General features: G+C 37.7%; 5 protein-coding genes across 6 annotated transcripts; 1 reads left to right on the top strand and 4 right to left on the bottom strand.

The window, feature by feature from the left end:
* Nucleotides 1–9,518: 9,518 nt before the first annotated feature.
* Nucleotides 9,519–23,977, bottom strand: LOC139953144 (uncharacterized). Of its 2 annotated transcripts, none has more exons than XM_071952564.1 (10): nucleotides 23,806–23,977; nucleotides 20,602–21,614; nucleotides 19,581–19,670; nucleotides 18,232–18,408; nucleotides 17,291–17,326; nucleotides 16,434–16,544; nucleotides 14,468–14,897; nucleotides 14,119–14,183; nucleotides 12,578–13,103; nucleotides 9,519–11,759 (listed from the first exon to the last, which is right to left on the bottom strand). In XM_071952564.1, exons 1-10 carry the CDS (start codon nucleotides 23,975–23,977, stop codon nucleotides 11,551–11,553), a joined length of 2,829 nt encoding a protein of 942 aa, XP_071808665.1. In that variant the 3' UTR covers nucleotides 9,519–11,550. The 2 variants fall into 2 exon arrangements, with proteins under 2 accessions (XP_071808665.1, XP_071808666.1); XM_071952565.1 differs by having other exon boundaries at nucleotides 20,602–21,639; nucleotides 23,806–23,854.
* On the top strand, nucleotides 23,969–40,499 carry LOC139953146 (ubiquitin carboxyl-terminal hydrolase 39-like). Its single transcript, XM_071952567.1, has 12 exons — nucleotides 23,969–24,054; nucleotides 28,157–28,220; nucleotides 28,588–28,682; nucleotides 28,973–29,109; nucleotides 30,670–30,822; nucleotides 31,295–31,520; nucleotides 32,324–32,515; nucleotides 33,298–33,440; nucleotides 33,663–33,805; nucleotides 34,899–35,046; nucleotides 36,940–37,026; nucleotides 38,861–40,499. The coding sequence occupies exons 1-12, from the start codon at nucleotides 23,976–23,978 to the stop codon at nucleotides 38,933–38,935; spliced, it is 1,542 nt and encodes a 513-aa protein (XP_071808668.1). The 5' UTR covers nucleotides 23,969–23,975; the 3' UTR covers nucleotides 38,936–40,499.
* A 149-nt stretch (nucleotides 40,500–40,648) lies between these two features.
* On the bottom strand, nucleotides 40,649–54,412 carry LOC139953145 (uncharacterized). Its single transcript, XM_071952566.1, has 14 exons — nucleotides 54,271–54,412; nucleotides 53,928–54,116; nucleotides 53,095–53,298; nucleotides 52,139–52,234; nucleotides 51,524–51,613; nucleotides 50,823–50,915; nucleotides 50,045–50,167; nucleotides 49,302–49,484; nucleotides 47,848–48,030; nucleotides 47,339–47,482; nucleotides 46,996–47,184; nucleotides 45,832–46,026; nucleotides 44,318–44,410; nucleotides 40,649–41,479 (listed from the first exon to the last, which is right to left on the bottom strand). Exons 1-14 carry the CDS (start codon nucleotides 54,392–54,394, stop codon nucleotides 41,469–41,471), a joined length of 1,917 nt encoding a protein of 638 aa, XP_071808667.1. The 5' UTR covers nucleotides 54,395–54,412; the 3' UTR covers nucleotides 40,649–41,468.
* A 406-nt stretch (nucleotides 54,413–54,818) lies between these two features.
* LOC139953371 (uncharacterized) lies at nucleotides 54,819–82,320 on the bottom strand. The gene is made up of 29 exons (XM_071952878.1): nucleotides 82,209–82,320; nucleotides 79,814–80,029; nucleotides 78,995–79,099; nucleotides 77,723–77,848; nucleotides 77,289–77,471; nucleotides 76,564–76,749; nucleotides 76,008–76,157; nucleotides 75,665–75,853; nucleotides 74,768–74,971; nucleotides 73,808–73,903; nucleotides 73,359–73,448; nucleotides 72,652–72,744; nucleotides 71,867–71,989; nucleotides 71,097–71,279; nucleotides 69,765–69,947; nucleotides 69,152–69,301; nucleotides 68,809–68,997; nucleotides 67,978–68,181; nucleotides 67,020–67,115; nucleotides 65,967–66,056; nucleotides 63,946–64,161; nucleotides 63,127–63,231; nucleotides 61,010–61,225; nucleotides 60,191–60,295; nucleotides 58,075–58,290; nucleotides 57,256–57,360; nucleotides 55,986–56,111; nucleotides 55,552–55,734; nucleotides 54,819–55,012 (listed from the first exon to the last, which is right to left on the bottom strand). Exons 1-29 carry the CDS (start codon nucleotides 82,318–82,320, stop codon nucleotides 54,819–54,821), a joined length of 4,434 nt encoding a protein of 1,477 aa, XP_071808979.1.
* A 3,533-nt stretch (nucleotides 82,321–85,853) lies between these two features.
* LOC139953370 (uncharacterized) lies at nucleotides 85,854–122,445 on the bottom strand. Its single transcript, XM_071952877.1, has 21 exons — nucleotides 122,394–122,445; nucleotides 117,600–117,706; nucleotides 113,566–113,665; nucleotides 112,246–112,422; nucleotides 107,031–111,338; nucleotides 106,614–106,799; nucleotides 105,957–106,163; nucleotides 105,216–105,431; nucleotides 95,275–95,364; nucleotides 94,185–94,277; nucleotides 93,397–93,519; nucleotides 92,648–92,830; nucleotides 91,315–91,497; nucleotides 90,703–90,852; nucleotides 90,360–90,548; nucleotides 89,540–89,743; nucleotides 88,590–88,685; nucleotides 88,021–88,113; nucleotides 87,387–87,509; nucleotides 86,617–86,799; nucleotides 85,854–86,047 (listed from the first exon to the last, which is right to left on the bottom strand). Exons 2-21 carry the CDS (start codon nucleotides 117,693–117,695, stop codon nucleotides 85,854–85,856), a joined length of 7,194 nt encoding a protein of 2,397 aa, XP_071808978.1. The 5' UTR covers nucleotides 117,696–117,706; nucleotides 122,394–122,445.
* Nucleotides 122,446–129,227: the final 6,782 nt, after the last annotated feature.

Genomic DNA, 129,227 nt, shown 5'->3' with positions numbered 1-129,227 from the left:
TCATCCATGAGGTAAATTAGATAATATCCTTAGTTCATATCGAATGAGAAAGTGGTGGCGTGGTACTGAAACTTTTCCACCTAATTAAAAATTTAGCTTCAATTTATCCCAACATCATATATTCACTAATTAATGGATGGAACAAGCATTTTATTCCAGGAACATTCATTGCTACTTTCTAGACCCAGTAACTGGGGCGCTGTACTCCTTTTAAACAATTTTTGACTTCATCTGTCGTACAGTACGACAGATGAAGTCAAAAATTGTTTAAAAGGAGTACAGCGCCCCAGTTACTGGGTCTAGCTACTTTCCTGATCACTTGATCATGATTCATGTGAAAACAAGTTCAGGGCCCAATTTCATAGCGCTGCTTAACGGTAAGCAAATTTGCGTGCTTACTGTAGCAGAACAAAATTGCGTAAGCCTTAGCATATTTCACAGGTTAGCAGAAAAATTGGGCGGCCATATTGCGTTTTTACCGTGGATTTGCATTGTGACATCATTTATTTTCGTGCGGTAAGCACCTTCGTGTGCTAACGGTTAGCAGTGCTATGAAATAGAAATTGCACAGTAAGCACAAAATCGGCTGCTAAACAGCGCTATGAAATTGGGCCCAGATCAACTACGTTATTTAGTTGATTGCATAATGATCTTATCATTAGCAGAGACCATTACAATTGCCTTTGGCTTCCACATCACTCCATCTTGATAAGGTCCGTGCTTTTTATTTCCCTTTAGTCCACTTACACATTGTTATTAGTAAATACAATGTGTTATTTACCCTAAGGGTCTCATTGACGACTGTGGCTACACCTCAAAATCCATTTTAACCAAATAGATCTACAGTGGTGTGACCAATTAATGGAGGCTGTTTTAACACCGGCAAGATTTTGGTAATAAAGCCTGTCAGTTTGAATTATTCAGATGTTCCATCTAACTTAATTGTCTGATAGCGGGCATCTATAAATAATGCCAGGACAATAATTAATCACTCTATAATTAGGCAAATTGATTCCCTTTAATAATGAACAGCTTACAGGTACTTAAAACTGCAGCCAAGAATCATCGTATTGTGTGTATATGGAAACGTTGCTGTATTTGGGTATAATTCTCATAAATAAACTGCTTATTACAAGTTTATTTGTGCTGATTACAACTTGGGGAAACAGTTAAACAGTTTGCTAAAGTAACAGTGTTTATAAGCTGCTCACATTTCAGGAATACAATTAGAACAAAACGATGAACAAAATAATGTATTCGATTTGTTTTAATTCATTTGTTTATGTATTTCTCCTGTGTGTTGTATTCTGTACGTAGACATTTTAATTCAATACATGAAGTGTTCTTCAGATAAAAAACAACTCAACCCTAAAACAACCTCGTCCTCACAGACAGCCACAGGAATGAAATTCTATCAGCATTCTGTTTTGAAATTGCCCTGCAGTAAAAAACGCAAAATTAGTTATTAATGGTTTTGCAGATAATGGGCCTCTGACTGGGCAACATTATACCTTTAACTCCCTGATGGGAATCACTTGAGTCAGTCACACAACCAAGAGACATGCTAAAGATTGTAAAATATCTCTTATGCATTATTCTTAAGTGGTATGAGCGCATCTTTTCAGAATAAGACATAATTTGCAAGTGAACATGATGCCGGGTCAGACATAGTCACAAGAGAATGATAAAGTCTTCAACATGTTCAGAGCAAGCTGTTAGAAACCTCCATAAGTGCTAGGCCATTGTACCCTTGTGCCAACAAGGGTACAATAAAATTGATTTTATGTTATTTATTTATTTATTTATTTATTTATTTATTTATTTATTTTAAATCAATAGACATACACAATAGTTACAAGTTGTACAGGGGCTGTCAAGGTTAAAACAAAAGTATAAAAACTGTCATCAAAAGATGTGTAAAACCAGACCCCTGCCAACAATAAAAATATAATTATACAATATAAAAAGGTGATTGCGCTGAAAAATCACACAAAATAAAACATTTAAACACAAGCAACAACCAGTCTATGTTGTAATTGCTTGTAATCTCTTATGAATAATGTGCAAAAGCATTGCCTTTTACTATAAGAAATTGGAAACCATCTTAGTCTTAGATTTATTTTAAAGGGATGCAACAGTGAATTCAAATAAAACAGTTAATTTTGCTGTCATTTACTTCTGAAATATGTTTTGAACATCAATAAAATGTGTTTTGTTTATTCACAATATACCTAACTTAGCGAATAAGTTTACCTGCCCTATCATCGACGTCATGTCGGGAATACAAACTAATCAACGGCAAAAAAAGTCTGGTCCCTAACTACACGCGCCTAGGTACCAGGCCACACTGCACACGTGTGTACATGTACTATGCACACCGGCATACAGCTTGGGTTACCGACATGACGTCAAGTTTATGCAAATGAAGGCTCCCTTTTATGGGCAGGTCGGTGCCCCTAATCTCTTTAAAACAATTTTTTTAAATACTTGCGCATTTAATAAAAAATAATAAAATATAAAAAATGTTAGGTTGAAAAAGTCCTGTTTAATCGTTTAAATGAATCAAAAAAGCATTCCAGTCACCCTTTGAAGTTGAGAATTACTATGTACTTGTTTACTTGACCAAAGTCAATGACATGAACAACACATTATTCAAATATACATTCACAATTACTTTAATTGTATTCACGTGTCTTTTCTGAGCGTCAACAAAAAAGGGCCAAATTTCACAGAGCTTTCTGTTCATCGGCTGTTTGAAAATTAGTCCAGGCTATGAATCCATTTGTAGTCTAAGTAAAATCAGATGGTTCTAGCATTTTGTAACAACCTGATCATCTGTTATAGTACCTTAATTAAAGACGCTGGACACTATTGCCAATTGTCAAAGGCCAGTCTTCTCACTTCAGGTATCTCAATGCATACATAATGATAATAATATATATATCCAAAGAATTGCTCAAAGGCACTGAACAAATAACAAACGTGTGAACATTTTAGTTCAATTGGTCATCAAAATGCAAGTTAATAATGACAGAAAAAACACCCTTGCACACGAAATTGTGTTCTTTCAGATGCTTGATTTCGAGACCTCAAAATCTAATTTTGAGATCTCAAAATCAAATTCATAGAAAAATTACCCCTTTCAAAAAAACTATGTTACTTCAGAGGGAGCCGTTTCTCACAGTGTTTTATACTATCAACAGCTCTCCATTACTTGTTACCAAGTAATGTTTTATGCTAAAAATTATTTGAAGTAATTACCAATAGTGCCTTGAACCTCCTGTAAACAACTGCCCCAGCAACAAAGGTATTTTGTCACCACTTCCAGTGCCAAGAGAGTACAGAGAACAATGGCAAAGTTCAAAAACGCACAAAACCATTTGGTAATGATAATAAGCATTGTGTCACAATCAAACAAACAATAACGTTTCTACTCTTTTCTTATGTCCTCTGTACACTTATTGTTTCAAAATACTGCACCACATTAGAGAGTAGAGAAGAGTGATTTAAACAAAGGGTTGATGCAAAACAAACTGTCTTTATGTTGTTGTGTTACTCATATACAAATTTGATATACTTGCCTTGCTATTTTCCTTTAAAAAGTTAGTTGTTCGAGAATGCCATATTGATATAATGACTACTAAACACTTCTTGATAGTTGTCATAGTTAAATTGGATTAATTAATGTCCTTTAAAGGCAGTATTGAAATCTACTCAAAATAATTATTAGCATAAAACCTCACTTGGAAACCAGTAATGGGGAGAGGTTGATATTACAAAACATTGTGAGAAACGGCTCCCTCTGAAGTGACGTAGTTTTTGAGAAAGAGGTAATTTTCCACAAATTTGCTTTTGAGATCTCAGATTTAGAATTTGAGGTCTTGAAAACAAGCATCTGAAAAGCACACAACTTCGTACTGTGACAAGGGTGTTTTTTCTTTCATTATCTCACAACTTCGACGACCAACTGAGCTCAAATTTTCACAGGTTTGTTATATTATGCATATGTTGAAATACACCAAGTGAGAAGACTGGTCTTTGACAAATATCAAAGGTGTCCAGTGTTTTTTTTGAGTAGCAAACATTAGAAACTAGCATGTCCCAAACTCATGGTTTCTATCAGTACCACAGTTATAAATATAGTACCAAAGTCACAAGTACAGAAAAAACACCTGAAACGTGCCAAAAGCGCATAGTATGATTGTGCAAACAAAAGACATACCAGCAGTGAAATGGTTATTTGTGTGCATACCGCTACATTCATGTCATGCCTAAATTTAAAACTGTTTTATTTTTCTCCCCCAATAAGAAACAGAAACTGGTAATGAACAATGGCGAATTTCATGGAAACGAACAGTATTATAGGCACCTGTTGTGACCATAATGCAATGTGCAAACAGTGGATTTCCTGATGTGGTATGGGTTGAACATTAAAGACATACCTTGGTGTATCTCAACATAATTACACAGAATAATACAAACCTGCGAAAATTGAACTGAATTGGTCCTCGAAGTTGGGAGATAATAATAGAAAAACACCCTTGTCCCACGCAGTTGTGCTTTCAGGTGCTTGATTTCCAGACCTCAAAATCTAATTTTGAGTTCTCAAAATCAAATTCAATATTTGAGTAAAAATATACTTTTTTCTTCAAAACTATGTTTAATACTTCATTTCTCACAATTTTTTACTAGTATCAACAGCTCTCTATTGCTCAGTACCAAGTAAGGTTTTAGGCTAACAATTATTTTGAGTAATTACCAGTAGTGTCCAGTGCCTTTAAACATAATCCCTGTTTAACAAGGCGAAATCCTCCTATATCAAAACAAAATATTTACCAGTGGTAATTATTTCAAAGTGTTTTTTGGTTTTGTATCAAAATTGAAAGTTGTTGATTTCAAAACTTTTAGAACACAATACAAATCCTCTATGGAAAATATTATATCTGAATCTGTCAAAGTCAAGAAAACAGCAGTTGAACGCCACACACATCAATAGTGATTATTTTGAATATGTATACAACCCATTAATAAGCTATATAATTGAACTTGTTTATCCTTGAATTTTACAAACAGGTGTTTTTTTTCTTTTTTCGTTTCACATAATGGAGACATCAAAATCACTGAAAGTTTCACAGGTTGGTGTATATAGAAAAATGGAAATTGAATTTGCCATGGCAACGGTCATGGGTCCACATCTTATGTAAGTAATGCCCAAGGAAATCCCATCTAAGTTATGCCCAAGGATTTTTTTCCCCACTGTGCAGAGACCTCCTCCTGCTAAAACACAAAAGACTATCTTAAAGATGCTATGTCAGATTTTTGGCCCCAAACAAGACCACCTCACTTGGTGTATCCCAACATTATGAAAGAGAAATAAATGGAGTCAAAGTGTCATTGAAGTAGCAGGGACAGTGGAAGAAATTAGAACACCATTGTTACAAGTGCTTTCACAGAAGCCTTAAAAAGGCTTCAAGCATGAAGTCTGTTAATATTTGAGTGAGAAATAACTTCTTTCTCAAAAACTATGTTACTTCAGAGCGAGCAAGTTCTAACAATGTTTTCAACTATCAACAGCTCTCCAATGCTTGTTACGATATAAGAATTTTTTATGCCAACAGTTATTTTGAGTAATTACCAATAGTGATGCTTTAATTCTGTAATAAATAGTGCCTTGAGATCATAACCACAGAAGCTACCACAACAGTCCTGTTCAAATAAGTGAGGTTCAGAGTGCAAGAGTTAGGATATTTACCAACTGCTGATAATGCGACAATAACACATACATCAAGATGTAATTTACCGCAAGGATCGCCTTCCGGTTTGCAGATTTTCTCCCACTGTTCAAAGTTTCACATTTTGCCAAAGTAGAAAATTGTGTTTATTTTATGAATGCTCTTTGTAAGGGATGGTAAAAACATTGAGGTTTCGATTTTATTACAGATAAAAAAAAAACAGCAACAAAGAAAATTCCACTGATTGAGGGCAGTTGTTTTTTATTATTATTATTATTATTTTTTTTAGGGGGGGGGGGGTACAAAGGGGTTCATCATTTATGTCTGCAGTTTTCTCACACCTTTTCAGAAAATACAGATTTCAAATGGATGGGCACAGAGTCACAGACATTAATGGGGACTAGTCATGTAGAGGCTACATGTACATACCCACTGCTATTGGCATGTTATTCAACTTAAGATGTTGGATTTGACTGACGTCAAACATAATTACCTTCCTGGATAATCTGTCATGAAACCATGATTATACGAATAAATAACACTGCAAGAATAGAGAATCACACTGGATTCACCAACTCAAGACAGTCAAACCCTTAGGACTTAACATAAACACTGGTGTTAAATAACTTCTCATTACCCTCCACTTCACTTCTGCCTAAGAACTTATATGTTGTATATATTCTGTACATAAAGTATAAATTAATCTTTTTTAAAGTTTTTGTTTTTAAATTCATCACTGTAACTATCTGATGTAAGTAACACCCCCCCTCCCTTTTTTTCCACAGGTCCCTCATACCTTTTTTTTTTTTAAATCATCATACCTTTGATCTTGCTATTCTTATTAATTGACCTTTGTTAGTTGCATCATGATGCAACTTGCTCTCTAATCCTACCCTTTCATGTCTCCCTGCATTGTTGTCGAACAATACATTTACCACTTTTATGGTCCAGTAACCCATCCTTTCATTCTAAACATCCTTTGTCCTCGCCACTTCACTCCTATTGGTTCATAGCCACCAATATTGTTTCTGAAATAAAAACTTTGATTGGCTGTTATTTTCCCGCTTCTTTCTGGATCCTTTCCTTAATCCCTTTCCCCCTCTCTTTTTCTATAAATGGATATGTATTTGTTTGTACTTGTTTTATGCCTCTGAAGAAGGTCCGGATTGGATCGGAAGCTAAGGCCATCTACCCTATACATTATATAATAAATAGGCGGTTTTTATATAAAGCTTTATACATTCGAAGGGTGTTTTAAAGCACTTCCACATTATTATCGGGGTGGGTTTCACAAAGACTTAGGACCAGTTACTCGTCCTAACTTAGGACTAGCTGAACGTTTATGATATCTCTTAGGATTAGGACTAGTTCTAACTCTTTGTGAAATCGACCCCAGGTCACTTAAATAAGGGAATAAAAGGGTAGCGACAAGTTCTTTCACTGCCGTTTAAGCCAGCAGGGTCGAATTGCCGTGTGATAAAGGCCCGAGCTGAAGGCAAGGGCTTTTATCGCACGGCAACAACCCACCAAGGTTTAAAACGGACGTGTAAGAACGAGTGACTACTCTTTTACCCATTCCTAAATGCCCTTTTGTAAAAAAAACGGAAAAAAAAAATCACAAATACAGACACTTTGACAGTAAGAACGAGTGACTACTCTTTTACCCATTCCTAAATGCCCTTTTGTAAAAAAAACGGAAAACAAAAAATCACAAATACAGACCATCTCAGCGTACTAAGCTAACCAGTCACAAGAACCACTCTGCCCGTGCTAGTGTCCATTTACCCCAAGGGGAATGATGAAGTGGTTTGTTCAATGACACATTTGTCATGACCGGGATGCGAACCCACACACTGCTGAACAGAAACACCAGAGCTTAAATTTGGTGCTCTTATCCGCTCATCCATGTCACCTCATTATAATGGATAGCAGTAAAAAAAAAACATTACTTTGGGTTTTGTCATTCACTGATTACAAAGCACTGTACACAGAGTGTTTCTTAACTAGATAAGGTACCATTCTAATTAAAAGGTTTAAAGTATGATTGCTCATGATTTTAAATAAAAAATTTGAGCTCAACACATATTTTACACATTCAGTTGTTGAGAATTAATTTTATCTCAATTTGAGAAAAACTGCCCTGTAGACAAGACTCTTATTTAGTCTTGCAAAAAGATCTGCATCAGTATTACATCCCCTACCAAAACAAGGCACTTCTCAATATAGTGGAACCGAATTCATAGTCAAAATTGTAATTTACACATCATGATTTGTTCAGTCTTGATATAAACGTGATGTGATGGAAACTTCTTAAGTGTTGAGAAATACTTTGCATTATATGCCCAATTTAGGTCTTGTTTGGAAGATTGTATTCTCATAATGCCTGTTTGGGCTAGACTTGTGGACAAGTCGTTAAATCGGCCCACGCGCTGAGATAGTGCTCTCGCGAGATCACTCCTCTCGCGCGAACTGATGGCTCCCCGATTTCGACTCCTCATTAACGAAATCGGGGAGCCATCAGTTCGCGCGAGAGCAGTGATCTCGCGAGATTACTATCTCAGCACGTGGGGCCTATTTAACAACTTGTCCACAAGTCTAGTTTGGGCAGGAGGTGCCTGTTTTTGGCATTGAACATCACAATTACTCACACAAAGTGTGAGTAATTGTAATTCCCTTTAAGCATAACCTAGAAAACATTAACCCTGAATACAAGAATTATTACAAATGTATATTAGTTTCATGTTTCCATAACCTTGAAGATCTTATGTTCCATTGAAACAAACATGTTTTGTTTTTTGCTACTTCTATAAGTGGGACAATAATGATGTAGAAAACAGCACAACTGATGTAATTTTGCCTAGATAAAAAGACAGAAATAATACAAAACTTAACTTTGACATTTTGACAGATATGGGAATCTAGTTATTGAAAGACAGTTAAACAAGCAGATGCTTACAAAATCAACTCTTTTGAGATGTGGTGGCACAACTGTAGTGTTCAAGTGCCATCGGCAGAAAGAAGAACCAAATGTATCAATGTTTTAAAGGCAGTGTAGTGGACATTATCGGTAATACTCAAAATGATTGTAAGCATAAAAAACTACTTGTTAACGATTAATGGAGAGCTGTTGATGAAACATTGTGAGAAACTGCTCATGGTTTTTGAGAAAGAAGTAATATCTCACTAAAATATTTGAATTCGACTTCGAGACCTCAGAATTAGATTTTGAGGTCTCAAAATCAAGCATCTGAAAGAATTACACAAATTGTGCAACAAGGGCGTTTTTTTTTCTTCATTTCTTTACTCGCAACTTTAAAGACCAATTGAGCTCAAATTTTCACAGGTTTGATATTTTCTGCCCATGTTGAGATACACCAATTGAGAAGACTGGTCTTTGACAATTACCAATAGTGTACAGGGTCTTTAAGGAATGCCTCATATAGTTCCTCAGTGAAGCTTCACTATCTTACATGTGGCTAGGGAAAGTGCTGTGGAATTGGGTGGGAGTATCCTACAAGGCAAGGATGATGTAAACAGATTTGGAGGACGTCAAAAAGCAGCAACAGGGAATGCAATATCAAAGATTAGATTGAACCCATCTGTATCCATGTGGGTGTTCAATGTCCCCAAGATCAACAATCCTAGAGACAGAGGCTTACTGCAAAGTTAGATACCTACCATCCTCTATCAAAGGATGACATCAGGACACATTTCAAATGCTGTTTTTAAAACAGAAACAACTTGTAAGAGATGTTAAATTTGCATCAGGGAGAAAGAATATTAATTTTGGTTTTACCCTCAGACCAATGTGTTTTAGCACTGTATACTCAGTACTTTCCAGAGTCCTGTGAAAAAAATATCACAGGCGTGTTACTCGGGTGGGATTCGAATCCACAACCCTTGCAATTAAAAAACCCTTGCAATGAAAACAACTTCTTTGCTGAGCAAAAATTGAAAACAATTCAAACACAGTAGTGTGGGCTGGTTATCTGTTTCTGCTTAACAATACTATGCTGTACTTAGCAAGTTTTTGTGCTTAACAGGCTTTATGAAGTATTGGCCGTGATAGATAGACAAGCAACTATGGCATATAACCAGTTGTTTGTTGTTGATTGATAGCAGGATCCAATAAACAAATTTAACAATAATACTTGAACATTCATACAGCAAAACAAGAAAAAAAACAATAGACCGAGTGTATTGAATTGTTTGTTTATTTTCCAAACAATGTAATCAGACCTAGAACCTTATTTCCAATGGCCATAAATAGAACTGTGAAAAATATAAGACTGACGACTGACACTACTAAACAGATCATGTTGTGACACAAAATAATACTATCGGAAGGGTAATTGACTCATAAGATGAACTTTATATTTGATTGAACCCGACCAATCTCTTTGTGCCGAATTCCTGTTTAGAAAAATATGACATGCATGACTGATTGCTGCATTCAATCATCAGTGACGCACCTGAATGGAGATTCCTTGAAATGTGCATCCAGGCGTTTCAAAGTGTTTACTCAAACAACCCGTGTTTCCCTGGCACACGTTGTTGTCGCTTACGATATTTTAAAGGACAGTGGACACTATGGTAATTTTCAAAGACCAGTCTTCTCACTTGGTGTATCTCAATAAAGCACAAAAAACAAATTTAACTAAATTTGAACCCAATTGGTCATCAAAGATGCGAGATAATAATGAAAGAAAAAAAAAACCACCCTTAACACAAATTTGTGTGCTTTCAGATGCTTGATTTCGAGACCTCAAAGTCTAATTCTGAGGCTTTAAAATCAAATTTGTGGAAAACTCCTTCTTTTTAAAAAACTACATTACTTCAGAGGGAGCCGTTTCTCACAATGTTTTATGCTATCAACAGCTCTCTATGGCTCATTATCAAGTAAGTTCTTATGCATGCAATTATTTTGAGTAATTACCAATAGTGTCCACTGCCTTTAACAGACTAAAGGTTCTCAAAATACACCATGACCATGAGGGAGTTGTACTTTAATATCCTTGCTACTGTACTATTGAGTGGCAAAACAAAAGACAAAACCATAATATACAGCAGCCAGCATCGATCGTTTAATCATACAACAACCTACACAATTTATGAGACTTGCTGGTGGTCATAGGGGCATTTCTACAACAACCGCTAAATCAGTCAGATAACCTTTCTATATTAATACCCAGCGATATTATTATAAAACCTGCCCCCGCAAACTGAAAACCTTTTTATATAAGTTAAAGTAATCAACCCAATGGTAACCGACATAATCTGGAGGGTACAGGTTCAAATCCTGTTTTAACTGGCTTTCTTTGTTCCACAAAAAAAATGAACTTATACAAATTGTGTCTTCAAAATGTTCACGTAATTATTTAATACTTAAAAACCTTTTTTAACAGACACGCATCTTTCGATTATTTTTCTTGCTTGTCTTTTCCCCCATGCTACTGTTTTTTAGCATGGGATTAACTTGATAATAAAATATATCTCATTTTTTCTTTAATTAAAACTATTTGTACACTTAAAGCCTTTATGAACAAACATTGACTTTGTAAATAGAGCCTTTAACAGTTGAAGAATAATCCACTGCTGCCAGTATCTGTTCAGCTGAGGAGAACATAATTCACACTGCAATGGATTCGGACCCACAACCCTTGCAGTTCTAGAGCAGTGCCTTACCAACTAGACTACCGGTTGCCAGGTAGCTCAGGGGTACTGCAATGGATTCGGACCCACAACCCTTGCAGTTCTAGAGCAGTGCCTTACCAACTAGACTACCGGTTGCCAGGTAGCTCAGGGGTACTCATCTTGTTCAATATTTTGGCTCTACTCTAAATCCCTTATCAGACATAAACCTCTGCCCCACCGCCTTCTGCTGCCTCTTCCATTGTGCATGTTCCTGATAAGCTTGCTGGAGTTTCTTGTGGTAGAGTTGATCATTAGCTATTTTCTGTTGCTTCTTCTCTTTTCTTTTCTGCCTGTTGGTAAGTTTTTTGGATGACGCTGCCTGCTCAGCGGCCTCTGTATTTTTGTATAGTAATAGAAACAAGAAAAGCTGATATTAACAGGGTCTTGTTTGTACAAATGGGAATAATAAAAGGCAATTGTCAGGCCAAGTTTTAAATCGTTTAACACTCTGTACTTTCCCTGTTCACCATGCCCCAAGCATTCCATAGAACCATTTCAACTCCTGTAGAGTATGCAGCACCCGCAGCCAAATAGACCCACATACTCTTGATAACTCTTGATAACCAAAAAATACTCTGACCTAACCTGGGTACCGGTACCCTTACTCTCACATAATGAGAAGCAACAAAAATCAAGTGCCCTTCCCCAAGACACAAAAGTGAGATTCAAACCCATCTTCAAATGACTTGCCCATTAGAATTGGATCCGATTCCCAAGACCAGGGATGTGTTGAGAAAAAAAAAAAACTTTGGGCACAAAGCTCAAAAGCATGTGAGCTCGAAAACTTGCCAGTAAGGTTGCCGGAACATACGGGTGTTGAAACATAGTGTTGTCAGAAGAAAGGGGTGCCAGAACATAGGGTTGCCGGAATATATGGGTGTCAGAACAATTGAGTGCCGGAACATACATGTACAGCAGTCACTGTTTTATGTATTACCATGTGATATTGTTCAAAGTGCCTGGTTTACAGCCCCAGCTACTGTCACCCAACTGTCTCAGGAAATAAACCCAAGCTTCCACAGCCAAGTAGAATATTTCCTCACTTTTTTAAATAACAAAAAGACATGAGGATGAAAGGTGGAAAATAGTTTCATACCGGACCCAAAGCATTTTACCTTTGGGCAGGTTTCTTTTGAACTGTTCATACACACCTGCTGCTTGAACTTGCCGGCGCCGTTTACGCATTCTGAATTTCTTGCCCTTTACCGACTGTGTTCCCTCGGATTGTCCTAAATCTTTCTGACTATCAAAGTTCTGATCTTCCCGACCAAAGAGTTCCATTTCAAACAGTTCTTGGGATGGACGAAATGTCACTTGCTGCTGTATGTCTTGCTGCTTCTGCTCCTCATACTGGCGCTTTAGTTCCTGAAAATTTGCATTCTCTTGTTTTCTCTTCAGTTTTTTTCTCTTTTTGTTTTCGTTTTTTTTCTCCATCTTCTTCTTTGTCTTTGCAGGCACGATTTTTTTCTTAATCTCTACGGGTTGCTCCTCAACCACATACTGCTGCCTTGCTAATTTGTCTCTCTTCCTTAACACATGTCCCCCTTTTATGATGTAAGAGTTTGCTTTTTCATACTCTTCAAAGGTTGGTTCGTTTTCCAAAGACTCTTGATGCTGTTGCTTCTTAATTCGCCGTCTCTCTTGCTTCATGAGCTTTGCAAGTTTTTTGTCCTGTTCCTGCATGGTTTTGATGAAGACATGAGGTTAGATTTTCAAGTTGAAAAAAATCTTTAATCCTGATCATGGTTAGACTATAACTTTCCAGTGGCTAGGACCAATTCGCTTATTATTTCACTTGTCTGACAGCTATTTCAGTAGTCCATACTTGAAGGCAGTGGACGCTATTGGTAACTACTCAAAATATTTGTTTGCATAAAAATGACTTGATAATGAGCTGTTGATAGTATTTAACATTGTGAGAAACGGCTCCCTCTGAAGTAACGTAGTTTTCGGGAAAGAAGTAATTTGCCACTAAAATATGTCAATTTCATTTTTAGAGTTTGAAGTCCGGAAATCAAGCATCTGAAAGCACACAATTTTGTGTGACATGGGTGTTTTTTTCTTCCAATTGTTATCTCGCAACTTTTGTGACCAATGAGTTCAAATTTTTACAGGTTTATTATTTTGTGCAAATGTTGAGATCAGAATTTTTTCCCTTATATTTTATTGAAAAAGTGCTGTTATGTTTTTTATAGTTTCTTGGTCTGAGGGAGGGTTGGGGGGGGGGGGGGGTGGTCCCCTTTTCCTTTAAAAAATCTTTTCAGGCTCTGAAGGAAAGAGCCACTGGCATCCCTGTTTAATGTTGTATGACTTAAACGCATGATGGCGATCACAAACGCGGCCACATACAAAAATATCAAGACAGGCCTATCAAACCATTTTACAGACTTAAAAATAAACCCTCGTTCGAATTTTACCAACATTCTCCTCAATTATGGTAAAAAGGAAAACATTTTTGACTCACCCCGCAGACTAGTAAACAAAGTGTTTTGACTCGCTCACCGCTGTTTCCACTCGCATTTTGCGATCGGGCAACCACTAATTTCAAACCCTGTGAACATGATTCAATCATGAACTTAACTTAACTTAATCTTAACTTATCAAATTAGATGTCCTCAGTTTTGATACACGAGTGGGGGATCAAACTGATTTTGTTGGTATATACTTTATCAAATAATTTATTATACTGTACCTTTTCTTCGTTTGTCTTAAGCCTCTTCTTCTTCTTCTTCGGTTTAATGTATTGTAGCTCTCCGTCTATTTTTTTTTAGAGACGGGGAGAATTTTGTATTGATATTGTTAGCGTAATTTTAAATATAACTGGTAATAAACCATGAAATACTCAGACACTTAGAATCTGTACCAGTGGGGGTCTGTTGGGACGCTTGTCAAAGCAGACATACCAGGTAAATTCTTTGTTCTCGGTTATCAGCACATCTCAGAACTAAATAAACAATGGAAGTTTACCTGTTAAGTCTGCTGCCATCTAGTGTTCCAGAGTCTTCCATTGTCCTTACAAAACTTATTTTGTTGTAACTTACCTGTTTGTTTTCGTTTGTGTCTTGCTTTCTTGCCTTGCCTGCTTCTACTTTGGTGAAGTCTAAAGTCTGCTTTGTCACCAAGGTGTGGGTTGACCGTCGACATGGAGTCTCCATATTGTGGGTTGACCGTCGACATGGAGTCTTCATATTGTGGGTTGACCGTCGGCATGGAGTCTCCATATTGTGGGTTGACCGTCGACATGTAGTCGTTATATTGTGGGTTGACCGTCAACATGGAGTCTTGATTTTGTGGGTCGACCGTTGACATGGATTCTTCTTCGTTTTGTGGGCTGCCTGTTGACATGGAGTCTGCTAGGTGTGGGCCGCGTTCCATCTGTACATTCCAGAACCTCTTAGGAATGTAATCATACTTGACTACGTACGGAAGTATCAACGGAGCATATCTGTCCATGGGCTCTTCCATACATTCCTATGAGGGGGGAAAAAGGATGTAAAACCCTGAAGATTGAAGGCAAAGTATACCTTTGGTTTTTAAAACTGTTTTTTTATTATTTTTTAGTCCTATATAAATGTAGATGTATACATGGGTTGCGAAATGGTATTGGATATGCTTAGCAGGTGGTCCTTGACCGGGCAGGTGCCTAGCCATAAGGTGAAATGGAGGGCATTAACAGCATAAGCCCCTACTTTGGTAGCGTGTCGTATCGATACCTTGTCACTAAACCCAGCTAGGGTTGTACAAACAACGATTGGCTCCCAAAAGTGACTAGTCTGCGCACATGCTTGTACGATGCTTGTAGGATGCTCAGTATGCACATGTTCAAATGCAAGTACGTTATTTTAACACAATTGTCCAAAAAGTGGGGGGAAGCTGCTCAAGAACGCAGCGCCTGGAGGCAGACAGTTGCCACAGGGGTCCACCACGCTGAAGAGAGGCGCACTTCCTTGCTGCAGGAGAAGAGGCAGAGGAGGAAATTGCGAGTAGCAGCCCCCACACATGTGTCAGCCCCCTCCCCGTATGTCTGCAACAACTGTGGCAGAGACTGCCATGCAAGAATCGGACTTCTCAGCCACAGCCGCAGCTGCAAGAGAGAGGACAACCCCCCGGGCGCAGTCCATCGTCAGTATTGACGGGCGGATGCCTACTACTTACTTAGAGTGGATCAGCCACAAGCCTAAATAAATAGGTGCTATATTTACCCGCTGCATAAAACAGAACAAACCTCCGCAAAATACTGGATCCAGTTCTAGCTTCCACGCAAACCACATCAGACAAATAACTTTGTTTCTTGTTTAACATCAGGGCTCAATTTCATAGCGCTGCTTAATGATGAGAAAATTTTTGTGCTTACTGTAGCAGAACAATTTGCTAAGGTGCAAGCGTATTTCACAGGTTAGCAAAATAATTGGTCAGCCATATTGGGCGTTTACTATGGAAATACATTGTGATGTAATTTATTTTCATGCGGAAGCACCGGAAGGTTAGCATGCCTTTTCGTGTGCTTACGGTTAGCAGCGTTATGAAATAGACATTGCACAGTAAGCACAAAATCAGCTGCTAAAAGGTGCTATAAAATTTGGCCCAGATATAAAACATCAGGGCCTAATTTCATAGAGCTGCTAAGCACAAAAATTTAAGGTAAAGTAAGGTAAGGTTCATTTTATTTGCAACCACATACGGTTGGATTCATTATAAAAAAACTAAAACTAACAAAATACATAACAGAAACTTTAAAATCATTAATCTATACATGTATTTACAATGTATTTTGCTTAGCATGAAATGTTTGCCTTCATAAAAACATGATTTCCAACCAAACTTCCATGTGGTTTTCAGGATAAGCAAACAACAGCTGTATGCCAGTAACAAGCAATATGCATCAAATGGAAATTTGGTTGGTAATCCTGTTTTTATCAAGAAAGAATTTTCATGCTAAGCAAATTTTTGTGCTTAGCAGGCTCTATGAAATTGGGCCCAGATATAAAACATCTGGTGAATACTTACATGGCCAAAGTGCCCCTCTAAGCTGCAGTTGTAGCAGTACACCTTTCCATTCACTGATACACTTTGGTCTTCTATGGTGCCGTTGTACTGAATGATATTCCCTGGCTCCGTCTGTGAGAAGGAAAAAAAAACATGTTATATTCATCAAACCTCATAGAAATAGAACCCGGAGAACGCTGAGCTTGGCTGCCCTCCGTGCCGTCTGTGGATGCGGCGTATTGGTAACGCGCGATACGCCTAATGGCAAAAATTTTCATCTCATGTATGGCAAAATGATCAGCCTTGTGACATGCTTGTATGGCAAAATGGCTTTGAACATAGACCATTTCCATGTGTTATTACTGATCATTGTTCATGACAATGAACAAAAAAATAGCGTACGAAATCGTTTGCACAATGATGCACTCAGCGTTATCGGTTCTATTTCTATGTAAAAACTGTAATAGCGCAGTCATGCTATGGCTGGGATACAGGACGCCATGTTTACAAAGTTGTTGAAGGCTGATGAATAAAGAAGTGTTGTGTTGAATTCAAGAGCTGTACTTTCTTAAGATTAATTACGCGTGTATACAAAACAAAACAATGGAACAAAATATTATCATCCTTTAATCACTCCTTTGAAGCCTAGATTCTTGTTGCTATGTTACATGAAATGGGTGCATTAAAGGCATGGTATAAAGACCAGTATCCTCATTTGGTGTATCCCATGTATGTATGCATGAAATAACATCTGTGAACATTTTGGGCTAAGTTTGCCATTGAAAATAATGAAAGAAAAACACTCTCGTTGCATGGAATTGTGTTTTCTGTCAGATGCTCGATCCAAGAATATAAACGGCAAATCAGACTCCACTTACCGTCATGTGATACTGTCTCCAGCGATCTGGGCAATACTGAAACCAAAAAAAAAATAATAATAAAATAATAATAATAAAAATTCTAAAAGAATGCAATACGTTTTGAAGCCTTTTTAGGTCTTAAGTTAGGATAGTTCAATTGAAGATTTTAAATATTGTTCAAGGATCAACAAAAACCCTGAGTTAATCAACAATAAAAACAATAACCGTATTTATAACTTGCCTTTTCCAAAGGATACGAAGTGCAAAGTATTTTTACTGCAAGGTGAGTTGGTGAAAGTTTTTGAATCATGAGACCTAATCCTTAGCACCATGTAATAGTTTACAAAGGAGCCACAGCCAGGAACAATGGGGCAAACCCTTTCTCTTTTCGGTAAGTGCACTGGGTTCTTTTAAGTGCGTTACACGTTACACGGGACCAATGGTTTTACGTCCCACCCAAAGGGCAATGCAATAGTTACAATACACAAAATGTAACTATGACTGAGAAAATAAAGGATAGATAAAATTTACAAAATTGTTTACAACACCAATCCAGTGAGTGGCAAGGCAAAACAGGTGACTGACATCTCTACAAGGAGCAAGTGCCCACATTTAGTTGACACGTTATTGACCGCCAACATTCATGTGCAGTGACACACTCACTCAAAGGACTTGTTTGAAAGTCTAGTCACATCACAGCCTTTCGCTGTAGTGTGACTGGTTCCCCTCTGAGCTTTACACATGTTAGAATGGAACAGGCTATTGGGACCAGTGAAGAAACCATAGTCATGAGGCTGGTACGAAATGGTTGACCTCAGTAGCCAACCAATGGTCGACCAGCCTGGGTTCGAGTAAAAAAGTCAACCTTTTGTTAAACATGGTGTACATGTACTTGCTCAAGGTCGTTCCACCACAAAGATTTTCAACTAATACCCCGCCCAGTCATAAATCCCTCTAACCTTTGCTTTGTGGCCTGTCATTGAGCACCGATTACACGTAATATATCGATACTTCTTATTGGTGCAATCTTTTATCTGGTGCCCAACCTCCTGACAGGCAAAACATTGTCTTTCAGAGCACTGACGATCATTATGACCCTTGGTACCACACAGGATGCATGTCATGAACCTTGTTTTCTGAGAAAGGAAATAATAGCACCATAAACATTAATAATGTTAATTATTCAACTTCACCTTCCACCACAAAACAGAAATCTTTCTATCTTAGAGCGGTTTTTAGTGAACTTAGAAGCACAAATGCAAAAGGCATACTTTTTGCTATTATTTTTAGTAGTAGGATTGTTTATTTTTTTCCTTCTCTAAAACTGTGGGGCAATATAAAATAGACCCAGAATTTTGGAAGTTTGGATAACAGATGCTGAGTTGAAAGGAGCTACAATATTTGGAATTTTTTCTCCTTTGTGTGTACCTTGGTTTTAATTTCCCTAACTGTGCATTCTGTTTTGTTTCAATGATTTTTGTAAAGTAAGTCATCACTTTTTTATTCTTAATTTGTGTTGCACATTGACCCAACTTTGCGCATATCAGAAAGCCAGTTGTGCATATTCCCCCGATATTCTAGCTTGTGCATGGAGAGAACAGTTTAAACAAACCCTCAAAGTGACTCGCACTGTAACCCATTGGACTGAAGCTATCAAAGGGTGCCTTCGATTAGCGTCCCCGGTGCGTTCGAATAGCTTTGACATCATTCCAGGGGCTCAACCGGGTCATCCCCAAGTGCCCTGCTTTTGGAGTGGGTCACTTTGAGGCTGGCCCCGGTTGCTTGACGTCACCACGAGATGGTGAGTGATCGATTAGCTCTTGGCAGGGGCTCACCAGAGTGAGCACTGCAGGGTCTGCACAGGGAAGCTAATCGAACGCAGCCTAAGAAGAGCAGGGCCCAATTGCATGGCTCTGCTGAATACAGTAAGCAAGGAATCAACGCTTACCGAAGCAGGGAAATCTGTATATACACGGCAAGCGTATTTTACTGGTTAGCAGGGAATTTTGCCTTCTATGTGTGCGTACTCCACGTTACTACGTAGGCGGTAGGCATTCTACGCTTACAAGGCTAGCGCTTGCATGTAAGCGGAGAATGGTGATTGTAAGCAGAATTCAGCAGTAAGCAAAGCCATGAAGTTGGTCCCTGTCGATGAAGAAACCACGCTTTGAAAGGTTGGTGGAAAACCCTGACTGGGGAGCAGTCAACAGGGACTGAAATCCCAATTCACAAGCAAGGCTCTGGTTTGAGGCTAGCCTTGACCATCATTCACCGAGTCTTGAGTTCTGTGTTCAGACCGCTAACTTACGTTTCGGTTGGTACAGTCCTGTGTTTTGTGTCCAGACTGCTTACATTTGTAGCAAAAAGGGTTCCCCTCATTCTGGTAGTATCGACCCATCTGTTGGATCAAAAGAGAAGAAAGACTTTTACTTTATCTGCTCATTAAAAGCTTTACACAGTCTTTGGTGTAGTTTGAGATCAATTTGAACAAACTTGGTAACAGCCATAGGCACTGCTGAAGCTACATGTAAATGTAATGTATCAACTAATGTACAGTTTTTGGTCAAAGCCTTTGATTCACTCTAAATCTGAGGTCTCAATATCAAACTTGTGGGAAAATTACATCTTTCTCGAAAACTATGTCACTTCAGAGGGAAATGTTATTGTTTCTCACAATGTTTTATACGTTCAACCTCTCCCCATTACTTGTCACCAAGTGAGGTTTTATGCTAAAAGTTATTACCAATAGTGTCCACTGCCTTTTAAGCATTAGGTTAAAGGTCTGGACACTATTCATGCTATTGGTGATATCAGAGACCAGTATTCTAACTTGGTGTACGCGTATCTATACTGGTAAATATTTGAACTCAATTGGTCTTCAAAGTTTCGGGAGAATAATGGAAGGAAAATCTTTTTTCGCACAAGTTGCGGGCTTTCAGATGCTTGATTTCGAGACCTCAAAATCTAATTCTGAGGTCTCAAAATCAAATTCGTGGAAAATTACTTCTTTCTCGAAAACTACGTTACTTCAGAAGGGCTGGAGCCGTTTCTCACCATATTTTACACTATCAACATACATGTACGCCTCTCTTAATATGTATGCATGACGTACGTCACAATGCTAACCCAAAGCGAGGCCATGGGCACGGCCACTGCAAGTGATGGTGGACGTGCGCCCAAAGCCTCATTTTGGGTAGGAATTATGACGTCATGCATGAACAGTAAGAAAGGCCCATTTCTCATTACCAAAAGGTTTTATGCTAAAAAATATTTTGAGTAATTACCAATAGTATCCAGTGCCTTTAAGCATTTCATGAATTGGAACTTACCCCTAAATTAATAAAGTGAACATCTAATGCCTCATCTTCACTGACAGATTCAATCACCATGGCACCTTCACTAGACAGGTCGTCATCACTGTTCAACTCCTTGATGACATCCAAAATCTGTCTCAGCTCTGCGACATCACTACGTTTTAGTTTCACTTTCTTGGCCGGCACGTCCTGACTCAAGGTAGTCAAGGTCCTACCATCACCTGAAACCGCTGCTGGCTTGCTCCACTTTCGTCTTATTGATGATAGCTTCGGCTCATCAGAAGCAATTGCTTCCTTTTGTACATCGTCTAATTCTTCGCTCAAAACAGATTCAACATCACTATCACTGCTTGATATTGATATAACTTCAACTTCTTCTTTAATCCGAGTTGAGGATAGCCTCTGCAATCTACGTTCTTCGTTATCCGAACTAATTTCGATAACACTGTTTTCTGCATCACATGAGATCTTAGATTTCAAACTGGATTTAGGAAAAGATTTATATTTGGAATCTTGATCTGAATCCGAGTCAATACTAATTGCACTCACATAGTTCTCCTCAGTTACTCGAGTAGCAGCCTTGGAAAGTTTATTCTTAATTTTCAATGCAGTTTTTGCATTCCTGTCTTCCTCCAAAGACTTATTTACCTCCAACTTAACAGTAACATCCAACCCTTTACTTTGCACTCCTGTTTTGTCTGAATTTTCAACATCACCTGTGATAGGAACTTGGATCTGGAAAGTATTCTCTAATTCAACTTTATCTCTCTTGACACTCGTGAATTTGATGTGTGGAAAGGATTCGTTTGACATTAGCTGCCGGGGTGACTTGGTCTCATCTTCCTCCCCTGGGGATAAGTCTTCCTGGTAGTCTTCAGCATAGTGGATACTCTGTAGGAGTGCTTCCTCTATCTCATTTATGTCATCCTCGTCACTCCCTTCTTCTTCACTCTCGCAATAGTCCACTGCATCTTCATCACTAAGGAAAGTTCTCCTGAATGGATCCATTTCATTGCAGATTATCTCACCTGTCAGAGTTTGGCAATCAGGAATCTTAATCAAATAAAGAATACATAGAGGTTTTATATAACTTGTCAAGAAAGTTGCATTATATAGTGTGAATGCATATATACACAGTGTGTGGGGAAATTTTGATTGAGCAGTACAAAGGAACCGTAAGTATTTATAGCCGGATTATACTTCCTGCGAATGTGATAGAATGCAATACAAATTCTGACGCCACGGGGCAGCACAGCCAGCGAATGTTTGGCAGAAGTTGAGCACAATTCAACTCTTTCACATTCACATTCACAGGAAGTTTAAATCAGGATTTTGAGCTGCTGAAGTCATCAGAGATGTTCGTAACTATCATGAACAATTATTTGAAAAAACTTCATTACGGAGACCCACAAATTGGTAATTATTCATATCGAATGAAGGCTAAACAGGGGAGCCATTTCAGTTTCTAGCTTGTATAGAAGCAGCTAGGTACACCTTGTAGGTGGGTTTTGTAGGTTGTGCCTGAAATGCTCATTATTGTCATTGTGCGTACTGTATTTATAGCCTCTTTCCAGCCTCTCTATATTCCTGCGCACAATCGGCAGATGTTTGTTGCGCGATCGACAAATTGTTGGGCAATCAACCAATTGCTGAGCAGACAATAGGCCCCCTAGACCTTTCAATCAATCATGCAGCGTGTTCAGTCGATAGTGCGGTGCTATCAATTGATCGTGCAGATTGACGGAGATCGCACCCAACCAACATGACATGACCAACAGATACAAAACCATGCTGGAGCTTCATAATATGTTGGTTTGTGAAATGTATAAACTGTTTGTTAAAGCCCCTCCAGCCGGGCGATTACATTAAAGTAACAATCAGATCTAGAAAGTGCAAGCAAGTGGAAGTGTAGCTTAAGGATTCAGCGAGCCTTGTTGGCCACACAAGTGGGGCTAGTGTACTCCTAGCTACCTAGAACTATTTCGGTTTCGTCCGGGCCGGACGAAACCGAAATAGTTCTAGGAGTAGGGCTAGTGGAAGTGCAACTTAAAGCCATTGGACACTTTCGGTAAATAGTGTTGTCCAAGGCTCACACTTTGTGTACCACAACTTCTATATATAACAAACCTGTGAAAATTTAGGCCCAATCGGTCATTGAAGTGGGGAGAAAATAACGGGAAAAACCCACCCTTGTTTCTGCACGTTTCGCCGTGTCATGACATCGAGAATTGATATTGTTTTATTGTTTTCTCAAAAAGTAAAGCATTTAATGGAATAATATTTGGAAAAGTTTCCATATGGCGCCATCACTTTTTCATTCGATATGAAATAATATAGTATCTAATTTACATCAATGAGATATCCCTTTTTGTAAAAATGAGTGAAAAAGTGGTGGCGTCGTACGGAAAGTTATCCTAATATTTCAAGATTAAGGGTTTCACCATTACCTTCTGTAAACCCTGTAAGTGTAAAGTGTAAATTATTTGCAAATCTGTGACTTATTTTTTCTGTACTGAAATTGTATAGATGGCTTAAACAAAACAAAAGTAGTTAGGCTAGCAAGTTCAAGTTGAAAAATGAATGTTGATCAATTGATGGGAAGAACTATCCAACCATGATAATGATGGAAGAACCATCATGATCATGACAATGAAGAACAACTAGGCCAGGACTAGGTCGAGAAGAATTTAATTTTAAAGGAACACGTTGCCTTGATCGGATGAGTTGGTCTATAAAAAGCATTTGTAACAATTTTTTATTGTAAAATGCATATGGTAAGAAAGATGTTTTAAAAGTAGAATACAATGATCCACACAAGTTTGCCTCGAATTTGCGAGGTTTGCCTTTTACTGTGCGAACCAACACGGTCGACCATTTATGGGAGTCAAAATTTTGAATCACATAAATGGCCGACCGTATTAGTCGACGAGGTAACTTAAAAGGAAAACCGTGCAATTTCGAGGCATGTTTGTGTGGATCATTGTATTCTACTTTTACAACATCTTTTACCCATGTGCATTTCATAACAAACGGTTACACACGCTTTTCAAAGACCAACTCGACCGATCCAATTCCAAGGCAACGTGTTCCTTTAATAAATAGTTAACTTAACATTTATCAATTTTTTTTTTTTTTTTTTTAGTAGTAAACTAGTTTAATTAATAGTAGGTTCCATGATAGAGGATGATCCATTTAATTTTAAACAAATTACCATCTTACCACTTTTGTCAACGGCAACTCGTTTTGTTTTCACCTGCACATGCTGAGAGTGATATTGCGCAATATCACCATGTGGAGTCTGGTAACCATTTAAAACTTTTAGCGACCAGACTACTGACTGTTTCTGGCAAGGGCGCCACCATTCGGCAAAATCGAACAGCAAATCCATCATGGCGGACACCAAAACAGGAGTGAAACGGAAACTCGTTGATGTTCCAGACGATTTCTCCGATAGTGACGATGAAATTGGTAACTTGTGAAGTAGTTCTACGCTTTATTAATACTTGCCTTGGATGGGATAATCTAATGTTACTATATACTCGTTGAGAAAATAGCTTAATTCATAAAAGAATTGCTCGAGTCTCTCAAGATCCATCATTGGATCTGCAGTGCAGTTAATTCGTGAAAAAATATGTTTACTTGTTTTGTGTGACAACTTTCCCTTCTGTAATGATTATTCACCCTAAATTTCACAAGCTGCTGTTGTAATGTAGGACTGAAGCGGAAACACTGCTTACTTTTCTTTGTGCATCAGCAGGGGTCGAAATTAAGTGTACTTTAAACTTTATAGGTGGTCAGCATGGTGGTCAGTAGCGAAACAGGTCAACTCGTACCCAAGTCAACTCGTACCCAAGTCAACTCGTACCCAAAATATTATACCCAAGTCAACTCGTACCCAAGTCAACTCGTACCCAAGTCAACTCGTACCCAGGTCAACTCGTACCCAAGTCAACTCGTACCGTATAACGTACGCCGATACGGAGAATCCGTTCGGCGTGATTTTATAAGCGACGGGAAATAAAATTTATGTTCTACTTACTTTTATCAAAAATAATACCTTCTCACGAATTTTGTTTATAATAATGCTAGATGTTCATCTCTCTTCTGCCCTTTTTTTTCTCGGGGGGGGGGATGATTTCTTTAAGATGTTTTACAGTAGTATTCTTCCAATGTTTTAAACAGGCAGGCTGTAATTTCGTTTTTAATGTTTGGTGCTTATAAAGACAAAATATGAGACGTAAAAAAGGTTAACTTTTTTTTATGTTCTTCTCTTTTTTGCGCAAAAACAAACTCACCAATGTAAAAACTCACAATGTATAGTACGCAAACGTTCCGTGTTTTTCTTGTTAAAGAGTTCCCATTAGAAAATTTCATGATAAAATTCATTCAATTCATTCATTTGCGTATGTTCTGATTATCTTTTTACATGTATCTGCAACATGAAAAAAAGAAATCATAACAACAATGAATAAATAAATGTACGATTTACATAGCAAAAAATAAATAAACCACAATATTTATCAGTACGAGTTGAAACTCCAAAATTTTGTAACAATTTATTTGGGTACGAGTTGTCTTGGGTACGAGTTGACTCGGGTACAAGTTGACTTGGGTACGAGTTGACTTGGGTACGAGATGACTTGGGTACGAGTTGAGTTGGGTACGTGTTGACTTGGGTACGAGTTGACTTGGGTACGAGATGACCCGAACTCGTCAGTAGCTAGTTGCGATATCGTAACCCTCCTGCCGACGGCGGAGCCGGAGGGTTACGAGTCGCTTCAATCGAAAAACGGCGAAATGGTCAAACACGTACAATTTCAACAGCTAGTCAACAGATTTGCTCGATTTTTTCCCCTTTCGAAAATCATGACTTAAATTCTAAGAACACGACCTTAATCCTCAATATCTAATGAATAACACTCAACACACTATTGAGAAAGTATATTGAACTAAAGTACAAAAACTTACCAGATCCCGGAGCGAAACAGTCCCAGGTTCTATTTTGAACCTTTCGCTACGCCATTTTGTGACTTCCCGATGTTCTTCATTGCTGTAAGACTAAACCATTCTGTTAAAGGGGTGTTATAAGGCAGCGCGGCAGTGCGTGTGCATTGTCCGTTTACTATGCCCGCTGTTCACTCACTTAAAGCACTGCCGCACTGCAGCACCCCTTGTAACACCCCTTTTTACAGAATGGTTTAGTCAAACTCGGCTGCGGCTCGGTCGGCTGGTACCTGCGGTTGGGTTCAGCGCTTGGGGCTGCGCATGGTAACCAGCGACAGGTTCAAAAATAGAACCTGGGAAATTTGTGACTGTTTCGCTCCCGGAATCTGGTAAGTTTTTGTCCTTTTTTTTTCAAAATATTTTCTCAATTGTGTTTTTGAATCTTAATCATTAGACATTGAGGATTACGTTCGTGTTCACAGAATTTGTGTCATTATTTTTTAAAGTGGTAAAAAAATGAGCAAATCTGTTGACTACAATATTTCGCCGTTTTTTGATTGAAGCGACTCGTAACCCTCCGGCTACGCCGTCGGCAGGAGGGTTACGTTATCGTAACTAGTCAGTAGCCCAGGTTGGACTCCTCCGTTGCATGCAACGCGACGGAGTCCAGGGTATAAAGGTCCCATACCATTGCGAAAAATTTTCAAAAATCTGTTTAAAATATTTCTACCTAAGTTGGGAGTCTGAACTTTGACTCACATGTTCCTTGTAGGCCTAGTTGGAACTCCAAGCCCGCGTTATTTAAAATTGTTGAATTGTCTCCTTTGGTGTTAAAATTTTGTAAAAAGAAAATTGAAATTTATGTTTTCCATTCCCACGTCGTGCACTAACTTCCGTGTAAACACTTTCTTGCACTGATCACTGGCGGCTCCATCAACTTGCGTCAACCGCTCACTATATAATTGACCCACTAAGCAGATGGATAATAGTCAGCGAGCAATTTACACAAAGCGCAGTACATAGTATACCGAGCATAGACGTCTTGTGCCAAGACTCCATGTGCTGGAAGCGTATCTTTTTTCCAGGACAGATGAGGCCGTTAAATTGGTGCATGCTAAGTGGCCTCATCTGTCCTAGGAAAAAAATATATATGCGCAGGAAAGAAAAAAAACTCACTTTGTAACCGAAATTCAACCTGAAACTTTAAAAAATTCCATTTGAGGTGTAGGGCTTTCCGGTTTTATGCCTCTTGGATTTTAAATGTGTATTGGAGGAGTTGAAGGCGATTTGATGGCACCTACCCAGTTGACGGCGAATAGCGGCAAGACAACGCGCTGCACTCTAAAGCCATGCGCACTTGGGCTCACACTATCAACTGGTATACGATGATCAACATCGCCAGTGCAGAACTTCGACATATTTTCGGAAACAATTTCTTCCATGGATATATTTGTCAGCTGTAAACTCGTTGAAAATATAGTTAGGGACACTATGAATATATGAACGGAATTTCAACTTCTCAAATCAGGTAAAAAATAAAGAAAATTGTAGTCAAATTTGTGTTCGCATTGTAAAGAACCTTTATACCCAGGACGTCAGTGCAGTGGCACTGACTGACGTCCTACCAGGGCTAGGTGGTCAGCAGGGCTAGTAATACTATCGTATTAGTAACTCGGGATTTTTAGTAGCCCTGATGTCGATGAGATTTTGGTAGCCCGAAAAACACTTTATTTATATACATGTATTGAGTCGTGGCACAAATTGGTCACCGAAAGTATTTCATTTTACAATACCATCGGCACAGTCCAATATTGTTTGTGATGTTGATTGTTGCATTATTTATATTTCCACTAGCCTGTCGGGCTATCAAACTGGAAAAATGAGTAGCCCTACTGTTAATCTGGTAGTCCTGGGCTAGCGGGCTAGTGCAGTGGCAATTTCGACCCCTGATCGGTCAGTCACGGATAACTTTCTGTATCATGGTAGTGCACAACCACTTTTTCACTCATTTTTATTACAAGAAGCATAAGGGATATCTCATTATGCATGTACAATGTACATTTATATGAGAGGTAAAATGTAGAGATACATGTAGGCCTACTACGTATATTATTTCATATCGATTGAAAAAGTGGTGGTGCATACGGTAACTTTTCCTCGGTCACAAATTAAGCACAAAATTTGGTTCAACTCCCGGTTCAACAAATGGCCCTGCCTTCACTGTTTTCAGCTACATTTTTTATAGCTGGCATAACCAATCTAGTGCCAAGTGTTTGTGAACAAAAGTATCATATTCCTGCACCAACATATCATACAGTAAGTACTTATGATGCAGAAAAGCCATGCTTATTTTTGTTACACTCCAACAAGAGTTCCAACCAGAATCGCAATTTTGTTTCTGACTAGTTTTGTTTGACAGGTTTGAAAAATCAGGGTTTATAAGATTTACCTCCGAGTCCGACTAGGGGTTAGCAGCATGGTAAGCAAACACTGCAATTGCATAAGAATGGCATGCAGAACCAAAAACGTTAAGGTCAAAATAATTTAGTAACGTTGGGAGAGTAAAACATTTCAAAATCAATTTTAAAATAGTGTGGTAATTGATATTGATGTTTTTATCACACAGCTCCAGTGAAGGATCCCAAAGTTGACAAAAGCAGAAGCTGCCCTTACCTCGATACAATCAATAGGTAAACTTCCTAGTCATTATACACACAATGTACTCTTACAACGCACAGTATTTTTATGTGGTATGATGGTGTCAGTCAGAACACTTCGTACCTTTGCCATTTCGAACCCTGGACACTTCATACCTTTGCAAGGTACGAAGTGACTTTGGACACTCCATGCCTTGTACACTTAGTACCATTGCCACTTCCTACCCTGGATACTTCGTACATTTGCAAGGTACGAAGTGACTTCGGACACTTTGTGCCTTAGACACTTCGTACCTTTCCTTTTCATCAAATGTTTTGCAGGATTTTGTATTTGTGTACTATGATTAGTTTGTATAGCGTATTATTACCTTGTTGTTTGTTTTCATTTCTTGTCTTTTAGGCGAGTCTTAGATTTTGATTTTGAGAAATTGTGCTCAGTCTCCCTGTCCCATCTGAACGTGTATGCTTGCCTTGTATGTGCCAAGTACTTTCAAGGTAAGACCTGCTGTTGATTTCACAAACTCTTCCCAACCTTACTCAGGATTAATCTTAGGACTTGGGATGAGTTTAGTGTCCTATTTGAAGACGTAGGACGCATTGAACCCATCCTAAGTTAGGACAGGTTACTCGTCCCAACTCAAGATTAATCCTAGCATTTGGGGAAATCAGCTGAGTGGTTTTTAATATTCGTATAACATAGAGGTGTAAAAGCTTTTGTTAACTGTCCATAATAATTTTGTTTTGTTTTTTCAACCATTTTCCTGTCTTCTCACCCCTTTTGTTAGGACGAGGGAGGAAGTCCCATGCCTACACCCACAGTGTTCAGATCAACCATCATGTCTTCCTTAATCTACATACCCTCAAGTTCTACTGCCTGCCGGATAACTATGAAATTATTGACTCATCACTTGAAGATATTACGGTGAGTTTAACAAGACCACGGCGCAATTTCACAAAGCTGCTAAGCAGAAAATACTGCTTAGCAAATTTCTTTGCATAAGCAAAAAAATTAGCGGGGCACCTGTTGCAAAGTTAACCTTTATAATAGATAATGCTGGTAACCAGTTTCTGTAAGCAAGAGGTTTTTGTGCTTAGCAAGTTTTATGCTTACAGGCTTAATGAAATTGGGCCGAAAAGATGATTCAACCACTGTACACATCTCATTGAAAACTTGAACTAAATTCTAACAATGGAATGCCATTCTTTCAATTCTTAACAAGTCCTGTCTGCTGTCACCATCAATCTTTTCACACTTTTAAATAACCACTGGATTAATATTTCCTAATTACGTTGTCATATTTTTTATGAGGCATTTTAACAAAGCAACATTGTGAGGAGTTTGTGGTACTTTTTGCTGTTACATTTTTATTCTAGCTTTGTAGGCCTATAAGTTGAGACATGGGACACCAGTGGTTATTACTGAATGGGCCACCCAGTTGAAATAAGAGTCAATGACATGAATGATAATAATTATTTTGAGTAATTACCAATAGTGTCCACTGCCTTTAATAAACTCCTTTCAAGGGTCTGGGTACCTTTTGTAGGACACCAGATACAATGTCAACAGATTTACATTAAACTCGGGCAGTTTGAAGATAGGGATGGCAGAAAGCACCACTTAAAATATTATAAGTTATCACACAAGCGCGAGTGGAATACGGAAAAATATAGCGCTTCTGCGTCCCATATCCAACGAGGCCGAAGGCCGAGTTGGATATGGGACGCAGACGCGCTATATTTTCCGTATTTCCACGAGCGCGCGTGTGATAACGTATTTATCTTCAAGCAAACTTGGTGCGTGACATAGAACACACAAGGCGCATGGTAGTGATATTAGCCGTGCAATATAGGTTTTTATCACCACTCCATTCTGCCAATCTGATTGGAGGATTAGCGCGTACTTGAAGATAATACTTGTTCAGATGCTGTAGTTGTTTTTGAGATAATATGAGTATAACAAGTCACAACAATTACTTTAGCATGTAAACAGATTCTCGTGCATGTTTTTACTCATGTCTAACAAAAAAGTACAGCACCTCAGCAAGTAATATTTTCAATATAGAAAGGTTTGCTGTAACACCATGTTATGAAAATCTCTAATGAGTTGGGGTGGTTCTGAAAAGAACCATTGGTGTCAACTCGACGTTTCCATGAGTATGCTCTGATCGTCTTCTGGAGAAAGCTGGGCTCTGATGCTGCATGCTGCAGAACCACCCCAACTCATTGGAGATAGTCATTACATGGTGTTACCGCAAACCTTTCTGTATCGTATTTTCACCATGCAAAGTTTCAAATCCTACTAAATAATTTCTCTAGTAAGCTTTCTACTATCATTATCTTCAAGCGGTGTACATGTACATGTAAGTTAAATTGAAAGCTGTGGACATTTTGTGTGAGAAAAAGTACCTAAATCCTTTAAAAGAATAATGATACTGATGTACATGTACATGTACCGTCAACTTCATTTTACTTCTCTGTTTAGTACGTCCTGAGACCCACCTTTACGAAGGATGACATTGAGAATCTTGACAGTAACACCAAGTTGTCTAGAGCTTATGACAAGACAACGTATCTTCCGGGCATTGTAGGTCTCAACAACATCAAAGCAAATGACTACTGCAATGTGTTGCTCCATGTAAGTATGCGATTAATGGTAAGCTTGGGTGATACCACGATACTATCGCATATCGTGATGCTAATTTGGAAACGATTTCGATATTACATGTAGATCGATTTGGTTTGAATCGAAATATTGATAAATCGCGATGTCGATTAAGTATCGCAATATCGCGATGTATTTCCAAACTGAGACATCTTGCACCCATAGGTTTGGAGTAAAACCAGAAGAATAGGTCATTAGAACACCTCTCTTATGCTATGACAGTCTCAAATGACCCAGTGACCAGGGATAATAACATACAAGCGCCATGAATATCACTGAGTGACGAATTTGAGCGAACATAACAAGCCACGTTTATTATTATCAAATGTGTGCTTTATGAATCCAATACCATGACACCAAACTTAAAATCTCAACATTTTAGTGTGCAAACAATTTGCAAGGATTCAAAGAAAAATTACTGACATTTTGTTTTTTTTACCAATAGGCCCTCGCACACATTGTCCCCCTCCGGAACTACTTTCTTGAAGAGAAGAACTACATTAACATCAAGCTCCCACCTGGTGACATCATGTGCCTGCTGTCGCAGCGTTTCGGGGAGCTCATGCGTAAGATGTGGAATCCCCGGAACTTCAAGGCCCATGTTAGTCCACACGAGATGCTGCAGGCCATCGTCTTGTGCAGTAAGAAGAGATTCCAGATCACAAAACAGGGTAGGGAACCAAAGTGATACCATTGGCAAATTTCATATAGAGCCAAGATTGATCTTAACTGCTAATCAATCGTAGTTGCTTAGTAAAGAAATATGTCACAATTCAAACACTATGGTAATACTGACAATTTGTCTTACGATGGATTTTATTGCTTTGTGGAAAGGACCCCAGCCACTTTCTTCCAAAACTCAAAATGGAGTCTCTCTCCTTGGCAAACACATTAATAATACAACAATATTTAAACTATCTCCAGTTAGGACTTGTTACCAGTAAATTTTTATGCTAACACTCATTTTGAGTAATTACCAATAGTGTCATGGCTGAGCGGTTAAGAGCACCGGATTCAAGCTCTGGTGTTCAATCAGCAGAGTGTGGATTCGAATCCCGGTCGTGACACTTGCTACGTAAAAGTGGGGAGGTAGTGCTTTCTGCTCTACCAGCCGGGCTTTGGATTGATGATACCCAAGCCTACATCCATATGGACTGTAAAGGGGGTAACCCGTTTCAGCTCTAGATGTAAGGTGGAATAAAAAATAATTGTAGTCCACATTTTGAAGTGGCCTTCAGGTGCCTTGCATAATTTTTTTTTTAATTTGTCCAGGGGTTGATTTCACAAAGAGTTAGGACTAGTCCTTACTTAGAAGATACACAAATTGCATGACTAGTCCTAAGTTAGGACGAGTAGTTAGTCCTAACTCGAGATAAGACTAGTCCTAACTCTTTGTGAACTCCATCCCTGTGCCTTTAATATTAAGAGTGTTCTTAAAACTTTTCTATAATCTTGTTGTTTTCTTCTTTGACAGGTGATCCAGTTGAGATCCTCTCCTGGTTCCTCAATGCCCTTCATGCTTCGCTCGGCGGAACAAGGAAAGCCAAGAGTAGCATCGTCTACGGTACATTCCAGGGTAGAATGAAAGTATTCACAAAGAAAATCATCCCCATGGATACACCGGAGAAAGACAAAGAAGAACTGCTCAAAACAGAAGAATATAAAGGTTAGAAATATCAAGTCCTCTTTTGATACTGGGCCCAATAGACCCTTTTCAACATGTTCCAGAAATATGCTAATTACATTCATGCATGCGCACAGACCCTGTTGGTTGGCAAACCCCAAAGAGTTTTTGAGAAATGAGTAAAACAATGTCATGAAAATCATTTTCGTCTCAGTGATCATTAGACGAAAAATTATTTTAGCATGCAAAAACGTATTTTCATTACATTGTTTTACTCAATTCTCAAAAGCTATAGCACCTCAGCGACTAATATTTTAAGGTTTCTACTATCATTATCTTCAAACAGTGTAAGTTGAATGTAAATTTGTGGACATTGTGTTTTGTGAAACAAAAAGTACCCAATCCTTTAAAGGAAAGGTACATGTTTGGTAATTGTCAAAGACCAGTCTTCTCACTTGGTGTATCCCATCATAACCATATAATAACAAGCCTGTGAAAATTTTGGCCCAATTGGTCATTGGTCATCGAAGTTGTGAGAAAATTATGAAAGTAAAAACACCCATGTTGGAAGAGTTTGTGTGCTTTCAGAGTAGAATTAAAGACTTCTAACTAGAAGTCTTTTATTGTTTTAGGGAGAAATTACCTCTTTCTCAAAAACTACATTACTTCCGAGGGAGTCGTTTCCCACAATGTTTTATACTATCAACAGCGTTCCAATGCTCGTTTCCTAAGTCAGTTTTCTAATTAATATTTGTTTTGAGTAATTACCAAACGTGTACCTTCCCTTTAATACATGTACATGAACTGTGTGTTGTTTCCCACAGAGACCGTGACAGAGACCCCCTTTTTGTACCTAACGTTGGACATTCCTCAAGCGCCACTGTTCAAGGATGAGCTTGAGCAGAACATCATCCCACAGATTCCATTATCTTCACTCATGACAAAGTTTGATGGAGTTTCTGAAAAGGTACGGCTTTTGGGTGATCGTATAGTATACAATAGTTGCACGCTGTCACATGATCCATGGTGTTTTGTACACCCGAGGGGAAAACTTACACCCGAGGGTGCCTTTTGCCCCCGAGGGTGTCCAAAACATCAAGTATTGTAACGGGAGCAGTTTGGATTTGCCTTTTATTCAATTATTGACAAACTGTTTGTTTGCTTTGTGGTTTGTTTTTTTTTGTATTAGGAGTACAAGACCTACAAAGACTCGACCATCAAGAGATTTCAGCTGACTCGTCTACCTCCTTACCTCATTCTGTGCATGAAACGATTCAACAAAAACCTCTTCTTTATTGAGAAGAATCGGACCATTGTTAACTTCCCTATTAAGTGAGTCAATCTTAGAAGGGCATTTACATGTGTATAATTTGAGGCATTGCATGGTGAGGTACAGTATCAATATATATTTGGTTTGCGGTGAGACCATGGGTGTATCTACTTTACTTGCCAGGTTGAGTGGGTTCTTAGAGAACTGTCTTTGTTTATTCTACTACCTCAGAGTAGATTTATCGGAAGGTTCTCAGTTCTGAAGAGAACCGTCCTGCTTTTCGAACTATTACCCGGGTGGAGGTATAGAAAATTGACTGGGACTACTACTTAAGCTTATAGGGTCATAATTAACTGTACTACCACAGAGTCAGTTCTTGGATTGGTCTCAACGTTTCAACTAGCTTGCTCTAGTCATCGTCAGGAGACTGTTAAATTTACATGGTAATAATAGGAGCACTCATGGCGCTTCAACATTATTACTCATGGTCACTGGGCCTTACATCTTTCCTTAAACCATCTCAGCTCCCTGGGGAGTATACAGCTTGTGCTGTGCTGCCAAATATGTAGCGCACTTATAAGCTAGTCAATCACAAGAACCATCTCTTCCCTCGCAGGTACTCATTTACCCCTTGGTGGAGAGAAGCTTATGGTTAAGTGTCTTGCTCAAGAACACAAGTGTCACAGCCACAAGAATTTATTATTGCTTTAATGTTTTCTCAAAAAGTAAAGCATTTCATGGAATTATATTTCGAGAGAAGTCTTTCACCATTACCTTCTGTAAACCCTGTAGGTTATTTGTAAATCTGTGAACTTATTTTTTTTTTCTCTTCTGAAAGTGCACAATGGCTTTAAAGACTAAGGTTTATTTTTGTTTACCTTTTAAGAAAGGCTTTGTGGTTTCAGAACATAAGTTTTCAGAAGTTGTACCTTTGTCTTGAAATGTTTCTGGTTACACAACCATTTTGTGTAGCTCTCAGAAATTGTTTATTTTACATCATCGAAAATGATCGGTGGTCTGTGTTGCCGAAACACATGCCAAGACTCTATCATAAACTGCACCCCCTTTAGTTCAAAGCTCACTATATATTGCTTTCTTATGCTACATTGGCCAGATTTCACTGAAGAGTGAATTCATTTTTCTTTTCTAATTTAGGAACATGGATTTCACCGAGTACCTATCCAAGGATCCTGAGGTTCAGAAGAGAAATCCTTCAGCCAGCTACGATCTGATTGCTAACATCGTACAAGATGGGGAACCAGGACCAGGGAAAGGCACTTACAGGGCTCATGTATTACACAAAGTATGTATACACCACAGAAACATGAACTGGGGCCAAAGAGTTAAGTGGAGGGGTCATGGCCGATCGGTTAAGAGCACCGCCACTGAACTCAAGCTCTGACCTATCAAAGAGTGCTGGATGCTAGCAAGCAGACAAATTGAACAGACGAGTCTTGAGGTTGTGTTTGAATAATGATAGATCAGGTGTGTCCCTCAGCTCGTCTGGCAAGGAATTCCAGAGACGCGTTGCGCAGCTGGAAAAGGCACGGTCGCCGTAACTTGCCAGACGAGTTTTGGGAACATAGAGCACATGTATGTGTGATGATGATGACGATCTAAGGCCTGGTCTGATGTTACGTTGTTGTAAAAGATGTGTAATGTAGCAAGGTGCTAACCCATGGAGGGCCTTGAATGTGAGAAGCAAGATTTTGAATTGTATTCTATGTTTAACAGGAAGCCAGTGGAGATTTATACAAAATAGGTGCTATGTGCTCGGAAGATTTTGTCTTGGTGAGTAAGTCGGCAGAAGCATTTTGAAGACGTTTTAGTGATTGCTGAGGGAGTCCTGTAAGTAGCCTGTTGCAGAAGTCAAGTCTTGATGAATGCATGAATGGATTGTTCAGCTTGTTCGGCCAAGGAATGATATGTATAAGGTGAAAAGTAGAGGCCACAATACAGATCCTTGTGGCCCACCATATATAAGATCAGAGTTTTTGGAGAGATTCCCTGAAATGTGAACATACTGAGTATGATTTTGTTGATGGCAGTTTCCTGAACCCCAAATTGAAACTGTAATCTATTGAGGAGAATTTTGTGGTCTATTGTGTCAAAGGCTGCTGAAAGGTTGAGTAAAACCAGAAGAACCTCCCGTTTGTTGTCGATGGCAATTATGATGTCATAGTGGACTTTCAACAAAGCCGTCTCTACACTGTGGAAACTAGTGTAAGCGGATTGGAAGTCGTCACGCAAGCCATACTCCGTGAGGTGGGCATTTAATCTGGCGACTACTACCTTTTTAGCAACCTTCGACACAAATGATAAGTTAGAAATTGGACGATAAATATAAAATCATTTTTTGTCGAGAGACTGTTTCTTCAAAACTGGAGTAATCAAAGCCCTCTTCAAACAATCTGGGAAGTGACCTGAGGTAAGAGATCTGTTGATTATTGTCACTATGGGCTTAACCAACACGTAGATATGTTCCTGTACCATGGCTGATGGAATTGGATCGAGGGAGTTTTTGATTATCTTGGTGATTTCTTGATCCGAGGCGATGGTAAACGCTCTATGAGGGACTTGATGGATCTTCCACATAGGGCTCAGCATAGTGTTCAACGTGTAGGGAAATGTTGTCTCTGATTTTGATGATATTTTCTTTGAAACAATCAGAGAAACTGTCAACCATTGCTGTGGCGTTTTGGAATGATGGGAAAACAGGAGTGGTTTTCCTGTGCATGAGATTGTTGATGACATGGAAAAGGGCTTTTTGGTCGCCTCCACAGTCATGTATTTTGTCTGAGTAGTAGTTGGCCTTGTGGTTGTTGAATTTAACTTTAACCAGTTCTTGCTGAGCTTTGAAGATATCACGGTCAACCTGGAGGCTCGTTAAGCGCCAACGTCGTTGTCGACGCCTGCGTTTAGCTGAAGCAATGTCCTCGTTGGACTAAGAAACCATAGGTTTAACAATGATGGAACTGGTCTTGGTTTGAGCGTGGGTGTCGAGCAGTACTCTGAGTTACGTCGGTATTTGATCTGCAGGAGGTTATAATCCTCAATTCTTGCATCAGATTTTGTTTAATTGTTTCTTTATTAAGTAAACTTTCACAGGTGACTTATTGCATCTTTCTTAAAAAGGTAGACTCAAATACCCAAAACTATGAGATCTTAATTGAGGTGTGCCTTGTTGTAATTGTAGAGTACGGGTAAATGGCACGAGATTCAAGATCTTCATGTAGCTGACATTCTACCCCAGATGATCACATTATCAGAAGCATATATACAGGTAAGATTAAAGACAGTGGACACTATTGGTAAATGTCAAAGACCAGTCTTCTCACTTGGTGTATCTCAACATATGCATAAAATGTGTGAAAATTTTAGCTCAATCGGTCATAGAAGTTGCGAGATAATAATGAAAGAAAAAACACCCTTGTGTGCTCTCTGATGCTTGATTTCGAGACCTCAAGTTCTAAATTTAAGGTCTCGAAATCAAATTCATGGAAAATTACTTCTCTCTCGAAAACTACGTCACTTCAGAGGGAGCTGTTTCTCACAATGTTTTATACTATCAACCTCTCCCCATTACTCGTAACCAAGAAAGGTTTTATGATGATAATTATTTTGAGTAATTACCAATAGTCTCCACTGCCTTTAAAGGCAGTGGAGACTACTGGTAATTATTCAAAATAAGTATTAGCATAAAAACTTACCTGGTATTCAAGCAATGAAGAGCTGTTGATAGTATAAAACATTGTGAGTGACGGCTCCCTCTAATCATGTAGCTTAGTTTTCGAGAAAGAAGTAATTTTTCACGAATTTGATTTAGAGACCTCGGAGTTAGATTTTGACATCAGGAAATCAAGCATCTAAAAGCACACATTTTAGTGTGACAAGGGTGTTTTTCCTTTCATTGATATATCGCAACTTTGACGACCAAGGTCTGGTATTTTGTGCATTATGTTGTGATACACCAAGTGGGAATACTGGTCTTTGACAATTACCAATATTGTCCAGTGGCTCTAAAGTGAAGACGTCCAACAAAATCAAAGGAAAAAGGTCTTAAGGGCAATGAACAAGAAAACCCAAGACAAACAAAAAGAGACAACCAAAAGACCATGGACTAGACAATACCAACCAGAAATCTTAACATCAGATAAAACGATATAAACTGGAAGAAAACCTAATTAAAATGGATGAACCCTTTTTTTTTAAAGGTCATCAAAGGACCCGTTCCTCAGATTCTTGTTGGCTTTGTATACTCTTTGTTGCTGTATGGAATAAAAAAATAACAAATCAACAAATCAACAAAATTAAAAAAGATCTAAGTAAAGGGTAGGGTCACACTGATTCTGACCCCCCCCCAACCCACCCAGGCAACAATTGTGTAATTTTTATCCGAAAGTCTGCTTCGATAATGGTTAGAAGCACCCCGCAAAATTATGCTGTCTGAAGTGCGTCTTTTGGTAAAAACTTAGTCAAGTTTAAGTGAAACTGATATTTCAAAATCTGGATGTAGATTTGTCACACATGATCTGTAAAGTATTGCTGGTATGATTCCCATCAAACTTTAGGCCAAACACTGGAGTGTAAAGTAACCACATAGGCAAGAATTTGGCCGACTCAACTTTTTGGCCGGTTTTTAGTACATAACTGTTTTAAGGCCCGGTCACACAGGCCACGAGAACGGAAACGAGAATGATAAAAATGCACGTCCTCGATTGGTTGAACAAGAGTGGGAGTATTCTGCTTGGAGCAATTCAACCAATCGAGGGTGTGCGTTTTTTATCATTCTTGTTCTCGTTATCGAGGCCTGTGTGACCAGGGCCCAATTTCATAGAGCTGCTAAGCACAAAAATTTGCTTAGCATGAAATTTCTGCCTCGATTAAAAAGCCGAGTACCAGGCAAATTTTCACATGCTTTTCAGGATAAGCAAATAACAGCTGAATACCAGTAACAAGCAATATGCAACAAGTGCAATTTTGGTTGGTAATCCTGTTTTTACCAAGGTAGAAATTTCATGCTTTGCAAGTTTCTGTGCTTCAGCTCTATGAAATTAGGCCCAGGCCTTTTTACTCTGTGTTTGTGTTTCATTTGTGTTATTTTGTTTTCTTTCTAGATTTGGGAGAGGAAAGATAGAAAAGCTGAAGAAGGAGATGAGAAACCAAAGACACAAAGACAACCAGAAAATTGATAGCTGACTATCTACTAACTATCTACCCTCCTCGATTGTTATGACAGACATTACCTAAAGACAGCGAAATACAGGGTTAAATTATTCTTGCATCTACACAATGTAAATGTTATTTAAAGGTTCGCCCTTCAAGGAACTGGTCATGCAGGCGCAAAATTGTATGCATAATGACACTATGATGGACCAGCCATGGTACTTTGGGGCGCAATACTCGCCACTATACTTTTCCAATTTATATCATTAATAAAGGAACAGTACGAATTGTTTTTTCACTTACAAACAGTTGCTGGCAGTGTAAGCACTTGATGTACACCATCATATACATGTATATAAACTGACAAACCTGTAGAAGTTTGAGATTGATCAACCATTAAACAAGAAAAAATGTCCGAGTCGGAGACTGTCAAAAACTCTGTAGACACAAATAAATGACCATCTGAAATACCGTAACTTGCGTAGTGCCCATCAACTTTAAAGCCAGTATTCCTTTAATAACCAGAACAATGAGTTAATAAAATAAAATCTAAATTATACGAATAATATACCACGCACAAAACTTGTGATATTGGTGGAACGAAATATCACGTCATCCCTTTTTGCCAAGTATACTGCAACAATGCTCTTAAAATGTAATATTGGAGTCCTTTATGGATTATTCTAGGTAGGATGTTTCGACACTAAGAGGTGATGACTCGTCTTTCGGTTGCTTTAGTTTAATTTTGGTTCAGCACACATCGAAGATCTTTGGGTTAATTTCGTTCTCCAGCCCCTGTCAACTTCCCTGTTGGCCCAACTTGTACACGTACAAGTCTTCATTACAAAGGATACAAATTCCTGCTCAATGATGCTCACAATTTATATTTATTATTAGCAATAGACTTTCACAGCCTATTGTGAATGAACCAACCCTTATGTCTTGATTTTAAGTATCATTCGTGTTTTAATCGAACAACAAAAGTTGAATTTTCTGTGCGTGCAATTGCTTTACCATAAAGACACCACAATTTTTAGTATAATTATTATGGAACACAATGTCATTGTCAATAGCATGAGTTTCTTTTCAAGAGGGAGAGTAGTATGGGTAAAAACCAAAATAAAAATAGTAATGGGTTGTTAATACCTTTTCAAAAAATCAACACACTCTGACTTATTGTATAATATTAACAGGTAAGGTTTGCGATGACACCATAATTATGTAAATCTCTTTTGAGTAGTGTTGGTTTTAAAAGAATCATTGGAAATAACAACTCAACATTTTGATCAGTTTGATCTGATCGTCTCCACTACTCAAAAGAGATTTACACATGGTGTTGCCGCCAACCTCACATGACTGTACTTCTACCATGCAAAGTGTCAAATCCTTCTTATAGTATTCCTACAAGGTTATATCTCTTGGGAACTCCTTATAATTTAGCCTGTCTTGGGAGAAATGGCAATTCCTACAGCTCCGCTAAAGACTTTATGTATTACGCTTTCTGCTTTGTTGCCTTTTACCAAGAGTGGCTTGTTTTTAGCCTTGTTTTGGGGCCGACTTGCACAATTAATAAAACTTTATACAATTTGATTGTGTCTTCTGTACTCTGTTTTGCTTGCTCATTGAGAAGTCAATATCTTATGAACCCCTTGCAACAATGATACACGTGGCTGCCATCTGCTGTGCTCACAATTCTTTTGAGTCAAACTGCTTCAAACGACAATGGTTTTTATTTATAACACGCAGGGACTTGCTAAACCTAAATGGCCGCAGCGTCAACATTATTGTGATGATGCAGTCAGGTGAATAATAACAATTTGCCCTTTTCCCCTCCCTCAGAATCAATGTTACTTGAACCATTTAGCCCGGTCCCCATGATAGGAAGACCTCTTGTGTACCCTTTTTCAGTTCTGTTCCTGATCTCCATAATTAAGTGAATATGAAATCAGATTACAATTTTGAAGGTCATATATGCACGACTCGCAGACCATGGGACATTTATTGTCATGCCCTTGGTGTCAGCGCTATTTTGGGATTGGGACATGCCCCCCCCCCCACATTCCCTTTCCCCTTCCCAACTCCAACCTATATTTTGTTTCCCTGATGGCTGAAACTACATTTAATTCCTAATTAATCAAGCAAGATGTCTGATTTCCAGGTTGTTTTTTCACAGCAAAAAGGGTAATTAAGTTGTCTGAAAAAGTCTTGTCTCGCCCAATTTCTATCCCGAAATATTGTCATGTTACTCAAAAGAAGTGTCTTATAACTATAACAGACCCCAAGATAGTCTTCAAATGGTAAAATAATCTAGTCTCGAAACAATGCACGTTAAATAAAGAACGAGAGTCATAAAGCCAAAAATTCATAAAATCAAGTGAGATACTGAATTAAAACAACCCTTCCGCATAGAAAGTTTTTGAATGTGTACATTTACAAATGTATTTGAATGAAACAAAAAGAAGAACAAAAACTGCAATCAATGGATGAGCGTTGTCTTGTTAAATCTTCATCAAACAATCATGATGTCTGAAGTCTTCGACTGGATAAGGACTCATTGTTTCAATGTATCACTGTAATGAAAAACAAAGAATAACAAGATTCATTGAGGAATAATAATGAGTTTAACATCTCTATTGATGAGTTTAATGTTAACAACTTGGAGACCGTTTAGTTAGACATTACTCTGAAATTTTACTTTGTGCGCATGTTTCCAAAAGAGTTGTGGAAAGGTTGAGGAATGAATGGTCCAAGTATGCTAGATGACGTCAGGGTTAATGATTTTGTTAGGTGCCCCCATCTCTAGGATACACATGGGCCAATATCTGGGCCACTTATATTACCCATATGGGTTAATATATTGGCCATGGGGTACCCTATGTGGAAGTGGAAGTGTCGTGGCCGAGCGGTTAAGAGCACCAACTCAAACTCTGGTGTTTTTGATCAGCAGAGTGTGGGTTCGAATCCCAAGCCGTGATCGTCCTTCGGATGGGACGTAAAGCTATTGGTCCCATGTGTTGTGTAACGCATGTTTTCGGAAAGAGAAGGGGTTCGCCCCGGTGCTCCTGGCTGTGGCTGCTGTATGCGCCGTAGCACCTTGTAAACACTTACAAGAATTAATTGGGACTCAATATTCATCACTGCAGTTATCTTTCTGAAAATTTGTATATACTCGGCGCCATGAGTACCTTGTTTGGTAGATACGTGCGCTGTATAGACTTTGATGTTATATTATTATAACTATATGGGCCACATAAGGGCCCCCACTGGATCCTGCACCCTAGATTAATATGGCCCCTGTATGGGTTTGCCCACACATCCCCTATGGGATACATCAGGGGCCCATCTTGGGAAAAACAAACCTGGGTAAACCCATATGGGCCTGCCTCTGATTCGTATGGGCCACATGGGCCAATGTGAGGGGTTCATGTGGGTGGCACACATATAGGGCCTATTTGGGGGAAAACCTTGGGTTAACCCATTTTGGCCTACCTGGGATTATTATGGGCAATCTGGGCCCATGTGTAGGGTTCATTTGGGTGGAGCACATAATGGGGACCAATATGGGACAAAACCCCTGGGTTAATCCATTTGGGCTCACCTGGGATTCGTATGGGCAATCTGGGCCAATGTGAGGGGTTCATGTGTGTGGAGCACATCAATATGGGAGCCAATGTGGGCTAGCCCAGATAGCGTTATAGTTTTTAAAAAACAACATATAATGTTGCAGGTTAGTCTATATGAAAATTTAAATTTATAGTTAATACTGTTTTTGGTTTTTACCCATATACACCGACGTGTGTTGGCACCGCATACTCGGCACTTACCCGAGTAAGTAACATGTTCAACACCATACAGGAGACTAGTCCTTTTTAATATGGAGTTTATAATGCTTTCCCACAATGCATGTACTATATTTAGCCCTGAAACTGAAGGTTTGGACGATGATCACGGATAACAGTTTTTTCAATAAAAACAGATTATTTTAATTAGCATGCTTCAAAGACAACGTCTTATTGTTGAATATCATACAAAACAACAACAACTTTAAAAAGCTAAACTTCACTAAATCATTGTAAAAATTATGAAAACAAATATTTCAATACAATGTCGCTCAAAATATATGAATTTTGTCCGTATGGGTGTGCCCACGTCTTACCCATATCGTACCCTTATGGGTAACTGCATATTCTACCTCAAGCTTGCAAAGATCATTCATTTGCGATAACCAAATAAACCTTTTCAAATCACTGACCACAAGAGATAGCCTTATTTTGGTATTTTCATGTTTGGAAAAATAAAATTAAAGGAAAAACAAAAAAAATTGATTACAAAAAGATTAACAAAATTTTAAAAAAACTATAGACTTAAGAACACATCTGCTAAACCAAACAAATTTTATCAAAGCAATGATATCAACGCCCTAATGGCCGCGGTCCCCCACGGCTGAGCTGAGGTCTTTCTTTTAATCATCTTGGCCCAGGTCTTTCCAATATGACTCCGGTATGCCTTTCTGCACATACATGTATGGGTCCTTCCATTACTATTTCCCTTTACTCATTAGTCCTTTGCTTACTCAGCCACTTATGTGAATGCCCACATGTTCGTCACATTATACCGATGCGGGCTTTGCATTATTCTGCCAATATGGGCTAGTCCATGTTTTCCCCATGTGGAACCCATACGGGTTAATGCATATACCTCCCATTATTATGGGATTGCCCACAGTTTTCCCAAAATAATGATACCCTAAATGATGCCTATTTGCCCGAACTGGCTAGCCCATGCGTTCCCCAAATGATACCCATATATGGGTCACTGCATATATTTTGCCCACAGTTTTTTCCAAAAGAAACCCTGTGCCAGTGCCTACTGCCCATACAGGCTAGTCCATGCTTTTCCCTCTTATGATACCCATATGGGCTACTGCTTATTCTGCCCACATGGGCAACTCCATATTCTGCCCATAATGGGATTGACCACCTGTTACCCCCTTTTATAAAAAATATTGATGAATAAAAAACCATTAATAACTGTATACCCATAGGGGCCTTATGAATTCTGCCCATATGAGATTGCCAATATGTTCCTGATATAATACCCATTTATGAGTCACTCGATATATTTTGCCAATATGGTCTAGCCCATATAGGCCCCATAACGGGAATATTCCCATAACCCACACCCATATGGGCACCCGTTAGAATGGCTCACAGGAATAAATTATTTCTTGCTGAATTACAAATAGATGTATAAGCTGTGGCATTTTGTCGGAAAAACATATATTTCAATTCAAAAGGTTGTATCTTCTGCATTTTACTCCTTTCTAACTTCTTTCCAACTTAAGGCTTACATTTCATATAAAAAAAAACCACTGTTATGTTGTCATTTAGAGTAAAAGAAAGACTCACTTTTGTCACCTACTGAATGCTCCATAACTATTGGTTGTTCGCTATCTTCTTGTTCATCCACTAGTTGTTCATTGTCAACTGGTTGTTCAATAACTGCAAAATATGCAATATGCCTTAGAATGACTTTAGAAATCAAGGAGGCAAAACTGTTTTATTGATAACAACAATGATAAGAGCAGTACAAGCAGTTATCTTTAGAAGAAAAGCAAATAGGGTTGGCGAAAAAGGATGTCTTTTCGGAAAAAAATGGCTTTGAAGACCCTAATAATATAAACACTATTACTTTGCCACAAATTTGCGAAGCAAGTGCTAGCCTTGCTCAAGGCAGTCGAATGATTCACTCCGAGAAAAGACCGCCACTGTATAAAAACCACCCGTATTCACTGTGCGTAACATCGCACGACACAATGCCCCTGTACACTATCCGCATGTGTTGAAGCCACTGACCTCATTACTACAATAAGCGAAGAGTTCCCACGGTCAGCTCATTAACATAATGCCCGCGAAAGATGAGACATGTCTACATCACACACCACCACCGAGGACGCTCAGCAAGCATGATAGGTGTGCGTGATTGGCCGTCAAAATGAATAATTCATCTGCCTCACATCCTGTGTTGTCTGATAGGTCTGACGAAAGATATACATATTCATGGCTGCATACTAGCATATCCGAGAACCCCCCCAGTTTTTTCCACTATTGGAAATTTTTCAATACAACACATTAAACCCGGAAGTTACAGACCCGACAAGGCTGTCGGCCTGACGGCCTCTGAATGCGGTTAGTGGTACGAGTGCAGATGACTTGTGTGCACAGCAGTCGTACGATGCAACAGTGTGTATACGGGTGGGTCATGCGGTGTGATGGCACGCACCACGCACACGCTAAACGGGTGGGTTTACAGTGGCGTCTTTTCGGAGCGAATAATGCGACTGCCTTGAGCAAGGCTAAGCAAGTGCAAGGGATATGTTTTTGTGAAAATATTGATTCACCTTTTCTACAATTTGTTGTTAAACGTCAAACACATTGGTCTTTGCCGACTTTGGTTTGCCTGCTCTTGGTGTCCCCAAGTGGATGATGTGCCCCACCTATTTTCCCTTCTTTTTTTTTTCACTTTGACATTAAAACAATAGAATTGGTATCTGGGAACTGTTTTTAGCCCAGTCACAAATAAAACCAAGCTGTGGCATTTATGTCACAAAAGCGTGAAATTCCCTTGTCTCGGGTTTTGCAGTTTGATTTGTAAACTTGACACTTTTTCATCAGCACCATAGGGCAGGTGTTTGGCGTTTCATATCTTTTCATTCCAACTTGAAGAGAACGCGTAATAGCAATTTTATTTTACTGTTATTGGAAAGATGCACACTTTCTTTCCAGCAACCATTATAAACGGTGTCTGCTCGTGCTCCCTTTAACTCACTGTGAGTGATGCAACGAAACATGTTCATGAAAAGAGAGATAGGGGTTATTGGTTTTATGATTCCATTCATGTTGAACCTCATGCAAAGCTTTACCTTGTGACATTGTACAGTGGCAAGATTCATTGTCACAATCCATTAGTTTAAACTCTGCATTATAGTTGTATGCCTTGCAAGAATCACACCAGTCTAAGAAGCACCTGGGACATATCAACCCAGGCTGTGGTGGTGGGGGAATTGGACACGCAGGTTCCGCACACCTCCCCCAAAAGTTTGTTGGGCAGAATGTATCTGAAAAGAAACATTAAGATGACAACCTCAGTATCAAAGAGCGACCTATACTCAGCAAAATAATAGACCATTTCGTGTTAAGACGAGTTAATGGGACTTTTCTTAAAGGCAGTGGACACTATTGGTAATTACTCAAAAAATAATTTGGCACAAAACCTTTCTTGTTGACGAGTAATGGTGAGAAGTTGATGGTATAAAACATTATGAAAAACGGCTCCCTCTGCAGTGCCATAGTTTTCAAGACCAAGTAATTTTCCACGAATTTGATTTCAAGACCTCAGATTTAGAACTTGAGGTCTCGAAATCAACCATCTAAACGCACACAACTTCGTGTGACAAGGGTTATTTTTCTTTCATTATTATCTCCCAACTTCGACAACCGATTGAGCTCAAATTTTCACAGATTTGCTATTTTATGCACATGTTGAGATACAATAACTGTGAAGGCTATGACAATTACCAATAGTGTCCACTGCCTTTAAGTTTTAATAAAGGTCAACTTCACAAAACCTAGGAAAGGTTGAATGCCTCCCAACTTCCATGGCATCGACACTACACCATGCAGTCCCAACTGAATTTGTGTTCTAAAATATGTATGTACACCCATGCAGACAACACGTTTATAGCTATCCGCTCTAATTTATTTAAGGGGTTAATGCTTTTGGGGGACAATGAAGGAAGGCAGCAGCTAGCTTTACAAGAAGAGAAATTGTTTTCAAACAGGTAAAACTTGTGTGATACATTCAATGACGGAGACGTCTCGAGGAAATATCACTTCACCTGGCTTGTCCTCACCCAACTGTTAGGAAGGGTTAGTCTAGCATTAAACATTGATGAATATACTAATAACATCTTGAAGATGGGCCTAAAGTAAAGAGGGTTTTTTAACTCTCAAACTTTTGAAAAATTAAACTTAATATAACTCAATTTTTATGCTTTTAAGTGAATTGTTCCACTCTTGCGTCTTACCACTTTTCACAGGGTTGTTTCCACAGTCCACCTTGTTACCATTGCAGTTGTAGAAGACAGTGTGGCATTTTCCACAGTGACTGATCTTACATTTAGCACCAGGGTGGTTCTCACATGTTGCTCTCTGGCACAAGTCATCTGGACAGTCTAGTTGCAATGTATTGACTTCATCACCGCAAGCTGATATTGCTGTACAGAGAATGCAAAAAAGTTATGACTCTTTACAATTGCCATCAATTTAAACATTTATTTGTTAAAGCTGTTTATTCTGAGACTTTCGCACTGTCTCTGCGTAGCTTTCAGATATCAACAACATTGGTTGACGTTAATAGGCAAGACTTACGCTCTTCACACACAAAACCATTAGGACCATAATCCCGAGGGCAGCACTCTTCTGGTTGGACAATCCATCGGCAGAACATAGGAAGAACGCCTTCTGGAGGATCTTTGCAGGGACCCATTTCTTCACATTTGTTCTTGAAGCCCTCTACAAAAGAAGAACGAGAATTAAAAAACATTACATCATCGGTCCTGAAGTACAATGGAAAATTAAAAAAAAAACATTAGCCTATATTGATTGATACATACAAAAGTATGCTTATTACCTTGAAGAAAAAAAGCATGAAAAGAATTGCAAAAATATGATCTGTGTTCCCCAGTTGTGAAAATAAAGGTTGAACATTGTTTGATGCAGACACAAAACTGAAATTATACTCTTAAAATAGAATTAGTTTTTGTCCACACTTATTAAAGTATTCAGTCAACTACCATCTGACAAGCTCATGTTTATATTAACAACTTTGGAACATGTACATCTCAATCAATAAGATACTGATAAAAACTATCACTTGCCAATAGAGCAATCCTTGATCTCGTTGTTGTATTTATCATGGAATATCTCAGGAAGACCGCACTTTATGCTACAGTAAGTGGAATGACAAATAGCGTCTGGATATGCTTTACAATGTTGCCCGTATGCACAAGGAGGTGAAATACAAGACATGGAATCTGGTAGTGGTGGACAGGTGATCAAATCTGTAAACAAATCAACAAAACACTTTAAAAACAACAACTAGGGCCTATTTAAACTGCACCAAACTTAAAGACACATGGACACTTTTGGTCATTGTTAAAGACCAGTCCTGTCACTTGGTGTATCTCAACAATTGCATATAATAACAAACCTGTGAAAATTTGAGCTCAATTGGTCATCGTAGTTGCGAGATAATGAAAGAATAACTCCATTGTCACACAAACTTATGTGCTTTCAGATGCTTGATTTCGAGACCTCATTTCGGAGCCATTTCCAAAACACAATGTTTTATACAATCAACCTCTCCTCATTACTCGTAACCGAGTAAGGTTTTATGCTCATAACTATTTTGAGTAATTACCAATAGTGTCAGCGGCCTTTAACCAGAAAGAACTCTTAAAGCACATAATTATTTACAATAGAGTGGTAAATTATATAAATGAAACACACAGAAAACATTCCACTTGACTGGGCTATGTGTCCTGCAAGAAAACAAAGCTATTTAATACCACATGCAAGGAGCCTTGTCTATCTTATTAGCTTTATTTCTTAACTTTTTACTGGTCCATCTATTAGGTGTAGAATTTGAAAGCAAATTGTCATAAAGAATACTCAGACTGCAACTAAACCATATATAGGTTTTCGGTTTCGGAAAATGAGCAGCCAATTTAACCACCAAGCTATTCTATTTCGCACAAAATCGAATGCTACTCATCAAAAGGGTCATTCGATTTCGTTTGGGATTAGTCAAATGTAATGTTGCGTCATTCGAATTAACAAAATAATCATTCAATTTAAAAATTCATTAAAGCAGCATTCAAATTCATAGACGCTTCTTGAGGCGTGTGTGTCACGAAAAAGAATGACGCTACGCTAAATTGAACAGAGTGCTAAAGAAATTCGACTCGACCCAAAACGTAATTGAATGGCCGAATTCTGAATTTGAAACGCGGTAACAACTGGAGAGGCATGGGAATGAAATTGACTGCTCATTTGTCGAATTTGACCTATAGTATGTAAAAACAAAAGTCATAAAATGGACTGCAGTTCTAAGACCATAATTTGTCTCAGAACTGAGTTGCACTGATACCTCAAAATACTTGGGCTCTATTTATATGGTCTAGAGTCATCTTTTCCCCTAGATACTTAGTCATTTCATTTTTGTTACACCAAAAAACTGTAGAAAGCAGACATAAAAACATAAAAACCAAAACAAATTGGGGTTGCTGTTGAAAGAAATTTTAGAATTCAGTTTGCTTCAACAGAAACTTACCGGAAAAATCCTTGTTGCATTCCTCAATGGCTGTGCCCCCATCATCAAAGAACTTGGTAAAGCATCCTCCACAACGACTGATGATACATTTAGCTTCAGGGTGACTCTCGCAAGTTGCCTTCAAACACAGATCATCAGGACAGGATTCTGGGACACTCACAGCAATAGGGCAATCAGAAAGAGCTGAAAAATACCACAAACAAAAAATAGTAACAAAAATAAAATATAAAAACATTAATGGCATTTACAAGTTCTTATGTGGTTTATATTGGGTGAACAGACACTTCCTCTCTTCTTACTGAAATATAACAGTTGAGCAGTTAGACCTTGGTATTGAATGCCACATCATTGATAGGCTGCCCCTTAGGTGGAGCAAGGTTAAATCTTTCACACTTTGTCACAACTGTTAAAAGGTTTCAATGTTGTAGCGCCATGAGCATCACTGCAAGACGGACATGACCATAAATGCATGACGAACCTAGTAGTTTTGTTATTATTATTATATTGGTTCTAGTGCAAGCTGTTTTTACTTTATTACCCAAAACGGGATAAACTTCCTAATTTTTAAAGAACTTGAGGCCCATCTCGGTTTTTAATACTTCTGGCAAGTTACCATTCGGTTGTATAGCAGAGAGACTTTGTCCAACCTTTTATTCATGACAATCATCAACAAGGTGTTCTAACAAAGGCCTTATGTAAGGGGAGAAAAAAGAAAATCACACAAGAGTATGACGAAAACTTACGTTCTTCACACACTATACCATCAGGTCCAAAATTCTTAGCACAACATTCCCCTGGTAAAACAATCCATCGGCACAGAGGGGGAAGCGCGAGTAATGGCGATATGCAACTCACAGCTGCACAGTCTAGCATGGTAGAGGGATAATATAGAAAAAGGTTAGAATAACACAATTAATTGGACAATTGATGCTGTCTGTCGGCTTAAATTCTAAATTAAAAAATAATGATGAAAGCATGCACTACAAAAAGAAAAGACGGTTGCCAAATTTGATGGGTTTTAAATTTGTTTTAACAAAATAACTTCAGAACTTTGCTTTTTGATACTTCAAAACAATCCAAAAGAGAGTTCTTCCACGATATAATTTTGATCGCAATTAATTTGCAAAAACAGAGAATTCTTTTTGTGAAAGCATCAATCCTTGTGATGCATTTTCTTTTTGGTTGGGGGGGGGTTTTGGTCCAACATTGCTGGAAAGAGTTTTGTTTTTGCACACTTTGGTTGGGTTTGGTGTGCCCCAAGGCGTTTAAATGGTCTGCCCATGCAACTAATGTTCTTTCTAATTTTTGCCCTTGGCCCATAACACAATAGTTTTGGCCTACGGGAAGAGATTATTTCCCTGGTGTCAATTAAGTTAAGTCTCAGAACAAAAGTTTTGCAACTTCTGGATTTTTCCAACTTAAAGCGAATATTTCACTACTATGAGGAGAAAGACTCTGCCGAGGTAACAACACAAAGGCCATTAACTTTAAGTTTCTCGTATCTTTGTTATTTTTACTCACTTTGTTCAGCTACTGTATGTTCGATAACTAACGGTGGTTCAACACCTGCTTGTTCATCCACTAGTTGTTCAGTATCAACTGGTTGTTCAATACCTACCATTAGAAATCAAGGAGGAAAATATGTTTTATTAATAATAATAATGATAAAAGCAGTACAATCAGTTATCATGAGAAGAAAGCAAAGAGGGTTTAGAACAAGGATTTCTTTTCCAAAAGGAAACTTGGCTTTGAAGACTTAACTCATATTCAAATGAGGGTTTGGTATGTTGTAAGTTCTAACATAATTTTATTTGATGTCTTCGTTTAGCTCATGCTTAGTTTTGTGTTACAGTTCCAAACACTATTCTTTTGCCACAAGTTTGCAAAGCTAGTGCAAGGGGTATATTTTTATGAGAATATTAATGTAATTTTTTACAATAAAAAAAACAAAAAAAACTCAATAATACTTTTCTAATCGATTGGTTTTTATTAGATCTGACCCACCAATGCTTGACCGAGTTTGGTTTTCCTAACTTTAGGATGAGTTTGATGTCCCCAAGAGGATTGTGTGCCCCAACTAATGTTTCCAACTTAAGGCTAATATTTCATTAATACACTGGGTTTAGGTGTGGTGTGTTGTCATTTAGACTATGAGAAAGATGCTGTTATATAAACATGATGTCGTTTACACTGAGTTTCTCACACATTTGATTTCTACTTACTTTGTTCACCTACTGAATGTTCAATAACTAACGGTTGTTCACTCTCAACTAATTGTTCAGTTTCAACTGGTTGTTCAATACCTGCCATATCTGCAATATTTAGAATATCAGAATGACTTAAAAATCAAGGAGGCAAAGATGTTTTATCAATAATGATGAAAGTAGTTCAAGCAGTTATTTTGAAGAAAAAGGCAAAGAGGGAATTGACAAAAAGGATGTCTGTTCGGAAACAATAACTTGGCATTGAAGACTTGTAAGTTCTTCCATAATTTCATTTGACGTCTTCGTTTAGCTCATGTTTAGTTTTGTGTTTTACAGTGCCAAACACTATTCTTTTGCCACAAGTTGGCAGAGCTATAGTGCAAGGGGTATGTTTTTGAGAGAACATTGATGTATTTTTTCTACAAATCTTTTGATAACCCTCAATAACACTTCTCTTATCGATTGGTTTTTATTACAACTGATTCACCAGTGCTTGACGGAGTTTGGTTTTCCTACTTTTTGGATGAGTTTGGTGTGCCCTACTGGATTGTGTACACCACAACGAGAAAGATGCTGTTTTATAAACATGATGTCGTTAACACTGACTTTCTTGCATCTTTGATTTCTACTCACTTTGTTTATCTACTGAATGTTCCATAACTATTGGTGGTTCACTATCTTCTTGTTCACTAACCACTGGTTGTTCAATATCAGCTGGTTGTTCAGTACCTGCAAAATATACAATATTTAGAATATCACAATGACTTAGAAATCAAGGAGGCAAAGATGTTTTATCAGTAATGATGAAAGTAGTTCAAGCAGTTATTGCGAGAAGAAAAGCAAAGACAAAAAGGACTTCAAAGACTTTTTTTTATATTCAAAAGAGACATGAATATGTTTTCTTCCAAACTTTCATTTGATGTCTAAGCTCAAGTGTTGTGTTTGTACAGTTCCTAAACACCTTTCTTTTGCCACAAATTTGAAAAGCTAGTGCAGAGGATTAGTTTTTGTGCATATGTTGATGCATTTTTCTTCAATTTATTTTAATCCTCAATAACACCACTAATTAATTGTTTTTTTGTTAGGTCTGACCCACAAATGCTTGGCCGAGTTTGATCTGCCTTCTCTATGGATGGGATTTGTGTTCAAAAGAGAATTATGTGCCCCACCTTCTTTTCAATCTATTTTTCCGCTTTGCCATTAAAGCAAAAGTATTTACAACTGGGACTTGTTTCTAGCTAAATCTTGGCATTTATGCCACAATAGCATGAAATTCCTTGGCTTTGGGTTCTGCAGCTTAGTCTTTAAACTCAAAACACTTTTTTTTACACAACAATAAGGTACCCAGGTGTTTGGCATTCCAGATCTTTTCATTCCACCTTGAAGACAATGCATAATTAAGAGCACCCTTGTTTTATTTTACTGCTATTGGAAAGATGCACACCTCTTCTTTCCAAAACCATTGTAAACTTTGTCTGCTCGTGCTCCCTTTCACTCACTGTAACTGTTGCGACTGAACTTATTTATGAGAACAAGACAAGCGGGTATTTTCTGTATTAATCATGTTGAACCTCATTTTAAAGCTTTACCTTTAATTAACATTGTACATTTGCAAGATTCTTTGTCACAATCCATTAGTTTAAACTCTGCATCAAAGTTATATGCCTTGCAAGAATCACACCAGTCCAAGAAGCACCTGGGACATATCAATATCAACCCAGGCAGAGGTAGTATGGGGATGGGACACGCAGGTTCTGAACAACGCCCCCATTCATTTCGTGGGCAGTATGTATCTGAAAAGAAGTATTAAGATCAGAATCAAGTTATTTTGAAACCATGTAGTTCTGGTCTTCAGAGTAAAGTGACCTGAAAGATATGACCCCGAGGTCAATTTCACTGACCCAGTTCATACACAGTCATTTTTTTTTTTGATTAATCACTTCTGGTTTTAAGTTTAATTTAACTCTAGAAATCTTTTTAAAAACAAATGCCCCTTCCTAAAAAAAAAAATGTTTTCACTTTTATGAAGTCTTGTATTTGAGCCTACCTAATGGCCTACCCAAGTTTCTGTTACAATTTGGTTGAAACAACTGCATTGTTTTAAAAAACAACTAAAACTAAAATTAATAAATTAAAACTATGAGTCAATGTTGTCTTTTTGAAATGCTTTTCACAAAGCTGTATGCAACATAGTTGAAACACCAAAATTTCAAAAAGCCACCTAATAAATAATTTAACAGACTAGGGGTCGATTTCATAAAGAGATTAGGACATGTCTTATCTTGGGACTGGTTACTACATGTAGTACATGTATACAAATGTTGACTTTTCGAGTGCTATGGTTAAAACTCTGACTTAATAATGTATACATGTAACTCAATTTTTGTGCTCTAAAGTGCATGTTACCACCCTTGTGTCTTACCACTTTCCACAGGGTTGTTTCCACAGTCCACCTTGTTACCATCGTTGTCGTAGAAGACAGTGTGGCATTTTCCACAGTGACTGATCTTACATTTAGCACCAGGGTGGTTCTCACATGTTGCTCTCTGGCACAAGTTATCTGGACAATCTAGTTGCACTGTATTGACTCCATCACCGCAAGCTGATATTGCTGTACAGAGAATGCAAACAAGTTATGACTCTTTACAATTGCCATCAATTTAAACATTTATTTGTTAAAGGTATTTGTTCTGAGACTATCCCACTGTCTCTGCGCAGCTTTAAGATATCAACAGTCTTGGTTGATGTGAATGGGCAAGACTTACGCTCTTCACACACAAAACCATTAGGACCAAAATCCCAAGGGCAGCATTCTTCTGGTTGGACAATCCATCGGCAGAGAGAGTTAGCAGGAAGAACGCCTGCTGGGGGATCTTCGCAGGGACCCATTTCTTCACATTTGTTCTTGAAGCCCTCTACAAAAGAAGACCGAGAATTAAAAAACATTACATCATCGGTCCTGAAGTACATTTGGAAAATTAAAAAAAAAACATTAGCCTATATTGATTTACAAAAGTATTAATAAGCTTTAAAAAAAGCATTGTAAGAATCAAGAAAATGTGATCTGTGTTCCCCAGTTGTGAAAATAACTGTTTTTTGTCTAAGTTAACATGAGATTGTTTATTTTTGGGGATGATAGAGACTGTTGATTATTATTTGTTGCAGACACAAAACTGGAAATAAACTCTGACAAAAATTTAGGTTTTTTCCACACTTTTAAAGCAATCAGTCAACTACCATGACAAGCTCATATGTTACATTAACAACTTAGGAATATGTACATCTCAATCCATAAGATACTGATAAAAACTCATCACTTGCCAATAGAGCAATCCTTGATCTCGTTGTTGTATTTATCATGGAATATCTCAGGAAGACCACATTCATAACTACAGTAAGTGGAATGACAAATAGCGTCTGGATAAGCTTTACAGTGTTGCCCGTATGCACAAGGAGGTGAAATACAAGACATGGTATCTGGTGGTGGTGGACACATCGTGGTTTTATCTGTAATCAAATCATCAAAACACGTTGAGAACCAGGACTAGTTCAATTGCACCACATACTTAGAAATAACCAAGACCACACATAAACAGTGGGAAAATACCGAAATTAAATCAATTTAAAGAAAGGCCACTGATTGCTTCACTGCACCGTGTGTCCTGCAAGTAAAGGAGCCTTTTCTATTTTAATAGCTTTATTTTTTAGCTTTTTTACTGGTCCGTTTATTTGGTGTGGTATTTGAAATAAACTGCTACACCATATAGTATGTAAAAACAAGTCATAAAATGGACAAAAGTTTGTCCATAATTGGTCTAAGAACTGAGTTTCACTGGTACCTAAAAGGACCCAAGCTCTATTACTATGGTCTAAAGTCATCTATTCCTCTATATTTATGTATTTACACCAGTGCAGTCATTTCATTTTTGTTAAACCAAAATACTGTATCTTAAGCAGACGTACTGAGAGAAACATACAAACACCAAAACATTTGAATTGCTTTTGAATTTTTATTTAGTGTCTAGATTGCTTCAACAGAAACTTACTGGCAAAATCCTTGCTGCATTCCTCAATAACTGTGCCACTATCATCAAAGAACTTGGTAAAGCATCCTCCACAACGACTGATGATGCATTTAGCTTCAGGGTGACTCTCGCAGGTTGCCTTCAAACACAGATCATCAGGACAGGATTCTGGGACACTCACAGCGATTGGGCAATCAGAGAGAGCTGGAAAATACCACAAACAAAATAAAATAACATAAACAGTATTGAAAAACTTGGTAATTTTTTAAGAACTTGAGGCCCATCTCGGTTTTAAATACTTCTGCCAAGTTACCACTTGGTTGTATAGCAGAGAGGCGTAAACATTTCTCCCGCCTTCAAATCATGATAATCAACAAGGTGTTCTAACAAAGGCCTTATGTATAGGGAGTTTAATGATATCAAAGAAAATCCCAAAGAGTATGATACAAACTTACGTTCTTCACACACCATACCATCAGCACAACATTCCCCTGGTAAAACAATCGATCGGCACAGAGGGGGGAGCTTGGTTCTTGCCAATTTGCAACGCACAGTTGAACAGTCTAGCTTGGAAGATGGATCTAGCAAAATTTTAGAATTTTGATTATTATTATTGATATTTAATGGGCCACTTCACAAAGTACAATATTTGCAAACAAAATTTTATCTACAGGAAAACAATAAACAAATTAACTACCTGTAGGCATACAGGCTAACAGCAACTAAGTACTGGTCCTGAATGAAGATTACTGATGGCAAGGTTTGGATACAATAAGCATGCAACAGGGAACATAATAATGAGAGATGAGGGTAAGAACAGGTAATGGGGTTAGAGAGGGAACAGCAGGGAATTAGGAATAGAGACAATTCCCAGTTCAAGCTGCGGGCCAGGATTAACAAAAGTGTACTAAAACACAGCGAACCGAAACTCTTTCAATCCAATCAATGACTTGGACAATCAATGGAGGAAATGCTGTCAGTCGGTTTCAATTCTTTTGAATATCAAAAATAAATAGTAGATAACGATGAAAGCAGTAGAAATATTAACCGTGAAAAGAAAAGGAGGTTGCCATATTGAATGAATCTTCATTTTGTTGAAAAATGTAACTTCAGAACTTGGCTTTTCAAAACTTAAAAGCTGTCCAAAAGAGAGTTGAAAATTCTGTTCTTCAACATTTTCATTTATTTGTTGGTTTAGCTCATGGCTTAACAGTTGCCTTGAACATTACTTGTTTGGAATTAATTTGCAAACAAAAATAGTGTTATTTTTCATTCTTAAGCATTGTGTTGCACTTTTCTACATTTTGTTTTCAAAATCATCAATAACACGAAAATGTCTAATATTGTTATTAGTTTTTTCTACTTTTTTTGTCTGGTCCAACAACTCTTGAATGAGTTTTGTTTTCCCATTCTTGGGTTGGGTTTGATGTGCCCAAGGCGTTTATATGGTCTGCCCAATTAATGTTCTTTCTACTGTTTGCCGTTGGCCCATAACACGATAGTATTTGGCACCAGGCAATAATTGTTTCATGCTGACTCACACAAAAACACAAGCTGTGGCATTTTGTTACAAAACAGAATAAACTTCAAGTCTTTTTTGTGTTATTTTAGTCTCAGAACAAAATTTTCTGCAATATGCTCCTTTCTAAGTTCTTGGTTTTGCCGAGGTAACAACACCGAGGGCAAAAACGATGAGATTTTCTTGCATCTTTGATATCCACTCACTTTGTTCACCTACTGTATGTTCTATAACCAAAGGTTGTCCACTATCTTCATGTTCACTATCCACTAGTTGCTCAGTTTCAATTGGTTGCTCAATACCTGCAATATCTGTCGTATTTAGAATATCAGAACGACTTAGAAATCAAGGAGGCAAAGACGTTTTATAAATAACAATAATGATGAGAAGAGTACAAGCATTTATCATGAGATGAAAAAGCAGAGGAATGACAAGCATTTAATGCGTCTCTAATTTTTTACTAACAAAATTATAACTTGGCTTTGAAGAGTTAGTTCAATGTTATCCAAGAAGAGTTGAATAATTTGTTCTTCGATGGTTTCATTTGGTGTCCTTGCTTAGCTCATGTTTAGTTTTGTGTTTTACAGTCCCAAAACATTTTCTAAATTGTCATAAATTTTTCATTCTAGTGCAAGGGTTCTCTATTTTTCATTAGGTCTGGTCAACCAATTGTAGCAGCGGTGCCGATCGACCGGTAGGGGGCGCCAGCACGAATCCCTTTCGGAGCAACGCTAGTGGCCCAGACAAGCCGATCGTGTCTGCTCCCTGGAGAGGGCGCTCTCTGGCTTAGGTTTCTGTTTTGTGTAATTTCATGACTGGTTGTGTGTAAATAAACCTCCAAAGAAACAGACAACGCTACACAATGCTTTGCCAAGTTTGATTTACCCAATCTTGGGCTGGGGTTGGTGAGCCAAAAGGAATGTTAATGCTCAGCCTCATTTTGCATAAACTAATGAATGACCAATTAATATTGGTTGTGCAATTCCCCCCATTTTCAAATGTTAAAATAAAAACCAAAGGCTTACCCCCTTTGCAATCAAATTCTGGGCAACAGTCGTCTTCCGTTCCTGGTCGTACTTTACATATTACACCCTCCGGTACGCCAAAGGTTGCACATCCCACCGATTGGCAAGAAAGAACACCATTGCTACACTGACAGTCCGGCCCGCATTTTCCCTCTTTCCATTTCTCTCCGTCAGCATGTACAATATTTCCCTCGTTGTCGACGCAGTGATTTTCCCCTAGGAGAAGGAAAAATAAAGTAGTCTTTATTTTAATTTATTTTAACTTTGTTTATTTATTCCGACACATGTACACACTGATTTCATGTTGGACACTCAGGGGCTATCAACATCATACAAAAGTATTAGAACTGTCATCTTGTAATACACACTGATTTCAAGTTGGACACTCAGGGGCTATCAACGTTATACAAAAGTATTAGAACTGTCATCTTGTAATACACACTGATTTCAAGTTGGACACTCAGGGGCTATCAACGTTATACAGAAGTATTAGAACTGTCATCTTGTAATACACACTGATTTCAAGTTGGACACTCAGGGGCTGACAACGTTATACAAAAGTATTAGAACTGTTATCTTGTAATACACACTGATTTCAAGTTGGACACTCAAGGGCTATCAACGTTATACAGAAGTATTAGAGCTGTCATCTTGTAATACACACTGATTTCAAGTTGGACACTCAGGGGCTATCAACGTTATACAAAAGTATTAGAACTGTCATCTTGTAAAACACACTGATTTTAAGTTGGACACTCAGGGGCTATCAACGTTATACAGAAGTATTAGAACTGTCATCTTGTAATACACACTGATTTCAAGTTGGACACTCAGGGGCTATCAACGTTATACAAAAGTATTAGAACTTTCATCTTGTAATACACACTGATTTCAAGCTGGACACTCAGGGGCTATCAACGTTATACAAAAGTATTAGAACTGTCATCTTGTAAAACACACTGAAGATGGATCTAGGAAATATTTATAATTTTGATTATAATTATTGATATTTAATGGGCCACTTCACAAAGTACAATATTTGCAAACAAAAGTTTATCTACAGGAAAACAATAAACAAAATAACTACCTGTAGGCATACAGGCTTAACAGCAACTAAAGTACTGGTCCTGAATAAAGATTACTGATGGCAAGGTTTGGATACAACAAGCATGCAACAGGGAACATAATAATGAGAGATGAGGGTAAGGACAGGAAATGGGGTTAGAGAGGGAACAGCAGGGAATAAGGAATAGAGACAATTCCCAGTTCAAGCTGCGGGCCAGGATTAACAAAAGTGTACTAAAACACTGCGAACCTAAAGACTTTCAATCCAATCAATGACTTGGACAATCTTTTGAGAAAATGCTATCAGTCGGTTTCAATTCTTTTGAATATCAAAAATGAATAGTAGATAATGATGAAAGCATTAAAAGCATTAACCGTGAAAAGAAAAGAAGGTTGCCAAATTTGATGATTCTTCATTTTTTTGAAAAATGTAACTTCAGAACTTGGCTTTGAAAACTTAAAAGCTGTCCAAAAGAGAGTTGAAAATTCTGTTCTTCAACATTTTCATTTATTTGTTGGTTTAGTTCATGGCTTAACAGTTGCCTTGAACATTACTTGTTTGGAATTCATTTGCAAACAAAAATAGTGTTATTTTTCTTTCTTAAGCATTGTGTTGCACTTTTCTACATTTTGTTTTCAAAATCATCAATAACACGAAAATGTCTAATATTGTTATTAGTTTTTTCTACTTTTTTTGTCTGGTCCAACAACTCTTGAATGACTTTTGTTTTCCCACTCTTGGGTTGGGTTTGATGTGCCCAAGGCGTTTATATGGTCTGCCCAATTAATGTTCTTTCTACTGTTTGCCGTTGGCCCATAACACGACAGTATTTGGCACCAGGCAATAATTGTTTCATGCTGACTCACACAAAAACACAAGCTGTGGCATTTTGTTACAAAACAGAATAAACTTCAAGTCTTTTTTGTGTTATTTTAGTCTCAGAACAAAATTTTCTGCAATATGCTCCTTTCTAAGTTCTTGGTTTTGCCGAGGTAACAACACTGAGGGCAAAAACGATGAGATTTTCTTGCATCTTTGATATCCACTCACTTTGTTCACCTACTGTATGTTCTATAACCAAAGGTTGTCCACTATCTTCATGTTCACTATCCACTAGTTGCTCAGTTTCAATTGGTTGCTCAATACCTGCAATATCTGTCGTATTTAGAATATCAGAACGACTTAGAAATCAAGGAGGCAAAGATGTTTTATAAATAACAATAATGATGAAAAGAGTACAAGCATTTATCATGAGAAGAAAAAGCAGAGGAATGACAAGCATTTAATGCGTCTCTAATTTTTTACTAACAAAATTATAACTTGGCTTTGAAGAGTTAGTTCAATGTTATCCAAGAGGAGTTGAATAATTTGTTCTTCGATGGTTTCATTTGGTGTCCTTGCTTAGCTCATGTTTAGTTTTGTGTTTTACAGTCCCAAAACATTTTCTAAATTGTCATAAATTTTTCATTCTAGTGCAAGGGTTCTCTATTTTTCATTAGGTCTGGTCAACCAATTGTAGCAGCGGTGCCGATCGACCGGTAGGGGGCGCCAGCACGAATCCCTTTCGGAGCAACGCTAGTGGCCCAGACAAGCCAATCGTGTCTGCTCCCTGGAGAGGGCGCTCTCTGGCTTAGGTTTCTGTTTTGTGTAATTTCATGACTGGTTGTGTGTAAATAAACCTCCAAAGAAACAGACAACGCTACACAATGCTTTGCCAAGTTTGATTTACCCAATCTTGGGCTGGGGTTGGTGAGCCAAAAGGAATGTTAATGCTCAGCCTCATTTTGCATAAACTAATGAATGACCAATTAATATTGGTTGTGCAATTCCCCCCATTTTCAAATGTTAAAATAAAAACCAAAGGCTTACCCCCTTTGCAATCAAATTCTGGGCAACAGTCGTCTTCCGTTCCTGGTCGTACTTTACATATTACACCCTCCGGTACGCCAAAGGTTGCACATCCCACCGATTGGCAAGAAAGAACACCATTGCTACACTGACAGTCCGGCCCGCATTTTCCCTCTTTCCATTTCTCTCCGTCAGCATGTACAATATTTCCCTCGTTGTCGACGCAGTGATTTTCCCCTAGGAGAAGGAAAAATAAAGTAGTCTTTATTTTAATTTATTTTAACTTTTTTTTAATTATTCCGACACATGTACACACTGATTTCATGTTGGACACTCAGGGGCTATCAACATCATACAAAAGTATTAGAACTGTCATCTTGTAATACACACTGATTTCAAGTTGGACACTCAGGGGCTATCAACGTTATACAAAAGTATTAGAACTGTCATCTTGTAATACACACTGATTTCAAGTTGGACACTCAGGGGCTATCAACGTTATACAGAAGTATTAGAACTGTCATCTTGTAATACACACTGATTTCAAGTTGGACACTCAGGGGCTGACAACGTTATACAAAAGTATTAGAACTGTTATCTTGTAATACACACTGATTTCAAGTTGGACACTCAGGGGCTATCAACGTTATACAGAAGTATTAGAGCTGTCATCTTGTAATACACACTGATTTCAAGTTGGACACTCAGGGGCTATCAACGTTATACAAAAGTATTAGAACTGTCATCTTGTAAAACACACTGATTTCAAGTTGGACACTCAGGGGCTATCAACGTTATACAGAAGTATTAGAACTGTCATCTTGTAATACACACTGATTTCAAGTTGGACACTCAGGGGCTATCAACGTTATACAAAAGTATTAGAACTTTCATCTTGTAATACACACTGATTTCAAGCTGGACACTCAGGGGCTATCAACGTTATACAAAAGTATTAGAACTGTCATCTTGTAAAACACACTGAAGATGGATCTAGGAAATATTTATAATTTTGATTATAATTATTGATATTTAATGGGCCACTTCACAAAGTACAATATTTGCAAACAAAAGTTTATCTACAGGAAAACAATAAACAAATTAACTACCTGTAGGCATACAGGCTTAACAGCAACTAAAGTACTGGTCCTGAATAAAGATTACTGATGGCAAGGTTTGGATACAACAAGCATGCAACAGGGAACATAATAATGAGAGATGAGGGTAAGGACAGGAAATGGGGTTAGAGAGGGAACAGCAGGGAATTAGGAATAGAGACAATTCCCAGTTCAAGCTGCGGGCCAGGATTAACAAAAGTGTACTAAAACACTGCGAACCTAAAGACTTTCAATCCAATCAATGACTTGGACAATCTTTTGAGAAAATGCTATCAGTCGGTTTCAATTCTTTTGAATATCAAAAATGAATAGTAGATAATGATGAAAGCATTAAAAGCATTAACCGTGAAAAGAAAAGAAGGTTGCCAAATTTGATGATTCTTCATTTTTTTGAAAAATGTAACTTCAGAACTTGGCTTTGAAAACTTAAAAGCTGTCCAAAAGAGAGTTGAAAATTCTGTTCTTCAACATTTTCATTTATTTGTTGGTTTAGTTCATGGCTTAACAGTTGCCTTGAACATTACTTGTTTGGAATTCATTTGCAAACAAAAATAGTGTTATTTTTCTTTCTTAAGCATTGTGTTGCACTTTTCTACATTTTGTTTTCAAAATCATCAATAACACGAAAATGTCTAATATTGTTATTAGTTTTTTCTACTTTTTTTGTCTGGTCCAACAACTCTTGAATGACTTTTGTTTTCCCACTCTTGGGTTGGGTTTGATGTGCCCAAGGCGTTTATATGGTCTGCCCAATTAATGTTCTTTCTACTGTTTGCCGTTGGCCCATAACACGATAGTATTTGGCACCAGGCAATAATTGTTTCATGCTGACTCACACAAAAACACAAGCTGTGGCATTTTGTTACAAAACAGAATAAACTTCAAGTCTTTTTTGTGTTATTTTAGTCTCAGAACAAAATTTTCTGCAATATGCTCCTTTCTAAGTTCTTGGTTTTGCCGAGGTAACAACACCGAGGGCAAAAACGATGAGATTTTCTTGCATCTTTGATATCCACTCACTTTGTTCACCTACTGTATGTTCTATAACCAAAGGTTGTCCACTATCTTCATGTTCACTATCCACTAGTTGCTCAGTTTCAATTGGTTGCTCAATACCTGCAATATCTGTCGTATTTAGAATATCAGAACGACTTAGAAATCAAGGAGGCAAAGATGTTTTATAAATAACAATAATGATGAGAAGAGTACAAGCATTTATCATGAGAAGAAAAAACAGAGGAATGACAAGCATTTAATGCGTCTCTAATTTTTTACTAACAAAATTATAACTTGGCTTTGAAGAGTTAGTTCAATGTTATCCAAGAGGAGTTGAATAATTTGTTCTTCGATGGTTTCATTTGGTGTCCTTGCTTAGCTCATGTTTAGTTTTGTGTTTTACAGTCCCAAAACATTTTATAAATTGTCATAAATTTTTCATTCTAGTGCAAGGGTTCTCTATTTTTCATTAGGTCTGGTCAACCAATTGTAGCAGCGGTGCCGATCGACCGGTAGGGGGCGCCAGCACGAATCCCTTTCGGAGCAACGCTAGTGGCCCAGACAAGCCAATCGTGTCTGCTCCCTGGAGAGGGCGCTCTCTGGCTTAGGTTTCTGTTTTGTGTAATTTCATGACTGGTTGTGTGTAAATAAACCTCCAAAGAAACAGACAACGCTACACAATGCTTTGCCAAGTTTGATTTACCCAATCTTGGGCTGGGGTTGGTGAGCCAAAAGGAATGTTAATGCTCAGCCTCATTTTGCATAAACTAATGAATGACCAATTAATATTGGTTGTGCAATTCCCCCCATTTTCAAATGTTAAAATAAAAACCAAAGGCTTACCCTCTTTGCAATCAAATTCTGGGCAACAGTCGTCTTCCGTTCCTGGTCGTACTTTACATATTACACCCTCCGGTACGCCAAAGGTTGCACATCCCACCGATTGGCAAGAAAGAACACCATTGCTACACTGACAGTCCGGCCCGCATTTTCCCTCTTTCCATTTCTCTCCGTCAGCATGTACAATATTTCCCTCGTTGTCGACGCAGTGATTTCCCCCTAGGAGAAGGAAAAATAAAGTAGTCTTTATTTTAATTTATTTTAACTTTGTTTTAATTATTCCGACACATGTACACACTGATTTCATGTTGGACACTCAGGGGCTATCAACATCATACAAAAGTATTAGAGCTGTCATCTTGTAATACACACTGATTTCAAGTTGGACACTCAGGGGCTATCAACGTTATACAAAAGTATTAGAACTGTCATCTTGTAATACACACTGATTTCAAGTTGGACACTCAGGGGCTATCAACGTTATACAAAAGTATTAGAACTGTCATCTTGTAATACACACTGATTTCAAGTTGGACACTCAGGGGCTATCAACGTTATACAAAAGTATTAGAACTGTCATCTTGTAATACACACTGATTTCAAGTTGGACACTCAGGGGCTATCAACGTTATACAAAAGTATTAGAACTGTTATCTTGTAATACACACTGATTTCAAGTTGGACACTCAGGGGCTATCAACGTTATACAAAAGTATTAGAACTGTCATCTTGTAATACACACTGATTTCAAGTTGGACACTCAGGGGCTATCAACGTTATACAAAAGTATTAGAACTGTCATCTTGTAAAACACACTGAAGATGGATCTAGGAAATATTTATAATTTTGATTATTATTATTGATATTTAATGGGCCACTTCACAAAGTACAATATTTGCAAACAAAAGTTTATATACAGGAAAACAATAAACAAATTAACTACCTGTAGGCATACAGGCTAAACAGCAACTAAAGTACTGGTCCTGAATGAAGATTACTGACGGCAAGGTTTGGATACAATAAGCATGCAACAGGGAACATAATAATGAGAGATGAGGGTAAGAACAGGTAATGGGGTTAGAGAGGGAACAGCAGGGAATTAGGAATAGAGACAATTCCCAGTTCAAGCTGCGGGCCAGGATTAACAAAAGTGTACTAAAACACAGCGAACCGAAACTCTTTCAATCCAATCAATGACTTGGACAATCAATGGAGGAAATGCTGTCAGTCGGTTTCAATTCTTTTGAATATCAAAAATAAATAGTAGATAATGATGAAAGCAGGAGAAATAATAACCGTGAAAAGAAAAGGAGGTTGCCAAATTGAATGAATCTTCATTTTGTTGAAAAATGTAACTTCAGAACTTGGCTTTGAAAACTTAAAAGCTATCCAAAAGAGAGTTGAAAATTCTGTTCTTCAACATTTTCATTTATTTATTGGTTTAGCTCATGGCTTAACAGTTGCCTTGAACATCACTTGTTTGGAATTCATTTGCAAACAAAAATAGTGTTATTTTTCTTTCTTATAAGCATTGTGTTGCACTTTTCTACATTTTGTTTTTAATCATCTATAACACGAAGATGTCTAATATTATTGTGTGTTTTTTCTTCTTCTTTTTTGTCTGGTCCAAAAAATCTTGAATGAGTTTTGTTAGCCCACTCTTGGGTTGGGTTTGGTGTGTCCAAGGGGTTTAAATGGTCTGCCCAATTAATGTTCTTTCTACTGTTTGCCCTTGGCCCATAACACGATTGTTGTTGGCACCAGGAAATATTGTTTCATGCTGACTCACACAAAAACACAAGCTGTGGCAATGTAACAAAAAACAGAATAAACTTCCAAGCCTTTTTTTGTCATTTTAGTCTGAGAAAAAAAGTTTCTGCAATATGCTCCTTTTTAAAATCTTGGTTTTTCCAACTTCATGCTTATCATTGCACTAATACACTTGTATTGGTGTGTTACATTGCGAAAGGAGACTCTGCGGAGGTAACAACTGAGATTTTCTTGCATCTTTGAAATCTACTCACTTTGTTCACCTACGGTATGTTCAATAACTAACGGTTGTTCACTCTCAACTAGTTGTTCAGTTTCAACTGGTTGTTCAATACCTCCCATATCTGTCATATTTAGAATATCAGAACGACTTAGAAATCAAGGAGGCAAGGATGTTTTGTTAATAATTGATAAAAGCAGTACAAACAGTTATCATGGGAGGAGGAGCAAACAGGGTTGACAAAAAGAATGTGCCAATTCGGAAAATAAATAACTTGGCTTTGAAGACTTTACTCATATTCCAAAGAGTGTTTAATATGTTGTTAGTTCTTCCATAGTTTCATTTATGTTTAGTATTGCGTTTAACAGTTCCAAACACTATTGTTTTGCAACAAGTTCGCAAAGCTAGTGTAAGGGGTATGCTTTTGTGAGATGATGTATTTTTCTTCAAGAATTGTTAAAAACCTTGATAACACTTCTGTAATTTATTGGTTTTTATTAAATCTGACCAACCAATGCTTAAACGAGCTGGTTTTCATAATGTTTGGATAAGTTTGGTGTCCCCAAGGTTCAGTATGAACTGGTTTTTCAATACCTCCCATATCTGACATATTTAGAATATCAGAACGACTTAGAAATCAAGGAGGCAAAGATGTTTTACTACCAATGATAAAAGCAGTACAGGCAGTTATCATGAGAAGAAATGCAAAGAGGGTTGACAAAAAGGATGAACAGATGCTTTTCGGAAAAAATAACTTGGCTTTGAAGACTTTACTCATATCCCGAAGAGGGTTTGAGTTGTTGTAAGTTCTTCCATAATTTCATTTGATGTCTTCGTTTAGCTCATGTTTAGTTTTGTGTTTAACAGTTCCAAACACTATTCTTTTGCCACAAGTTTATAACACTTCTCTAATCGGTTGGTTTTTATTACATCTGATTCACCAGTGCTTGACGGAGTTTGGTTTTCCTACTTTTTGGATGAGTTTGGTGTGCCCTACTGGATTGTGTGCCCCACAATGAGAAAGATGCTGTTTTATAAACATGATGTCGTTAACACTGACTTTCTTGCATCTTTGATTTCTACTCACTTGGTTCACCTACTGAATGTTCCATAACTATTGGTGGTTCACTATCTTCTTGTTCACTATCCACTGGTTGTTCAATATCAACTGGTTGTTCAGTACCTGCAAAATATGCAATATTTAGAATATCAGAATGACTTAGAAATCAAGGAGGCAAAGATGTTTTATCAGTAATGATGAAAGTAGTTCAAGCAGTTATTGTGAGAAGAAAAGCAAAAAGGACTTGGCCTCGAAGAAATTTGTTGTATTCAAAAGAGACATGAATTTGTTTTCTTCAAAACTTTCATTTGATGTCTTAAGCTCAAGTGTTGTGTTTGTACAGTTCCTAAACACCTTTTTGTTTTTGCCATAAATTTGCAAAGCTAGTGCAAGGGATTAGTTTTTGTGCATAATGTTGATGCATTTTTCTTCAATTTTTTTAAACCTCAATAACACCACTAATTAATTGTTTTTTTGTTAGGTCTGACCCACAAATGCTTGGCCGAGTTTGATCTGCCTACTCTATGGATGGGATGTGTGTTCAAAAGAGGATTATGTGCCCCACCTTATTTTCAGTCTATTTTTCCACTTTGCAATTAAAGCAAAAGTATTGACAACTGGGACTTGTTTCTAGCTAAATCTTGGCATTTATGCCACAATAGCATGAAATTCGATGGCTTTGGGTTCTGCAGCTTTATCTTTAAACTCAAAACACTTTTTTGTACACAACAATAAGGTACCCAGGTGTTTGGCATTCCAGATCTTTTCATTCCACCTTGAAGACAATGCATAATTAAAAGCAACCTTGTTTTATTTTACTGCTATTGGAAAGATGCACACCTCTTCTTTCCAAAACCATTGTAAACTTTGTCTGCTCGTGCTCCCTTTCACTCACTGTAACTGTTGCGACTGAACTTATTTATGAGAACAAGACGAGCGGGTATTTTCTGTATTAATCATGTTGAACCTCATTTTAAAGCTTTACCTTCAATTAACATTGTACATTGGCAAGATTCTTTGTCACAATCCATTAGTTTAAACTCTGCATCAAAGTTATATGCCTTGCAAGAATCACACCAGTCTAAGAAGCACCTGGGACATATCAATATCAACCCAGGCAGAGGTAGTATGGGGAGGGGACACGCAGGTTCTGCACAATGCCCCCAAGCGTTTCGTGGGCAGTATGTATCTGAAAAGAAATATTAAGATCAGAATCAAGTTATTTTGAAACCATGTAGTTCTGGTCTTCAGAGTAAAGTGACCTGAAAGATATGACCCCGAGGTCAATTTCACTGACCCAGTTCATACACAGTAAGTTTTCTTTTTGATTAATCACTTCTGATTTTAAGTTTAATTTAACTCTAGAAATCTTTTTAAAAACAAATGCCCCTTCCTAAAAAAAAATGTTTTTACTTTTATGAAGTCTTGTATTTGAGCCTACCTAATGGCCTACCCAAGTTTCTGTTACAATTTGGTTGAAACAACTGCATTGTTTTAAAAAACAAATAAAACTAAAATTAATAAATTAAAACTATGAGTCAATGTTGTCTTTTTGAAATGCTTTTCACAAAGCTGTATGCAACATAGTTGAAACACCAAAATTTCAAAAAGCCACCTAATAAATAATTTAACAGACTAGGGGTCGATTTCACAAAGAGATTAGGACATGTCTTATCTTGGGACTGGTTACTACATGTAGTACATGTATACAAATGTTGACTTTTCGAGTGCTATGGTTAAAACTCTGACTTAATAATGTATACATGTAACTCAATTTTTGTGCTCTAAAGTGCATGTTACCACCCTTGTGTCTTACCACTTTCCACAGGGTTGTTTCCACAGTCCACCTTGTTACCATCGTTGTCGTAGAAGACAGTGTGGCATTTTCCACAGTGACTGATCTTACATTTAGCACCAGGGTGGTTCTCACATGTTGCTCTCTGGCACAAGTTATCTGGACAATCTAGTTGCACTGTATTGACCCCATCACCGCAAGCTGATATTGCTGTACAGAGAATGCAAACAAGTTATGACTCTTTACAATTGTCATCAATTTAAACATTTATTTGTTAAAGGTATTTGTTCTGAGACTATCCCACTGTCTCTGCGTAGCTTTAAGATACCAACAATCTTGGTTGATGTGAATAGGCAAGACTTACGCTCTTCACACACAAAACCATTAGGACCATAATCCCGAGGGCAGCATTCTTCTGGTTGGACAATCCATCGACAGAGAGAGTTAGCAGGAAGAACACCTTTTGGAGGATCTTTGCAGGGACCCATTTCTTCACATTTGTTCTTGAAGCCCTCTACAAAAGAAGACAAGAATGACAGACATTAACATCATTGGCCCTAAAGTCAGTGAAAAATGAGAAAATACTATATGCCTATAAAAATCAATACAAAAAGTATTGATAACGCTTAAAAATTAAGCATTGTATTGATAAAAGCTTTGAAAAATCTCACGCAAAGCTGGCCTGTGGACTTAGCATCTCTGTGAAGGCCACTTTTAGGGTGTGGGCTACAAAGATTTTTTTCCAGAGGCCTTTGCCAAGGGCTGAAACAGGGTTACCCCTTTTACAGCCCATACAAATGTAGGCTTGGGTATCATCAAACCGAAGCCTGTTCGGTAGAGCAGAAAGCACTACCTCCCCAATTTTACGTAGCAAGTGTCACAACCGGGATTCGAACCCACATCCTGCTGATCAAACACCAGAGCTTGAGAACATGTACATCTCAGTCCATAAGATACTGATAAAAATAATCACTTGCCAATAGAGCAATCCTCGATCTCGTTGTTGTATTTATCATGGAATATCTCAGGAAGACCGCACTTTATGCTACAGTAAGTGGAATGACAAATAGCGTCTGGATATGCTTTACAATGTTGCCCGTATGCACAAGGAGGTGAAATACAAGATATGGTATCTGGTAGTGGTGGACAGCTGATCAAATCTGTAAACAAGTCAACAAAACACTTTGAAAACAAGGACTATACTAAAAGATACAGGGGTGGATTTCACAAAGAGTTAGGACTAGTCTTATCTCGAATTGGGATGAGTTACTCGTCCTAACCTAACTTGGCCATCCATTTTTTATATCTCCTAGAGGACTAGTCCTAACTCTTTGTGAAATCGACCCCTGGCCACTTTTGGTAATTGTTAAAGACCACTCCTCTCACTTGGTGTAGCTCAACATTTGCATAATAAAATAACTAACCTGTGAAAATCGCAAAGTTGTGAGATAATAATGAAAGAAAAAACACCCTTGTCATACCAAGTTGTGTGCTTTCAGATGCTTGATTTTGAGACCTCAAAATCTAGTTCTGAGGTCTCAAAATTAAATTCGTGGAAAATTACTTGTTTCTCGAAAACTGCGTTACTTCAGGGACCTGTTTCTCACAATGTTTTATACTATCAATCTATCCCCATTACTCATAACCAAGTAAGGTTTTATACCAGGAAGTATTCTTAAAGTATTACTCATAACCAAGTAAGTTTTTATGCTAAAAATTGTTTTGAGTAAATACCAACAGTGTTTGCTGCCTTTAACCAGGAAGTATTCTTAAAGTACATAAATATTTACAAAAGAGTGGAAAATGATATAAATGAAACCATTAAAAAACATTCCACTTGACTGACTGGGCTATGTGTCCTGCAAGTAAACAAAGCTACTCAATACCACATGCAAGGAGCCTTGTCTATATATCTTATAAGCTTTATTTCTTAGCTTTTTACTGGTCCATCTATTTGGTGTAGTATTTGAAAGCAAATCGTCATATATAATTATATTCAGAGTGCAGCTACACTATATAATACGTAAAAACAAGTCATAAAATGGACTGAAGTTGTCCGTAATTGGTCTCAGAGCTGAGTTGCACTGATACCTCAGAATAAATACTCCGGCTCTATTTGTATTGTCTTAAGTAATCTTTTCCCATAGATACTTACACTAGTGCAGTCATTTCACTTTTGTTACACCAAAATACTGTGTTTAAAGCAGACATATTGAGAGAAACATAAAAACCAAAAAATTGGGATTGCTGTTAAAAAAAAGTAAAATAAAAGCACGTTTAGAGTTTAGATTGCTTCAACTGAAACTTACCCGAAAAATCCTTGTTGCATTCCTCAATAGCTGTGCCCCCATCATCAAAGAACTTGGTAAAGCATCCTCCACAGCGACTGATGATGCATTTAGCTTCAGGGTGACTCTCGCAGGTTGCCTTCAAACACAGATCATCAGGACAGGATTCTGGGACACTCACAGCGATTGGGCAATCAGAAAGAGCTGGAAAATACCACAAACAAAAAATAGTAACAAAAGTAAAACATAAAAACATTAATGGCATTTACAAGTTCTTATGTGGTTTATATTGGGTGAACAGATGCTTCGTCCCTTCTTACTGAAATATAACAGTTGAGCAATTAGACCTTGGTATTGAATCCCACATCATTGATAGGCTGCCCCTTAGGTGGAGCAAGGTTAAATCTTTCACACTTTGTCACAACTGTTAAAAGGTTTCAATGTTGAAGCGCCAAGCATCACTGCAAGACGGACATGACCATAAATGCATGACGAACCTGAGCACTATTTTGGAAGCATGCACTGCTAGTAGTTTTTATGTTATTATTATTTTGGTTCTAGTGCAAGCTGTTTTACTTTATTACCCAAAACGGGATAAACTTCCTAATTTTTAAAGAACTTGAGGCCCATCTCGGTTTTTAATACTTCTGGCAAGTTACCATTCGGTTGTGTAGCAGAGAGACTTTGTCCAACCTTTTATTCATGACAATCATCAACCTGGTGTTCTAAAAAAGGCCTTAAATGTAAGGGGAGAAAAAAGAAAATCACACAAGAGTATGACGAAAACTTACGTTCTTCACACACTATACCCTTAGGTCCAAAATTCTTAGCACAACATTCCCCTGGTAAAACAATCCATCGGCACAGAGGGGGAAGCGCGAGTAATGGCGATATGCAACTCACAGCTGCACAGTCTAGCATGGTAGAGGGATAATATAGGAAAAGGTTAGAATAACACAATTATTTGGACAATTGACAATTTAAGTCGGCTTAAATTCTAAATTAAAAAATAATGATGAAAGCATGCAGTACAATCATTTATCCTGAAAAGAAAAGCAGGTTGCCAAATTTCATGAGTTTTAAATTTGTTAAAAAAAAATAACTTCAGAACTTTGCTTTTTGGTGCTTCAAAACAATCCAAAGGAGAGTTCTTCCACGATACAATTTTGATCGCAATTAATTTGCAAAAACAGAGGATTCTTTTTGTGACAGCATTCCTTGTGATGCATTTTCCTTCGGGGGGGGGGGGGAGTTCCGATCTAACATTGCTTGAATGAGTTTTGTTTTCGCACACTTTGGTTGGGTTTGATTTGTCCCAAGGGGTTTAAATGGTCCGCCCAACTAATGTTCTTTCAATTTTTTGCCCTTGGCCCATAACACAATAGTTTGGGCCTACGGGAAGAGATTATTTCCCTGGTGTCAATTAAGTTAAGTCTCAGAACAAAAGTTTTGCAACTTCTGGATTTTTTCAACTTAAAGCGAATATTTCACTACTATGAGGAGAAAGACTCTGCCGAGGTAACAACACAAAGGCCATTAACTTTAAGTTTCTCGTATCTTTGTTATTGTTACTCACTTTGTTCAGCTACTGTATGTTCGATAACTAACGGTGGTTCACTATCTTCTTGTTCATCCACTAGTTGTTCAGTATCAACTGGTTGTTCAATACCTACCATTAGAAATCAAGGAGGAAAAGATGTTTTATTAATAATAATAATGATAAAAGCAGAACAATCAGTTATCATGAGAAGAAAGCAAAGAGGGTTGAGAACAAGGATTTCTTTTCCAAAAAAGGAAACTTGGCTTTGAAGACTTTACTCATATTCAAATGAGGGTTTGGTATGTTGTAAGTGCTTTACATAATTTTATTTGATGTCTTTGTTTAGCTCATGCTTAGTTTTGTGTGTTACAGTTCCTTACACTATTTTTTTGCCACAAGTTTACAAAGCTAGTGCAAGGGGTATGTTTTTTATGAGAATATTAATGTAATTTTCTACAATAAAAAAACAAAAAAAAACTCAATAACACTTTTCTTATCGATTGGTTTTTATTAGATCTGACCCACCAATGCTTGACTGAGTTTGGTTTTCCTAATTTTAGGATGAGTTTGGTATCCCCAAGGGGATTGTGTGCCCCAACTAATGTTTCCAACTTAAGGCTAATATTTCACTAATACACTGGGTTTAGGTGTGGTGTGTTGTCATTTAGACTATGAGAAAGATGCTGTTGTATAAACATGATGTCGTTAACACTGAGTTTCTCACACATTTGATTTCTACTTACTTTGTTCACCTACTGAATGTTCAATAACTAACGGTTGTTCACTCTCAACTAATTGTTCAGTTTCAACTGGTTGTTCAATACCTGCCATATCTGCAATATTTAGAATATCAAAACTACTTAGAAATCAAGGAGACAAAGATGTGTTATCAATAATGATGAAAGTAGTTCAAGCAGTTATTGTGAGAAAAAAGGGCAAAGAGGGTTGACAAAAAGGATGTCTATTCGGAAAAAATAACTTGGCATTGAAGACTTTACTCATATCCCACAAGAGGGTTTGATATGTTGTAGGTTCTTCCATAATTCCATTTGATGTATTCGTTTATGCTCATGTTTATTTTTGTGTTCAACAGTTCCAAACACTATTCTTGTGCCCCACAATGAGAAAGATGCTGTTGTATAAACATGATGTCGTTAACACTGATTTTCTTGCATCTTTGATTTCTACTCACTTGGTTCACCTACTGAATGTTCCATAACTATTGGTGGTTCACTATCTACTTGTTCACTAACCACTGGTTGTTCAGTATCAACTGGTTGTTCAGTACCTGCAAAATATGCAATATTTAGAATATCAGAATGACTTGGAAATCAAGGAGGCAAAGATGTTTTATCAGTAATGATGAAAGCAGTTCAAGCAGTTATTGTGAGAAGAAAAGCAAAGACAAAAAGGACTTCAAAGACTTTTTTTTATATTCAAAAGAGACATGAATATGTTTTCTTCCAAACTTTCATTTGATGTCTTAAGCTCAAGTGTTGTGTTTGTACAGTTCCTAAACACCTTTTTGTTTTTGCCATAAATTTGCAAAGCTAGTGCAAGGGATTAGTTTTGTGCATAATGTTGATGCATTTTTCTTCAATTTTTTTTAAACCTCAATAACACCACTAAGTAATTGTTTTTTTGTTAGGTCTGACCCACAAATGCTTGGCCGAGTTTGATCTGCCTTCTCTATGGATGGGATTTGTGTTCAAAAGAGGATTATATGCCCCACCTTATTTTCAGTCTATATTTCCACTTTGCAATTAAAGCAAAAGTATTGACAACTGGGACTTGTTTCTAGCTAAATCTTGGCATTTATGCCACAATAGCATGAAATTTGATGGCTTTGGGTTCTGCAGCTTTATCTTTAAACTCAAAACACTTTTTTGTACACAACAATAAGGTACCCAGGTGTTTGGCATTCCAGATCTTTTCATTCCACCCTGAAGACAATGCATAATTAAGGGCACCCTTGTTTTATTTTACTGCTATTGGAAAGATGCACACCTCTTCTTTCCAAAACCATTGTAAACTTTGTCTGCTCATGCTCCCTTTCACTCACTGTAACTGTTGCGACTGAACTTATTTATGAGAACAAGACAAGCGGGTATTTTCTGTATTAATCATGTTGAACCTCATTTTAAAGCTTTACCTTTAATTAACATTGTACATTTGCAAGATTCTTTGTCACAATCCATTAGTTTAAACTCTGCATCAAAGTTATATGCCTTGCAAGAATCACACCAGTCCAAGAAGCACCTGGGACATATCAATATCAACCCAGGCAGAGGTAGTATGGGGATGGGACACGCAGGTTCTGAACAACGCCCCCATTCATTTCGTGGGCAGTATGTATCTGAAAAGAAGTATTAAGATCAGAATCAAGTTATTTTGAAACCATGTAGTTCTGGTCTTCAGAGTAAAGTGACCTGAAAGATATGACCCCGAGGTCAATTTCACTGACCCAGTTCATACACAGTCAGTTTTTTTTTTGATTAATCACTTCTGGTTTTAAGTTTAATTTTGATTAATCACTTCTGGTTTTAAGTTTAATTTTGATTAATCACTTCTGGTTTTAAGTTTAATTTAACTCTAGAAATCTTTTTAAAAACAAATGCCCCTTCCTAAAAAAAAAAATGTTTTCACTTTTATGAAGTCTTGTATTTGAGCCTACCTAATGGCCTACCCAAGTTTCTGTTACAATTTGGTTGAAACAACTGCATTGTTTTAAAAAACAACTAAAACTAAAATTAATAAATTAAAACTATGAGTCAATGTTGTCTTTTTGAAATGCTTTTCACAAAGCTGTATGCAACATAGTTGAAACACCAAAATTTCAAAAAGCCACCTAATAAATAATTTAACAGACTAGGGGTCGATTTCATAAAGAGATTAGGACATGTCTTATCTTGGGACTGGTTACTACATGTAGTACATGTATACAAATGTTGACTTTTCGAGTGCTATGGTTAAAACTCTGACTTAATAATGTATACATGTAACTCAATTTTTGTGCTCTAAAGTGCATGTTACCACCCTTGTGTCTTACCACTTTCCACAGGGTTGTTTCCACAGTCCACCTTGTTACCATCGTTGTCGTAGAAGACAGTGTGGCATTTTCCACAGTGACTGATCTTACATTTAGCACCAGGGTGGTTCTCACATGTTGCTCTCTGGCACAAGTTATCTGGACAATCTAGTTGCACTGTATTGACTCCATCACCGCAAGCTGATATTGCTGTACAGAGAATGCAAACAAGTTATGACTCTTTACAATTGCCATCAATTTAAACATTTATTTGTTAAAGGTATTTGTTCTGAGACTATCCCACTGTCTCTGCGCAGCTTTAAGATATCAACAGTCTTGGTTGATGTGAATGGGCAAGACTTACGCTCTTCACACACAAAACCATTAGGACCATAATCCCGAGGGCAGCATTCTTCTGGTTGGACAATCCATCGGCAGAGAGAGTTAGCAGGAAGAACGCCTGCTGGGGGATCTTCGCAGGGACCCATTTCTTCACATTTGTTCTTGAAGCCCTCTACAAAAGAAGACCGAGAATTAAAAAACATTACATCATCGGTCCTGAAGTACATTTGGAAAATTAAAAAAAAAACATTAGCCTATATTGATTTACAAAAGTATTAATAAGCTTTAAAAAAAGCATTGTAAGAATCAAGAAAATGTGATCTGTGTTCCCCAGTTGTGAAAATAACTGTTTTTTGTCTAAGTTAACATGAGATTGTTTATTTTTGGGGATGATAGAGACTGTTGATTATTATTTGTTGCAGACACAAAACTGGAAATAAACTCTGACAAAAATTTAGGTTTTTTCCACACTTTTAAAGCAATCAGTCAACTACCATGACAAGCTCATATGTTACATTAACAACTTAGGAATATGTACATCTCAATCCATAAGATACTGATAAAAACTCATCACTTGCCAATAGAGCAATCCTTGATCTCGTTGTTGTATTTATCATGGAATATCTCAGGAAGACCACATTCATAACTACAGTAAGTGGAATGACAAATAGCGTCTGGATAAGCTTTACAGTGTTGCCCGTATGCACAAGGAGGTGAAATACAAGACATGGTATCTGGTGGTGGTGGACACATCGTGGTTTTATCTGTAATCAAATCATCAAAACACGTTGAGAACCAGGACTAGTTCAATTGCACCACATACTTAGAAATAACCAAGACCACACATAAACAGTGGGAAAATACCGAAATTAAATCAATTTAAAGAAAGGCCACTGATTGCTTCACTGCACCGTGTGTCCTGCAAGTAAAGGAGCCTTTTCTATTTTAATAGCTTTATTTTTTAGCTTTTTTACTGGTCCGTTTATTTGGTGTGGTATTTGAAATAAACTGCTACACCATATAGTATGTAAAAACAAGTCATAAAATGGACAAAAGTTTGTCCATAATTGGTCTAAGAACTGAGTTTCACTGGTACCTAAAAGGACCCAAGCTCTATTACTATGGTCTAAAGTCATCTATTCCTCTATATTTATGTATTTACACCAGTGCAGTCATTTCATTTTTGTTAAACCAAAATACTGTATCTTAAGCAGACGTACTGAGAGAAACATACAAACACCAAAACATTTGAATTGCTTTTGAATTTTTATTTAGTGTCTAGATTGCTTCAACAGAAACTTACTGGCAAAATCCTTGCTGCATTCCTCAATAACTGTGCCACTATCATCAAAGAACTTGGTAAAGCATCCTCCACAGCGACTGATGACACATTTAGCTTCAGGGTGACTCTCGCAGGTTGCCTTCAAACACAGATCATCAGGACAGGATTCTGGGACACTCACAGCGATTGGGCAATCAGAGAGAGCTGGAAAATACCACAAACAAAATAAAATAACATAAACAGTATTGAAAAACTTGGTAATTTTTTAAGAACTTGAGGCCCATCTCGGTTTTAAATACTTCTGCCAAGTTACCACTTGGTTGTATAGCAGAGAGGCGTAAACATTTCTCCCGCCTTTAAATCATGATAATCAACAAGGTGTTCTAACAAAGGCCTTATGTATAGGGAGTTTAATGATATCAAAGAAAATCCCAAAGAGTATGATACAAACTTACGTTCTTCACACACCATACCATCAGCACAACATTCCCCTGGTAAAACAATCGATCGGCACAGAGGGGGGAGCTTGGTTCTTGCCAATTTGCAACGCACAGTTGAACAGTCTAGCTTGGAAGATGGATCTAGCAAAATTTTAGAATTTTGATTATTATTATTGATATTTAATGGGCCACTTCACAAAGTACAATATTTGCAAACAAAAGTTTATCTACAGGAAAACAATAAACAAATTAACTACCTGTATGCATACAGGCTAAACAGCAACTAAAGTACTGGTCCTGAATGAAGATTACTGACGGCAAGGTTTGGATACAACAAGCATGCAACAGGGAACATAATAATGAGAGATGAGGGTAAGAACAGGTAATGGGGTTAGAGAGGGAACAGCAGGGAATTAGGAATAGAGACAATTCCCAGTTCAAGCTGCGGGCCAAGATTAACAAAAGTGTACTAAAACACAGCGAACCGAAACTCTTTCAATCCAATCAATGACTTGAACATTCAATGGAGGAAATGCTGTCAGTCGGTTTCAATTCTTTTGAATATCAAAAATAAATAGTAGATAATGATGAAAGCAGTAGAAATATTAACCGTGAAAAAAAAAGGAGGTTGCCATATTGAATGAATCTTCATTTTGTTGAAAAATGTAACTTCAGAACTTGGCTTTTCAAAACTTAAAAGCTGTCCAAAAGAGAGTTGAAAATTCTGTTCTTCAACATTTTCATTTATTTGTTGGTTTAGCTCATGGCTTAACAGTTGCCTTGAACATTACTTGTTTGGAATTAATTTGCAAACAAAAATAGTGTTATTTTTCTTTCTTAAGCATTGTGTTGCACTTTTCTACATTTTGTTTCCAAAATCATCAATAACACGAAAATGTCTAATATTGTTATTAGTTTTTTCTACTTTTTTTGTCTGGTCCAACAACTCTTGAATGAGTTTTGTTTTCCCACTCTTGGGTTGGGTTTGATGTGCCCAAGGCGTTTATATGGTCTGCCCAATTAATGTTCTTTCTACCGTTTGCCGTTGGCCCATAACACGATAGTATTTGGCACCAGGCAATAATTGTTTCATGCTGACTCACACAAAAACACAAGCTGTGGCATTTTGTTACAAAACAGAATAAACTTCAAGTCTTTTTTGTGTTATTTTAGTCTCAGAACAAAATTTTCTGCAATATGCTCCTTTCTAAGTTCTTGGTTTTGCCGAGGTAACAACACCGAGGGCAAAAACGATGAGATTTTCTTGCATCTTTGATATCCACTCACTTTGTTCACCTACTGTATGTTCTATAACCAAAGGTTGTCCACTATCTTCATGTTCACTATCCACTAGTTGCTCAGTTTCAATTGGTTGCTCAATACCTGCAATATCTGTCGTATTTAGAATATCAGAACGACTTAGAAATCAAGGAGGCAAAGATGTTTTATAAATAACAATAATGATGAAAAGAGTACAAGCATTTATCATGAGAAGAAAAAGCAGAGGAATGACAAGCATTTAATGCGTCTCTAATTTTTTACTAACAAAATTATAACTTGGCTTTGAAGAGTTAGTTCAATGTTATCCAAGAGGAGTTGAATAATTTGTTCTTCGATGGTTTCATTTGGTGTCCTTGCTTAGCTCATGTTTAGTTTTGTGTTTTACAGTCCCAAAACATTTTATAAATTGTCATAAATTTTTCATTCTAGTGCAAGGGTTCTCTATTTTTCATTAGGTCTGGTCAACCAATTGTAGCAGCAGTGCCGATCGACCGGTAGGGGGCGCCAGCACGAATCCCTTTCGGAGCAACGCTAGTGGCCCAGACAAGCCGATCGTGTCTGCTCCCTGGAGAGGGCGCTCTCTGGCTTAGGTTTCTGTTTTGTGTAATTTCATGACTGGTTGTGTGTAAATAAACCTCCAAAGAAACAGACAACGCTACACAATGCTTTGCCAAGTTTGATTTACCCAATCTTGGGCTGGGGTTGGTGAGCCAAAAGGAATGTTAATGCTCAGCCTCATTTTGCATAAACTAATGAATGACCAATTAATATTGGTTGTGCAATTCCCCCCATTTTCAAATGTTAAAATAAAAACCAAAGGCTTACCCGCTTTGCAATCAAATTCTGGGCAACAGTCTTCTTCCGTTCCTGGTCGTACTTTACATATTACACCCTCCGGTACGCCAAAGGTTGCACATCCCACCGATTGGCAAGAAAGAACACCATTGCTACACTGACAGTCCGGCCCGCATTTTCCCTCTTTCCATTTCTCTCCGTCAGCATGTACAATATTTCCCTCGTTGTCGACGCAGTGATTTTCCCCTAGGAGAAGGAAAAATAAAGTAGTCTTTATTTTAATTTATTTTAACTTTGTTTTAATTATTCCGACACATGTACACACTGATTTCATGTTGGACACTCAGGGGCTATCAACATCATGCAAAAGTATTAGAACTGTCATCTTGTAATACACACTGATTTCAAGTTGGACACTCAGGGGCTATCAACGTTATACAAAAGTATTAGAACTGTCATCTTGTAATACACACTGATTTCAAGTTGGACACTCAGGGGCTATCAACGTTATACAGAAGTATTAGAACTGTCATCTTGTAATACACACTGATTTCAAGTTGGACACTCAGGGGCTGACAACGTTATACAAAAGTATTAGAACTGTTATCTTGTAATACACACTGATTTCAAGTTGGACACTCAGGGGCTGACAACGTTATACAAAAGTATTAGAACTGTTATCTTGTAATACACACTGATTTCAAGTTGGACACTCAGGGGCTATCAACGTTATACAGAAGTATTAGAGCTGTCATCTTGTAATACACACTGATTTCAAGTTGGACACTCAGGGGCTATCAACGTTATACAAAAGTATTAGAACTGTCATCTTGTAATACACACTGATTTCAAGTTGGACACTCAGGGGCTATCAACGTTATACAGAAGTATTAGAACTGTCATCTTGTAATACACACTGATTTCAAGTTGGACACTCAGGGGCTATCAACGTTATACAAAAGTATTAGAACTGTCATCTTGTAATACACACTGATTTCAAGTTGGACACTCAGGGGCTATCAACGTTATACAGAAGTATTAGAACTGTCATCTTGTAATACACACTGATTTCAAGTTGGACACTCAGGGGCTATCAACGTTATACAAAAGTATTAGAACTTTCATCTTGTAATACACACTGATTTCAAGCTGGACACTCAGGGGCTATCAACGTTATACAAAAGTATTAGAACTGTCATCTTGTAAAACACACTGAAGATGGATCTAGGAAATATTTATAATTTTGATTATAATTATTGATATTTAATGGGCCACTTCACAAAGTACAATATTTGCAAACAAAAGTTTATCTACAGGAAAACAATAAACAAATTAACTACCTGTAGGCATACAGGCTAACAGCAACTAAGTACTGGTCCTGAATGAAGATTACTGATGGCAAGGTTTGGATACAATAAGCATGCAACAAGCAAGGAACATAACAATGAGAGATGAGGGTAAGAACAGGTAATGGGGTTAGAGAGGGAACAGCAGGGAATTAGGAATAGAGACAATTCCCAGTTCAAGCTGCGGGCCAGGATTAACAAAAGTGTACTAAAACACTGCGAACCTAAACTCTTTCAATCCAATTTATGACTTGGACAATCAATGGAGGAAATGCTGTCAGTCGGTTTCAATTCTTTTGAATATCAAAAATAAATAAATAGTAGTAAATGATGAAAGCAGGAGAAATATTAACCGTGAAAAGAAAAGGAGGTTGCCAAATTGAATGAATCTTCATTTTGTTGAAAAATGTAACTTCAGAACTTGGCTTTGAAAACTTAAAAGCTATCCAAAAGAGAGTTGAAAATTCTGTTCTTCAACATTTTCATTGATTTGTTGGTTTAGCTCATGGCTTAACAGTTGCCTTGAACATTACTTGTTTGGAATTCATTTGCAAACAAAAATAGTGTTATTTTTCTTTCTTATAAGCATTGTGTTGCACTTTTCTACATTTTGTTTTTAATCATCTATAACACGAAAATGTCTAATATTATTGTGTGTTTTTTCTTCTTCTTTTTTTCTGGTCCAAAAAATCTTGAATGAGTTTTGTTAGCCCACTCTTGGGTTGGGTTTGGTGTGTCCAAGGGGTTTAAATGGTCTGCCCAATTAATGTTCTTTCTACTGTTTGCCCTTGGCCCATAACACGATTGTTGTTGGCACCAGGAAATATTGTTTCATGCTGACTCACACAAAAACACAAGCTGTGACAATGTAACAAAAAACAGAATAAACTTCCAAGCCTTTTTTTGTCATTTTAGTCTGAGAAAAAAGTTTCTGCAATATGCTCCTTTTTAAAATCTTGGTTTTTCCAACTTCATGCTTATCATTGCACTAATACACTTGTATTGGTGTGTTACATTGCGAAAGGAGACTCTGCGGAGGTAACAACTGAGATTTTCTTGCATCTTTGAAATCTACTCACTTTGTTCACCTACTGAATGTTCAATAACTAACGGTTGTTCACTATCTTCATGTTCACTATCCACTAGTTGTTCAGTATCAACTTGATGTTCAATACCTCCCATATCTGTCATATTTAGAATATCAGAACGACTTAGAAATCAAGGAGGCAAGGATGTTTTGTTAATAATTGATAAAAGCAGTACAAACAGTTATCATGGGAGGAGGAGCAAACAGGGTTGACAAAAAGAATGTGCCAATTCGGAAAATAAATAACTTGGCTTTGAAGACTTTACTCATATTCCAAAGAGTGTTTAATATGTTGTTAGTTCTTCCATAGTTTCATTTATGTTTAGTATTGCGTTTAACAGTTCCAAACACTATTGTTTTGCAACAAGTTCGCAAAGCTAGTGTAAGGGGTATGTTTTTGTGAGATGATGTATTTTTCTTCAAGAATTGTTAAAAACCTTAATAACACTTCTGTAATTGATTGGTTTTTATTAAATCTGACCAACCAATGCTTAAACGAGCTGGTTTTCATAATGTTTGGATAAGTTTGGTGTCCCCAAGGTTCAGTATGAACTGGTTTTTCAGTACCTCCCATATCTGACATATTTAGAATATCAGAACGACTTAGAAATCAAGGAGGCAAAGATGTTTTACTACCAATGATAAAAGCAGTACAGGCAGTTATCATGAGAAGAAATGCAAAGAGGGTTGACAAAAAGGATGAAAAGATGCTTTTCGGAAAAAATAACTTGGCTTTGAAGACTTTACTCATATCCCGAAGAGGGTTTGAGTTGTTGTAAGTTCTTCCATAATTTCATTTGATGTCTTCGTTTAGCTCATGTTTAGTTTTGTGTTTAACAGTTCCAAACACTATTCTTTTGCCACAAGTTTATAACACTTCTCTAATCGGTCGGTTTTTATTACATCTGATTCACCAGTGCTTGACGGAGTTTGGTTTTCCTACTTTTTGGATGAGTTTGGTGTGCCCTACTGGATTGTGTGCCCCACAATGAGAAAGATGCTGTTGTATAAACATGATGTCGTTAACACTGACTTTCTTGCATCTTTGATTTCTACTCACTTGGTTTACCTACTGAATGTTCCATAACTATTGGTGGTTCACTATCTTCTTGTTCACTAACCACTGGTTGTTCAATATCAACTGGTTGTTCAGTACCTGCAAAATATGCAATATTTAGAACATCAGAATGACTTGGAAATCAAGGAGGCAAAGATGTTTTATCAGTAATGATGAAAGTAGTTCAAGCAGTTATTGCGAGAAGAAAAGCAAAGACAAAAAGGACTTCAAAGACTTTTGTTTATATTCAAAAGAGACATGAATATGTTTTCTTCCAAACTTTCATTTGATGTCTAAGCTCAAGTGTTGTGTTTGTACAGTTCCTAAACACCTTTCTTTTGCCACAAATTTGAAAAGCTAGTGCAGAGGATTAGTTTTTGTGCATATGTTGATGCATTTTTCTTCAATTTATTTTAATCCTCAATAACACCACTAATTAATTGTTTTTTGTTAGGTCTGACCCACAAATGCTTGGCCGAGTTTGATCTGCCTACTCTATGGATGGGATTTGTGTTCAAAAGAGGATTATGTGCCCCACCTTCTTTTCAATCTATTTTTCCGCTTTGCCATTAAAGCAAAAGTATTTACAACTGGGACTTGTTTCTAGCTAAATCTTGGCATTTATGCCACAATAGCATGAAATTCCTTGGCTTTGGGTTCTGCAGCTTAGTCTTTAAAATCAAAACACTTTTTTTTACACAACAATAAGGTACCCCAGGTTTTTGGCATTCCAGATCTTTTCATTCCACCTTGAAGAAAATGCATAGCTAAGAGCAACCTTGTTTTATTTTACTGCTATTGGAAAGATGCACACCTCTTCTTTCCAAAACCATTGTAAATTTTGTCTGCTCGTGCTCCCTTTCACTCACTGTAACTGTTGAGACTGAACTTATTTATGAGAACAAGACGAGCGGGTATTTTCTGTATTAATCATGTTGATCCTCATTTTAAAGCTTTACCTTCAATTAACATTGTACATTTGCAAGATTCTTTGTCACAATCCATTAGTTTAAACTCTGCATCAAAGTTATATGCCTTGCAAGAATCACACCAGTCCCAGAAGCACCTGGGACATATCAATATCAACCCAGGCAGTGGTGGTATGGGGAGGGGACACGCAGGTTCTGCACATTGCCCCCAAACGTTTCGTGGGCAGTATGTATCTGAAAAGAAATATTAAGATCAGAATCAAGTTATTTTGAAACCATGACCCCGAGGTCAATTTTACTGACCCTGTTCATACACAGTCAGTTTTCTTTTTGATTAATCACTTCTGATTTAAGTTTAATTTAACTCTAGATATCTTTTTATAAACAAATGCCCCTTCCTAAAAATTTTTTTTTACTTTCATGAAGTCTTGTATTTGAGCTTACCTATGGCCTACCCAAATTTTCTGTTACAATTTGGTTGAAACAACTGCATTGTTTTAAACAACAAATAAAACTAAAATTAATAAATTAAAACTATGCGTCAATGTTGTCTTTTTGAAATGCTTATTACAAAGCTGTATGCAGCATAGTTGAAACACCAAAATTTCAAAGAGCCACCTAATAAATAATTTAACAGACTAGGGGTCGATTTCACAAAGAGATTAGGACACATCTTATCTTGGGATGAGTTACTACATGTAGTACATGTATACAAATGTTGACTTTTCGAGTGCTATGGTTAAAACTCTGACTTAATAATGTATACATGTAACTCAATTTTTGTGCTCTAAAGTGCATGTTACCACCCTTGTGTCTTACCACTTTCCACAGGGTTGTTTCCACAGTCCACCTTGTTACCATCGTTGTCGTAGAAGACAGTGTGGCATTTTCCACAGTGACTGATCTTACATTTAGCACCAGGGTGGTTCTCACATGTTGCTCTCTGGCACAAGTTATCTGGACAATCTAGTTGCACTGAAATGACTCCATCACCGCAAGCTGATATTGCTGTACAGAGAATGCAAACAAGTTATGACTCTTTACAATTGCCATCAATTTAAATATTTATTTGTTAAAGGTATTTGTTCTGAGACTATCCCACTGTCTCTGCGTAGCTTTAAGATACCAACAATCTTGGTTGATGTGAATAGGCAAGACTTACGCTCTTCACACACAAAACCATTAGGACCATAATCCCGAGGGCAGCATTCTTCTGGTTGGACAATCCATCGGCAGAGAGAGTTAGCAGGAAGAACGCCTTCTGGGGGATCTTCGCAGGGACCCATTTCTTCACATTTGTTCTTGAAGCCCTCTACAAAAGAAGACAAGAATGAAAGACATTTACATCAGTGCCCGGAAGTCAGTGAAAAATGAGAAAAGACTATGGCAATAAAACTCAATAAAGCAATTTTTAAAAAACTTATCACCTTTTGGTAAGAAAAGCATGAAAAGAATCAAGAAGTTTGTGATGTACCTCAGTTGTGAAATTTAACTGTTTTTGTCTACGTTTACCTGAAATTGTTTATGATTTGTTGCAGACACAAAACTGAAAACATACTCTGAAAATGTCATTAGTTTTTGTACGCACTTAAAGCTTATAAACAACTGTGGAATATGTACATCTCAATCCATAAGATACTGATACAAATCATCACTTGCCAATAGAGCAATCCTTGATCTCGTTGTTGTATTTATCATGGAATATCTCAGGAAGACCACATTCATAACTACAGTAAGTGGAATGACAAATAGCGTCTGGATAAGCTTTACAGTGTTGCCCGTATGCACAAGGAGGTGAAATACAATACATGGTATCTGGTGGTGGTGGACACATCGTGGTTTTATCTGTAATCAAATCATCAAAACACGTTGAGAACCAGGACTAGTTCAATTGCACCACATACTAAGAAATAACAAAGACTACTTAACACACATAAACAGTGGGAAAATACAGAAATTAAATCAATTTAAAGAAAGGCCACTGATTGCTTGACTACACCGTGTGACCTGCAAGTAAAGGAGCCTTTTCTATTTTATTAGCTTTATTTTTTAGCTTTTTACTGGTCCGTTTATTTGGTGTGGTATTTGAAATAAACTATCATTTATAAGTATCTTCAGACTGCTACACCATATAGTATGTAAAAACAAGTCATAAAATGGACAAAAGTTTGTCCATAATTGGTCTAAGAACTGAGTTTCACTGGTACCTAAAAGGACCCAAGCTCTATTACTATGGTCTAAAGTCATCTCTACCTCTATATTTATGTATTTTCACCAGTGCAGTCATTTCATTTTTGTTAAACCAAAATACTGTATCTTAAGCAGACGTACTGAGAGAAACATACAAACACCAAAACATTTGAATTGCTTTTAAATTTTTTTTTAGTGTCTAGATTGCTTCAACAGAAACTTACTGGCAAAATCCTTGCTGCATTCCTCAATAACTGTGCCACTATCATCAAAGAACTTAGTAAAGCATCCTCCACAACGACTGATGATGCATTTAGCTTCAGGGTGACTCTCGCAAGTTGCCTTCAAACACAGATCATCAGGACAGGATTCTGGGACACTCACAGCGATAGGGCAATCAGAAAGAGCTGGAAAATACCACAAACAAAAAATAGTAACAAAAGTAAAACATAAAAACATTAATGGCATTTACAAGTTCTTATGTGGTTTATATTGGGTGAACAGATGCTTCGTCCCTTCTTACTGAAATATAACAGTTGAGCAATTAGACCTTGGTATTGAATCCCACATCATTGATAGGCTGCCCCTTAGGTGGAGCAAGGTTAAATCTTTCACACTTTGTCACAACTGTTAAAAGGTTTCAATGTTGTAGCGCCATGAGCATCACTGCAAGACGGACATGACCATGAATGCATGACGAACCTGAGCGCTATTTTGGAAGCAACTGCTAGTCGTTTTATTAATATTATTATTATATTGGTTCTAGTGCAATTGTTTTTACTTTATTGCCCAAAACGGGATAAACTTTCTAACTTTTAAAGAACTTGAGGCCCATCTCCTTTTTTAATACGTATGGCAAGTTACCATTCGGTTGTATAGCAGAGAGACTCTGTCCAACTTTTTATTTATGACAATCATCAACCTTGTGTTCTAACAAAAGCCTTATGTAAGGGGAGAAAAAAGAAATTCACACAAGAGTATGACGAAAACTTACGTTCTTCACACACTATACCATCAGGTCCAAAATTCTTAGCACAACATTCCCCTGGTAAAACAATCCATCGGCACAGAGGGGGTAACGTGCGTCTTGGCGATATGCACTTCACAGCTGCACAGTCTAACATGGTAGAGGGATAATATAGGAAAAGGTTAAAATAACACAATTACTTGGACAATTGACAATTTAAGTCGGCTTAAATTCTACATTCAAAAATAATGATGAAAGCATGCGGTACAATCATTTATCCTGAAAAGAAAAGCAGGTTGCCAAATTTCATGAGTTTTAAATTTGTTAAAAAAAAATAACTTCAGAACTTTGCTTTTTGGTGCTTCAAAACAATCCAAAAGAGTCGGGTTTGGTGTGTCCCAAGGCGTTTAAATGGTCTGCCCAACTAATGTTCTTTCAAATTTTTGCCCTTGGCCCATAACACAATAGTTTTGGCCTACGGGAAGAGATTATTTCCCTGGTGTCAATTAAGTTAAGTCTCAGAACAAAAGTTTTGCAACTTCTGGATTTTTCCAACTTAAAGCAAATATATTTCACTACTATGAGGAGAAAGACTCTGCCGAGGTAACAACACAAAGGCCATTAACTTTAAGTTTCTCTTATCTTTGTTATTGTTACTCACTTTGTTCAGCTACTGTATGTTCGATAACTAACGGTGGTTCAACACCTGCTTGTTCATCCACTAGTTGTTCAGTATCAACTGGTTGTTCAATACCTACCATTAGAAATCAAGGAGGAAAAGATGTTTTATTAATAATAATAATGACAAAAGCAGTACAATCAGTTATCGTTTAGCTCATGTTTAGTTTTGTGTTTTACAGTTCCAAACACTATTCTTTTGCCACAAGTTTACAAAGCTAGTGCAAGGGGTATGTTTTTTATGAGAATATTAATGTTATTTTCTACAATAAAAAAAACAAAAAAACTCAATAACACTTTTCTTATCGATTAGTTTTTATTAGATCTGACCCACCAATGCTTGACCGAGTTTGGTTTTCCTAATTTTAGGATGAGTTTGATGTCCCCAAGGGGATTGTGTGCCCCAACTAATGTTTCCAACTTAAGGCTAATATTTCACTAATACACTGGGTTTAGGTGTGTTATGTTGTCATTTAGACTATGAGAAAGATGCTGTTGTATAAACATGATGTCGTTAACACTGACTTTCTTGCATCTTTGATTTCTACTCACTTGGTTTACCTACTGAATGTTCCATAACTATTGGTGGTTCACTATCTTCTTGTTCACTAACCACTGGTTGTTCAATATCAACTGGTTGTTCAGTACCTGCAAAATATGCAATATTTAGAATATCAGAATGACTTGGAAATCAAGGAGGCAAAGATGTTTATCAATAATGATGAAAGCAGTTCAAGCAGTTATTGTGAGAAGAAAAGCAAAAAGGACTTGGCCTCGAAGAAATTTGTTGTATTCAAAAGAGACATGAATTTGTTTTCTTCCAAAATTTCATTTGATGTCTTAGCTCAAGTGTTGTGTTTGTACAGTTCCTAAACACCTTTCTTTTGCCACAAATTTGAAAAGCTAGTGCAAGGGATTAGTTTTTGTGCATAATGTTGATGCATTTTTCTTCATTTTTTTATTACCTTAATAACACCTCTAATTGTTTTTTATTTTCGGTCTGACCCACAAATGCTTGGCCGAGTTTGATTTGGCTACTCTATGGATGGGATTGGTATTCAAAAGAGGATTATGTGCCCCACCTTATTTTCAGTCTATTTTTCTACTTTGTCATTAAAGCAAACGTTTTGACAACTGGGACTTGTTTCTAGCTAAATCTTAGCATTTATGCCACAATAGCATGAAATTCCTTGGCTTTGGGTTCTGCAGCTTTATCTTTAAACTCAAAACACTTTTTTGTACACAACAATAAGGTACCCAGGTGTTTGGCATTCCAGATCTTTTCATTCCACCTTGAAGACAATGCATAATTAAGAGCACCCTTGTTTTATTTTACTTCTATTGGAAAGATGCACACCTCTTCTTTCCAAAACCATTGTAAACTTTGTCTGCTCATGCTCCCTTTCACTCACTGTAACTGTTGCGACTGAACTTATTTATGAGAACAAGACAAGCGGGTATTTTCTGTATTAATCATGTTGAACCTCATTTTAAAGCTTTACCTTCAATTAACATTGTACATTTGCAAGATTCTTTGTCACAATCCATTAGTTTAAACTCTGCATCAAAGTTATATGCCTTGCAAGGATCACACCAGTCCAAGAAGCACCTGGGACATATCAATATCAACCCAGGCAGAGGTAGTATGGGGAGGGGACACGCAGGTTCTGAACAACGCCCCCATTCATTTCGTGGGCAGTATGTATCTGAAAAGAAATATTAAGATCAGAATCAAGTTATTTTGAAACCATGTAGTTCTGGTCTTCAGAGTAAAGTGACCTGAAAGATATGACCCCGAGGTCAATTTCACTGACCCAGTTCATACACAGTCAGATTAATCACTTCTGATTTTAAGTTTAATTTAACTCTAGAAATCTTTTTAAAAACAAATGCCCCTTCCTAAAAAAAAATGTTTTTACTTTTATGAAGTCTTGTATTTGAGCCTACCTAATGGCCTACCCAAGTTTCTGTTACAATTTGGTTGAAACAACTGCATTGTTTTAAACAACAAATAAAACTAAAATTAATAAATTAAAACTATGAGTCAATGTTGTCTTTTTGAAATGCTTTTCACAAAGCTGTATGCAACATAGTTGAAACACCAAAATTTCAAAGAGCCACCTAATAAATAATTTAACAGACTAGGGGTCGATTTCACAAAGAGATTAGGACATGTCTTATCTTGGGACTGGTTACTACATGTAGTACATGTATACAAATGTTGACTTTTTGAGTGCTATGGTTAAAACTCTGACTTAATAACGTATACATGTAACTCAATTTTTGTGCTCTAAAGTGCATGTTACCACCCTTGTGTCTTACCACTTTCCACAGGGTTGTTTCCACAGTCCACCTTGTTACCATCGTTGTCGTAGAAGACAGTGTGGCATTTTCCACAGTGACTGATCTTACATTTAGCACCAGGGTGGTTCTCACATGTTGCTCTCTGGCACAAGTTATCTGGACAATCTAGTTGCACTGTATTGACCCCATCACCGCAAGCTGATATTGCTGTACAGAGAATGCAAACAAGTTATGACTCTTTACAATTGTCATCAATTTAAACATTTATTTGTTAAAGGTATTTGTTCTGAGACTATCCCACTGTCTCTGCGTAGCTTTAAGATACCAACAATCTTGGTTGATGTGAATGGGCAAGACTTACGCTCTTCACACACAAAACCATTAGGACCATAATCCCGAGGGCAGCATTCTTCTGGTTGGACAATCCATCGACAGAGAGAGTTAGCAGGAAGACCACCTTTTGGAGGATCTTTGCAGGGACCCATTTCTTCACATTTGTTCTTGAAGCCCTCTACAAAAGAAGACAAGAATAGCAGGCATTAACAGCATCGGCCCTTAAGTCAGTGAAAAATGAGAAAATACCATATGCCTATAAAAATCAATACAAAAAGTATTGATAACGCTTAAAAATTAAGCATTGTATTGATAAAAGCTTTGAAAAATCTCACGCAAAGCTGGCCTGTGGACTTGGCATCTCTGTGAACGCCTTTTCAGGGTGTGGGCTACAAAGATTTTTTTCCAGAGGCCTTTGCCAAGGGCTGAAACAGGGTTACCCCTTTTACAGCCCATACAAATGTAGGCTTGGGTATCATCAAGCCGAAGCCTGTTCGGTAGAGCAGAAAGCACTACCTCCCCAATTTTACGTAGCAAGTGTCACAACCGGGATTCGAACCCACATCCTGCTGATCAAACACCAGAGCTTGAGAACATGTACATCTCAGTCCATAAGATACTGATAAAAATAATCACTTGCCAATAGAGCAATCCTCGATCTCGTTGTTGTATTTATCATGGAATATCTCAGGAAGACCGCACTTTATGCTACAGTAAGTGGAATGACAAATAGCGTCTGGATATGCTTTACAATGTTGCCCGTATGCACAAGGAGGTGAAATACAAGATATGGTATCTGGTAGTGGTGGACAGCTGATCAAATCTGTAAACAAGTCAACAAAACACTTTGAAAACAAGGACTATACTAAAAGATACAGGGGTGGATTTCACAAAGAGTTAGGACTAGTCTTATCTCGTATTGGGATGAGTTACTCGTCCTAACCTAACTTGGCCATCCATTTTTTATATCTCCTAGAGGACTAGTCCTAACTCTTTGTGAAATCGACCCCTGGCCACTTTTGGTAATTGTTAAAGACCACTCCTCTCACTTGGTGTAGCTCAACATTTGCATAATAAAATAACTAACCTGTGAAAATCGCAAAGTTGTGAGATAATAATAAAAGAAAAAACACCCTTGTCATACCAAGTTGTGTGCTTTCAGATGCTTGATTTTGAGACCTCAAAATCTAGTTCTGAGGTCTCAAAATTAAATTCGTGGAAAATTACTTGTTTCTCGAAAACTGCGTTACTTCAGGGACCTGTTTCTCACAATGTTTTATACTATCAATCTATCCCCATTACTCATAACCAAGTAAGGTTTTATACCAGGAAGTATTCTTAAAGTATTACTCATAACCAAGTAAGTTTTTATGCTAAAAATTGTTTTGAGTAAATACCAACAGTGTTTGCTGCCTTTAACCAGGAAGTATTCTTAAAGTACATAAATATTTACAAAAGAGTGGAAAATGATATAAATGAAACCATTAAAAAACATTCCAATTGACTGACTGGGCTATGTGTCCTGCAAGTAAACAAAGCTACTCAATACCACATCCAAGGAGACTTGTCTATATATCTTATAAGCTTTATTTCTTAGCTTTTTACTGGTCCATCTATTTGGTGTAGTATTTGAAAGCAAATCGTCATATATAATTATATTCAGAGTGCAGCTACACTATATAATACGTAAAAACAAGTCATAAAATGGACTGAAGTTGTCCGTAATTGGTCTCAGAGCTGAGTTGCACTGATACCTCAGAATAAATACTCCGGCTCTATTTGTATGGTCTTAAGTAATCTTTTCCCATAGATACTTACACTAGTGCAGTCATTTCACTTTTGTTACACCAAAATACTGTGTTTAAAGCAGACATATTGAGAAAAACATAAAAACCGAAAAAATTGGGATTGCTGTTAAAAAAAAGTAAAATAAAAGCATGTTTAGAGTTTAGATTGCTTCAACTGAAACTTACCCGAAAAATCCTTGTTGCATTCCTCAATAGCTGTGCCCCCATCATCAAAGAACTTGGTAAAGCATCCTCCACAACGACTGATGATACATTTAGCTTCAGGGTGACTCTCGCAGGTTGCCTTCAAACACAGATCATCAGGACAGGATTCTGGGACACTCACAGCGATTGGGCAATCAGAGAGAGCTGGAAAATACCACAAACAAAAAATAGTAACAAAAATCAAATATAAAAACATTAATGGCATTTACAAGTTCTTATGTGGTTTACATGTATATGGGGTGAATAGATGCTTCCTCCCTTCTTACAGAAACATAACAGTTGAGCAATTAGACCTTGGTATTGAATCCCACATCATTGATAGGCTGCCCCTTAGGTGGAGCAAGGTTAAATCTTTCACACTTTGTCACAACTGTTAAAAGGTTTCAATGTTGTAGCGCCATGAGCATCACTGCAAGACGGACATGACCATAAATGCATGACGAACCTAGTAGTTTTGTTATTATTATTATATTGGTTCTAGTGCAAGCTGTTTTTACTTTATTACCCAAAACGGGATAAACTTCCTAATTTTTAAAGAACTTGAGGCCCATCTCGGTTTTTAATACTTCTGGCAAGTTACCATTCGGTTGTATAGCAGAGAGACTTTGTCCAACCTTTTATTCATGACAATCATCAACAAGGTGTTCTAACAAAGGCCTTATGTAAGGGGAGAAAAAAGAAAATCACACAAGAGTATGACGAAAACTTACGTTCTTCACACACTATACCATCAGGTCCAAAATTCTTAGCACAACATTCCCCTGGTAAAACAATCCATCGGCACAGAGGGGGAAGCGCGAGTAATGGCGATATGCAACTCACAGCTGCACAGTCTAGCATGGTAGAGGGATAATATAGGAAAAGGTTAGAATAACACAATTATTTGGACAATTGACAATTTAAGTCGGCTTAAATTCTAAATTAAAAAATAATGATGAAAGCATGCAGTACAATCATTTATCCTGAAAAGAAAAGCAGGTTGCCAAATTTCATGAGTTTTAAATTTGTTAAAAAAAAATAACTTCAGCACTTTGCTTTTTGGTGCTTCAAAACAGTCCAAAGGAGAGTTCTTCCACGATACAATTTTGATCGCAATTAATTTGCAAAAACAGAGGATTCTTTTTGTGACAGCATTCCTTGTGATACATTTTCCTTCGGGGGGGGGGGGGGGGGGTTCCGATCTAACATTGCTTGAATGAGTTTTGTTTTCGCACACTTTGGTTGGGTTTGGTTTGTCCCAAGGGGTTTAAATGGTCCGCCCAACTAATATTCTTTCAAATTTTTGCCCTTGGCCCATAACACAATAGTTTTGGCCTACGGGAAGAGATTATTTCCCTGGTGTCAATTAAGTTAAGTCTCAGAACAAAAGTTTTGCAACTTCTGGATTTTTCCAACTTAAAGCGAATATTTCACTACTATGAGGAGAAAGACTCTGCCGAGGTAACAACACAAAGGCCATTAACTTTGAGTTTCTCGCATCTTTGTTGTTTTTACTCACTTTGTTCAGCTACTGTATGTTCGATAACTAACGGTGGTTCAACACCTGCTTGTTCATCCACTAGTTGTTCAGTATCAACTGGTTGTTCAATACCTACCATTAGAAATCAAGGAGGAAAAGATGTTTTATTAATAATAATAATGATAAAAGCAGTACAATCAGTTATCATGAGAAGAAAGCAAAGAGGGTTTAGAACAAGGATGTCTTTTCCAAAAAAGGAAACTTGGCTTTGAAGACTTTACTCATATTCAAAAGAGGGTTTGGTATGTTGTAAGTTCTAACATAATTTTATTTGATGTCTTCGTTTAGCTCATGCTTAGTTTTGTGTTACAGTTCCAAACACTATTCTTTTGCCACAAGTTTGCAAAGCTAGTGCAAGGGGTATATTTTTATGAGAATATTAATGTAATTTTTTAAAATAAAAAGAACAAAAAAAACTCAATAATACTTTTCTAATCGATTGGTTTGTATTAGATCTGACCCACCAATGCTTGACCGAGTTTGGTTTTCCTAATTTTGGGATGAGTTTGGTATCCCCAAGGGGATTGTGTGCCCCACCTAATTTTTTCAACTTAAAGGAACACGTTGCCTTGGATCGGACGAGTTGGTCTATAAAAAGCGTTTGAAACCGTTTGTTACGAAATGCATATGGTTAGAAAAAGGTTTTAAAAGTAGAATATAATGATCCACACAAGTATCACTAAAAAAATGCACGGTTTTCTTTTTACGTCACGAACTAACACGGTCGGCCATTTTGGGAGTCAAAAATTTGACTCCCAAAAATGGCCGACCGTGTTAGTCGACGAGGTTAAAAGAAAATCTCGCAATTTCGAGGCATATTTGTGTAGATCATTGTATTCTACTTTTACAACATCTTTCTACCCATATCCATTTTATAACAAACGGTTACAGAACAGTTTTCAAAGACCAACTCGACCGATCCAAGGCAACGTGTTCCTTTAAGGCTAACATTTCACTAATACACTGGGTTTATGTGTGTTATGTTGTCATTTAGACTATGAGAAAGATGCTGTTGTATAAACATGATGTCGTTAACACTGAGTTTCTCACACATTTGATTTCTACTCACTTTGTTCACCTACTGAATGTTCAATAACTAACGGTTGTTCACTCTCAACTAATTGTTCAGTTTCAACTGGTTGTTCAATACCTGCCATATCTGCGATATTTAGAATATCAAAACTACTTAGAAATCAAGGAGGCAAAGATGTGTTATCAATAATGATGAAAGTAGTTCAAGCAGTTAGTGTGAGGAGAAAAGGCATAGAGGGTTGACAAGAAGGATGTCTATTCAGGAAAATAACTTGGCATTGAAGACTTAACTCATATCCCACAAGGGGGTTTGATATGTTGTAGGTTCTTCCATAATTTCATTTGATGTCTAAGTTTATGCTCATGTTGGTAACTAGTAATGGGGAGAGGTTGATAGTATAAGGCATTGTGAGAAACAGCTCCCTCTGAAGAAGTAATTTTCACAAATTTGATTTCGAGACCTCAGAATATGATTTTGAGGTCTCAAAATCATAAAGCATCTGAAAGCACACAACTTTGTGTGACAAGGGTGTTTTTCCTCCATTATTATCTCGCAACTTCGACGATCAATTGAGCTCAAATTTTCACAGGTTTTTTATTTTATGCATATGTTGAGATACACCAAGTGAGAAGACTGGTCTTTGACAACTTCCAAAAGTGTCGAGCGTCTTTAAGCTCGTGGCTGCTCCCCGACTTTATCATAATCCCTGAAAGGTCCCCACCATCCATTGTCACTTATTTGTTTAATGCAATGAAGGGGCGCAAGTATTAAACTACATGTTATTTTATGTAATTGGCTTTTCTTCTTCACCTTTCCAGAGCAGACACTCTTAGTGGGAAATCATTGCGTCGACAAGGAGGGAAAGATTATATATGCTGATGGAGAGAAATGGAAAGAGGGAAAATGCGGACCGGATTGTGAGTGTAGCAACGGTGTTCTTTCTTGCTTTTCCAAAGGGTGTGCACTCTTTACAGTAGGTGAGGGTACACAATGTAAAGTACGACCAGGAACTGAAGAAGACCGTTGCCCACTTGAACTTGATTGTGAAGAGGGTAAGTCGTTTTTATTTTAACATTTGAAAATGGGAGGTATTGCACAACCAATAGTAATTGGTCATTAGTTGATGTAAAATGAGGCTGAGCTTTAAAATCCCCTTGGGTTCACCAAATAAGACTGGTGTTTGACAATTACCAATTGTGTCTAGTGCTTTGAATTTGGAAAGATTAAGAAGTTAAAAAGAAGCACAATGCAGAAACTTTTGTTTTGTGACAAAATGCCACAGCTTTTTATTGTGATTCAGCGAGACAAAATTACTTCCTGTGTGCCAATACTATTGTGTTATTTGCCAAGGGAAAGTATTAGGAAGAACATTAATTGGACAGCCATTTAAACCCCATTGGCACGCCAAACCCAAGAGTGGGCAAGCATACCCATTCAAGCATTGTTGGACAGGTACCCCCTCCCCCTCCAACAAATATAAAAAATAATTAAAAATAAAATAAATAATAATAATAGTAATTATAATAGAAGGAATTATGGATTGTAAACATTATAGTGTTTTAGAAACAATTAAGAGAAATGCCTTTGTGGAATAATGTTAGCGTCACCAAGGACAAAATTGTCTAAAATCTTTTGGTATTAACAGGATAAAACATATTGTGAAACAGGGTAAACTGATCTCTTTTAAAGAAATTGCTGAGATGTGTGCATTTCGTAATATTAATGCCGGTAGAATGCTAGGTCGCCTTAAGCATCATGTGGATTATAACCTAGTTGAAGAAAAAAGAGAAGGTCCAGCTACTCCTTTATGTAATTGGCTAGTCGTCAAAGATTATAACGGAGAGGAGTCTGCTCCGATGTATTTGACTAAAGCCAAGACCAACTACGGCAACCTGAACTTCTTCGCAGACAAGCACTGTTTCCGGGAACACCGATTATCTTAGGGGACTTCAACATTCATTGGGACAAAAACACTAATGAGTCAAGAGTACTGAGTGATCTCCTTATGCAATACGATCTGCAACAATTGGTAGATTTTGATACACACAAGTCCGGTCACGCCATTGACTTTGTCATTACCCGCCGATCAGACGCTCTGATTCAATCGGTATCAGCTTCCGAGTTTATTTCTGACCACTGTGCAGTCACTTGCATCATGAACCTTCGGAAACCCGAGTACACGAAAAGCCTACTCCGCTACCGCTGTTTGCTGATGACGTCCTCACATCTCCCCTCAGCACAGCTCCAGCGTCGACGGTTAGCGCTCTCGCCAATCAGTATAACAGTGTGCTCAGTCAGCTGATCAATTCCCATGCACCTGTGAAGACGCGCTACATTGTTGATCGGCCTGCTGTCCCCTGGTATAATGAGCGTATCACACTTGAAAAGCGTCGACGCCGCCAACTAGAGAGGAGGTGGCGGAAATCCAGACTGGTAATTGATCATGACATTTTCAAAACACAGCGTGGCCTATGTAAACTCATCTTCGCTGAAGCCAAGTCTAGTTATTACCGCTAGAAAATACAAGACTGTGAAGGTAACCAAAAGGCTCTCTTTGAAATAACAAATCACCTCATGCACAGGAAAACGACCCACAAGCTTCCTACTGACACGCATCCAAGGGAACTAGCGAGCAGATTTTCAGCTTATTTCACGAGCAAAGTTGATCAGATCAGAAGTGACCTGGTTTCAAATCAAACAGGCCCCATACCCTCACATCACAGTTAGCAGTAGCTCTGACCAAACCCCACCACCGAGTCGAACCCTCGAAACCCTGAGACCTTCTTCGGAGGACGAGATCGCCAAGATAATCAAGAGATCTCCTCCCAAATCATGCCCACTGGACCCTCTACCGACATTGCTGGTTAAGATCTTTAACAACTCGTTGGTAGTCCCAAACACCCGGCTGATCAACATGTCTCTCGAAAGTGGCCAGTTCCCAGACAGCTTCAAAACTGCTTTGATCACCCCAGTAATCAAGAAAGAATCTTTGGACTGTAATGACTTAAAGAACTATCGTCCTATATCTAATTTGTCCTTTGTGTCGAAGGTCACTGAGAAGGTCGTTGCTGCAAGACTAAACGCACACTTTTTAGAAAACCAGCTGCGCGAAAAGTCACCAATCTGCGTACCGTAAGTTTCATAGTGTGGAAACGGCCCTTCTTAAAGTCCACAATGACAAAAAGGATGTACTGATGATCTTGCTCGACCTCTCAGCGGCCTTCGATACAATTGACCACGATGTTCTCATTCAGAGACTGCATTCTAATTTTGGTATTGGGGGCACAGCTATAAACTGGATCAAGTCCTACCTTCACAACCGTTCTCAACTAGTTCAAATTCAAAGGGGAATCATTACCGGAGGCCAAAGTATACTATGGAGTCCCGCAGGGCTCTGTCCTAGGTCCCGTTCTTTTCACTCTATATACATCGCCACTTGGTCAAATTGCTAGGAAACATCATTTACAATGACACTTCTACGCTGACGACACACAATTATACACAGCTTTCAGTCCCAACTTGGTAGGTAATCACGACAACATCCTCTTGTCACTCACCAACTGCTTGCACGACTTCCGAAGATGGATGCTGGACAACTTTCTTAAGTTCAATCCTTCTAAAACGAAGTTCATAATCATCTCCTCTCCACAACTCCGCAACAAAGTACCCATCCAACACATTCAGATTGGCGATACCCTGGTCAAACCAAGCACAGATGTACGAAATCTCGGTGTGCTCTTTGACCAGTGCATGAACCTAGAAAAACATGTTTCTCGTGTCTGCCAACCTTCCTACGTACACCTCAGACGCATCGCTAAGACGTCTTCTTTCCATGAAGGCAGCAGAGCAACTCATCCATGCGTTTATCACCTCCAGACTGGATTTCTGTAAGTCTGCTTGCTGGCCTTCCACAGAGCACGCTGCAGCGCCTCCAATCTGTTCAGAACGCTGCAGCACGTCTCTTGACTGGAAACAAATTGCATAACCACATTACTCCAATCCTTTATAATCTACATTGGCTTCCCATCAAACAACGCATCAAATTCAAAATAATCATTCTCACTTTCAAGGCACTCCAAGGTTCAGCCCCACTCTATATTCAAAACCTGTTGATTCCCCGTACTACAAGACCGGGTCTTAGATTCACCAGCAACATGCTCCTTGTTCCCCGGTCTCGTCTAGCCAGCTACGGGGACAGGGGTTTTCCATTACAGCACCCAGGCTCTGGAATTCACTCCCTGAAAACCTCAGGAAAATCCATGACATCTCCATCTTTCAGCATCAACTTAAGACACACCTGTTCACACTTGCTTTCCCCAACACTTGAGAATTTTCCCTCGTTCCATCTTGACCGGCGCCTTTGAATGGTTTTTCACCAGATTTAGCGCGCCTTTATAAATGCTGTGTTATTATTATTATTAGGAACAAAATTGTCGTTCCTAGAGTTCAACCAATTTGGCAAAATAAATTCAGTATTAGTCAAGATCTTGATTGGTCTGCGATATGGATCAACGATTTTAAGAACTACTTAATGAATCCTGATGATAAACAATTCATGTACAAACTTAGACACAGAATTTTACCAACTAAAGATGTTTTGCTTAAAATTGGTATTGTTAGAGAAGAATCGTGTCCGCTATGTAATGTAGAAAGAGAAACTCATGAGCATATTTTCATTTACTGTTCTCATACATTTGATGCTTGGATTTTTGTAGAAAGATTGCTTAGCAAATATACAGGTAAAAAACAACGTTTGTATCATGCTCTTTGGGGATTTTCTTTGATATCATTAATCTCCCCATACATAAGGCCTTTGGTAGAACACCTTGTTGATTATCATGATTTAAAGGCGGAAGAAATGTTTAAGCCTCTCTGCTACACAACCAAATGGTAACTTGGGCCTCAAGTTCTTTAAAAATTACAAAGTTTATCCCGTTTGGGTAATAAAGTAATAACAGCTTGCACTAGAATGAACATAATATTAATAATAATATTAGAAGTAGTTGCTTCTTATATAGCGCTCAGGTCCGTCACGATGTGATGCTCATGGCGCTTCAACAAGTAATGTTTTATGCTTAAAAATTATTTTGAGTAATTACCAATAGTGTCCACTGCCTTTAAGGGTAACTACTGTCTGTTGGTTGCAAAATTCTTACATTCACAGCCATTACTTGTATTTAAAACTGTTTGTAAGGTATAATGTTGGGTCCGTCCTCTGGATTTCGTCTATGAATCTAAAATAACATTATATGAGCACTAGTTTTAGCTTTATTGAAATCCTTTTTTGAAGGGGTTTTCAGGGGTCACTTTAATAAATAAGATTGGATTAAATAAACATCTGGAGCTGTTTACTAACAAGCTGGCTTCCTTCAATTCAAAGCTAAAGTAACCGCGCGTAATCTAAGCGCGCACGCATAATCTCAGTGCGCGCATACGCACAACCCACGCGCATGAAACAGATTCTTTACAAAGTTTTGGGAAAAAATATTTCAAACCTCGAATTTTTCCACTGTCAATGTGTCTATAACTGTATTTTTTAGTGTTTTTTAACAAAAGGGCATGTATTAATGGGAATAAAAGAGTAGTGACTCGTTCTTAAACGTCCGTTTAAAACCTTGCAGGGTCGTTGCCATGCGATAAAGGCCCTCCCCTTAGTTCATGTAACATACATTGGGGTCGGTTTTGTTTGCAAAATTTGAATTTTGGGAAGTGCAATTCAATGACTTATACCCATTGATCTCCATTATACTGACTGGATAGGACATTGCGCTATGCTGCGTGCATAAACACGCGGCCCAACAATGTCGGCGCAATTCCTTCAAACGGGTAAATTAATGTGCACTTGGTCGGGTTTGAGTCTGTCAGTTGAAGTTGTAAATTGAGAATAGAAATGGGGGGAAAACATGACGATCGATAGTTTGAAGTATGAAAAAGTTGCTGATTGAAATGCAATAAAGCAAACTAACTTTATATTTGTTTCTATCAAATGCCCTATTAGTATTATGATAATGATATTTAAATTTCTAAACAAACACTCGGCCGAGAAACTGTACTGGGATTCAGGTACATGTTTTTTTTTATTCTTTCAGTTCATTGAGAAAATGGCAATACACCATATAAAGACAAAACAAGAGTCGCTCCTACAATAAACAATTCGAGTAGGCACTAGAGTGAGAACTACAATCTACATACTCGCTAAAATCGAGGGAAAAGAACAAGAAAGATGAAAACAAAATACATTGTGATAATTGAGAGTTGACTCCATTAAAAATTTTAGTATTTTTATTGTTAAGCTTCTATTCATCATGTTAATTGAAAAACAATCCCAACAGCAAAACTTCCATAACCGTTTTACTGTTCCGCCAGAAATAAATATTTTTATTTTGGTCACAAATAACGAAGTCGGCTATTTCCGAGATGACTGATCCTCTCAACGAACTTGTACATAATTCGCATATACTTGTCGCTTTCCCGAACCTTTTAATTATTGATGCTATGACAAACATCTGTTGAAATCCGGGCTTCCCGTCCTCGTCGATTCCAGACAACCATCTGTAACGGAGCGAAAACAAAAGTAGCATTGCTCGGTAAAAATAACAAATACTTGGCCTATAATAATTATTTTTATGAAAGATAGTTTAAATTTCCGGCTTATATTTGTAACGTTAGATATAATAATAATAATATGAATCGCTAAAAAAATGCAAAGGCCTACCTACTTATGGAAAGACAATCCCTTTGCCGACTCAGTTTTCCCTCCTCCAGTGATTGATAGCCGCGCACGACTTCACCATCAGCATTTTTAGTTTGTTTGATCCGATTCCAATTGTATTAATCCCCAAATGACAATTAAAAGGACGAAAACTTCTCTCTGCTTGCAGCAACTCCGTTTAAAAGTGTACAACGCATTTCGTGTGACGAACGGTCTTCACCCGTTTGAAAAAATACGCGCGCGGCCTGCGTTTGGACGCGATGTCCTATCCAGTCAGTATAATGGAGATCAATGCTTATACCCCCTTGCCTACTGATGAGTTTGCCCGCGCCCCACGCGCGTCGCAATGTTGCACTGTGATGTTACCAAGTATAATGAATATTTTACCTGCGGAGGGGCAGCGCTTCCACGCTCCCAATGGTTTTGTACATCTCCCCATTTGGGGAGATTTTCCAATAACAACGTGCAGAGTAAGAAACAACCTTGTCAAGTCCCATTCTCGGAACCACACACTGGATACGGTTTGCTACAGGTTTTTTCATAGTAACTTGGCGTGATATACTAAGGGATCTCTCACACGAGAATGGGACTTGAATCAAAAGTTTTGCACATCTCCCCTTTTGGGGAGATTTTCCAATAACAACGTGAAGAGTAAAAAACGACCTTTTCAAGTCCCATTCTTGGGACCACACTGTACTGTATATGCTACGGGTTGTTTCACGTGATATACAAAAGTGGGTACTAAGGGACAAATAAGTAAATTGAGTTACATACACAGCGGAATTGGTGTTATTATAAGCTCTGATTTTGGTGTAGGTTTGAACCCTGTGGCATTTTGCATTCTGGAGATAAACTGATACTTGTATATTCATATTTTACAATTTAATGAAAATACCTTCAGACATACAGCTCCTTAAACCTAGCAAAATTTAAGGGTAGTTGCCTAAAATTGATACAAAAACCTTTGGGGTTTTTTCTGTTAAAAACAATTATGTTACTGTGAAATAAATATGGAAGTATTTATGCAATAGAAGCCTATAAACCAAGAAAGACAAAATCATGCTGTGAAAATATGTTCAGGATCTCAACATTAAACGCCTCTTTAAATGTAATTAGCATATCGTCCCTTAATACATATCTTTACAGAGCGGGTCACAACTAGTTTAAGAAGAAAAAAGGTCAGATCAGATGTAGCCTTGCTCCAGGCAATCGAATTTTTCACTCCGAAAAAGACCGCCGCTGTATAAACCCCCACCCGTATTCACCGTGCGTAACATCGCACGACACGACCTTGTCAAGTCCCGTTCTTGGGACCACACACTGTACTGTATATGCTACAGGTTGTTTCACGTAATATACTTAGGGACCTCTCACACGAGAATGGGACTTGAATCAAGTCTATTGGGATCTGGGTTAGATTCTATTTTCAGCATTGTTGCATAGTGCGTGTTGCTTCAATCAAAGTAAGACAACTAGGAATATTAAAAACAACCTTGACAACATCAAAATAAAATTAGGTTTGTTTTTCACTCAAAGGGTTGTCAATCAATCTGCTTGGCACTCAACTAATTGCTTTGCTCAAATAGGAGAGTAAGTGAAATATAGCATGATGAAGATAAAAATAATTTAACTTAAGATACACTGAAGTAATCGCTTTAATATCCCAGAGATTCTTTTAGCAATTATTCCTTCCCTCAAAACAATTTAAATGGAAATAATCATATTTTGTTCCCTAGTAATGATGTTTCATCTACACAGAATAACTCATTCCGTTCCTTAAAATCAATATTTCAAGGGAACAGAATAAATTTTGAGGGAACCGTTAAAGTAGTTGGAAAATAATTTACGGGAACATTATTTCTGGGAATGAATTGAGGGAACAAAATATGTTTTGAGGGAACATAATTATTTAAGTATCTTTTCAATACTTTTTTTTAACCTGTCCTTGGATAAGCTCCTCGCGATGGAATTCAATTTCATAAAAAAAAAATAAAATAAAAAAAATATTTAAACACTTTCCCTTTATTTACAGAAAACTCATCCTTGATTCTTACCGCAATCATACTCTGGACAGCATTGGTCCTCTGTTCCATGTCTCACACGGCAGATTTCAAAGGGCGAGACTGGAGGTGGTGGGCAATCTACAACGGCACACACAGGATTACCATCAATGCACGTGCAAGGTGTACATTTTCCCAAAACATATTCCTCTCGATGCTCATGCGTCTTTCCACTGGGATCAATACTCTTGCTGAACTCCCAAAGTCAACATCGCCACAACACCATTCACAGCATCCTGATTGATGGCCATGTCATTTCTTGTAGCAACACAGCTAGAAACCTTGGTGTCATCTTTGACAGGCACATGAACTTCACAACCAACGTCAAAAACTCCTCCCGCATCGCCATGTACCACTTGAAGAACATAAACCACATCCGCTCATTGCTCTCTGACAAAACAGCAGAGCAACTCATTCACGCACTTGTAACGTCTCGGCTCGACTACTGCAACTCACTCTTATATGGACTTCCAGCTTCCACCTTGCATCACCTTCAGAGAATCCAGAACATTGCAGCTCGTATCCTAACACGCTCAAAAAAGTTTGAGCATATCACCCCGGTTCTTCAAGCATTACACTGGCTCCCTGTTGAGCAACGCATCATCTTCAAACTCCTTTGTACAACATACCGTTGTATGACAGAGACTTCATCCCCGTTGTACTTGCAGAGGTGGCCCTTCCAGCGGTGAGAGACGTGCGTCCCACCACCACCCATCAACAGTTTTTAAATGATGAAGATGTTTCTACTTGCACCTTGTAAAATACTGCACTTTCACAACCACACATTACCGTCATTACGAGCACCCCTATACCACACCTTGGACAAGCAGTTAGCTTTCTAGGTGGTTATTCATCAAGCATCAAGCATCGAGCAAGTAAAGGTCAAAATAGATTGAATAAAAAATGTAACAAGCCCAAAACAGTCCCCTTCAGGTCTGTCAGATCGGTGTTGAAATCTAAACGTGTCAACAAAATCTTGACTCTGTAAAATTGCAAAACAATTTCAAACTGCTCTTCTTTCACAATTTGGGGGCAAAATCTATCAGTTTACATAATGTTACAATATGCAAGTACCCTTTAAAACTCAAAGGCAATTGGCAGAAAATGTTTGCTGCAAATATATTTAATAGATCAATGGTTGTGATGCATATTCGAATGTCACCAGATGTGTTCTCAGTTATGAGCAAAATTTTAAAACAACTTACCCTCTTCACAATCATATTGTGGGCAACAATCTTCTTCAGTTCCTGGTCGTATTTTACATTGTGTACCCTCACCTACTGAGAAGGTAGGACACCCACTGGAATAGCAAGAAAGAACACCGTTGCTACACTGACAGTGCGGCCCGCATTTACCCTCTTTCCATTTCTCTCCGTCAGCATGTATAATCTTTCCGTCCTTATCGACGCAGTGATTTTCCACTAAGAGAAGGAAATAAAACGTTACACACAGTGATGACATTCTTTCATAATTTAAGAAAGAAAACATAAGAGATTCCTAATGGCTGGAATAAAACATAGAACAAGACTACACAGGTCCTCCCCACAACTTGCTTTATCACACATTTCCATAGTTTACGGAGAAGAATAGGTCAAAAGAGATTGAATAAAAAAATTAACGAGACTCAAACAGTCCTCTCAACTACACGCTTTTTCACACTTTTCAAGTTCAGATCGGTCAGATCGGTGTTGGTGTCTAAACATGTCAACATTGACTCTTTAAAATTGCAAAACAATTTAAAATTGCTCTTCTTTCACACATTCTGGGCAAAATCAGTTTATATACTTGTTATGTTAGAATATGTTTGTACCCTGTAAAACTCTTAAGACAGTTTGCCGAAAATGTTTGCTGCAAATCAAGAGTTTGTAATAGATCGATTGGTTCTGGTGCATATTCAGATGTCATCAGATGTGTTTTTGAATTGAGAGCAAAACAAAACAACTTACCTTCTTCACAGTCAAATTGTGGGCAACAATCATTTTCTGTTCCTGGTCGTATTTTACATTGTGTACCCTCAGGTGGCATAAAGAGTGGACATGGTATTAATTTGCAAGAAGGAATACCATTACTACACTCGCAATGCTCGCATCCCTCTTTCCATTGCTCTCCCTCAGCATACTCCTTTCCCTCCTTGTCAACGCAGTGACTTTCCACTGAGAGAGGAAAAGAAATTATTACCAACAGTGAAATTTCCATCGTTTAAGAAGAACAAGTCAGAATAGGTGGATTAATAAACAAGACAAAACTCTCTTCGACAGGCCGTTTCACCCTTTAACTTTAGATCTGTCAGATCGGTGTTATACATCTAAACATGTTGACACAATCTTGACTCTGTTAAATTTCAAACACTTTAACAATGCTCTTCTTTCACAATTCTTGGCAAAATCTATCAGTTTACGTTACTAATAATAATATTTAAAATTTAAAATTGTTTATGTCACAACATGTTTATACCTTTTAAAACAAGTTCACGCAAATCAAACACCACACAACTTGATCGAGCCCAAACTGTTGGAAATTTATTGAACAATTCCATGGTTCTCATTTTTTAATGTTATCAGATGTGTTTAGAGTTGTGAGCAAATTTAAAAAAAACAACTTACCCTCTTCACAATCATATTGTGGGCAACAATCATTTTCTGTTCCTGGTCGTACTTTACATGTCATACCCTCAGGTACTTGAAAGGTTCCACACCCTAACGATACGCAAGTAGGAAAACCATTAACACACCGACAATCCGCGCATCCATCTTTCCATGTCTCTCCGTCAACGCAGTAATGTCCCACTTCTAAGAGAAGGAAAGGAAAATGAATACCAACTGTGAAATTTCAATAATAAAAAGAAACACTTGAAAAAAGATGGCTGGAAAAATAAATAGGAAAAGACTTAAAAGTTCCTGTCATTGCTATAATTATGACAGCTTTTGTATTAGCCGTCTATGTTAACGTACTTTAGAACCGAAAACTTGATTGTGTTTTACTCATTGTTTGGCGATATATGAAAGGGAATAGGAAATCACCTTCTGGTTGAGCTGTTTGAGGTTCGATCTCTCTCACTGGTTCACTTTCCTCTTGTGATTCAACTGCTCCGGTTGATGGTTCTATCTCTTCCACTGATTCGGTTTCCTGTTGTACTAGTTCATTCTCTTGTTGATGTACAGTTTCTCCCAGTGTTGGTTTATTCTGTTCTTGGTAAGGTTCTTCTTGTCCTGGTTCACTTTCCCCAGTTGATGGTTCGATCTCTCCCACTGGTTCACTTTCCTCTTGTGATTCAACTGCTCCAGTTGATGGTTCAATGTCTTCAACTGATTCGGTTTCCCGTTGTACTAGTTCATTCTCTTGTTGATGTACAGTTTCTCCCAGTGTTGGTTTATTCTGTTCTTGGTCAGGTTCTTCTTGTGTTGGTTCACTTTCCTTCTGTGATTCAACTGCTCCGGTTGATGGTTCAATCTCTTCAACGGATTCGGTTTCCTGTTGTACTAGTTCATTCTCATGTTGATGTACAGTTTCTCCCAGTGTAGGTTTATCCTGTTCTTGGTCAGGTTCTTCTTGTGCTGGTTCACTTTCCCCAGTTGATGGTTCGATCTCTCCCACTGGTTCACTTTCCTCTTGTGACTCAACACTTTCCTCTTGTGATTCAACTGCTCCAGTTGATGGTTCAATGTCTTCAACTGATTCGGTTTCCCGTTGTACTAGTTCATTCTCTTGTTGATGTACAGTTTCTCCCAGTGTTGGTTTATTCTGTTCTTGGTCAGGTTCTTCTTGTGTTGGTTCACTTTCCTTCTGTGATTCAACTGCTCCGGTTGATGGTTCAATCTCTTCAACGGATTCGGTTTCCTGTTGTACTAGTTCATTCTCATGTTGATGTACAGTTTCTCCCAGTGTAGGTTTATCCTGTTCTTGGTCAGGTTCTTCTTGTGCTGGTTCACTTTCCCCAGTTGATGGTTCGATCTCTCCCACTGGTTCACTTTCCTCTTGTGACTCAACACTTTCCTCTTGTGATTCAACTGCTCCAGTTGATGGTTCAATGTCTTCAACTGATTCGGTTTCCCGTTGTACTAGTTCATTCTCATGTTGATGTACAGTTTCTCCCAGTGTAGGTTTATCCTGTTCTTGGTCAGGTTCTTCTTGTGCTGGTTCACTTTCCCCAGTTGATGGTTCGATCTCTCCCACTGGTTCACTTTCCTCTTGTGATTCAACACTTTCCTCTTGTGATTCAACTGCTCCAGTTGATGGTTCAATCTCTTCAACTGATTCGGTTTCTTGTTGTACTAGTTCATTCTCTTGTTGATGTACTGTTTCTCCCAGTGTTGGTTTGTTCTGTTCTTGGTCAGGTTCTTCATGTGCTGGTTCACTTTCCTCTTGTGATTCAACTGATCCAGTTGATGGTTCAATCTCTTCCACTGATTCGGTTTCCTGTTGTACTAGTTCATTCTCTTGTTGATGTACAGTTTCTCCCAGTGTTGGTTTATTCTGTTCTTGGTCAGGTTCTTCTTGTGCTGGTTCACTATCCCCAGTTGATGGTTCAATCTTTTCAACTGATTCGGTTTCCTGTTGTACTAGTTCATTCTCTTGTTGATGTACAGTTTCTCCCAGTGTTGGTTTATTCTGTTCTTGGTCTGGTTCTTCTTGTGCTGGTTCACTTTCCTCTTGTGGTTCAACTGCTCCAGTTGATGGTTCAATCTCTTCCACTGATTCGGTTTCCTGTTGTACTAGTTCATTCTCTTGTTGATGTACAGTTTCTCCCTGTGTAGGTTTATTCTGTTCTTGGTCAGGTTCTTCCTGTGCTGGTTCACTGTCCTCTTGTGATTCAACTGCTCCAGTTGATGGTTCGATCTCTTCAACTGATTCGGTTTCCTGTTGTACTAGTTCATTCTCTTGTTGATGTACAGTTTCTCCCAGTGTTGGTTTATTCTGTTCTTGGTCAGGTTCTTCTTGTGCTGGTTCACTATCCCCAGTTGATGGTTCAATCTCTTCAACTGATTCAGTTTCCTGTTGTACTAGTTCATTCTCTTGTTGATGTACAGTTTCTCCCAGTGTTGGTTTATTCTGTTCTTGGTCAGGTTCTTCTTGTGCTGGTTCACTTTCCTCTTGTGATTCAACTGCTCCGGTTGATGGTTCTATCTCTTCCACTGATTCGGTTTCCTGTTGTACTAGTTCATTCTCTTGTTGATGTACAGTTTCTCCCAGTGTTGGTTTATTCTGTTCTTGGTCAGGTTCTTCTTCTGCTGATTCACTTTCCCCAGTTGATGGTTCGATCTCTCCCACTGGTTCACTTTCCTCTTGTGATTCAACTGCTCCGGTTGATGGTTCAATGTCTTCAACTGATTCGGTTTCCCGTTGTACTAGTTCATTCTCTTGTTGATGTACAGTTTCTCCCAGTGTTGGTTTATTCTGTTCTTGGTCAGGTTCTTCTTGTGCTGGTTCACTTTCCTCTTGTGATTCAACTGCTCCGGTTGATGGTTCATTCTCTTCCACTGATTCGGTTTCCTGTTGTACTAGTTCATTCTCTTGTTGATGTACAGTTTCTCCCAGTGTTGGTTTATTCTGTTCTTGGTCAGGTTCTTCTTGTGCTGGTCCACTTTCCCCAGTTGATGGTTCGATCTCTCCCACTGGTTCACTTTCCTCTTGTGATTCAACTGCTCCAGTTGATGGTTCAATCTCTTCAACTGATTCGGTTTCCTGTTGTACTAGTTCATTCTCTTGTTGATGTACAGTTTCTCCCAGTGTTGGTTTATTCTGTTCTTGGTCAGGTTCTTCTTGTGCTGGTTCACTTTCCTCTTGTGATTCAACTGCTCCAGTTGATGGTTCAATCTCTTCCACTGATTCGGTTTCCTGTTGTACTAGTTCATTCTCTTGTCGATGTACAGTTTCTCCCAGTGTTGGTTTATTCAGGTCTTGGTCAGGTTCTTCTTGTGCTGGTTCACTTTCCCCAGTTGATGGTTCGATCTCTTCAACTGATTCGGTTTCCTGTTGTTCTAGTTCATTCTCTTGTTGATATACAGTTTCTCCCAGTGTTGGTTTATTCTGTTCTTGGTCAGGTTCTTCTTGTGCTGGTTCACTTTCCCCAGTTGATGGTTCGATCTCTTCCACTGGTTCACTTTCCTCTTGTGATTCAACTGCTCCAGTTGATGGTTCAATCTCTTCAACTGATTCGGTTTCCTGTTGTACTAGTTCATTCTCTTGTTGATGTACAGTTTCTCCCAGTGTTGGTTTATTCTGTTCTTGGTCAGGTTCTTCTTGTGCTGGTTCACTTTCCTCTTGTGATTCAACTGCTCCGGTTGATGGTTCCATCTCTTCCACTGATTCGGTTTCCTGTTGTACTAGTTCATTCTCTTGTTGATGTACAGTTTCTCCCAGTGTTGGTTTATTCTGTTCTTGGTCAGGTTCTTCTTGTGCTGGTTCACTTTCCCCAGTTGATGGTTCGATCTCTCCCACTGGTTCACTTTCCTCTTGTGATTCAACTGCTCCAGTTGATGGTTCAATCTCTTCCACTGATTCGGTTTCCCGTTGTACTAGTTCATTCTCTTGTTGATGTACAGTTTCTCCCAGTGTTGGTTTGTTCTGTTCTTGGTCAGGTTCTTCTTGTGCTGGTTCACTTTCCCCAGTTGATGGTTCGATCTCTCCCACTGGTTCACTTTCCTCTTGTGATTCAACTGCTCCAGTTGATGGTTCAATCTCTTCAACTGATTCGGTTTCCTGTTGTACTAGTTCATTCTCTTGTTGATGTACAGTTTCTTCCAGTGTTGGTTTGTTCTGTTCTTGGTCAGTTTCTTCTTGTGTTGGTTCACTTTCCTCTTTTGATTCAACTGCTTCAGTTGATGGTTCGACTTCTCCCACTGGGTCACTTTCCTCTTGTGATTCAACTGCTCCGGTTGATGGTTCAATCTCTTCCACTGATTCTGTTTCCCGTTGTACTAGTTCATTCTCTTGTTGATGTACAGTTTCTCCCAGTGTTGGTTTATTCTGTTCTTGGTCAGGTTCTTCTTGTGCTGGTTCACTTTCCTCATGTGATATTGCTTCTCCTTGTGCCGGTTTACTCTGTTGTTGTCCAAATTCTTCTTGAGCTGGTTCTGTCTCCCCGTGTGGTTTAGAATCTTTTTGAAGAGGGTCTTTTTCTCCGTCTGACTCAAAGTCTGGCAGCGGTTCAGTATCGACAGATGGGGAACATTGCATCTCTTTATTGTTTTCATCATGAAACACTGCTGTACATGGCTGACAGAAGTCAACTCGACAAGGAGCACTTGGTTCAGCCTTACATTTACCATACAAACATGGTGAATGCTCGCAGGTGGCAACAGGAAGATAAGGACAGATTGGTTTGACTTCTGGAAAAAGAAACACAAATGAATGGTTAGTCAATCGTGGGCTGGTAAGCAAAATACTGAAAACAGTATACACAGAGTAAATAATTATGAGTTCATTGGCAAGATCAGTTTCATGAGTTGTGTACCATAATCACCTTTACGGGCAGTGAACAATGAAACTGAACCTAAATGAGTGCATATGCTAGAGGAACACTGTACACTTAATTATCTTCGGGCCCTTTGTATTAATAATTCAATTGTCCAGGGTAATTTACTTAGTTTAAAATAATCTCTGTGAAGTGGAACTTGCATACAACTAAGTGAGTAGTTCTAGTGATGGTAGATTGTACTTTTACAATACAGTTGACGTTAATGGGGGTTTCTCTGCAACATTCGGACTGATCATGTTTGCTTTACCATATTACTAGACATTATAGATGAAATAAAGACAAATTTAAGGATAAAGCTGTTACAGATGGCAGCGCTTTTCGGAAGAGCGAGGTCCTGAGAATAACCATTGAGATCTAAGGTTATGGAAGACAAAGGAAAATGTTTTCTTTCTTTTTCATGATAAGACAAAAAAACAATAATATTAATAATAGTCATACTACACATTTCCTAACACTTTGAATGAAAGCACCCTCCAAAAATGGTAAGTTTTCTTTCTAATTATGCACTTTTATGAAGAGCCTCTTTTAATTGTAGCCATGGTAATTCAAATCCTCTGTCCTCAACTTTATCAATTTCTCTATTCAGACACAAGTAAATATCTCATGGATGGGCACTGATACATATTTTATAATTCAGCCAACGTCAGCTAAAACAAAAGTTTTAAGCTAACTTTATGACCATTACCAATCCTGCATGTACTTACACATCAAAAGAGGGCTTGCTCTGGGTTTTAAAACTTCACCTGCATGACACCTACCTTTATTATGTCCTGCACATTTTACAAGTTCATCGTGCTTATAGAACTTGACAGAACAGCCTCCACATCTACTGATCAGACACTTCGCATGAGGGTGACCCTCACAGGTTGTGTCATCACAGAGTGAATCTGGACAATATTTAGCCACTTTTGCTCCTGAACGACAGGCAGTCAGAGCTGGAAAAAACACACAAAAACAATACTGAACCCTTGTACCCTTGTGCGATTAAAGTGTCAGTGGGCTGCAGAGCAAAAACAAATTGCTTAGCATTAAATTTCTTTCTTGATAACGAACAGGGGCCAATTTCATAGAGCTGCTTAAGCAAAAAAATTGGTTAAGCACGAAAATGGCTTGCTAATTTTACACAGGTTACTGGCCAAAATTTCATGCCATATACATTGCTTGTGACTGGTATTGAGCTATTGTTTACTTAGCATAACAATTGAGTGGAGTCTTGGCCGGTATTCTGATTTTACTAAGCATGGATTATTTTGCTTGAGCAGAATTTCTTTGCTTAAGCAGCTCTATGAAATTGGGCCCAGGATAACCGACCAAACTTGCATTTGTTGCATATTTCTTGCTAGTGGTATTCAGCTGTTGTTTGCTTATCCTGAAAATCACGTAGAAATTTGGTTGGTAATCACGTTTTTATAAATGCAAAAATGTCATGCTTAGCAAATTGTCGTGCTTAACAGGTCTTTGAAATTGAGATCTGTTTGTTGATGACTGGAGAAGTTAACATATCATAAGAGCAAGTATTGCATGTGCAAACCATGCTTTACTGTGTGTAAAAAAAACTTGCCCAGTTGGTTTGCCGGATGTTGCTTTACTCCAAGTAAAGCAACATCCGGCAAACCAACTGCCTACCTAGTGTAAAGACACTGTACACGTTTGGTAAATTTCTAAGACCAGTGTTCTCACTTAGTGTATCCATCATACGCATAAAATAACAAGCCTGTGAATATTTGGGCTCAATCGGTCATCGAAGTTGCGAGAAAATGATGAAAGAAACAAACACCCTTGTTGGATGAATTTATGTGCTTTCAGATAGGAATACAAGACTTCTAGCTAGAAGCCTTTTATTATTTTAGTGAGAAATACCACCTTTAAGAAAAAGAGAGAGTCGTTTCCCACAGTGTTTTATACTATCAACAGCTCTCAAATACTCGTTACCATGTCAGTTTTTAAGTTAATATTTGTTTTGAGTAATAACCAAACGTGTACCTTCCCTTCTAGAAACACATAAAACATAAAGGCACTGCACAAGAAAATAAATGAGTTGTCATCTATGGCAAAGAAAACTAGAATTTTCCTCTTACGTTCTTCACACACCAGTTTTGAAGGGCAGCATTCACTCGGCGTACTTTTTGCCCAGTGACAACGTTTGGGAGGTGGCGGAGGAGGTGCACATTCCTCACACTTCGCTGATGGGTAAAAAAAATAGTTATTACTTACATATCTGGTTTTTTTTGTCACCCTTTACACCAATGGGAATTATGCACTGTATACTCGGTACTTTCAAAACTCTATGCGAAAGAAATCACAGGCAAATCACTTGAACCGACGATTTTTGCATTGCTTGGGTAGATGTCTTACCACTTGGTTCCTGAGCTAGTCTTGTGGCTATAGAGGCAGTTTGAATCGTATGTAGGATTCGAATCCAGCCAGAGTGATTTGCCTGTCGATTTTTGTATTATTACTATTATTTTTTTTCACAAAGCTCAGGAAAGTACTGAATATAAAGTGCATAATACACATCGGTGTCAATGGTGAACAAAATAACAACCTTTCCACTTCATATAAGTCTTCGCCAGGTGGAGAGGGGTAAAAAGGTTGGTTTTTAATTTATGTTTTGCCTGTGTGTAACTATGGAAAAAATAAAAGATAATTGAGTTAACAAAAAATCAACCAGCAATATTAGAAGAAAAAAAACATATGTGTTTTCCTTCAGAACCATACCATCTATGATAATTTAACTTTAAAGAGAAAATATTACTACAATAACAACAAACAGGAAAAGGAACAACTGGAAAAAAGGTTGGGCTTCAGCGAATTTAAACTTTAACTTAAAAGGAGATGAGAGTGAAACAGAGCTCTGTACACGTAATGCGTTGCAACGTTCAAGATTGCGTTGATATGATTTGGCATGCAATTTAGGAATATACTGGACTGGTGTTGACCAATCAGTACCCAGGATTTGAAACGGGATGTTTTAAAGAGGCATACAATCAAATAAATGAGGCGTCAAATGGTTCCATATAGATAAGTAGTTGTTCATTAAAAACAACAAAAGATGAATGTTGTGACACTGACTTAATCACGTCCATCAGTCAAAGTAATTTGCATTTGGTGCACTGTCCGTGGTATGAGCAAAAACGAAAAATCTTTCAGAGAAACAAGTTCTTTAAAACAAAACTTATTTCAATGACAATGGGCCATGTATACTGCATATAGTTTTTGTAGAAGTAAAATCATTCCACCCTCTACTTTTCAATTAACACATCACACAATGTGACAAATTCACCCAATTGCATAGGTAGGCCCTATAGGCCGTCATGAGATTTAGTACAGACAAAAACAATGTTTGTCAGTGATTCTGTGTAATTTTACAATACTTGTTTCAAATGCCTCAAATGAAATGAGCAACAATGATTTGGGACAATTTTTTAGACCAACGAATTAATTAAGGTTTGGCACTACTACATATTCTATCTGGGAAGTCCCAGATTGTACCCATATCTTTTTTCTGAATGTTGAGGATTACTCGTCCACAGTTATACACTAAAGTCACTGGACACAATTGGTAAATATTGTCAAAGACCAGTCTTCTCACTTGGTGTATCTCAACATATGCATAAAATAACAAACCTGTGAAAAACTGAGCTCAAATTGGTCATCGGAGTTGACAGAGAATGATGGAAGAAAAAACGCTCTTGTTGCACAAATTTTGTGCTTTCAGATGCATGATTTCGAGACCTCAAAATCAAATTCTGAGGTCTTGAAATCAAATTAAAATATTTTAGTGAGAAGTTACATCAGATGAAGCTATTTCTCACATTGTTTTATACTATCTACAGCCCTCCATTACTTGTCACCAAGTAACGTTTTATGCTTATAATTATCGTAGTTAAGTAGTTAACAAAGTGTCCAGCATCTTTAACTCTATAAACAAAAACTTTTAATCAAAGTATAAATCTTGTTTTGTCTTTACACAGCATAGTATTAATAATAATAATAATGGAAATTTGAAAAGCACCTATCCATGTTAACATGCTCCCGGGCGCTGAACAATTAAAAGAAAAAAACCTATTAAAATCCATACAATTAAAACACCCAAGAGAAAATACAGTAAACAATGTAATTAATGCAGAATTTGTACACAGCAATCAATAATTTAAAAAACTCACAGAAAATAAACCCATAGTTAAAAAGCTGGAATTGTTATACAGAGAATAATAATTAAAAAAATTGATGAGCTTAAATAAAGTACAGAAATATTGGAGTACTTACCTCACCAAGAAATGGTTAGGAAAAAAACAGAAATCATTAATTAGTATTAATGATAAAGTTTTGATTGCATTCTGTAGTAATGTAATTTGACAGTGGGCCCACGAGCAATATTTTCCCCTTGCACAGTCAGCCAATAAAAGTGGACAGTAAATAGATGCATAATATAACTAAAGACCTTTAGAATGTTGCAGCCATATTGGTCATGTTCCCTGTATCCGATAAAAGTAATTAATGCTTATGTTCAATACACTAGTGGAATAGAAGTTAGAACCAGACTGTGAAAAGTGAAAAGGATACTTTCATCCAAACAGAAACATAAACACAGGCGATAAAAATGAAGTCTGACGACGAGACTCTACATGCATATAGTGGATCCATGCAAGAAACAAATAATGACAAATGTAAAATCCAACTAATAAAAGCTGGCATGTCCCAGACGCAACAAGTCTCCTTTTTACACAAACTATAAAAGTGAAGCTACTTTCATGATACAGCAAATCATCACATACTGCTTTCCATATAAGAAGTTCACCTTTTATTTTTGTAAGAGTCTTTTGTTATTTCTGTTAAAATTATTTTGTTCATGGAAGAATGTGCCAGTCTAAAAGTCTGCTGGCTTTTTAGAGCTTATAGAAGTCAAAAGTATTGGTAATAAATTAATCAGTGAACGGCTCCTGACAAAGAAAAAATACATGCAAATGTAGTCTTTCGGGGGGGGGGCTTAAAGTACAAACTAGTTTTTATGAGGAAGATATCACAGGCCCAATGCCTAGACAGTTCCATAATCCTGTACTTTTAAACTCAGCTCCAGTATTTGAGTGTCAGGGGAGACAAAGTGACCCCATAAAATGTCACTGTACCTGGGCTGAACAAATCCTTAAATGTCAAATTATCCACCAATTCAGAGCAGCAAGATTTTTAGGATAGGCTTAAGCCCAGAGCCACCTCTAGGTGAAACCCAATTATCTGGACAATTCAGAATCGCACAACTAATGAGATTTTAAACTTCAAAAAGTTAGTATTTATGTTAATCAAAACAGCGTGGGGTGAACATACAGTTTGCAAATAAATAAAAACATTAATAATAAATATTGCTGGGAAAAATTTGAGGGGCATACAGCATTTAAAAAAGTCACTTGCTAAGTCAATGTGGTTTTTGGAAAGAATCAAAACAACGATATTATCAAAAGTATTAACAAATTAAACATATCTACAGAAAATAACTGTTCAGACTAAAATGTCGGAACAGCTTTTAAATAAGTCATATTGAAGCATACTTTTTTTGACTTTTACACCAATGTATGACATGCGCTAAAAAACCTGCTCAGTACTTTCCAAGTTCTGTGAAAATAATACTCGGGTACCCGTGGATCAAACCAGGATGAAGCAGATGTTTTACCATTAGACAACCAAGCTTGCTCGTGAGCCAAGAGAAAAGCTTGGTGGTAATACATTCACTCTAGAAGGCAACTGGCGTTGGTTCGAATCCCACTCGAGTAAAATGCTTGAGGACTTTTTGTCACAGGACTCAGAAAAGCACCGAGTGTTTAACAGAGCTTGGTGTATGGTATACAAGCAATATTCTTTATCCCGATACAAAATCTATACTAGAAACAAATTAAAGCAAAGTGTTACCCAGTGATGCACTGACACAATTTACAAATTAAACACATAACAAATAGCGAGATTTTTTTAAACTTGCATTCAAGTTTCTGTGCATGTTGAGAAAATTAGAAGGGTTGTCAATCGCTCTCAGGGCACTGGTTACATGGACAACATAATGCAAAGCTTACATGGCATGTTAAACACACAAATAGTTCAAAAGAGCAAAACAAAATCTCACTCTCTGCATAACAGCCGCCGGAACTACATATCCCAGCAACGTCACCAATATCAGCGTTCTTAACATCTTGTCAGCTTGTGCAGCAACTCCCCACATAGGTTTGAGCACTAAGTGAAACTCATGAATACAAGTTGTATCATTTATTAGCAAAAACAATTGCAAATTTACCCAGGTCTGCGGGCAATAACACAAATTAAGGCAAACTTAACCCATTAATTCCATAAGTACAATTGATTTTTGGCACGTCAATTCCGCATTGGGACAATAATGGTCAACCTTCGTAAGTATTTATTTATAAAGACTATATTTAGCACATTAACACCATCAGGATGTGGGGGTGTTGAGGGTTAAAATATTCCAGAAACAATTCTTATTCCATAGGTATATGCATCATCAGAAAAACATTTTGTCCCCAATACAATTTCCAAGGTTGTCAACAAAAAATAACATCCAATATCAACATCAGCTGATTCAATCTAGTCAAGCGTAAACTTTGTGGCGTCAACAAGGCTTGTAATTTACGCAGTTTGGTCCCAATAAATCTTATTCACTCTATTAGCCACAGCTGCTATTGATTGCATTATACATCATGGTGTTCAGGGGGTGGTAACTAGATTTATCCCCCGTTATTTCTAAAACCATATAACTATACTCAACAATGGGTGTGGATTCGCAACCACCCCCCCCCCCAACCCGGGGTTCCATTTTGAACAAAGAATTTCCTTGCTATTTCCATTGATGCTTTGTGTAAGAGACCTCACAAGGACTCTTCTGTAAGCACAAACTCATATTGCAGCCTGACAGCTCATATTATAGTTGTGGGGTCCTGCATTGTTCAACAAAATTCTTGGCAGGGGATGGATCTATTATTCCTCACGACATGACCTTTTGTTCTGATGTTGCCTTTACTTGGGAAAATTCGATTGCTACATTTATAGTACTGATCGAACTCATGTATCGGTTTTGACAGTTTCCTTTGATAATGGCCTCGTTGTTCACATAAACTAATCTATTGTTCCTTTGTTTTAATCAATTAAACCAATGTTGGCAGAGCTATTTATAACGCGTTGTTAAAAGCGGTACAAGTCCAACATACCTTTTTTGTATGGGACATCCCTTCTGGTTATATCCATGTCCCTCCTTGTTGCTGCTTTGTGCAACCAACATGAAAACAATCCTTTTTAAAAAGTAATAGGCCTGCACAAAGTCAAAGCCATTTCTTTTTAGACAATAGGTAAAACATCCTCAATATAAGGACAACAAAAATGGGTTTGTTTCAATCTGAAGGCTCACTGATAACAAAACTCAAAACGGCACCAGTTTGCTTGCTGTTGTGTTGAAAATTTGCATTCATGAATCACTCAATATCAATACCGGACCATAATCTCCAGAAAATCTGTAACATAATTACTATTTTTAAATATTTTCACTTAACATTAAAGACCCATAGAGCTCATGAATTTTATTTTCAAACGGTTAGTTTGATTTCCAGTTCGATAAATACTAGAAATGAAAATCTAGTGATGCAACTATTAACATTTAGGTCTATAGAGTTGTATAGCTATTCAATACAAATGTCATTTAGGATACTCGGTGCAATTTCCAGCTTCTTTGGAGCAGCTTTTATACAAACCAAATCTCCAAAAGTGCAGCTTAAGAATAGTGAGTAGGCCTACTTCCGCAAGAAAAAATGCTACCGATAGTCACCTATATACAGGGATGCTTTTGCACTCAACTAAAGGGGTAACGGAGGGATGTGTGTCAGACTTTAAAAAGACTCCTCGCATTTGGAATAGGCGCTTTTCGCTAAATAAAAGCGTTTGTCATGAAGTTGATATGGTTGGAAAGACATTTGAATATAAGTTGGATACAGAGATTTACGCAAATATTAAAATTGTTTGCGTTTCCCTTTACTTTCTGAACAAACAAAACGGCGGACCATGTAAGTTTAAGAAGTAAAAGGAAAACATTATTTTGTTAAAGATATTTAAGCAAATCATTATATTCTCTCTTTCAATCATATTTCCAACGAAATTAATTTCATTGCAAATGCTTTTAAACCCCCGAAAACACCAAAATCCGAAGACAATGAAACTTGTTTTGTTTTTTTCAAATTTTGTGATGCCATGACCATTCCACGTCATTTTGTTAACCAGGATTTTAACGAGGTTTGTATGAGGAAATGCTGGAATTCCGAAGTTGTTAAGCCTATGCACTCACATGTTTCTCTTTCCTTTGTTTAATACATTTTTATTTTACATCACAGAAAGTGGTTACATCAACGGAGATGCTGAGATGTGCCACAGTGTGGTCATCTTAATAGCTTTTCCAACTGTCAATCAGTGTAAATTTAAATAGATTGTGTAAAACCAAAAGATCAATAATCCCTCTTAACACCTGGGCGTGAAGTTGGTACCACGCACTAAACAATATTTGTATGCACAATGCATAGTCTCAAATTACATCAATGCCAAACAGATTAGAGACTAGGCAATAATGTTTACCCGGTTTCGGAGAACAAAGTGGCAATGACAACATGTTGCTTTGCATATTTATACTTATTTATTAGCCACAATTGTTAACCCATTCACCATTTTTAACAGTACAACGTCAACTCCCACCTGGGGTTTTATCAAGAACAGCCTTCAAATTATTATTTAGGTTAATTCATTATTTAGAGTAATCCCTTAAAACCAGATAAACTGCCACAAAGGATTCCATTAAACAAGAGGGAACCAGGTGTTTTGACACAAAGCAAAAAGGTTAGCTTTGAAAAAAAAAGATCTATACAAAAAATATGGCTTGACATGCATGTTCTGTCTGTAGTTGCAATCTAAATGAATACCTTAATTAATTGTTGAGTGAGAAAGTATCTGTTTCTCAAAAACTATGTTACTTCTCAGAGAGTCGTTTCTCACAATGCTTTATACTATTAACAGCTCTCCATTTATTGTTAACAAGTAAGTTTTTATGCTAACAATTATTTTAAGTAATATCAGTAGTGTCCAGTTCCTTTAAAAGAAAACTGCCTCGAAGCACATATTACTTTACATAATTGCGCCATAAGAAATATTCCACATGCAGCAGGTGAAATGAAAATTCCAACACTGCGCAAATATTTTGCATCAGATCGGCCCAAACTGTTTAACTATTGGCTTCAGTTGCTGGTACATCATTCAATACCCTTGGTTAAACTATACAGTGTCATCATGGAGTTCGGTAGGTCTAATTCTGAACTAGCCTATCTTCCCTAAGGTACCAATTTCAAAATGTTATATTATTACTCTATGTAGCGACAGATCCATTGGGTGGAGAGGTAAATATCCAGGTTTAGTTTCCAGCTCCTTACCTACAAGGGTTTGATTTTTGAGGCATGGCATCCTTGTGGAAATCAACACGGTTGTGAGTGTGTTATTCAACACGTTTGTGTGGTTTCAGACGTCAGGTTGCAAGAATACAAAACCCCAACCCAAACTCCCATTTACGAGTCATTCGATTGGAGGAAGTTTGGGCGGCGACCGTGTGTCAACCACTGGTCGATGTTGTTACCAGACTTCCAGAAATCTTTCTGACAGGTGATTCATTGGACAGTGTTCCACAGATGGTTCTCCGGATTGGTTCACTCATTGCCCCTTGACCGCCCACCCGCCATTCGATCCGCCCTTTTTGGTCGGGTTACTTTCGTGTTGTACTAAGCATGGTTCTCCGGATCTGTTCTATTATTTTGACTTTTGACGTTGACTATGGATTTGTTCGTGGAGGTACCTGAATTGTTGAGAAGGGAACCAAAATACTACTGAAGCCAAATTCATCAGGTTATACAAATGATTTTGTCTGATTTGCTCTTTGACAAAGACCTTCTGATTGGTAGGCAATGTGGAGACACTTGACTATTATCCGCGAGCACGTGAATTATACTATGCGCTCAGTACAATACAGTGTGTATAGCAATGCGTTATATTTTAGTCGACTAGGTAATTACCATTACATTCGGCTTATCGGGGAAATACTTATGCAGTTGAGTTAACAAAATTACTACAATAACAATAACAGAGCCGATTGAATTAAAACTATGCTCAAAAGCAGGGGACAAAATTACACATTTATGCGGATAATAAGTTTACTTTGTATTCATCCAGGATAGATTGACATGGTCTCATACGCCTCTTTATGTTTATATCCTTTATATTATAATGTACTTCATATTGCCCATAAGGATTTAGATTTTTGTTTGCTTCGGAGTTCAGTAGGTCTAATTCTGAACTACCTAAATAGACTTATCTCTTCTCTAAGCTACCAATTTCAAAATGTTATATTAATACTCAATGTAGTGACATATACATTGGGTCTGAAGAGGTGAATATCCAGATTTAGTTTCCAGTTCCTAGCCTATAAGGGTTTTGATTTTTGTTTACTTCGCTTGTGGGCATAGCACGGTTATACAGCAAGAGTGGAAAAAATGCAAATAGAAACTTCCAGTTATTTTATATCCGAGTGTGTACCATTGGCATCAATAGTATGAATTGTATACCAATGTTATCACAATGATGTTACCGCAATGGTGCTGAATGGTACATTATTTAAATATATAACTAATTTTTTTAATTTCACCAGGGGTACTGAATGGTGTACCAGTTATAGTTTGCCCAATGATACCGAATGGTTTACCAACCCCAATGGTTTTGAATGTGTATGTATAAAACAATGTATCAAAGCATCAAAGCGTCACATTCTCTGTTCCATGAAAGTAAACATTGACCTTTTATTCACTTATTATTTTAAATTCATAAATACCTTGGACAATTTCTCCATTTTGATTGGTTGAGAGGACATCACGTGGGGGTGTTTAAACGGATGATATAACCACAGTCAGAAGTGTTTAAACATGAGCGTGACACGCGAGCTTGCACCTGTGCTTATAAGACAGTTTCTTCATTCCTATTGGAACACCTGTGCCACATCACGCGACGCCCACGCCAGAGGGCCTTGCCATTTCATAGCTGGAGTGGTGTTTTGTTGAGAGAAATTATTGAAAAATTAAAATTTTTGAATTTTTGGACTGAAAAGTTTTGATGTTTTTTGACCGAAAAGGTATTTATGAATGGGAATAAAAATGTGCTTAGCCAGTATTAAACACCCTGTTAAAAAGCGGTTGCAGTCTGAATGCTGATAATTACCCTCGCTTCCGGCTCGGGTAATTATCGCATCCAGACTGCAAACGGTATTAAACAGAGTGTTTAAAACCGGCCAAGCACATATTTATTCCCTTATCATTACACTATCCCAATAAGGCCCTAAATTTATACTTTATACTACAGTTACTAGAATATTGTCATGCTTGTTTGGTTTTATACCAAACAACAAGTTTTGATGTCATTAAATGACAGTTTGAGGCACTATAAGTCAAGTAAATGCCTAAAAAGGCTTCAAACTACATGTTACTCCAGAAGACAGTAATTCTTTTGTGCATTTATATAACTACAAAACAATTGATTATTAATGAAGTATCAAATGTTTAAAAGTTGATCGAGTTAGTAATGTGAACTCATCCATGCGAAACAAAACACTTAAAAGTGCGATACATGTTGTATCAGGTTGAAACATGCTTAAAGCTTAAACTGATTAATTAATAGCTTTCTCATTCTGCAATAATGTGATGACAAATTTACAGTCTACGAAAAATTGACATGTTCTATTAATAATGGAAGACTTTGGAGCGCTAGGTGGCAGCAGACTTACCAGATAAATTGTCATTGTTTATGCTGTTCTTTACGCTGTATTTACTTGGTAAGTTTGCTGCCACCAAGTGTCCCCGAAAGTCCCTCATTGACATGCAGATTTTCATCTACCAAAGTGAGGAATTAGGATCATTCCGATTCACATGATCAGATTAAAAAAAATATATAATTAATCCTAAACCTTCACCGATTATGAATTAAAACTTTACTGACAAATAAATAACACGATGAGCTCATTGTGTTAGTATAATGCAACTTTCTGGTTGCCGACTTCTACTCCCGTAGTCGTGAGCGCAGTAGTCTCGTGAGGCCAGCAGTCTCGCGGGAATACCGAAGGAATCCCGGGGAGATTGAGAATAGAGTCGGAACGCTATCACCGCGACAGACATTTAACGACTTGTCCAGAAGTCTAGGGTTGTTACTGTGAATGAACACATCATTCCTGGCACAACAAAATATGTTGTAGGTTATTATACATTTCGGGTGTGAAATGCGCCATATAAAAACTGGTTATTATTATTATTTAAAAACATTGTGGGGCCAATATTAATAAACCAATTTGCATATTGATCATGTGATAGCTGTATAACTTGTTGAACGGTAGACAAATAACTGGGTGATATATTTATCAAATTTTTGCGGTATCCTCTGCGTTAAAAGAAAACGAATTGCATGAGCAAGTCTGACAATGTATAAGGGTCTTTTTAGTCTTGAAGTTGTTAATTTCATTACTCCTTCAAGATGTTGGCTTATAGACATTTAAAACGATGTTGAAAACTCACTTGTTCAAGTCTTTGTAGTTACCCCATTCTGCAGCTTGTTATTTTCCGTTAATTGTGTTTATTTCTCAAGTTTATTCTGCCTTTGTTATGGTTATTTTGTTTATACATATGTATATGGTTCTTTGTGTGGTGCTGTTGCCCTGGTTGATTTCACCAGGACACCAGCACCATGCGCTTAGAAACGTAGTATTACGCGCGGTATAAATTTGTATTATTATTATTATTATTATTTATATGAGAGAAGTTGTATGTTTTAAAAAAGGGGTTCTTGAATGAAAGCAGCATTCAAAACCAGCAAAGTCTGTACACAGAAACTCTACACCATTGTTAACTTTTTTTTTGAAAAACTTGACTTGTGCACAGGAGCAATTTGAATTGTCAACTAGTTCAACAAATCAATGCTGTACAAGACATTGTAAAATCAAAGGTTAAGTCCACTCACCGCCTTATTTTCCCTTCAATGGTCTGCAATCCAGCTCCTCGTTCTTGCTGCCATAGTACACTGCCTGACATTGGTCGCAATAGTTAACATGACAGATTGCGTTGGGATGGGGGTCACATCTACCATGATCGCACGGTGCCACAATACAGTTACTCACAGGTCCTGGCGGGCATTCCGGTTTGATTTCTTCAAAGGAAAACAACAAAAACCAGGAAAAACACACATCATTGTTTAGAGTTAAGTGACCAAAATCTTAAACAAAGATCCTCAAAAACATGTGTTTTCCGGGGTCAAGTTTTCAACATTTCTAGGTTAACTAAAGAGTATGATGAATGGGGTTAGACTGTGAACACATTTGACTTTTAAAGGTGTGTAAGTCGTGTTTTTCGTAGACATTGTGCATCAATTTTGAAAGATTGTTTTTGATAAGTACTACCTTGAGGAGGGAGGGGGTCTCAAAAAGTAGTTCTGAAAATGTTGAAAACTTTGGACAGTCTTGAGATTGACTAAAATACAGTTAGCATTTGATAGTTTCTTGCTACTCAATCATTGGTACTTGTTACTCTTTTCAACCGAAAAGCAATATATGTGAGAAACCAAGGGTACCAATAAAGCATGACTTGGTTTATAGATAGTTCTTGATAAAGGTTGTCTTTATGGCAATTTGGGTTTGAGCTTTGGGCTCGGTCAGTCATTCTTCCTTTCCATACAGCCATATGATTCACCCACCAAGATGCAATGAGTCCTCATGCATTCACGCATGTCCAGTAAAAAATGTTTTTTACCTGTAAAGATAGTCAAGGACGTTACAATGTGTGGCGTTAAGAGGCCTATAATACATGAAATATAGCCCCAAACCACACTCTCATGGGCCCAATTGCATGGCTCTGCTACTGTAAACAAAGAATCTGCGCTTAAGGTAGCGAGGAATTCCAGCTTGTACGTCGAGCCTATTTCATGCGTTAGCAGAAAATTTGTTGCTTGTGTGCGTATACGTAGTCCACGTTACGAGCCATTCTTTGCTTACACAGCTAGGGAAACAAATTGGTGCATGCACAGTAAGGGAAGAATGACAATCGTTAGTGCACAATTTGGCTGCAAAGCGGAGCCATGAAATTGGGCCCTTTTTATCCAGTGAAGTGTCAGAATGGTACTCCTCCATCTACATAGAGTAAAACTAAGTTAACAACATTTTGGATCTGCTAAATTTAAGCTTGATTTACAACTTACCCACAGGACCTCCAACACATTCAACGAGTTTCTCATTCTCAAAGAACTTGGCAGAGCAGCCTCCACATCTACTGATTTCACACAGGGCATCTGGGTATCCGTTGCAGTGGTCACAGAGTGAGTCCGGGCACGATGGAGCCACTGCTGAGCCAGCATCACACAGCGACAATGCTACAAAAACAAATAAAGTAACTTTACTGCTGGTTGTCAAACAAAAATAGATGATTTTGTGGATTTAATTTTAACTAGAGATTGAGAGTTTGTGAACAAACTCAAGGTGTTCGGTTTCCGGGAGTAAAAGCCTGGATTAAAAAACAAATATTACACCTTGCTTTGTTCTCAAGATTTGTAATAAATGATTCAAATTGCAAAAACTTTCAAAACAACATGATTACGTCATCTAGTAAAAGTGTATGTTTGGTGACGTCATCGGTAATATTTGTTTTAAACCAGACCTTTGCCAGACTTGTATGCTGTGATGGTAAAGCATCAAAGGATGTATATTTCAACCTAAAAGGCAACAAACAACGCCCTTTCAAATCATTTCACAGTCACTTCCGGTTTAAACAGGTCAAAAGGTCAACGAAAGTTCACAAACATATCCATTTCTGTAAAGTACGTAAAGCCCTTTCATATGATGTATAGATTGTCAAAATAGCTTATGTAGTTTAGGAAATATGAACTTAGGAAATATTGACGACTGTAGAAAAGACTGTAAGGGGCATGTATGTTTTAGCCGCTTAGAACGAAGACTATTCTTCATGAAGCTTTTTCGCGCTCTATGGATGATCACTGGGGCGTGACTCTGCTGCACCGCTAATACACTACACGTTGTGTGTATGCCTACGTGCAATGTTTATGCACATACCAATGGGAATTTACGTTGTTCTTAAGACGTGAATTTTGAAATGTTCAACCTCTCTTTTGAGCCGGAAGACAACATCAAAATGGGGTTATGTCTGTGTGGCATTTACAGAGTTTTCAATGACGATTACGATGATGTTTCGATTGTAAGAATCCCTCATGTAGATCAAAAGTTATGATTTTTTGAATAAATAAACTTTGAATATTCATATCTCAAGAATTGATGACGTCATCATGACGTAACTCACACGGTTTCTTCTCCTAATAAATCGCTAACTATGTGTGAAGTTTCAAGTTCATACGAGTTTGGAAAAGGCGCTTTTGTTAGTGGACAAGGGACGCTGAGAAGAAGAAGAAGAAGACGTATGAAGAACTAGAGATTGAGAGTTTGTGAACAAACTCAAGGTGTTCGGTTTCCGGGAGTAAAAGCCTGGATTAAAAAACAAATATTACACCTTGCTTTGTTCTCAAGATTTGTAATAAATGATTCAAATTGCAAAAACTTTCAAAACAACATGATTACGTCATCTAGTAAAAGTGTATGTTTGGTGACGTCATCGGTAATATTTGTTTTAAACCAGACCTTTGCCAGACTTGTATGCTGTGATGGTAAAGCATCAAAGGATGTATATTTCAACCTAAAAGGCAACAAACAACGCCCTTTCAAATCATTTCACAGTCACTTCCGGTTTAAACAGGTCAAAAGGTCAACGAAAGTTCACAAACATATCCATTTCTGTAAAGTACGTAAAGCCCTTTCATATGATGTATATATAGTCAAAGTTATAGCTTATGTAGTTTAGTTTGTAGTATGTAGTTTGGAACACTAGGTGGCAGCAGACTTACTATACAAGGTAAATTGTCATTGGTTGTGTAGCTCTGAGCACGTGCACGTACCAAGAACAATGGGTTTAACCTTGCAAGTCTGCTGCCATCAAGCGTCCCCGAAAGTCCCCGACGGTCCCCCAGTTTTTCATCCACCAAAGTGAGGAATCTATTGGATCATTCTGATTCTGATTGGTAATTAATCCCAAACCTTTACCGATAATGAGTTAAAACTTTACTGATAAATATATAACATAGAATAATGCAATTCTTCATCAATGTCAGTTAGATTCCTGACTATGTGGATTGCATGTCAATATCTTATACATGTCAATATTATTGAAGAACGTGTCAATTTGTCATAGAATGTATCACTTTATTGAAGAGTATGCGGGAAAGTTAAATTATTTTAAAATCATTTAACACATGATACTTATAGAAATTTGCCAATTAATACTTAATCTTAAACCTTCACCAATATGAAACTTTAGCGGAAAATGATTAAAATAATGAGTTGATTGTGTCAGTAATTCAACTTCCTCCATGCAAGACAACAGAGCTCAAAGAATTTGTTGTAACAGGCTGTAAAACCAAACACATGAGACAAATTGAACAGTGTTAGTAAGGAAACAATACCTATATTATTTGTTGGTGCTGTAAAAAGTGTTTCTACAGGGGAGTGGAAGGGGGAGCTGAGCGGATGTTTAAAGGGTGTTTTAAAATGTCAATATTGAAATAATAATAACTATGCGATTTATAGCGCCTGGTATAAAGTTATCTCTCAGCACTTTACAAATTACTCAAATAAACAACCTTTTAAATTATGTACAATTGACTGAATTGTTTAGTGCTGTATAAAGAAAAGGCGGGTTTTCAGGGCAATGTTGTATGTTTTAAAAGAGGTGTTTGAATGAATGTAATGTGGAAGATTGTTCCATCATGTGGGAGCAGTTATGCTAAATGACTGGTTTCCGTAGTATTGTTTGTCGTGGCCGAGCGAATAAGAGCACCGAACTCAAGCTCTGGTGCTTCTGTTCATCAGAGTGTGGGTTCGAATCTCGGTCGTGACACTTGTGTCCCTGAGCAAGACACTTAACTATAATTGCTTCTCTCCACCCAGTGGTAAATTGATGTTGCACAGGCTGCATACTCCACACCAGGGAGTTGAGATGGTTTAAGGAGTGATTTAAGGCCCAGTGACCAGGGGTAATAATGTGAAGCACTTTGGGACGCCCACCGGGTGTGAAAAGCACTATATAAAAACGGGTCATTATTATTATTATTATTAATCTTGGAATATGAAGGAGATGTTGGTGTTGTGAGCGAAGGGAGCGGGTTGGGAGTGTTGTTATGAAGGAGATATGTGATGAGATGGGGGCAGCACCGTGGAGTGCCTTGAAGGTGAGTAGAAGTATTTTGAACTGAAGGCGTATGTCGATGGGTAACCAATGGAGTAAGGATAAGATGGGTGATACTTCAAGATAAATCAGCAGAGGAAACAACATTTAAAACAAAAGTCTCTATATAATTAAAAAAAAAAAAAAAAAACTCTTATTTTACAAAGGATTTCAACCCGATAAGTTGAAAGGAGTTCTATTTATGGCAGCTGTGGCTATATGGGTATGGCTGTGTTTCTATGGACTTATTCTGCTCAACACACACGATCATCAAAAGCCACTGCCTTAGGCACTCTCGCACAACCACTGCCAATAAAGCGCCTCAACCGCACTCAGCCATAGCCTCGGAA

This window comes from Asterias amurensis, chromosome 21 (assembly GCF_032118995.1).
Source record: "Asterias amurensis chromosome 21, ASM3211899v1".
Taxonomy (NCBI): Eukaryota; Metazoa; Echinodermata; class Asteroidea; order Forcipulatida; family Asteriidae; genus Asterias; species Asterias amurensis.
This window is presented reverse-complemented; position numbering and strand designations above follow the sequence as displayed.

Excerpts from the sequence above, each read along its gene's own strand:
- LOC139953146 (XM_071952567.1), top strand. The coding sequence starts at position 23,976 with ATGGCGGACACCAAAACAGGAGTGAAACGGAAACTCGTTGATGTTCCA. Across the intron at positions 33,441-33,662 it reads TTGATGGAGTTTCTGAAAAG|GAGTACAAGACCTACAAAGA; the intron begins GTACGGCTTTTG and ends TTTTTGTATTAG. Across the intron at positions 33,806-34,898 it reads ATTGTTAACTTCCCTATTAA|GAACATGGATTTCACCGAGT; the intron begins GTGAGTCAATCT and ends TTTCTAATTTAG.
- LOC139953144 (XM_071952564.1), bottom strand. The coding sequence starts at position 23,977 with ATGATGGATTTGCTGTTCGATTTTGCCGAATGGTGGCGCCCTTGCCAG. Across the intron at positions 19,671-20,601 it reads TTCACTTTATTAATTTAGGG|ATGGGTCGATACTACCAGAA; the intron begins GTAAGTTCCAAT and ends TTGATCCAACAG. Across the intron at positions 14,898-16,433 it reads TAGAGGGGCACTTTGGCCAT|GAATGTATGGAAGAGCCCAT; the intron begins GTAAGTATTCAC and ends CCCCCCTCATAG.
- LOC139953145 (XM_071952566.1), bottom strand. The coding sequence starts at position 54,394 with ATGGGTCCCTGCGAAGATCCCCCAGCAGGCGTTCTTCCTGCTAACTCT. Across the intron at positions 52,235-53,094 it reads ATGTACAATGTTAATTAAAG|GTACTGAACAACCAGCTGAT; the intron begins GTAAAGCTTTAA and ends TATATTTTGCAG. Across the intron at positions 47,483-47,847 it reads GATCAAGGATTGCTCTATTG|AGGGCTTCAAGAACAAATGT; the intron begins GCAAGTGATAGT and ends CTTCTTTTGTAG.
- LOC139953371 (XM_071952878.1), bottom strand. The coding sequence starts at position 82,320 with ATGACAGATATGGGAGGTATTGAACATCAAGTTGATACTGAACAACTA. Across the intron at positions 77,849-78,994 it reads ACATACAGTAGGTGAACAAA|ATCCATCTTCCAAGCTAGAC; the intron begins GTGAGTGGATAT and ends AAATTTTGCTAG. Across the intron at positions 73,449-73,807 it reads ACATTCAGTAGGTGAACCAA|ATATGGCAGGTATTGAACAA; the intron begins GTGAGTAGAAAT and ends TAAATATTGCAG.
- LOC139953370 (XM_071952877.1), bottom strand. The coding sequence starts at position 117,695 with ATGTGGGGAGTTGCTGCACAAGCTGACAAGATGTTAAGAACGCTGATA. Across the intron at positions 93,520-94,184 it reads ACATACAGTAGCTGAACAAA|ACTGTGCAGCTGTGAGTTGC; the intron begins GTGAGTAAAAAC and ends CTACCATGCTAG. Across the intron at positions 86,048-86,616 it reads ATGCAGCAAGGATTTTGCCA|ATAAAACCACGATGTGTCCA; the intron begins GTAAGTTTCTGT and ends ATTTGATTACAG.